Source organism: Neovison vison, chromosome X (genome assembly GCF_020171115.1).
Source record: "Neovison vison isolate M4711 chromosome X, ASM_NN_V1, whole genome shotgun sequence".
In the NCBI taxonomy this organism is placed as follows: domain Eukaryota; kingdom Metazoa; phylum Chordata; class Mammalia; order Carnivora; family Mustelidae; genus Neogale; species Neogale vison.
This window is the reverse complement of record NC_058105.1, coordinates 130,077,618-130,199,513: the sequence shown is the minus strand read 5'-3', so window position 1 is coordinate 130,199,513 and position 121,896 is coordinate 130,077,618. Positions and strand designations below refer to the sequence as shown.

The 121,896-nt window shown below is 44.8% G+C and overlaps 4 protein-coding genes and 1 long non-coding RNA gene across 14 annotated transcripts; 3 read left to right on the top strand and 2 right to left on the bottom strand.

Annotated features, from left to right (window-relative positions):
* Positions 1-264: 264 nt before the first annotated feature.
* GYG2 (glycogenin 2) lies at positions 265-37,506 on the top strand. Of its 7 annotated transcripts, none has more exons than XM_044236086.1 (11): positions 265-396; positions 1,503-1,632; positions 6,551-6,692; positions 15,104-15,278; positions 16,484-16,646; positions 17,566-17,692; positions 19,027-19,249; positions 20,508-20,639; positions 31,883-31,987; positions 33,102-33,209; positions 35,658-37,506. In XM_044236086.1, exons 2-11 carry the CDS (start codon positions 1,626-1,628, stop codon positions 35,817-35,819), a joined length of 1,344 nt encoding a protein of 447 aa, XP_044092021.1. In that variant the 5' UTR covers positions 265-396; positions 1,503-1,625; the 3' UTR covers positions 35,820-37,506. The 7 variants fall into 7 exon arrangements, with proteins under 7 accessions (XP_044092021.1, XP_044092023.1, XP_044092024.1 ...); XM_044236088.1 differs by lacking the exon at positions 265-396 and adding an exon at positions 476-495; XM_044236089.1 differs by lacking the exon at positions 265-396 and adding an exon at positions 582-598.
* Positions 37,507-41,344: 3,838 nt separating this feature from the next.
* On the bottom strand, positions 41,345-62,682 carry ARSD (arylsulfatase D). Of its 2 annotated transcripts, XM_044235872.1 has the most exons (10): positions 62,507-62,682; positions 60,758-60,907; positions 55,580-55,701; positions 52,471-52,593; positions 49,651-50,074; positions 49,376-49,512; positions 47,807-47,941; positions 45,745-45,907; positions 44,367-44,488; positions 41,345-42,520 (listed from the first exon to the last, which is right to left on the bottom strand). In XM_044235872.1, exons 1-10 carry the CDS (start codon positions 62,548-62,550, stop codon positions 42,162-42,164), a joined length of 1,779 nt encoding a protein of 592 aa, XP_044091807.1. In that variant the 5' UTR covers positions 62,551-62,682; the 3' UTR covers positions 41,345-42,161. The 2 variants fall into 2 exon arrangements, with proteins under 2 accessions (XP_044091807.1, XP_044091808.1); XM_044235873.1 differs by lacking the exons at positions 55,580-55,701; positions 62,507-62,682 and having other exon boundaries at positions 60,758-60,861.
* Positions 62,683-63,470: 788 nt separating this feature from the next.
* Positions 63,471-84,491, bottom strand: ARSL (arylsulfatase L). Of its 3 annotated transcripts, XM_044235876.1 has the most exons (11): positions 84,192-84,491; positions 81,189-81,233; positions 80,006-80,155; positions 78,512-78,633; positions 76,885-77,007; positions 73,985-74,408; positions 72,753-72,889; positions 70,572-70,706; positions 69,712-69,874; positions 67,561-67,682; positions 63,471-64,324 (listed from the first exon to the last, which is right to left on the bottom strand). In XM_044235876.1, the coding sequence occupies exons 2-11, from the start codon at positions 81,209-81,211 to the stop codon at positions 63,945-63,947; spliced, it is 1,779 nt and encodes a 592-aa protein (XP_044091811.1). In that variant the 5' UTR covers positions 81,212-81,233; positions 84,192-84,491; the 3' UTR covers positions 63,471-63,944. The 3 variants fall into 3 exon arrangements, with proteins under 3 accessions (XP_044091811.1, XP_044091809.1, XP_044091810.1); XM_044235874.1 differs by lacking the exon at positions 80,006-80,155; XM_044235875.1 differs by lacking the exons at positions 80,006-80,155; positions 84,192-84,491 and having other exon boundaries at positions 81,189-81,461.
* LOC122897595 lies at positions 71,253-74,141 on the top strand. The gene is made up of 3 exons (XR_006382563.1): positions 71,253-71,337; positions 73,906-73,965; positions 74,077-74,141. It is a non-coding gene; the product is annotated as an uncharacterized LOC122897595 (long non-coding RNA).
* Positions 84,492-94,478: 9,987 nt separating the features above from the next.
* ARSH (arylsulfatase family member H) lies at positions 94,479-110,898 on the top strand. The gene is made up of 10 exons (XM_044234766.1): positions 94,479-94,714; positions 96,564-96,685; positions 98,759-98,884; positions 99,485-99,908; positions 101,110-101,246; positions 105,076-105,210; positions 108,013-108,175; positions 108,474-108,595; positions 110,209-110,572; positions 110,727-110,898. Exons 1-10 carry the CDS (start codon positions 94,479-94,481, stop codon positions 110,896-110,898), a joined length of 2,001 nt encoding a protein of 666 aa, XP_044090701.1.
* The last annotated feature ends 10,998 nt before the right edge of the window (positions 110,899-121,896 follow it).

The window sequence follows — 121,896 nt, the reverse complement described above, 5'->3', positions numbered from 1 at the left end:
CACCCAACCATCCATCCATCCATCTCTCCATCCATCCATCTGTCCATCCCACCACACATCTGTCCATCCATCCATCCATCCATCCATGCATCCATCCATCCAACCATCCATCTGTCCATCCAACCACACAACTGTCCATCCACACACGGACGCACCCACCCGCTCGCGGCGTCCTGCGGGCCCGCACAGCCGCCCTCCTGCACGCGCACGCGCGCCCTCGCTCACGCACACACTCACTGGCGCCTCCGCCCATGCGCGCACGGATTCAACTGCTGAGGCGCCAAGGCTTCATTTATCTTGCGATCCTCTCCCGCGTCCCGGCGTGCGCCGGTGCCTGACACCTTCCTTCGCCCACCCCCGGAGGCTGTGCGATCCAGTGCGCCGCCGTCCCTGCGGGTAGGTTTCCCAGCGTGGCCTCTCCAGCGCAGCCGGCTGGCCTTGGGCCCAGGCTACGGGGCCACTGCAAACATTTACTCTGGAACGGGCTGGGTAAAGGTTAAATGTCCCAACCTCGACACCTCGGGCTCTCGGATTCCGCGGGGAGGGGGCCGCGGGGGGCAGGGGCGGGGCGCGGGATCGGAAGGCGGCCGCGGGCCCAGTACGGCTCTCTCCCCGCCGCGGGACCCGCGGCAGGCGGCGCGCGGGGGAGGCGGGCTGGGGTTGCGGCTTCTCGGTGGGGGACCCGCGCCCGGGAGGCCGAGCGGGGGTGGGGCCGGGCTTCCGGCGAGCGGCCAATCGCGGGGCGCGGGCCGCGGAGCCCTCCCAGCGCCGACCGGGCCAGAGGCCGCGGGAGCGCGCAGGAGGTGTGGGGGGCGAGGGGTTGCGGGGGGCTCGAGAGCAATTTGGGGAGGGCGCCCCGGGAGGTGCGGGAACGCTAGGGAGGCGCGGGACGGTGGGCGTGGCGAGGGCTGGGGCTGCGGGAGCGCGCAGGGGGTGCGGGGGCGTGGAGGCCGCTTGGTGGTGCTGGGGGCCCGGGGGGCGCAGGGCTGCCCGAGCGCCCACGGCCGAGGTGTGCAGGGTGGGGAGCGCACTGGGGTCCTCGCGGGAAAGGAGGTGACGGGGCCGCGGGGCCAGGATGAGCTCGGGACCCCAGGAGCGCGGAGGAGAGGCGGGTTGCAGCCGGGTCGTAGGTGACTCCATAGCAGTCGGGAAGTCGAGGGGCGCCGAGCTGGAGCCCAGGACGAGCCAGAGCCGGGAGAAAGTGGGGGGCGCAGCAGGGACGCTTCTGAAACCCGGGCAGGCAAGGGCCTGAGGGTGTCCCAGGGCAGGGAGGACAAGCGGGGCGCAGAGGGTTGCAGGGGACTCCGGGGCGAGGACGGGGCGTCGCGGGGAGCCTGGCTGTAAGGCAGAGGCTGCCCAAGAGCATGGAGGGCGAGGTGCAGGGCGTGGGGGTCGTGGGTGTGGCTTCCGTTCAGTGGCGCACGGCTGACCCGGGGCGGATAAGGGGGCTGTGGGCTGGGGTACAGCTATGGGTGTCTGGAATGCTGAGCTGTCGCCTGCAGGCCTGGAAATCTGCGAGGGTCCCCTGGAGACCACGCCTCCGCTGGGCCCTGCCTCAGGCGGCAGAGTTCATCCACCACGCCCAAGAGAGCCCAGGCGCACGGCGGCTCCACTGTGCCTAAACCATGCCGGGTGAGTCTGCAAACACCTTCCGTCCAGCCTCCCTGTTCCGACTGGTCCCTGTGAGATCCATCTGCTCTGGGGAGAACCCCCCCCCCGCCTTTGCCTGCACAATCACCCCCAGGCCCCTCGTCTCCCCAATGCCTCCCCAGCGTGTCCCTGGGTTTGCAGAGACTGGCCCTGCCAGGCGCAGATGGAGAAGGGCTGAGTCTCACCCACAGGGAGGGGTCCATTTATAGCCTGGTCAGGGGGCCTGCAGATTCCTGAATTTCCCTTCTGTAAAACACAGCCCTAGGACTTTAAATGGGCTTGTTTCTGGAGCACAAAATTTCACTGAGTGCTTTTCTGACCTACTGGTGGACAGAGAGGAAGCTCATGTCCCTAAAAGTTTAGGAACACAGTGCCTTTGGGGTTTCCCAAGTTCAGACCACAGGCACACTTTGTTATTCCAGTAAAATTGAGATAACGCCCCTCACCCCACCCCCCCAGCAAGGCAGCCGTCGTGGGATGGCCACACGGCTGGGGCTTACAGCAAGGGCTGGCCCCCATCAAGGATCAGACTCAGTCCTACGCACCCGCCTTTCCAGGGGGCTTGTGGACATCCGATGTGGACAGTTCAGAGGGCTAGGAATTAGATAATGGGATTGTGGCCCTAACCTGTAAGAGAGAGGCATGTTCTGTTTTTATCAAGAAGACCTCCACCTTGCCCCAGACCACACCTGACCATCCATGAGCCCCCCCCCCCACTTTTTTCTTAAACAACAGGTAACTTTGTCTCAGAGGAGCAATTTGGTAAAATCACGGAGCAGTTTCGAGACTGCCCTCTCCCTGGCTGGCCTCAGAAAGGAAAATGGTTGAGGCGGGCCCCGAGGCATGGTTTCCTGTGGTTCCCGCTGTAGGAATCTAGCCTGAGGAGAAGCAGAACGGTTTCTCTGTTCCCGGGAGCCGTTTGCAGGTCCCCAGAATGAAAACTACTTTTCCCCCAAAACCCGCAAGGGTCCGTATAATGGCAGCATTCAATGGGCAACCTTTGGACGCATCTCCATCAGCCTTGGAATGTGCTCAAAGACCTGACGTGTGTATTCGGGGAACAAAACCCACCTTTGAGTAAAAGGGCAGGGATGGAGGGGGAAGCTGGCCATGTTATTTTGGGGAGGGGGGAGGGTGGATAGAAAATGGAGTGAGTGGAAGACGCACAAGGACCAGAAATGGATAAAAATGAACCCTTCTCTCAGATTCGTTACGAAACTCTAAGCCACCACATTCTTTGGGTGGAACTTCATGTTGAAAAAATATGAATTTTTTTTTTTTTCTTAAACCATTGCTTGGAGTACAGCCACTCGTGTTCTGTGTTTCCCCGAGTCCCCACCCTGGCACCATGTTGGGGGACAGCGGACTCTAATTGTGTCCTGGGACAGTCACGGAGGTTCTTTGATGCCACCATGAGACTTGGTCATTGGTAACTTCTTAAAAGCAAGACCGTGTGGTCCCTGGAGACCTGTTAATGAATTTCCATCCTGTTACCTTAAAATCCACTGGTCTGTCTTTGTGCCTCTAATGGTGGCTCTTCTCCTTGAGGGATCTCACAACATCAGGTGTGGGCCCTGGTGGCCAGCCTTCATGTGGGCACGTCTTCCTCGCAGAGCGTGATTTTGTGTGTTGGGGTCGCTGGAGAGAGGGGGTCTGCTCTCCCAGGGTGCTCTGGTGTCACCCTGTTGACAGGACCATGAATCCCTCCATCCTAATCAAGGACAGAGTTTACGCGTTCTGTAGACCTAGCACTATCTCTGTCCATCCTGCAAATCACGATGTGAGATGGGGCCCACAGGAGATGTGTCTGAAGGATTCTCATTGAATCAGGAAGCTGTAGGACAAATACTAGTCCTCGATGTGTCACTTGGGGTCCCCAAAGCCCTCCCAGATGTGCTCCCCTCCATGAACCATGGAGCAGCTCTGCTCCCAGGACCTCCCGGCTTCCCCCTGCCTCACACGTGACTCTTTCTCACGTGGAAGCAGCTGATGTGTTCAAACAAAGTAGGTCTGAAACGTGAGATGGTTGGAAATCTAATTGTTCTGGTGTCTGGTTTGATAACTCTCCCGGGAAGGAGGCCCATATTTATCAACCATGGTTGAGTCAAAACAGACCCCGACAATTGGATTGCGGTTTCCTTAGTGATCCTTGAGAGGATAAAGGAGGAGGAATAATCTAGTTGGGTACTTTTCATGTCTTCCTATTACCTTCCATTCAGAAGGACCTCGATGTTCTCTTTAGAAATATCCAACCAAGATGTGATGTGAATTTTATTTTTCTTTGAGGAGGATCCAGTTTAAATTGTTGGCATAAGAAATATGTAGCCAAGTTACAATGATAGAAATGGAGCCTGAGAGGGTATCCAGGTGATTGCTATTTTCTCTAGTGTGGGTGTGGCATTACCGGGTCTGCTTCCTGAGTTTAATGCCCCAATTTATTAGGGTCCTAGGGCTGCCGTAACAAATCCCACAGATAGGATGCCTTAAAGAGTATATATTTTTTTCCTCCCAGTCCTGGAAGCTGGGAATCTGAGATCCATGTGGGGCTGAGGCGGGTTCCCCCTGAGGTGTTTCTGCTTGGTGGGTAGACACCACGTTCTCCCCATGTCCTCATGTGGGCATCCCTTTGTGTGTGTGTCTGTGTTCCCGTCCCCTCTTCCTGTAACGACCCTAATCTTGGTAGATCAGGACTCATGCCAATGACCTCAGTTTATCTCTTTCAAGACCCATCTCCAAATATACCCATATTCTGAGGTCCTGGGTTTGAGGACTTCCTACGAGTTTGGCCAAGGGAGGGGGGACATATTTTAGCTCATAATACGCACTGATTACAGCAGTTACGTTTATGTCCTTACCAAAATGCAACAAAACCAGTGTATGCATTAACCAATTTTGGTGACTTTGCTCTTTGTGTTATATTCTGTCTAGTACTTTCCCTTGGGCTAGTGCAGCTGCACCTTCCTCTTGTCTGGTCAGTCATCCTGACATAGGGTGGTCTGTTCTGGATATGGGACTCTTTTGTCACCCTGAGGTCTCTAGAGGACCCCAGTCTTTGTTCCCATGTCTCAGATATGTCCATACGGGGTGTCTCCTGCCCCTCGAACATCTCATAGATACAGGTGGATAGATATATGGTAGATAAGATGGATAGATGGATTGAGAGATATGATGGATGGATGGATGGATGGATGGATGGATAGATAGCTATGTTAGATGGATAGATTGATGACAGATAGATATGATGAACGGATGGGTAGATGGATGGATGTATAGATGGATAGATAGACGTAAGGATGGATGGATGGATGGATGATGGATGGATGTATAGATGGATAGATAGACATAAGGATGGATGGATGGATAGATGGATGGATGGATGGATGATGGACAGATAGACACAGGGATGGATGGATAGATGGAAAGATGGATGGATGGATGGATGGATGATAGGTACATAGACAGACACAGGAATGGATGGATGGATGGATGGATGGATGATAGATACATAGAAGGACACAGGGATGGGTGGATGGATGGATGGATACGTGGATGGATAGATAGACATGATGGATGGATAGATGGATGATAAATTGTAGATCGATGAATGGATGGATGGACTGATGGATGGATGAATGGTAAATAGGCAGACGTAAGAATGGATAGGATAGATGGATGGATAAATGGATGGATAGATGATAGATATGATGGATGGATAGATGGATAGACAGGCGGGTACATATATTCATACATACTCTGGGGAGCTGCAAAGTTGAGTTTGGAACTTTACTCTCTGAGAATAACCCACAACTCACAGTGGAGAGGCCAGGAGTTCACAGACCCTTCTTAATTTGGGAAAGCAGCAGCAGCAGCAGCAGCAGCAGCAAGAACAGGCAGACAGGAGCCTGCTGTAACAGGCGCATTTTGGAATTTACCCCCGTGGAATGTGGAAGGTCAAGGAGGTGGCCCCCCCCATCCTGGAAAAGGAAGCCTCAGAAGTTTGCATTTGCCACGTTATATTTAGTGAGAACGCCCGTCCTTTGGGCCCTGCTTGGGGAGCTGCTGGCCCGGGGAGGGGAGGACGCTCTGCTCTTTGAGAAGCGAGGTCTGTGTGTTCTCGCCCCGCGGTGCGTGCTGAGAATTTTAATTTCTGCACACAGCACGGGAGCCTGCACCGGATTTCTTTAAACTGCTGTCTCTCCCGGCAACACGCTCCTGGAGGAGCAGGAATTAAGCCGGTTGGAAGTCCCCATGAAAGCTACCACCACTGCAAGGATGCGCTTAGACTGGAAATTGCGGTCAATTGGATCCCCTGTTTGCATTTTCTCCCCTCCGAGTGAGACCCTGTGAAACTGGGCATAGTTTTGTGTTGCTGTTTTGTTCTGTTCTGAGTTGGGCAGGCGTCTGGATCTTAGTTCAGATACTTGGGCAGTTGCTTACATGTTTTGATTTGTTTGTGTCTCAGATTCAGGTATTTGGGGTGAGTTTTTTTACACTCGAATGCAGAGAAAAATAAGGCATCACTCACAGGCTCCTTATGCATCTGTGTGTCTCTTTGTGTCTCTTTGTGTTTGTGTGTTTTCAAAGGGAAAGATGTGGGGGGGTGCCTGGGTGGCTCAGAGTCTTGATCTCAGAGTCATGAGTTCAAGCCCTATGTTGGGCAGAGAGATTACTAAAAATGGAAGGAAGAAAGGAAGGAAGAAGGAAGGGAAGAAGGAAGGGAGGGGGACAGGGAGGAAGGGAGCAGGAAGGACGTCAGTAAAGTGTTCCCATAAACATTGGTAAACTATAGAGCAGTTACTTGATTCAGCTGGTGGAGCTTCAGAAAGGGGTGACCACCAACCCTGCCACCTCCTGATTTCCACCAGGCTCGTGACTGTGGTGTCTTTGTCCACATCCGCAGTGTCTGACCAGGCGTTCGTGACTCTGGCCACCAATGACGTCTACTGCCAGGGCGCGCTGGTCCTGGGACAGTCCCTGAGGAACCAGCGTGCAACCAGGAAACTGGTGGTGCTCATCACCCCACAGGTGTCCACTCTGCTCAGGTAAGTCGGGGAGATGCTCCGGTGCCCGACTGGTTCCTGTGGCTCTCGGAGGTCCCCAGAAGTGTCGGTGGGTCTGGAATTCCCGCTGACTCAGCGGGCATTTGATGCTGGTCCACTCAGTTCATCACCAAAGGAAGCAAGTGTTGTGGAGGAGGTGAGAGTTTTCAGGTTGGAAGTTGGAGCAGGTCACATGGGGTTCTGCAGAATCTTGCAGGTGCAGAATGGGTTTCTGTGTCCTTGTGCATCTCTGTCCCCATGTGCAGTGTTCCCTGGGAAGATGAGTGGACATTCCTGCACGGGGCTGGGCCATGTGCAAAGCTGTTCTGTGGTGGTGAGCGCATGCCCTGAGTTTCTCACGATGGCTGAAAGCCATGTCTTGAGATGGCCATGCAGGGCTTGAGATGGGAGGTCAAGGATGAGTCCACGGTTAGGTTGACAGGGTGGATGCCTATAGGTCCTTGAGCACGTGCTTGCAATTGTGGACACCTGAACCTGTTGGCACCCTAGTTCTGTAGAGTGGGTTGTGCATTCCAGCCTGAGTGTGGGGTTGTTCCCATCTGTAGACACAAGGAAGGTGGTGTCCCCACAGTATCCTAAGTGGCACTGGTTCACTGGGGAGACCATTTGTTCCTTCTGGATGCTCCCAGGTGACGGACGTCATCTGGATGGAGCATGTGCATGGAGACTTATTTTGAAGGGAGCTGCTGTAGGAATAGAGTTTCATGAATTTGGGGCATGGTCCGGATGCCTGCAATATGGAAGAACTTGCTCTTGGGCAAGGGCAAACGTAAAGAATGATGGAAGTGTTTAGTGACAGACGCGTGGGCATGAGGTTCTTCCAGTTTGTCTTGGCTGTGGGCGGCGTGCATAGGGCCGTGGTATTCATGGGTGGGGTGAGCCTTGAAGGCAGGAGAGTAAGGTTAGAGGACACCTTTGTGAAGTTCGGTTGGCAGATGAGAATCAGACTCTGCATGAGCAGCATTTGAGGACACGGAGAGGCCCAGAGTTTGCAGAAGCCTGGAAAAGTGTGCATGGGCTCATCTCTGGTATGAGCTCATCTCTGGCATGGCCCACTCTGGGAAGGGGTTGTCCCACTGAGCAGGGGACACCAGGAAAGGGAGCTGGGGCAGGCGCTGGAATTCAGTCTGGTTATAGTAGTCACAGAGAATTCATTCCTCAGTGCAAGGACATGGGCCGTGGAGGGGTTTCCTGCTCTGTTCCTCCCTACATCATTAAACGAGTGATGTCAGGTTCGCTTGGCCAGCTCTCAGGGCTGAGATCTGAAAGGCCAGTTCTGATTCGGACTAGGTAGTCTGAAGCAATGAGAACCCACCTGCTCCTTGACGAAGCGTCAGCCCACTTTTTGTATCAAGGTGAAGGTGGAGAAGAATTGAAATCAAGGCCGAGCAGACAAAATGTTTCTCTAGGTGAAGGCGGGGACATCGTACTCCAGTTCAGGGAGAGACGCATCATGAAAAAAGTTAGTGCATGGAGCATAAGGACTTTGGAAAAGATCCGAGGGGCACTTTTAATAAAATTCATGGAAGTAGAGACTTGTTGATACAAATGGAACTGCTAGGGTGGGCTGAGTCGAAAGGGTTCCAGCCGTGAGCTGTGGAAATGTTAACAGCAAATAAAAATTGCTAAAAAACTAGACTTTTTAGAGACCCCATTCCATGCCACCTTCCCTGCAGACTGTAAGAGTCATTGATGTGGAAAATGTCAGGGGCTTCCCACTATTTGAGCAGAAGTGTGTAGAGTAGGAAGCTTTAAAACAGAGCTAAGTCTGCTCCCAAGCTGAGAGCAAATGAAACTGGCTTGGAAGCACGGACATATGTGAAAAAAATTCCCCATGGTGAAGAAACACCAGAAAAAAATGGGTATCACCAGAGGGGAGCAAAGGAAATAAAGACCGTAAACGTAGATGTCTGTGTACTGACGACTTTCTAAGGTTGCAGTGATAAGGATTTCTGGATACATCCAATAAGCCCTCTGGCCAAGTTTATCTGTTATTAGCAATTGATCAGAAGTGATTCTCAAGCATGTAGGTGTTTACGGATTTTGCTACTAAAAGAAAAAAAAATTGTCATCTGCTTGGTGAACATTGTATCAAAAACCACAACTTAATGAGAAAGATCTTTCTGGAAGGACAAGGAGGCGAGTAAGAAAACCTGGTATTGAGGGTAAATAATCTTTGTAAATATATTTACTAAACTGCACATTTAAGAAGGACCCATGTTATTTGATATATGTATTTTTTATCAAGTTTTTTTTTAATATTTCTTTTAAATTTACTTATTGGACAGAGATCACAGATAGGCAGAGAGGCAGGCAGAGAGAGAGAGGAGGAAGCAGGCTCCCTGCTGAATAGAGAGCTCGACGCGGGACTTGATCCCGGGACCTTGAGATCATGACCTGAGCCAAAGGCAGAGGCTTAACCCACTGAGCCACCCAGGCACCCCTTAAGTTTTGATTTAAATTCCAGTTAGTTAACATACAGTATAATATTGGTTTCAAGCGCACAATATAGTGATTAGGACTTCAAAACATCACCTGGTGTTCATCATGACAAGTGACCCCCCCCCGACCTTATCCCCATCACCTCCTTAACCCACCCCTCACCCACCTCCTCTATCTGGTATAGTTCTCGAATAAACGATGGACAGTGTTATCAGGTCACAGGTAGAAGAAAAGAAAAGCAGAAACAGTCATACAGTTTTCTAAGAGTAACAACCCAGGCAAGGAACCCTACATAATAAAGAGTAGAATTCACATTTCAGATACACTGCTCAAGATCCTTGGTGTGCCGACAATCACCATATAAAGCATATTAAAAAATGCTATTTGGTAACAAGCAAACACAAAGAACGGAAGAGGGAGAGTATTTTTATAGTTTTCCTAGTGTTTAACTCACAAATGAGGCAGACACGTGAGTAAATTGATCTAATGAATAATGCATGAGGTATCTCTTAAATGTTATGCATTATGTAAATGGTAATCTTTGTTCTCACCAGCATGGACCACTTAGAAAAATTGATTTTCTACTCTCAGTATGAGGAGGTATTTAATGTGTCACTTGGAGGAGGAATTGAATGTTATGGTCTTTGACTCTACTGTAATAAAACTAGACATTAATGGCAAGCTGAATTTAAAACCAGCATTACCCTTGGACACTTTAAATCAGAAATTGCTAAACACTTCATAAGTGAACAAATCAAACCTTGAATTCTATGGTGCTTAAAAAAAAAAAAAAATATTCGCATTATGAATGCTACCTCTAGAAACCAAAGGGGAAAACTAGAGGCATTCCAGAGAGAAACTTTAAAATCAGTGAAGAAATAAATTATCGAGGTCAAAAAAATCTTACACTAAAACAAACAAAAAATACAGAAGGCAAATAATACAAAAATTAAAATCAGTAAAGAAATTATCCAGTCGGAAAAAAAGTAAATAAAAAAATACATAAGTCAAGAGAGAAGAGATTCATAAAAACTGAAAATGGGGAACAGGAAACAAGTCCAAGTGTTGGATTATCTAAGAGTAAATTAAGATGACAGAAAACACAAGAATCCAGAATTAAAGCGAAAAAGTAGTCATTTGCAAGCAACTTCGATTTTAAAAGCAAATAGGACACAGAGCACTTTGCTGGTGAGATTGATGAAATACTCGATTCTTGTAGGGAAACTCAGATGACCCTGCATTGATACTAGAAGGCATAGAAAAGACTGCTCACCAGTACCCCAGGGTAGAAAGCAGAGAATGTTATCAAAGGCTTATCTAGTAGAAGGTTCTGAGCCGGGGCAAGTTATAAAGAACGTTCTGTTACGTTGGGTACAATGAATGGATTTCCATGAGATAGGAGCTATCTCAGAGCCCAGGGAGGGAAAAATAAAGAATGTGTTCATTTATTTTAAGAAACCATCCTAATCTTGATACCCAAACTTGATTTACAGGTTTGGTTGTGTTTTACACGTAGATGAGAAAAACCTTGACATACATAAGAGTAGGAAGACCATGCGAGGTATATCATAGAAAAATAAATGGTTCCCTAAGGAAGACAGTTCATGACCTTTGTATAATTCAGCGCATCCATGTGTACCAAGATGAATTCAGGTAGATGATGAGTGTAAAGGTAAAATTTTTTAAGGATAGAAAAATCTTAGAAGTCAGGGTAAATCAGTAAATCAGGGTGTCTCAGCCTGGGCAGTATTGAAATGTAGGGTTGGATGGCTCTCTGAGAGAGAGAGGAGGAACAGGTTGGGACAACCTGGGCACTGGAGGGTGTGGATTAGTGTCCCTGGTCTCCACCCACCTTATGTTGGTAGGATCACCATCCACAACCAGTGTCTCCAGACCTTGCCATAGATGGATCATTCATCTCAATGATGGATTCATTCATCTGAATGTGGGGGAAACTGTCTTAAATAAAAGCAGAGGAGGCCACCAGGATCTCTATAGGTCCGAAATACTATGTGTAAAAGTAAAGATCAAACAAATCAACTAAGGGACACATTTACAAAATCTATCATGGGGAGGAGGCTTGTTGGTCTATATAATAGCCAAAGAAGTCTTAAAACCAAGCATCACAAATGGACGATGGATCTCACAATGGTGGAGGGTATGAACCATCAGTAGGTCTATGGGGGATATGTATGACCAGCTAGGTTGTCAGCTGTCTTTGTAAATGTTGGTGTTTTGGAGGACAGACCTTTGTCTTTGACATCGAATGACTTCATTAGACTAGAGGCAAATTGGCTAAAACCCATTCTCTCCAAGTGTTTCAACTTAATCAATCTTTACAGTATATTTCCTCTTGCCAAAGATGAGCTCTTTGGTCCCTAGAGAGAAACGCATCCCTTTGTCCAGATGCCTGACCTTCAGAGTCAGACCAGAGGCTCCAGCAGACGCAGAGTAGGCATGCTGACCCTTAGGGACCAAGATGGGAAACACGGGGTCTTTCTTGGTTGCCTACTGGCCCATCAGTCCCCCTGGTGATTGGAGGAAGTCATACTTTTTTCATAGAACGGTCCTGATAAAACCAAAAGGACTCCAGAAGAACACACGACTGTCCTCCATTCCTGTCTCCTCAGGGTCCATAAAAGCTCTCCACGCCGACTTTCTTCAGTCTCCTGGTCCACTCAAGATGAACTGTAAAATATTCAGAAACATCCAGGAATCTTGGGAAGGTTCAGGATTACAGAATGAGTTAGCATTTATAGGACCCATTACATACTTTGTAATCACTGGGAGAGCTGAGGAACAGTGCCCTATGGTCCAGTGACAAATAGTGACAGGTGACTGAAAGTGACGAAGGGTATGGGTATGAGGACCACCACTCTGTTTTTCCAGGCTGTGTGGCCCAAGGGCAGAGTGGGGGTAATCTTTCAGCAAAAAGCTTCAAATTATAGTCTTGAGATTTCATTCCCATCCCAGGCACTTATTTTGAGAAAACAGGCAGAGCTGAACAAAGGGATTTGGGGACATACATCACAGTCTATTTCTAGCAACATGGAGTGATATTTCTTTTGCCTTCACCCTCCCCGCCCCCACTCCCGGATCTTTATACAACCCTAAAGATGCCATAAATTCCATAAATAACTGGGTTAAAAGCAAGGGAACCTTGGCGATGAGATAGTGCTTTCTCAGAGATGTAGGTACTTTTAATAGCATTTGATGAAAAAGCATCAAAAAAATATAAGATACAAGCTGGTACAGGATATAACAGATAGATCCCAGAAGCACCAACATCTGCTTCCTAATGGAATTTTCAAAAGGAGTGAAAGAGAGAGAACAAATTGTAGGAATTAACTCCTCTCCCATTTCGGCTCTGAGAATGCTGTCCCTTGAGTGTCGAGCAGAATGAGCGGACACACATGTTGATACCCAGGGGTGGTGTTAACAGAGCACCAAGAACAGAGGAAGGTGCTAAAAGCATTTCAGCGTTGGTCAGCTTGAGAGAGCAGATGTCTCGGATTTTCTGGGCAAAGTAATTTCATGTATCTGTCTACAGAAGTATGGTTGATGTAGCATAGTACATTAGTTTCCAGTGTATGGCACAGTGATTTGATGTTCTGTGCATTATAGAATGCTCACCAAAGTAAGTAGGGTCACTGTATAGAATTTTGACGGTATTATTTCTACATCCCCTGGGCTGTACTCTTCACCTCTGTGACTTACTCACTTTATACTGGGAAGCCTGTACCTCTTAATCCCTCTCACCTGTTTTACCCCTCAAAATATCTGGTCTGATATTTTGATTATATCATCAAAATAATTTTGCAATGAGTTTTCTGTATCTAGCCAAATCTGTGCAGTTCAAAAGCAAATTAAAGATGTTCCACATACATAAAAACTTGAAGATTTTACCCCTGGATGATGTTTGGGAACAGAATTACTTGAGGATATCCTCAAGCACACTGAATTGTAAATCGAAGGAAGAAAAACTTACAATAAAGACATAACACTAAACCAATAATATGAGTAAAACTCAAAGTTAATTGTAACTGTGTTGAGGCATAGTTATGAAAATAATCTGGAATTTGCCCTCCACGCAGAGGTGAATGAGGGGGGCCGAGGGACAGACGTTAACATAGGCTGATGTTCCTGTCTCATCTGGGGTGAAGAGAGAGATGCTGACTGTCTTGACATTCAGTAGAGAATATAAGTTTTAAATATGTGTGTCGAAATACGAGGGTGGTAACCATCAGAAGACTAGAAAGGATATGTACAACTTCCCAAGCATTAATGGAAAATGCATGGAATGTGGGAAATAATGTAATCCTTGGGGGGAAAGGATTAGAAAGAAGAAGAGACTGTGATACACATTAAAAAAAAGGGGGGGTGGGGCGCCTGGGTGGCTCAGTGGGTTAAATCCTCTGCCTTCGGCTCAGGTCATGATCGCAGGGTCCTGGGATCGAGCCCCGCATCGGGCTCTCTGCTCAGCGGAGAGCCTGCTTCCTCCTTCCTCTCTCTCTCTGCCTGCCTCTCTGCCTACTTGTGATCTCTGTCTGTCAAATAAATAAAATAAAATCTTTAAAAAAAAAGGGGGGGGTAATAAAACTGTAGGACTCTGCTCGAATATATCAATGATCATACTAAAGGTAAACGGGTTTAAAACCCCATTTAAAGGAGAGAGAAGTAGACATAAAATCCAGCCGTATCCTAGACATGTACAGGAGGCAACTTCAATCACAACACAAAATGTTGAAAATAAAGGATGCCTTTGATAGTATATGATTCTGTTCCCAACCAGGACTTAGTTATTATACCTGCCCTTGTGATTTTCCATCTATGACCTTTTCCCTTCTTTCCTGTGTCACAACCTTGACATTTTCAAGGAGTACTAGTCATTTGTTTTATAGAATTTTGGGGGCTTGCATTTGTGCAATATTTTTTCAGTAGTAGACTGAGATTATGGGATGTTTTTGTGTTCTGTTACTGGCGATTTAAACCTTGATCATAGCATTAAGGTATTATCGGTGGGGTTATGATTTTTGTCTTTGCAATGGATGGACACCTTGGAGGGGATAACTTTCAACATATGAAAATATGCTGTTTCTTTCAAAACCTTTAGCCATTCATTTTAGCATCCATCGGTGAACCTTGTCAGCAATCATTATTACGGTGGTGTTATCCTAATGGTCATTTTCTGTTTCCCTCATTTCTAATTCATTTTGTATTTGGAATTCTAATTGCTGCTCCTTCTTTGACATTTACTTATTTATTCAATTATGTTATTATTATGGACCCATGCATATCCATTTTCTATTATGTTTGTTTGTTTTTTGTTTGCTGTTTGCTGTTTGTTTGTTATTTGTTTTGTTATTCAAATTCCCAATTGACTCCCCGTATCCTTTGGACATGCCCTCATCTTTTTTTTGGCTTTTTCTTAATTTTTCATCATCACAAGACATTCTAACCTATAATGAAGTAGAATTTAAGTCAAAAAAAAAGAGAAAAAGGAAAAAGGAAGAGAGGAAAGTTTCATTTTGATAAAAAGGACAGTCTTTCAAAATTTGAGTCTTGAACTTGTATGCAACTAACAATGTAGGTTTTGAATACATAAAGTAAAAACTGGTGGAGATTGTAGTGGCCATCTGTCAGTTTCTACCTGCTCAGCATTCATTCCCATGTCCATGCCATTTTCATAGAGAATTACCTTCCTAAGGGATGACTGGAATCAGTCCACCTAAGACAGTTGGGTACAGTTGTCAAGATGTTCAAGTGTGCGTAACGTTTAAGTATGAGAGGGTATGCAAACTCCATGGGAAAAATAAAGCCTGAACGTGAAGATTGCCATGAATTTGATGGGGTTTTGGATCCATGCTTCATGTGTGTGAGTATCGAAGGGATAGAATGTCCTGTGTTGAATGTTCCCTTGCTCTCCTAGTACCTAGTGTGTGTCTTTCCAGGGTTATCCTCTCGAAGGTGTTTGATGAGGTAATTGAGGTGAACCTGATCGACAGTGCAGACTACATCCACCTGGCCTTTCTGAAGAGGCCTGAGCTTGGGGTCACCCTCACCAAGCTTCACTGTTGGACCCTCACCCATTATAGCAAGTGTGTCTTCCTGGATGCAGATACTCTGGTGAGTACAGGGGGGTGATGAGGATGAGATGCTCTACTTGATAAGGAACCCCTCAGAGATAATGCCTTTTCCTTTTTAAGGAGACTGTTAGTGTTTACGTGTGGATTCCCAGCAAATAACATGCACTGGTGTCACCAGCCTTGACATTCATTGCATCAAAATCAGCTATAACGCAATGCTAGCCCTGCTCTGACACTACCCAGGACACCAGTGGATTTGAAAGCATGCTCCTTCCCTAGGAGGGCTTTATAATCACATGGTCTTATCTACACAAAATAGAATAATTAGAAAAAATATTTGGCCTTGATTGCATCTTGACTTACATAGTTTGGATTGGACTGGTACACGGGGCTTCTTAGGCTGAGGCATCCTCCTCTTGTCAGTTGGGGTAGTGACCTGCAGTGTAGGAGCCTAGGATGGCTACTTTCCAAAACAGCCATTAGAACATTGAGACGTAACATGAAGTCAAGGTGTTGGCATGCATTCTAGTTTGGTTTGGTTGTGCCAAAGCAGCTCTGTAGGAAGATGGACAGGTGCAGAGGAAAATAAGACCAGTAACACAATTGGAGTCACGTTTTCTTTTTTCCAAACAGCACAGTTTGGAAAGTCAGTGGGTGTTGGAGGGGTCTGTAATCAGTAGGCAAGTTCTAGAAGGCAGCCGATGTATTACATTGACTTGTGAACCTCTCCCTTCATGTGTTTTCAGAGCTTCGTTGCTCACATTTGGTAGACTAAAGAGCATATGCAGTCAGGCGAGTTTTGTAGAGAATTTTAAGAACCTTGAGAAAATAATTTACTTTCAGAAGTAGTGTTCCATCAATCACTTGAAATAAACCAGAGAGCCTTCTCTTTCGAATGTAAGCGGAAAAGGAGAGTCAGTCCAAAAAATGGGGCACCTAGGTAGCTCAGTCTGTTAAGCATCTGCTTTTGGCTCAGGTCATGATCTCAGGGTCCTGGGATCAAGTCCCACATTGGGCTCCTTGCTCAGCGGAGAGCCTGCTTCTCCCTCTCCCGCTCCTCTCTGTCAAATAGATACATAAAATTGAAAAACAAAGAGAAAGGGAGAAAGAAAAGAAAGAAAGAAAAGTGGGCACAGGTTTCCAATCACTAGACATTGACCATCCTCAAGTTTCTGCTGCATTTGTTACCTGCATCCTGGAGGTAAGAGAAGGGTGCTACAGGTTCCCCATGCTCTGCTTTGCCAGGTGCTAGCCAATATCGATGAGCTGTTTGATAGGACAGAGTTCTCTGCAGCCCCCGATCCCGGATGGCCAGACTGCTTCAACAGTGGCGTTTTTGTCTTCCAACCGTCTCTGGAGACACACGGCCTCTTGCTGCAACATGCTACAGACCACGGCAGCTTTGATGGTGAGTGATGGGAAGCTGAAAATGGAAGTGGAAGAGGATGGGGCTGTTTCTGGTCCCCTACCCCTGTCCTGCCCTCACTTCCCCCAGATACACAAACGGCATAAGTCAGTGAAGGGTATGGTAGAAGAATGTGGCCAGACAGGGTGACAGGAAAAGGTGAAGTTAGTAAGTAAATACACAGCAGAGAAAAACCACAGAAGAAAATATCCTCAGTGAGTAGGAAGAACGGTTCCCCAATCCTGATCAAACAGTAAAGTGTAGGCAAACCTCTCTCTGAAGACCAGATAATAGATTTTTTTTCCCCCCAGCATCATGGATCCTATGAAATCTGCTGCAAATATTTAACCGTGCAGGTGTAGAGTGAAAGTAGCCATTGACAATACTTACATGAGCATGGCTGTGTTCCAATAAAACTTTATTTACAAAAGTGGATGCAAGGCTCAGTTGGGCAGAGCCTGGTAGAGAATAAAGGGAACAACTCTGGGAAGCAAAGCGAAGTTCGTGTTTGACTTGAAGGGACATGAATAGATGGGACAATGCTAGGATTGCCATCCCGTAGAAGAAAATAGAGGACTGATGAAGAATTACCTGTGGGTAAGGACCGGGATTTGCCCATAAAGCCCTGCAGCCCCTGGATAGAATTCATTGCGAGAGTTGAGAATTCGAGGGACACTACGAGGGTTTATTATCCGTGGCTTGGGTTATGGGCGGAAAGTTTTGGAGAGAATATGCATGTTAAAATGAATGGTTTGGGTGATCCATCCTTTTTGAGACAAACGGTCATATTGTAGCAGACAGAGAGAAGAAATAAAATGGGACCCCGCGTGCAGGTGGGTTAAGCCCTTCACACACATCTTGAATTCTTTGAAGCGCTCTACCATCCGTGATGGGCCTCCTTGGGTGTGTGTTCGCCATTTAGGGGCGGATCAAGGCTTATTGAATAGCTTCTTCAGTAGCTGGTCAACGGCAGACATCAACAAGCACTTGCCGTTCATCTATAACTTGAGCAGTAACACGGCGTATACCTACAGCCCTGCTTTCAAACGGTAAGTTCTCCACTTTCTATCACCATCCAGGCCTGCTGCCTTCAAGCAGCCCTGTCTCTAGAATCTTTACTAGCTTTTGGAATTTGGGTTGGAAAATACTAGATCATCCCTCTGCTTGCTTATTGCTTTAAATTGTAGGTAGTCAAGACCGTAAGTCATAATGGGAGCGGTTCCCAAAGGGTGGTCTCAGGAACCTCCATGGTTCTTTCGAATCTCTGCAGTCAAAATGACTTAAAAAATAAGTCTTCTAAGATGTTATTTTTTCTTCTCTCTCTTTTTTTTAATAAGTGCACAGCGGGATTTTACAGAAACTCCATGGTATGACTAAACAAGGCGCTAAAAAAAAAAATGAAACAATGCACTGAATGGAGACCCAGATAGGAGAAAGCAGCTGTCTCCTCTCAAGATGGTCAAAGTCATTCTTTTGACAACTGTATTTTAAAAATACAGTTATTTTTCATGTAAAAGTGTCACAGGAACATCCACATCTCATGGGTCGATTGATTCCTAACGAATTGATTAAATCGGTTTTCAGATTTCTCAGTTTTGTTGTCCATTGTGGTAAATACAGACAGGTAGGATGCATATGAACAAAGCGAAGGTCTTGTGTGTTTTAAGAACGTCAAGGTGTCCCAGGACCAAAATGTTTGAGATTCGCTGCTGTAAGAATGATGTTGTTGTAAACAAAAATGAAAAATCTGAGCACAATATAGGAAAAGATAATTGGAGAGCACACATTTTTAATGGAGAACGTGTTGCCTCTGAGAAGGAGAAGTGGGTCCTCGGGGAGTGAAAGCATCCTATTCTTTCTCATGTGTAAAGCAGATTTGTACATACAGAACATGGATATTTGGTGTGAATGTAGTGTTAAAATTTCATGGGAAGATGATTATGGGGAAAAATATTTAGGAAGGTTGAGAGGAGAAAATTCAGAATCTTGTAAGAGAAGTCAGTTTTCTTGTTTGCAGCTTGGGTCATCTACTATAAAAGTGATTTTTTTGGGGGGGGATCCCTGTTATTTTAAAGAGATGAGCTTTTGGGCTATCTACCATATTGTCCATCTTTATAAGACTCTTGATTTATTCTTTTAGTGTGAGGGAATTCCCCACTGGGTGATGATTATATTTCTCGGTAGGTAGAAAACGAAATACTTGCAATGTTGATTGCTTAAAAAAAAATGATCTCTAAGCAAAAAAGTGCACATCTATATAGTAGGGTTGAGACAAGCATTCATGGGCTGCTGTCTTTGACATGCTTTGTGGTTTGGGGGCAATTTCCGTGTGTGTACAACCACTTCCAAGTGGAAAGTAGAATGTTTTGTGTTTCTTCCTTAGATTTGGTTCAAGCGTGAAGGTAGTCCACTTTTTGGGGCCCACAAAGCCATGGAACTACAAGTATAACCCCCAGACGGGGTCGGTGTTGGAGGAGGGCTCCGGGTTGGCCAACCAGCACCAGACGTCCTTCCTTAACCTCTGGTGGAAAATCTACCAGCACAGCATCCTGCCTCTTTACGGAAGCTTCCAGGTTGAGGAAGAACATGCATCTCCAGGACACTCCGTAAGCGGGTGACACCCTCTAAAAGCCGCGGTTGAGAAAGGGCATACACTCTGCATGATCAAATCGATACCTGGTGTACTTTCTTGAAGTGCTCCCTCCTGTTTCTATATGCTGTATTTCATAAAGGATGACAGATACCCTGGTTTGTTGTTTTTCTGGCTCAAAATCATGAATGTTTAATGAGCCAAAATGTGGCTGTGATTGAGAGGGTTGGTGCATAAATAGATTATTTCAGTTAGCCGCCTTCATCAGGGAAAGAGCCACTTGTAGCTAAGTGCCTGCGGATGATTGATTACTATGTTGTTCGAGGAGACACTTGCCAATGTTCATCATCAATTCAAGTAGCTGTTGGAGGGCATTGCTGAAGAGGATTTTGGAAACTGTCGATTGATACCAATTTGATTTTTTAAGAAATGAAATAGTAACCCTTCCTGCTCTACATAGGCGTGTTTGTAGAGCTAGTTTACTGTGGATACACCTGTCGTGCAAAAGACCTCTTGAAGTTTGTTTCCAGGAAACTTTATTACCTAATCATCGCTATGATCAGGATGTGTATTAGTACCACACAGTTAACCACCCGCCATCGCACTGATGGGAAAAGGAAGAGAATCCATACTTTAGTCCTGGCCGCGGTTTTTGTTGGGTGGAACTAGGTGCTGCTTCTCTTTGGAAGGACACTCTGTTTCTTCCAACGTTTCATGCAAGGGAATAGGAGTTTATCTGTGTTTGTGTTGCCTCTTATTTTCTGCTGGGTGGTTTGCTTGACATCAGGTTGTATGGATAGGAAATTAAGACGTGGAATCAGGCAGTTCTGGGAAATATGGCCAGTTGAGAACAGTTCTAGGAGCTGTGTGCCGTGTGGTTGTTCTCGCCAGGACAGTGGCAGCTTCCTGAAGGAGCACCTGTCACCTGTTTTATTGCAGCCCACCTTGTGAGTTGTCACATGGCTGGGTGCCCCATGGGCTTGGGGGATCTCTGTGTCCACCCAGGGGTGTGCGAGTGCTTGCTTTTGCTTCCAGAGAATTAGGCTCTGTGCATGGCCAGCTCAGAACATGGATAGGTTGTTTATATGCTCTCGGTGCCCAGCTTCCTAAGTCTGTGTCCATTCCTTGGGCAAGCTTATGTTTACTGAGTGCAGATGATAGGATAGGAAAGCGCTGGCCACAAAGAGGATGGGACGGGTCTTAGGGTCCCCAGGGCAGCCAAAGAGTTACAAAGATGTAAGGAGAACTTACCAAGTGCATCCCTCTTTGTGCAGGCTGGCATCAGGGAGCTGTATACAAAACCAGCAGTGGGGTCCAGCCAGCCTTGGCCTGCTGAGGGTCCTTCAGAACAAACTGTGGTCACGGATGACACCCCACCCTCACCCAAGGGATGCCATTCAGAAGACGTAAGTAAACCCAACCTCCACACAGGTGTGCCTGGAGAATCAGAGAATCAGATGCTGGCTCCCCAAGGAGACAGAGCTGAGAGCCTGCTCCTGGGGCTCCCAGGGAGGGAGGGAACATGGCCCCATCTGCAGACTGCTCTAGCTTTGAGGGGCTCCTGTGTTCATGTAGATCGTTGCACCATGCCCCGGGGGGTATGTTGAATAATGCTGCCCCACCGACATGTGCGCGTCCTAATCCTGGGAACTTAAACATGCTACTTATCAGGAAGAGGGTCTTGGCAGGTGTGGTCAGGTTGAGGACCTCCAGAGAATGATTCTGGGTTTTCCAGGTGGGCCCTGTATCATCATGAGGGTCCTCATACAGGGGAGGCAGAGGGAGATTCACAGAGAGAACATGTTACAGAAGAAGCAGAGGCCATAGAGAAATGAGAAGACACTTTTCTGCTGGCATAAGGGGAACACAGCCCCCAGGGCTGCAGGGGCCTTGAGGAATGGGAAAAAGCCAGGAGATGGACAGTCTGCAGGAGCCACCAGAAGGATCTCACCTTGGCCCACACGTTGACATCAGCCCTGTGACACCCATGTTAGACTTCTGAGCTCCAGAACTGCAAGGTGGTCAGTCTGCATTGTTTTATGCCTCCCAAATAGGCAACAAATGTGGACATTTGTTACAGCAGCCATAGGAAGCTAATACGCACCCTGACAATAGGTGTTGGGTCTCATCCCAATATTGTGGGGTCCCCAAGTTTTCAGGTTTGAAAGGCATTGCTTGTATCTCCCTTGAACCCAGCTGCCAGGCCACATGGTTCTACATCTGGAGAGCTTTTACCAAACCACCAATGCAAATATGACTGGGAGATTAATGTTGACCTATGTGCTCATTTCTACTGTGGCTGGGTTTGCTGAATGCCTGTCCTCGGATGGATCTGGGGCATGATGTCAAGGGACGTCATATTTTTCTATGCGCTTCATGTAGGTTTGGGAAAACTGTGTCTCATTAATTTGGAATAATCACTATTTAAATTTTAGCAAATGTGTCTGTAGATGTCACTCTATTCTTGATTATAAAATGGAACAAATCGCATTGTCAAGTTGTTGATAGCCTTTGAGTTTGGATTTTACATCAACCCAGACAAGTTGAGAAGACCCTCAGCTTAAATAAATAAATAAATAAATAAGACCCTCAGCTTTGTACAGTAAAGAGAGAGATAGGAGAAAAGGAGCGTTTTTTGGTTTTTCATTCCTCCTAATGGTACAGGAAGCCCCCTAACAGTCCAGATGTGGCCCCAGGAAGTGTCACATGTGAGTTCAAGACAAGGTGTCTGCTTGTTGTAGAAATGTGAAGAGTTGATCTGTTAAGCTCTTATAGCATGTGAACAACTCCCTGTTCTGTCACCAGGAGCCACGCCTGTAATGGGATCAGTAAGAAAATTCAGCATTCCCATGAAATGTTTAGTGGACATGTGGACTCAATTAAGTATTGCTCAGAAAACCCTTTTTTGCAACTTGATGGTTGATTTTATCCATCAGCTTGACTGGGCTAAGGGACGCCTAGATGGATGGTAGCATGTCATTTCTGGGGGTTTCCTTGAGGGTGTTTCTGGAAGACATTAGCTATTGAATGCGAACGTGGAATAAAGAAGACCCCCCACCCCAACCTCTCAAGGTGGTTGGGCCTCATCCCAACCCATGGAGGGCTTGAATGGAACAAAAAGGAGAGGAAGGGCAGACTTGCTGTGTGACAGCTGTGATTTGCATGTTCTCCTGCCCTCAAGCATTAGTGCTCCCGATTTTTGGGTCTTTGGACCCAACGGAGTATCACCACTGGCTTTCCTCAGCTTCCATCTTACAGAAGGCAGATTGGGATCCTGTCAGCCTCCGTCACTGTATGAGCCAGTCTCTCAGAATACCTCCCTGTAAATCTGTAAGTCTTATCGCTTCTGTTTCTCAAGAGACCACTGACTCATTCATCAACCCTCTTTCTAATTCCCAATGATCCTGTTTTCATCGCGTTCTATCATTTGGTCGTGTGTGTTAACTGTTTTCTAGCTGGGGCCCAAGCTTTGTCTGAATAAGAATCACTTGATAGAATGATCTCAACGTGATTGATAAAACCTGTTCTTGATCACATGGACACCACCCCATTCCCAAGGACCGCCACCCTGTTTCAGAAGCAAGCGTGGGCTCTGGATCTTTTGGCTGCTTGTGGGATCCCATGGGTTGTCACCAGTCCTGAAAATCAAGGAAGCCCAGTGTAGACAGAGATTTTGCAGAAACTCTAGGAGACTTGAATCCCATGGCCCATGCTGTACCCATCTCAGAAGAACCAGAAACATATTCACAGTGCGAAGAGACCTTTGGTTCCACTAAAACCGTCTTCTCCACATTTGGTTCTTTAAGTTTGATTTCCATGATTGCTGTGGCTTTTCTTGGTGTTTGCTTCATACCTTAGTTCTGGCTTCATAATTGTTGGTGAACCTTTGACGTACACAACAGATGTCCTTGTGTCTGTGTGTTTACAAGCAGCATTTCGACCCAAGCCGGCCGAGCCAGGCCAAGGAGAGATTTTCCTGCAAAAGGGAACAGGGCTTCAGGGCAAAGCCAACAGAAAGAATCTCCATCTCTGCACGGGGTTCCCTCAATGCTTGCTGAGCTGGTCCGTGGCAATCCAAGCACACAAGTCCACCACAGCAGCCCAGACATGGGGCCAGCTGGCTCCATCCGTGGCAGAAGATTGCGGTGCCACTTGGACAAGTGTGCTGTGGTCCCGAACCCAACCCCATCCTTAAGGAGTGATATTGGGAAAAGGAGGATGATGAGAAAAGATCCTAAGAACTGGAGAAAGGTGAGTTCAGAACAATCCTCATACAAGAGAAGGAATGTCATTGAAAATGAAAACCCTTCTGTGTCTCTACAGGAAGTGGGGTCTGTAGATGGGACCTGGGCTGCTATCCTGCTCTGCTCAGGGCAGTCTGAGCCCGAGGCCAGCAGTGGGTACAGGGGAGATGACGCCCTGGGTGGGTTGAGTGTGCTCAGTTCAGGATAATCAACTAGTCCTCACAAGTAATTGTGGAACTCCAGTCTCTCGTCTTGGCAGCCCTAATGGACTGGCCCTGTTCCAGCTCAGCTACACACTCCCACACCCCAGGCCTTGCAAACATTTCCAGACAGCAGGCCCCTGCAATGAAGGACCTGTGTCTACAGATTGCATCGGAAGCAGCCGGAGGAAGGAGTACGGGATGACCCACCTGGATGCCTAACTTTGATTTGTATTAAAGTGCTCAGAGGAAGAAGGGATCCTCCAAGCATGAAGGGGCAGAAAAGGAAGGCATTCTTGTCTGTTGAAATGTATAATTATGACCAGAGGGGTGCTGTCTTTGATGATCCCAGGGAAAAAGGCGGTAGGGGGGGCAGGTACTCAGGTGTCTGAGACTCTGCCAAGTTCGCTTCTCCATGTCCTGGACACTCAGAGGGGAAGGGGCTCTGGGCAGAGTACTCTGAGCACCCCTCATGTGAGTCCTATTTCCCAGGGAGGAGGACACAGATCCAGAAAAGAGCTCAGGAATGGGCAGCTGCTGGAGAAAGGGCTGGGGATGGAAACAAAACCACTTGGATACGTAAATACAGACTCAACCCTAAACAGCTGTGGGGGTTATGCTGGCAGCCCACAGCACATTGCACACTTCGCTGGAATAAAAAGAATATACACAAGGAAGAGTGTTTCGGGGTATCTGGTTCATCCTTCGATCTCCTATTCCTGCCCCATCTGTCTCCGCCTTTCCATCCTACCACCTGTGAATAATGCGTTGTGGTGATGGACTCTTGAAGACATCTCAGGGCTTGACTGATGATAAGCATGTGTCTCTAAAAGCAATAAAGGCCTCACGCTTTTAAAAGGAAGGGATGGGGCGCCTGGGTGGCTCAGTGGGTTAAGCCTCTGCCTTCAGCTCAGGTCATGATCTCAGGGTCCTGGGATCGAGCCCTGCATCGGGCTCTCTGCTCAGCAAGGAGCCTGCTTCCCTCCCTTTCTCTGCCTGCCTCTCTGCCTACTTGTGATCTCTCTGTCAAATAAATAAATAAAATCTTTAGAAAAAAATAAATAAATAAAAGGAAGGGATGCTGCCCTAAATTCAACTCTAGAAACCAATATTACATTATATGTTAACTAACTAGAATTTAAATTAAAACTCAAAACAAAAAAGAAAAACAAACAAAAATAAATAAAAAGGAAGGGATGCTTTCACAGTATCTGGGGGAGAGTACCCCTGGGCCGAGGGCCTTATTTGGTATTAATTATGAAACATCACTGCCACCTACCGGTCTTATTGATTATTGACTTATTGATTCTGGATCTTTAATTTGGGGACCTGGAACCCAGTCTTAAAAAAAAAAAAAAAAAAGATTATTTTCATAAATGCCTATCGATATACAGAGCTAGGTCCTGAATTTGGGATCCTTATTGAAAATAGCAGCCTTCGAATCATGGCAACAGCGTTGACAAGATAGTCTCAGTTTTTAAAATTAAACCTGAATGTCTAATTTTCTTCCCATATATAAAGGAATGTATTAGAGAAAAAAATATTTGCCATTTACTGTCTTCATAGCCAAGTGTTATGTGCTCCAGTATCGTGAGTGAGGAAATGAAGTTAACGAAAACGCCCTTTAGTTTTTTGAAGTTTGAAAGGAATTTTTTTTTTTCCCTCTACATAGTGTCTTTTTTTTTTTTTTTCCCAATTTATTTATTTTCAGAAAAACAGTATTCGTTATTTTTTCACCACACCCAGTGCTCCATGCAAGCTGTGCCCTCTATAATACCCACCACCTGGTACCCCAACCTCCCACCCCCCCGCCACTTCAAACCCCTCAGACTGTTTTTCAGAGTCCATAGTCTCTCATGGTTCACCTCCCCTTCCAATTTACCCAAATTCCCTACTACTCTCTAATTTAAAACGTAATTAAAAGTTTTTGAAGTTTTAAAGGAACTCTAAAACTTTTTTTGTTTTTTGAAGTTCTTGGTTGTTTTTACTGTGGATTCTTAGAACATCTTTGTTTTTTTCATAAAACTTTTTGTTGAGGGATAACATACATGTAAAAAAGGGGGGGGTGCATGTGATACGTGATAAATATACATCTTGATGCATTTTCAGAGTAAAAAAAAAAAAATCCTAAATCGTCATAATCCAGATTCAGAAACTCACCCCCAAAAGACCTCTCATACCCTCCCAGTCACTAGGAAAGGCTATCCTGACCTTGACCCACACCACTTACTTGTGAGGGCTTTTCAGTTCCTTATGAACGGGATCCAACAGTATGTACTTTTAGGTCTGCTCTTTGACTTGACATCTTTAGGAGATCCATTCATCTTGTTGAGGGATTAGACAGTTCATTGATTCCGTAGGCTGCATATTATCAAATTATAGGAGGATATAATGGATTGTTTAATTCTAGAGGACACATTGCCATATTGGGTAACACGGGAAGCCCTGCTAGGAACCCCCTTATACATGCATCTTGTTGCGCTTGCTAAGCATTTTTGGAGAGGTTATCCTTAATGGCGGGGTTGTTCGATCAGAGGGCATGCATGTGTATCCTTTTGCATTAGTAGATTCAGCCAACGATTTTGCAAGTGGTTGCACCCCTAGTGGGGTGGGGGAGGGGAGTCCTGATGGCTTGAGGTCTTCAGCTCTCTTCCAAAGCACCAATGAGCACATGGGGCATCTCCCCATGGTTTTACTTGGCATGTATGAGATGGCGTTGAGTTGACTTAAGCCAATTCTTAGGTAGGTGCTTATTAAGCTTTGACTCTCTGGGAAATACTCGTTCACATATTTTGAACGTTGTCTTTCTGCGGCATTTCCTTTTTTTTTTTTTTTTAAGTTTGTCTTCACAATTTATATATATTTCAGACACAAATTCTTTTTCAGTAGTACAGTATAAATACGTTCTCCTACTCTGTTCCCTTCGGAATCTCACATGGCATCCTTCAATGAATAGAAGGTCATAGTTGAGCCAGGATTTCATATTTCCTTGATGAGGACTATGTATTGTTTACTCTTTAGGAAATCTGTCCCTAAACGAAGGTCATGGAGATAATCACTTTGGTTGTCTTACAGAATTTTTTATTGTTTTTATCTTTTATAGGTAAGTGTATAATCCGTTGGAATGGATCCTAGGGAGTGAATGAGTTCGGGGTCAACATTCACAACTGTTACATGGGGGTCATTAACAGATTACCCCATTAACAGCATGGGGTAATCAGCAACACCATTATTCCACCCCCTGCTTTGTCATGTTTCCTTTTCCATATGTGGATGGATCCATTTCCAGATTTTCGATTCTTTCATTTTTTTCCCTTTTTTGCACCCAGTCACATACTGCCACAATTACCGAGTCTTTAAAGTCTCAATATGGGTCATACAAGCCCTTCAACGTTTTTCTTCTTTCCCTACCTCTTCTACATTTCCATTAAATTTCTGTACAAATATTAGGATCAGCTTTGCAGTGTCTTGAAAAACAAACAATCTTCTGGAATTTCGTCTGAGATTGCGTTGAATCTATAGATGGGTTTTAGAAAGACTTATATCACCAAAGTTTAAGTTTTACACTCAATGGACTTAATGTATTTCTACTATTGGGTAATTATTAATTTCTCCCAATAGGTTAATTTTTTACATAAAGCCCTTGCATGCATTTTGCTAGACTTATTCCTGGTTTTTGGTGGGCTGTGAGGCTATGATATGATATGTTATGATATGTCATTGTGAACACTAAGCTTCCATCTGGATTCTTCTGGTTATTCTATACATACCATTACATCATCTGCAAGTCAGACACTGCCCAGTAATATCTTAAAATGTCCATCATGCATGTAGTGTGTGATCTGGCTATTCCACGCCTTACGTATTTTCTCAAGAGAAGTGAATGCTGATGTTCATATGAAAATAGCAGATTTATTTGCTTTTGGTTTTGTTTTTAAAGATTTTATTTATTTGAGAGAGAGAAAGCACGCACAGGCAGGGTGAGTGGCAGGCAGAGGGAGAAGCAGGCTCTTGCACTGAGCAGGGAGCCTGACTCAGGGCTCGATTGCGGGACCTTGGGATCACGACCTGAGCCGAAGGCAGATGCTCAACTCACTGAGCCCCTCAGGTTCCCTGCAGATTGATTGATCTGTAATAGCTCAAAATGGGACACAATTCAAAAGTGTCCATCTAGAGGTCAAAGTATGAAGAAAGTGTGGTCCATCCATGCACTGGAAAACTACTCAGTAATGAAGATGAAAGAACTTTAAAATTACTTTTCAGTGTACTAGAATTCATTGTTTATGCAGCACACCCAGTGCTCCATGCAATATGTGCCTTCCATAATGCCCACCACCAGGCTCACCCAACCTCCCACCCCCCAACCCCTTCAAAACCCTCAGATTGTTTTTCAGAGTCCATAGTCTCTCATGGTTCACTTCCCCTTCCAATTTACCCAAATTCCCTTCTCCTCTCTAACGCCCCTTGTCCTCCATGCTATTTGTTATGCTCCACAAATAAGTGAAACCATATAATAATTGACTCTGCTTGACTTATTTCACTCAGCATAATCTCTTCCAGTCCCATCCATGTTGCTACAAAAGTTGGATATTCGGCCTTTCTGATGGAGGCATCATACTCAATAGTGTATATGGACCACATCTTCCTTATCCATTCATCCATTGAAGGACATCTTGGTTCTTTCCACAGTTTGGTGACTGTGGCCATCACTGCTATGGCCCTTCTTTTCACAACATCTGTATCTTTGGGGTTAATACCCAATAGTGCAATTGCTGGGTGATAGGGAAGTTCTATTTTTAATTTCTTGAGGAATCTCCACACTGTTCTCCAAATTGGCTGCACCAACTTGCATTCCCACCAACAGTGGAAGAGGGTTCCCCTTTCTCCACATCCTCTCCAACCCATGTTGTTTCCTGTCTTGCTAATTTTGGCCATTCTAACTGGTGTAAGGTGATATCTCAATGTGGTTTTAATTTGAATCTCCCTGAGGGCTAATGATGATGAACATTTTTTCATGTGTCTGAGAGCCATTTGTATGTCTTCATTGGAGACGTGTCTGTTCATGTCTTCTGCCCATTTGCAAATATCTTCTCCCATTGGGTGGATTGCCTCTTTGATGAAAGAACTTTTGATCCAGGCATCAAAGTTGCAGAGGATAACTATACCAAGTGGAAGAAACCAGACAAAAGATAAAACAGACCATGTGGTTCCATTCTGTAAAATTCTAGAAAATGTAAAATAATTTACAGGGACCATTCTCTGGGGATGGTGGAGGAAGGAGGGAGAGATTATTGTGGAAACTTTTAGGGATGATATGTGTTTACTCTCTTTGATTGTGTCAAAAATTTGCCAACAGGTACAGGTTAGTCCAATTTATAGTGTGGGAATTATACTGCAAAAAAGCTGTGAACAAAGCAAAACATTTAAAGTTACTATATATTCTTGGCCTCTCTTCCTGTTGTTATGAGATATTTCTATGTAAATTTATTGGCTTAAAGCTTTGTTTTGGTTACTACTGATATGGTATGTCTTCTACATGTTTCCAGCCCCCTTTCTGTGTTTTTATGTTTAAAATGTAACTCTTCAAGACGTTCAGAATGAGGTTTTTGTCTTCTTTTTATCTGAATACATTTTTGCCTTTTACCTGGGGGTAGTTTGTTGACATTTAATGTAATTACTAGTACATTTATGTTTAAATCTGTTCCTTGGTTTGCTTTTCATTATCACCAATTTGAAAGATATTTCTCTCGCTTTTTAATCTTTCTTTGGATTGGTTAGTGTGTATTAACTTTTCCATTGTAACCTCTATTTACATGTCAGCTTTGCATTATTTTGATTATTTTTTAAGTGGTTACTTGGAGATTTCAAATTTCATTCCTAACTTTGACATAATGTAATATACTTAGGACTTTTCTGCTTTGGGGAATAGAAGAACCCCAGAAGGCTTTCAACCTGTCCATTTCCCTCCACATTTTGTTCTCTTGTTGTCTATTTTCATTGTATACCTATTTTATAAAGTCCAAGTTCCCTTAGCTATATCATTTTATTTTCATTCCATATTTCATTCTATCAGTAATCATTGTCTTCTCCCCAAAGAACTTCCTTTATCATGTATTTTAATTCAAGTTTTCTGCTGAAAATTTCCCTCCTTCATTTGTATATCCAACAATTCCTTTATTTAACCTTCATGTGGGGCCATATTTTCCTGGAGGTAGAATTCTCACTTGGTAATTCTTTTTACGAGGGCACTCGGATGATGTTTCTTAATCTTCTGACTGCCATTATTTCTCTGCAAATTAATCTTCCAGGCTCATGTGTATGTATTTGAGGGTCATTTGTCTCTTTGCTCTGGCTGCTCTTAAGATTTCTGTCTTGGGCTTTGGTCATCTGTTTTATAATTAGGGCTCTGGGTTTTTTATTCTTTATATTCCTTCTACTGGGAATTTGTAGCTTGACCCTGTTTTCCTTCTGCCCGTTCTCTCTCTCTCTCTCTCTCTCTCTCTCTCTGTATCCCTCTTTCTCTCCTTCCCTCTCCCCACTCTCCTACCCTCCGTAATCCCAATTACATTTTCCATGTGACTTGTTACCATGTTTGCTCTATCCATGACTCCCTTCTCTATATTCTCCTCCTACCTGTCTTTCCATGCTTCTTTCTACTGGCCTACTTTCCAGTTAACCAATCTTCTCTTTAATTGCGTTTAATCAGTTGTTAAACACACATCCTGAACACTTAATTTCATTTATTGTGTTTTTGACCCCAATAAACATCAAATACTTAATAGGGCAGTTTCCATACTTCATTGAAATTTTCCAACTTGTCCCTTTAAAGTGTTTCTTGTACTTGGTTATAGTCCATGTCTGATCAATCTTATATCTGGATTTCATGTGGATCTGTTCTTATGGTTTGACTTTGTTTTTCCTCTTGATCTTCATTCATTTGGTCTCACATGGCTCTGTGCTAGTTGATTTTTGATACCACACAACACACTGCATATGGAAAAATTACAGAGATCACGGGGAGTTCTGAATCATATTACCATCATCATCCAGAAAGCATTCCTTTTTTTCCCTGTTTTCTTTTTTCTTTTCTTCCCACCCCGCCTGGCAGGAAGTTTTCATAGAGGTGGTTTGCCCACACGCAGTCAGAGGTTGAACTGGTGTGAAATTGGGCTTCTGTGTCTGTAAGAGCTGCTCTATTTCCAGTCTTCCTTTTAAGTGCATTCCTTCCTGAAAGCCTGTGGTGTTCCAAGGGTCCCTCCTGAATCCCTCATCATTTATGGGTTCCTCAGCTTCATTGCGTGGCTAAACTGTCTGCTCATAATCTTCCTACAGCTTCTTGGTTGCCTCAAGGGGGACTGAGCTGCCAGATGCATTTACTATTTTCCTACCACATGTGCAACCCACCCCGCCCACATGATTTCTGCAGTGTGTTTGCAAGGACAGCTGGGAAATGTCTCAATATTTTCTAGCCTCTGTGGCAGACAGTCTTGCAGAAGCCTTTGGACCATTTATGGCCCCCAGCTGTGGGCACAGACTTGCTTCCTGACCACAAATTGCTTAGGCTTGCTGTATAACAACCAACTGCAAATAGGTAAAAATCCATGTCTGTGTCCCAATCAGCTGTGGTGCCAAAGGCATGTTGGGCTCCAGACAGTCACCAGGGGGTCCAGGATCCTCCTGGAGTTCTGATCCAGTTTCTTCTAGGGAATTCCGTGTCCACTGTGGCTCCCTGAGAGAAAGTTAGGCCTTCCTGCTGAAGCCAGTCATCATACACCATGCATTATATCGTCTCCTGTGCTCCTGGAATGATCGTAGCTGTGGACTATCCTTAGAGGCACTGGGAAAACAGTCAGTCGAGTTGCTTTCTGGAAGGGTTTGTTTTCTTGTGGAACTCCAGTTGAAAGAGGTTGGATGGAACTTGTTCTTCACCTGACCTGTGAGTAAAGAGGGTAATAAAAGTATCCTGCGTCAGTGGACGTGACTCACATGGCATCCCAGTGGTGTGGGTGAGAAGTCATCGTGTGGCTCCACTTTGGTACAAGGAAGATGGGGACAGAAGAGCAGACGCAGGAATTGGTGAACCTGGCATCACCGGTTCCTTCTCACGCTGCTTTGTATCGTGGAGGCAAACAAAATAGATTGGGTGTTTTCAGGTATTTGCAAGACGTTTGTCCTAATTTCCTTTTCTTTCTTTCTTTATGACAGACGATAGGGTGGCCTGAACTTGAGACATCCGCTGGAGTGAGGTGTGACCCATTGTTGCCACCCTCCCCCCAATGTGCAGACTCCTCAGAGACCCAGACCTCCTCGGTACACCTCATTTACACTCCTTACACACATCTGTGTCTCCTCCTGTTGTTCTCTTGGTGTGACTTTGTCCATCGAATACCAAAGAAGATGCCCCATGTTTTTTCTTCTTCATCCTTGATCTTTCTGAATGGTTTTCCGAACCTTGAACACATGTTGTGATTAATCAGTCTATATAGGACCTGGGTATCTGTTCCAATTTCTGTTGGTCATTTGGTTAGTCCATTTTCCTTTAGGAAGAGTTAGAAATGACAAAGGTGTAACATCACCAGGACATATATTCTCCCTTAAAAAAAATTGTTTTTTTGGTAGGATTTTGGACCCATGTAGTAGTGTTGAAGGATTATGAGTCCTACCCCTGTTTTTGCTAAATTTTCCCTCAGGATTCTGGACTTTTCTTACTGTGCCTCATGAGAAGGTTGAATTCAGATTCTGCTGTGCTCATTGAGACACGAACTTAGTAAAAGGCTTCCATGGACCTTTGGTATAAACGATATAGTTTATAACCCTTGAGCAACACAGGGTTGAACTGCATGGGTCCACTTATACACCCATTTTTTTCGATAAATACAGTAAGGTCCTATAAATGTGTTTTCACATCTTATGACTGACTTGATCACATTTTCTTTTCTCTAGCTTACGTTATTATAAGAATACAGGCTATAATATATAGATTATGCAAATATATAGAATATGCAAAATATCTGTTGACTGACTTTTTAATGTTATTGGTAAGGCTTTTAGTCAACACTAGGCTATTTATGGTTTAGTTTTGGGAGAGTCAACAATTATATGTGGGTTTTCGACCATGTGTGGGTCAATACACTTAACCCCACATTATTCAGGGGTGAATTGCCATTGAATCCTTGTCTGAAAAATTACCTTTGGTGCATCCCATAAAAACTTCCAGCCTCTCATCTTGTGTGAGAAATGGTGGGTGTGAGGGGAGAAGGTGGGAAGGGGGAGCTCCCCTTTCTAGTCTTTGTGGAAAGGGCCGTTCGACACGACACGTTCCTTTGATCTCATTTCTCCCTGGTGGAGTTCTCAGTCCTTGTGGTTAAAACTGTAGTCACCTGAAGCCGTCTGTAGACTAACAATGGAATGGTTATGTTTCTAGCAGCCCGCGGATAAAGCAGAAGGTGGCCCATCTGTGGAAATCTTGGAACCAAGCCAGGAGCCCCCTGTGGATGTCACCGGGGACCCCATTCCTCAGGATTCTTTGGAGGTGGTACCCTAATTATCTTACCAGGCCCTCCTGCTGGATGCTGTCCACCATCACTGGGGCTGGCAGTCCTCACACACCAACTGCTACTTCAAGGCCCAGCCTGACGTTGTCGAAATAAGCCTGCCTGCTTCTCTCATTGCCTCTGATTCATCTGTTTCTCCTTTCCAGCATTTGCCTGGGGTGCTTGGTCACTTTCTTTGCTGTCCTGAATCATCACAGCCTTTGTCTCTTTAAACACTGTTCTGCAACAGTTAATTGACGGTCTGGGGCTTTGCTGTTCTTCTGTATGGTGGGCGAGCATTGGAATGATTGCCTCGTGAGCCATTGTCTCAAATGAAGAGGATAATGATGAAAAAATATGGGGGCGAACGTTGGGCCCCAAATGGTGCATGCAATGCTTTTCCACCTCTTCCAGATGTCCCTGTCTTAAGTTTTCTTCTTTCCATGGACACATTGAATGAAAGCAATTGAAAAAAACAAATCTTTTTCTAACAGCAATTGAACGACACCTTTTGGTCTTTACGTAATAGTTAATATGGCTCTAGAGCCGGGCATTGGGTTCTGATGAAAGCTAGTATGGAAAATGGGTCTGTTTGAGTGGCTGTTAGCTGACCACTATAGCCTGAGGGCCTTATGCTCATGGTACATTTATGTCTCACAGTCCTGGGGGCCTAAAGTCCAAGGTCGGGCTGAGACCTTCTTCATGGTTCATAGACCTCCGTCTTGTTGATGTGTCCTCCCACAGAGCAAGGGTCGAGGGAGCTCTCTGGAGTCCCTTTTCTAAAGACCCTAATCCCATTCATGGGGTCTTCATCCTCATGATCAGACCATCTCCCAAAGGCCCCCCTCCTCATACCATCTTGTTGGCGATCAGTATGAGTTTTGGGGGGGATACAGATATTTAGTTTATAGCAATATGTGCAAGATGGCCCACTACATAATACATATTTTCGTTTGCACGACACCTTGACTAGAAGGTACTGCTGGAGAAAAGCAGTACTGCTGGTATTGTTAGAAAGTGGAGAAAATACTTTGTCTCCCTTTTCTTTTGTCCATGTAGTAAAGGCCAAATGCAGTATTTTGAACTTATCTCAGAGGTGTCCATGATAGGGTTTCCTCTGAAATGCTGCTGGTCGCATGGAGAACATATCCAGTTCCTACGGGAGGACTTTGAGGCTCTGGGCGTGCTACTGGGCAGACATCATTCAACAGCTCAGCCATGTGGTGTGGTGGCTTTGGGATGGTTGGCGAGCTCATTACCTTCCCTAATCCATGAGGTGGAGATGGGGGGTGCCCACCTGGGAAGGCAGGAAGTGGGGGCAGGGTTAGACCCAGCACTGGTTTGGAAGAATCCGTGATTGTGCTCTGCTGTCAGGGCTGCTCCCAGCAAGATGGCCCCAGTAACAATCCCACCTTCTGGAGGGATGGGCCTACAGGGAATGCCTCCTGGTGAGGGGACCTTGTGAGTGCCCAGGAAACTGGCACCCGTGACTTGTACGTGTAACAGGGGCGAGTTGACTTTTCCTCCATTGCATGTCTGCACTCTACCGTGGATGACCCTCGCTATTTTGTATAATATCATGTATCATAACACCAAAGGAGTTTATGGGTCCTGTTGATTCCAGAAAGTTTTAGTTCCCAGACGTACCCTGAGCCTGAATCCAAGGGCTCTTAGAGGAAAGACGGACGAAGGTCTAATGGAAAACATTTTTTTTTTTTAAACTCAATTTTTTTTTTTAATTCTAATTTTTTTTTAAACTCTTGCTATTTCCTTCACCAATGGGACGGCTGTGTTTGAACACAACGTAATGGGAACACGGGTAGAAAATTACTCGTACAGACTCTTCAAACACACTGTTGCCAATAATCAGAGTAGAAAGTCCCATATGCCCAGTGGCATCGAAATTCCGATGTAACCATCGGGCATGTGGTATCATCCCACCAACACACACGGCATCTGGGGAACACCTGAGTGTCACCTGTAGCATCTGTGTGTGTGTGTGTATTTGCACGTGTGTGTGTTTATATATTCTCTTATATTTTGGCTTTAAGAAGATTAAAACCCTTGCCGTTCGCAACCAGAAAACCACAGGTTATTATTTAAATGGCTTGGGCAGGCTGTCCAAACTACTGTAGGTTTTATTCTTATATGGCGAACATTTTCCTGATGTCACATAATTTGATTGTATATGGTGATACAAAACATTGAGATTTCAGGCTGTGTCGAAGCATTAAATGGGTACAGGTGTGTGTGTAAAATGGATACACTGGTATTTTATAAGATTTCACAAAACGCGGCCGGGAAAAGCATCTTCGAAGAGTATGAATCTCAGCATGTATTGTGTTCCAAAGAACTGGGATTCCTTTGTAGAACCGCTTGCTAAGCCGGATGTTCTGTTATCCTGTGATGGCCCCAGAAACCATCTTCTGTCTGCTTGTCCTCCCTAGGTTGACCTGGCCATGTCTGTTTTCGAGATTTCCATTGAAGAGAAGGTCAAGGAGCTGAGTCCCGAGGAAGAAAGGAGAAAATGGGAGGAGGGACGCATCGATTACATGGGGAAGGATGCGTTCGCCCGCATCCAGGAGAAGTTGGACCGGTTTCTGCAGTAACTCCAGGGGTCACGTTGTGCTGTGTGCGGTTAGGCAGTGTTCTGTTGCATGGTCCCACGAGCATAGACACCTCCAGGCCCTTCAGAGGGAATAGGTGTTCAACCATGTGCCTCTATTTATGGCTGACCAACTTGAGTGCCTCACGAAATAATGTAGACCATAAAAATCCCAGCTTAAAGCCCCCCCTACCCTCCTGTTCTGCTGATCCAAGCTATCCATGCCTTCTTGGCTTCCCTGAGATGTCATTCCTTCTCTGCAAATGGGATAAACTTCTGGTTGACCCTTATTCATGCTCTCTGGTCTTGCTTCAAGGAGTTCCAAGATGGTGCCTTGGGCAATGCTACCATCTCTATCCCACATAAGGTTGGACATCCCTGCAGATTGTCTTCTGCCCCTAAGCTAGTGACACCAGTATATGTATTCAGGACCTCAGGAAGCCTTGATGATGGAAAGTCCTTTCCCTGGGGACTAGGTAGATGTTCAGACATCTTGAGGGTGACTCTTGTGTAGACTTTGCGGAGCATGTCTGAGCAACACACAGCTGTTGTTTCTCTTCTGCAAAACCTGGTGGGACTGCCAAGTGCTGTTGGCAGATGCCCGACTTGAGAAATGCTGGTTGTAACATGGAAGGGAGATTCTAGCCGCCGTGGCAGATGGGGTGCCTTCTTGGTTGGAGAGAACCAACGGCTTACTCTGGGTGGTTCCCATGACACCTCACTCACATGAAAAGAGGGTGTTTGTGTGGAGGCGGATCTGTTTGCCGTCCATCACAATTGACTGTGCTCTGCTGGGTATCACTACCTCAGTCCTAAATAACGAGTCAAGTCACCGTGTTCCTCAGAGCATTTCAGCGCTGCTGTTTGGGGGAGAATTCTCAGTTTTATGAGACTGGATGCTTTATTCTACAGGAAATCCTCATCTTTAGAAGTATCCTAATTCTGTGAATTTATGCAGTGTGTTGGAACAGTTCTCAGTGTCACAGCTCGTGGCCACCTCCTAAAAGTGGGAACCATCATGCTGAAGAAAGGGAAATGTGATTTTTGTTTTTTAAAGTTAGAATGGTTTGTCTATTATGCACATACTGTGGAACATCCAAGGGTTTCCTACAGACAGGTTGGGACCACCTCGTGGTGGCTATGCTCTAACGTGGTGGGTGTGTTTGACCACTTTGACATCATGTCAAGCAGGTGAGCCCTTGGGTAGGGGAATCTGGAGGAGTGCATGATGGTAGTTGTGGTGTGAGCTTTTTTGCAAGATGGGAGTTACAGAGGGGTTGTTTCCTTTATGTTTGGGTGGCTAATGGTTTGCTGTCATGGTTGGGATCACACATATGATACTTCTGGGGCTAAATGAAGATACAGCCTTTATAGGGATTGAGTTGGGATAGTCATCAACCAGTAGAGTAACACTGTGAACTTGTTCTGGGGAAAGACCAGGGATGCTAGGTGCTGTGGTGTTGGGTTACGAAAAACAGGAACCCGAGTCTGACATACTTGAGGAGGAGGAGTCCAGGTGATGAATATTTGAGTCTGGTTCAGCTTCTGTCGGGGAAGAGAACTCCTGTTTCTGGACAGTAGTTCAATGGCTTAAGGTGTCTGTTCAACACAGACCTCTGTTATGCATTCTGGTCTGTATCTTCTGATTTCAATGGATGCTAATGCACTTCAATTAAAATTTTAAAACAGCAGCATGGTGTCCCTTCTGGTGTGTGTTTGCATGCGTTCTGAGCCATCAGAATAATATTTTATATGTAGCAGAGGGAAGGGACATGGGTGTCTGTCCTCCGGTAAATTAAAATCACCAACCTTTTTTTCAGATTTGCTAGTAGCTGTAAACTATGTAGAACTGTTTACTTCTCACTTTGTGAAATTCTCTAAGGTCTCTCCAGGGAAGCTACCCATTTCCTAGAATTGTTTTACAATGTTTCATATTCATTCATTCCATCCATCCTCCATCCATCCATCCATCCGTCCATCCGTCCATCCACACATCCATCCATCCATCCACCCTTCCCCATCCATCCATCTGTCCATCTACACGTCTATCCATCCATCCATCCATCCATCCATCCATATATCTATCCATCTGTCCATCCACACATCCATCCATCCATCCACACATCCATCCATCTGTCCATCTATACGTCTATCCATCCTCCATCCATCCATATATCCATCCATCTGTCCATCCACACATCCATCCATCCATCCATCCATCTGTCCATCCATCCATCCATCCATCCATCTGTCCATCCACACATCCATCCATCCATCTGTCCATCCACAAATCCATCCATCTGTCCATCTACACGTCTATCCATCCTCCATCCATCCATATATCCATCCATCTGTCCATCCACACATCCATCCATCCATCTGTCCATCCATCCATCCATCCATCCTTCCATCCATCCATCCATCCATCCACACATCCATCCATCCATCTGTCCATCTACACATCATCCATCCATCCGTCCATCCACACATCCATCCATCATCCATCCATCCATCCATGCATCCTTTCATCTGTCCATCCATCCATCCCACAGTATTGAGTTCTCTGTAGGGCAGGCCCTGTGACATGTCCTTATGCAATGAGAGATAAAACATTCTGAGAGTTTCTAAGTAACATCTGCCTAAGAGTTACAATAAGATGTTGTTCCCTAAACAGAGGCCAATGCCAGAAATTGTGCTATGCAAGGTCAGGACTACACAGTTGTATAAGTTGAGACCCCAAGAGATGTGATTTGAGGTATACTATCACTAATATTTTGGTACATAAAAGGTGGTGTGTGTGTGTGTGTGTGTTTACATTTTATTGCTCTGGAAATATTTACCAATTATTTTGGGGCAGGAGGAAAGAAGCACCTGTAGAGGTAGTGACTGTTCTGGGTGGGTGACGGGTGTAGATGCAGAAGAACACCATACAATAGTTATCACTTGATCCTATCTTGCTGAGGCCATTGTGTGGTATTTGGATGCACTTGAACAGCGAGGTGCTGATGAGCTTTGGTGTGGGATTGCAAACAAGTTGTAGCAGAACCGGGCTCCTTCCCGGTGGGGGGGGGGCACTCCTCAATCAAGAAACACAGACCAGTTATCCTTGTACGTGCTTATTAGTCGTTCATATCTGCTTTAGTAAAATGACTGTCCATCTTTTGCCCACTTCTTAGATGGTTTCTCTCCTTATTATGGAGTGGTATTCATTTGGAAATACTTTTCTCCAGATCTGTGGCTTCTCTTTTCCTTTTCTTCAAGGTGCTCTTCGAAGCACACAAACTTTGCATTTTGATAAACTCGCACTTATCGAGTTTCATAAAGTAGATCAGGCTTTGACTGTCTTATCTTTAAAAATGTCTTCCTAACCCAAGAGGACAAAGATTTTGCAGAGTTGTTTTTTTTTTTTTTACATTTTACTTTTCTTTTCTCTTTCCTTTCCTTTCTTTTCTTCTCTTTTCTTTTTTCCTTTTCTTTTCTTTCCTTTCCTTTTTTTCCTTTCCTTTTCTTTTCTTTCCTTTTTTTCCTTTTCTTTTCTTTCTTCTTTTCTTTTCTTTCTTTTTTAACATTTACATCTCCGGTGGATTTGGTATTCCATTTAAGTCCTGGTGGATTTGGCATTCATTCTTTGGCATGGTGTGAGAAGTTAAGGGTCTCACTGTGTGCTTTTCCTGTGAACAGCCCACTGTGCCTGTGAATGCCCCGTCCGATGTTTAACTGGCTGATCTATGGGGCCAGCCAAAGCTGACCGTTTTCTTCAAAAATTTCCCTCGTTTGGATATTCAGGCGGACCCTAAGCCCCTCAAAGCCTGGTCACGCTCACGCAGAGCATGCAGTAAAGACGTAGGAGAGGACGGCAGCCAGACACGGGAGCTGGCAGGCAGCCCTGGGGCTTCCGCGGTTGCCCCAAGCTCCCCATTTGGTGGGTCTGCAGACCCAGCACCAAAGTCTGTGGGAGGAACCTCCCGTTTCCAGAGGGCTGGGAGCAGACAGTGGAGGGGAGAGGTCTGTCTTGCCTCCGGGCACTTAGTTAAGCTACGGAGGGTCTAACCGGTTAGACCAGTTGCCAAGGTTTCAGGGCAAGTAAAGACAAAGAGCCCTGAAGATTAAGTAAGGCTTGTTCAGTCTGGTTGTAAATCAGCCGGGCCTTGCCCCAACCCCTGGAATGCTTCCCGGTTATCACCGTCCTGGGGCTCTGTGCAGCTGCCTTCCACAGTGTTATCTGTAGGCAGCACCCCCGCTGGCCCAGCGTCTCCCCCCCCATGCCCCACCCTCTCCCCCCTCCCTGCAGCAGGTCTGATTTTCTGACTCAGTTTTGCATTAAAATGTACATATGTAGAGTTGCATATTTGCAGTGTCTTGTGAAGGGAAAAAAAAAGTTTCACTCAAAAAGACTCTGACTCTGGAGAAGCAGACAAGAAAGTCTTAAAGGATGAAAGAACAAAGAGGAAGAAAGTTAAAAAAAAAAAAAAAAAGCGCCCAGGAGGTTTCTTGCAGAAATTCCAGATGCTTATAAGCCAGCTGGAACCTTTACGTTTGCTAAATAAGCAATTTAGTTTGGCAATGGTGTATCATTTAATTTGGCAACGATGTATCATTTAATTTGGCAATGATGTATCCTTTAATTTGGAAATGATGGATCATTTAATTTGGCAATGATGGATCATTTAATTTGGAAATGATGTATCAAAAACCTTAGACAAGTCATTATAAAGGCCAGTCTCACCTTTAGGCTGATGGGACCAGGTATATGCGCACTTCAAAGACTCCATTTCTCAATTCCCAGGTGTTTTTCTATGGATGCAAGCAGGAGTCCTGAGGGAGGACATCTGCAGAATCCCCTTAATAGGGGCTGACTCAGCTGGGAAGAAGGCCCTTCTTCCCACAGCCTGGAATGGAAGGCCCTTCTTCACACAACCTGGAGCTGCTGCAGCCATCCTGAGGCCATGAGGCAAAGGATGGTAGAGCTTGGAGTTGCAAGGAGGCTGCCAGCCTGGGGTCCCTCCAAGACAGAACACCCCCTTCCCCTGTTTATGGGATTAATTCCCAATGTCTGCTACTGGAAGCCCAAAGTAATCTCCAAGTAACAAGATGAGGACACAGGAACAGTGAATGTCATGTGTGGGGTTGAATTAGCCACTTGGGATCAGTGAATCCTCAAGAGCAGCACAGAACTGTTTTATCCCCATATGTCTGTCTTCCCTTTTGTAAGGCTGTTCACAGACCCAGAAAAACCCCAAGTACGCTTCGAGATGAATGGGTACAAAAACTGGACATTGGCACCATGATAATCCCGAGCTTTAGAAGATCAGGACTGGGGGCATTACTGGGTGTCCATTGTGATGGTCTTATGTCATGGATGAGAAAGTTGAGATGCACTCCCCGCCCAGGACATGCTTCTGGAGAAAGGGAAACACAAGCTTACCTTCTCCGTGTGCGCGCTCTCCTGGCTACCCCATCGTAGTCCCGGCATTTGGGGGAGCTGTGCCTCTCCCCTTTAAATATCCACTTCCCAGCTTTAGGCGGGTGTAATGGACAAATACAATTGTATGTATTTATGGTTTACAGCATGATGATTTGATATAGGTACACATCGTGAAACGACCACCCCAGTGAAGTGAACTAACACGCCCATCACCTTCGGTAGCGATCGGTTTCGGTGTGCACCATGAAAACACCGAACATCTCCTCTCTCCGCAGATGCGAAGGGTATGAGACAGTATTAGGAACTAGAATACTAGAATCACCGTGCTGAGACGTGTCCACAACACAGTCCTCTCCTAACCGGAAGCTCATGCCCTCTGGGCACCCTCTCCCCAGCTCCCCCAACGCCACGGCACCCACTCTTCCAAACTCTGCTTGTACCAGTTCCAATTTTTTTATTTTTTTATTTTTAAGATTCCACGAATCAGTGAGATCGTGCGGTATTTTTCAATCTATGTCTGGCTGATTGCTCTTGACATAATGTCCTCCAGGTCCGTCTGCGTTGTCACAAAGGGAAGGATCTCCTTGCTCCTCATGGCCAAGTCATGTTGCATTGTGTGGATGGGTCACCCGTTCTTTCTCCCCCCGTCCATCGATGGGCGCCTGGGCTGTTTGCATGTCTTGGCCGCTGAGGTGAGTGCTGCTCTGAACATGGTGTGGAGGTTTCTTTGAGATCCTGTGTCCATTTGCTGTGGGGAAACACCCAGGAGTGGAATCCCTAGGTCCAGGGGTAGGTCTATTTTTTATTTTTTGAGGAGCCTGCCACGGTGTTCCAGAATTCTACGTCAGTGCAAGAGGGTTCCCCTTTCTCCGCATCCTTGTCAACGTGTTTCACCCCACCTGCCTAGTGTGAGGTCACGTCTCACTGGGGATCTCCGTCCTGCCTACACGCGCACAGAGGGAAGGTTCCACAGCACGGCTGCAGCCACGGCTTCCAGATGATGTTGCTCAGGGAAAACTGGGGAGGCACCGGACTCAGGGTTCTCCTGTGCTGCTCCACGGCCTCGCCTACCCGTGAGACCACCGCGTGGTACCTGGGTTCGGAGCCGGGGGCCAGAGGCCGCGCCTCGGAAGGGTCCCTGGAGAGGTCGAAGAGCAGAGGTGGGCTGTGCTGGGTCACGCCATCCCCGGAGCAGGGGCACACACCTCGGCCATAGCAAGCGCCCGTCCCCTTGGGGTGGAACTGTGGCGTCATGTAGTGGACCTTCCAAAGTCTTCCACCTGAAGACAAACAGAGTGGTGAACACCTGACCTAAGTACCAGCCCTGGGGAAAATCATCAACATCCCATCCAAATAAAGCGAGAGGAGAGGAGAAAACCAGGTGGTTCTTGCCAAGTGTGTCTATATGGTGTGCTCCAGGCACGCAGAGGCAAAGGGACTCGTCCCAAAGTGCTCAGTGAGGCTGCCTGCAGGGATGACAGCCACAGGTGCCGTGCTTTCTTCATTCTTACCCTTCCCGCTATTTTGCAATTGTTCCACATCCCCGTCCTAGTTTGATTAACAGAAGCAAATAGGACACATCAACACGGTGACTCGCAAAGAGCTTGCTGTGTTCTCAGGGGGTGCATTTGGGTACAGGGCAGATAAAAAAGCCAGTCAGAGGGGGGCATGGGGTGCAGCCCTCAATTCCCTTCCCCTGGACATGTGCCCACCACCAACTATCATTCTCCATGAGATATGGATTCTTCTCAACTTCTCAGATTTGCTCTGTGATGCTGCATTTCATTCATAATCATGGCCAGACTACGGTGCCAGATGCTCAGTTGAAGACTCATCTGCATGTCACCATGGCAGGGTTTTTTCCCCCCCAGTGAAATGAACATTTACATTATTAGACTGCCCTCCATACCATGGGTGGGCCTTACCCAATCAGTTGAAGGTGTAAGAGAGCGCAGAATGAGGTCCCCTAAAGAGGAAGGAATTCTACTTGCAGAGCACAACCCATGTGTTCTGCCTGACTTTCTAGCCTTCGGACTCCAGATGGCAGCATCCACTCCTGCACGACTGTGGGCCGGCCCTGAAGATTTCAGACGTGACCATCCCCACAGCCACACATGGCACAATTCTTGAAAATCGCTCTCTCTGTTTCTGTTCACCCGTTCGTCTACATCTGTCTTTATCTTCCATCTCTATCATCCATTATTGGCCAAGCTACCTCTCTGTCAACTCGCTCATCATCTCTTAACCAGCCTACTCTATGATCCATCCATCCATCCTTGATCTGTCATCTGTTTATCCATACATCCGTCTATCCATTAATCTATCCATCCATCAATGCACACATCCATATCTCCATTCGGCCACCCATCCATCCACCCTTTTCTCTCCTTCCCTCCCTCCCTCTTACCCTCCCCCATTCTCTCTCCATTCATTTATCCATCATCCATCCACCCACCTTCCTTCCCTTCCTTCCTTCCATCCATCCATCCGTCTGTCCACCTGTCTGTCTGTCTAACCATCCACTGTCCATTCATCTGTCCATCCATCCATCCATCCACCCACCCTCCTTCCCTTCCTTCCTTCCTTCCATCCATCCATCCATCCATCCATCTGTCCATCTGTCTACCCATCCATTGTCCATTCATCTGTCCATCCATCCACCCTCTTATCATTCCTTCCTTCCTTCCTCCCATCCATCCATCTATCCATCCATCTGTCCATCTATCCATCCATCATCTATCCATCTGTCCATCCATCCATCAATGCATCCATCCATATATCCATTCATCCACCCTTTTCTCTCCTTCCCTCTCTCCCTCTTACCCTCTACCATCCTTCCCTCCATCCACTTATCCATCCACTCTCTTTCCCTTCCTTCCTTCCATCCGTCTATCCATCCATCCATTGTCCATTCATCTGTCCATCCATCCATCCATTCATTGATGCATCCACCCATATCTCCATTCATCCATCCATCCATCGATCCATCCACCCACCCTCCCTCCTTCCCTCCCTCCCTTCCTTCCTTCCTTCCATCCATCCATCTATCTATCCAGCCATCCCACTCGTGGTTCTGTTTCTTGGGGGGAACCCATCCCCCTGCACCAGGAAAAGACATGTACTCACTGTCCTTCTCATGCCAGCGTGCTGCGTGGAGGTACTTCCCACAGTAATGAAAGAGGAACTCATGTGCTGAGTGCTCATCAGTCCCTTGAAGCAAGGGCACCAGGCTACGGCCATCGATCACCCTGATTCAGTGAAGAGACAGAAGGACGAGTCAGACCAAGGCCGGTCAGCCTACTGGCACCTGAAAGTGAAACTCCAAGCTCATAAGGGCCTTGCTAAGGGCAAGAGGAACAGAGATGAGTTGTCTCCCCAACTCTGTCCAGATTGCAAGTTGCTAAGCAAGAGACATGTCGCTCTTTCTAAATAAAAAGTCACTAAGTTGTGGGGTCATTTGTTACACAAAATGGCATACACAGTGCACACACAGACATACACACACCATTCCAGCCTTGCCTGTCACGGCCACAGGACCATATTCTAAAAAGTCCTCGATCTGAACTTAAAGTACAAAAGTTACACTTTTCCTTACACTTGTAAAACACTTCTATTTTAAATTATACCCTAATTATGATGGTTCCATATCCTGTGTCTACTTGGCTGGGTCATGGGTGCTCAGGGATGTGGTGAAATGCCAGGCTGAGGATTGCTGTGAAGGCATTTTGTTAGACACGGTTAACATCCACGGTCAGTGGACTCTGAGCAAAGCAGCGCACCCTTCACAAAGAAGGTGGGCCTCGCAGGATCAGTTGACGGCTACCAAGAGCAAAGACTGAGGTTTCCCAGAGAAGACAGAATTCTGCCTCAAGAGCATAACAGGGAAATTCTGCCTGAGTTTTCAGCCTGCTGGCCTGGCATAAGGATTTCAATTTCTTAGCCTCCACAATGTCAGGAGCCAATGCCTTAAATGCCTTATTTTATAAACACACAGACACCTGCACATACACTGTTGGTTCTGTCTCTCTTATACAGGACTCTTTATTTGTCCCCTTAAATGGAGGAATATAGACGATTATCAAAATACTTCCTGCTTTGTTTTATCTTGGATTAGGAACAGTCTTTGGTCCTCTGCTAATATCGAAGTGATAAGTCATTTTTAAAGCGTGCTGTGATAGCCCCATCAACACATGGGCAAGAGTGCATCTCAGGAAATCAGGGGAAGGTGTTTCAATGGATCGACTTCTAATGCTTTCATCCCGCCATTGTTGTGCTGAGTTATAAAATCTTACCAAAGCGGCAAAATGAGTAGATGGACCCGATACTTCCTTTAATCATGTTTTACTGAGCACGATTATTTTGCAGGAGGCTGTCCCCTCCCTTTGAGGATGTGAGAACTTTCTAAATGTTCCCACATCGTAGTAGGATTTCTCCCTTACGTGTGAAATAGTCAAAGGACAACTTTCAGCAACTGGGGAGGGAGGGGGTCTCATGACACGTGTACCTGTCCTGGGGCGCATGGCCGCCCCCCAGCTGGACCACGGTGGGGAAAATATCCATCAGGCTGGTGGGCTCGTGGATCACTCGGCCGGCCGGCAGCACCCCAGGCCAGCGGAAGATCCCCGGCACGCGGATGCCGCCTTCCCAGCCCCCCATCCCTTTGCCACCTGTAAGGAAGTGTTGTTAGAATTCTCCAAGAGATGGTCCCATCCACATGCACACCTGTGCACACCTGTCTGTCTCTGTACGTGCCTGGTTACCCCACACATAAACACACAGGATGGCAGCCTGCATTTCCCAAAAATGTCTGCAACAATAAATTCCAGAACCTCGTCACTGCCCTATGGGCAGGTGGAGTCTACATGCTCTTCTTTTAAGATCTGGCAGGTCTTTGCGACCACGGGAACACACAGGGTGTGCAATGCATGGCTTCAGAATTATAATGGGGGCTTAAATTTTACACCATGTACGGCTGGTGGCTCCTGTCTTCCTCTATCCTTTTTCCTTCTGGAAGGACCAGGAATTGGGTATGGCAGCCCCTTCTTCTCCTCCTCTCGCACCTGCTCACCATATCATCCACCTGTTCCTTTACCCCCTTTCCTGGTTCATCTTCATTTCTGGGACCCCTAGCAATGGCCTGGGGCCCAGATTAGGTCTTCAGGAAATGCAAAGAAGTACCGATAAAACAATTCTATGTCACAGAAGGTGAGTGGTAAACGGGCAGGGATGTGTTCAGAATCTTGCTAAATAAATGGGTTTCTTGTTGCAGTTCAAAAACTGTCATGCGCCCGCCTTCCCTTTGTACTGCTGCAAAACAAGTTACGGCAAAGGAGCAACCCCACTCCCGTATGCTAGGTCTCCGTTCTGTACGCTGGGAGTCGGGCATGGCTGGGTGGCTTGGCGGGTACTCCGTTCTGGGTCCCACAGTCGGAAATCAAGGGGTAGGCTGTTTGCAGAACATACCACTGGGTACGATGAGAAGCTACTATACAGCTTGGGGACGTGTATGGAGGACTGGAGTGGGAAAATCCCCTCACAAGTCATAGGAACATACACCGTGAACTCTCATTGTTCCCTGGAGCAATGTTCTACAAAGTCGCCGCCCATACTGAACCATGACTCTCAGGTGGGTGTAACACACAGCCCGGTTCCAGGAAGACTCTGGTCCCTGTACTTCCATCCATCAATCAGTATATTTCTGTGTGTTTTGGTTTAAAGACTCCTTATTGGGTAGAAATCATGACTCATTTGCATGGAATTCATGGCCAATAGTGCTAGAACTCGTGTCTGGATGAAGCCCATCTAACACACACACTTTCTTCATAAGATGCGTGGCAAGTGTCTTGCCCTTGGGAATGGGGGACAGCCCTTCTGCACTCTGGCCACGAGCCATTTCAAGGAACAAAGTCACCAACAAAAAGCAAACAAAACCGCAGAAACGTGGCCATGAAAGAGACCAAGAAAAGGACCCATGTCTATGTCTGAGAGATGAAATATAGGCACAGGGTTACTGCACCCAACCATGGTTGAGAACATGCATGGCGGGCGACTGATATTCTTATTGCTGTTCAAATGAGTGCAAAGGCATCGCAAGTATTGATTTTGGGGTTGCAGATAAATTTTAGCAAGTAGATGACATCATAAATATGGAATCCATGAATCATGGAGAAAATGACCGTATCAGACTTTTAAAAATACGGCAATATAAAGGTACCGTGCCCTAAATCTCACAAGATAGAGTGGAATACAGAGACACATGTAACTAAGGTTATAGTTACAGTGCAATGGTTGATTTAGGATGGCATTTCTTTTAATTTTATCTTGATTATTTATTTGTAGATCTCCCGCTCCTACTAAAATATAAGCCCTTTAAGGGAAGGGCATGTGTCTTTTTTTCTCTCTCTTGGCACGTGGATAGGATTTGGTATAGAGCGGCTGTTTAAGAAATCCCCCCCTTGAAAGTGCACACTCTTTCCGCCTTCTGCTTGCTCTCCAGGCTATAACACTGAGAATCATTTGGTGCGTCCCACATCTGCCTCTTAACCCCCAATATCCAATGGTCTCACCTCGGAATATCCCATTCCATCCCCCCAGCTGGCCGTGTCCATCTCTTGCCTCCAAATGTCCTCCGTGATCAGAGGTGAAATACGTGAATGTCTTGTTTTTCAAACCGTGGACTTCCAATGCTTTAAGGATCTCACCTATAAGAGAAACAGAACAATTCAGGGCAGAGAGAATGAATCACCACCAGCAAATTCAACCCAAATTTGCCCTTTCTTGCTAGAAAGTCCCATAAGGGGACTGTGTAGTCACCGTCATTACGAATGCGGTCACACAGTGTGAACCCTTTCTGATTTTCCTGATTCCACAGGATTCAGAATCTTGTTTACAAAGGTATCACTAATACAGAAAACAAAATAAATGGCTTAAAGCCAAGATGTTGTTGGCATATGTGTCCATAAAGACTGCATGGGGTTGGAGTGTGGTAAGAAAGCATCTGATGCGGCGCCTGGGTGGCTCAGTGGGTTAAGCCGCTGCCTTCGGCTCAGGTCATGATCTCAGGGTCCTGGGATCGAGTCCCGCATTGGGCTCTCTGCTCTGCAGGGAGCCTGCTTCCTCCTCTCTCTCTCTGCCTGCCTCTCTGCCTACTTGTGATCTCTCTCTGTCAAATCAATAAATAAAATCTTTAAAAAAAAAAAAAAAAGAAAGAAAGCATCTGATGGGAGAATCCCAATGAGATAGGAGGAAACCAGAGCTGTAAGCATTGATCTGCATGTGTTGGCATATGGGGGCCAACGTTCAGGAGAGCCATGTCTATCAGCCATGCACTCCCTTTGCCCATGGAGACCAAGTGCACATCTACAGCCCGGAAGGAAAGATTTTACACCACATGGGGACTGTGCAGCACTGGAAATGCATGTTTCTAGAGCACGATGTAATCCACTCTCCCGTTTTGGGGTTGCCTGCCTCTTTACTTGGTGCATCGTAGCACTACGGTTCTCCCAGGATAAGCTCTCACACCCTGCAAGGATTTAGATGTCTGCATTCTCTTAAGAATCTCTATACACTTGAAGGGAAGGCAACCGTGTATCAACTACATGTCAAAGTAAAAACAAACAGAACGTACAATCTCATCGGCTTTCTCAAGGCCACGGGAGGAATGCAATGTTGGTCTGTTCCCTGAGTGATAGAGCATTCTTGCTTCACATTCTGTAATGTCTCATGATGGCTTTATTTATTTATTTATTTATTTAAAGATTTCATGTATTTATTTGAGAAAGAGAAAGCATGAAGATGGCGGAGAAGTAGACTCTCCGCTGAGCAGGGAGCCCTGACGTGGGGCTTGATCCCAGGACCCGGGGACCATGACCTCAACCGAAGGTAGACACTTAACCAACAGAGGCACCCAGGTGCTCCTCATGATGGCTTTAAATAATGCGCTTTGTAAAAGGATGATTTTGTGCAGAAGTAGGTTGAAGGAGCACGTGAATGATATGGGGAACTTTCTCCCCATTCTTTGCCTTTTCTCTTCTTCTTTACTACAGCTTGGTTCATGCTGAGGTGGCCCATCTGTTACCAGAGTTAAGCGGTGAGGCCAAGACCGAACGACGCATGGCCGCCGTGCCTTGACTTACCTACAAGCCAATCCATTTCCTCCACATTGTCGCCATATAAGCCGTGCTGGCTTTTCCCGAGAAACCGTTTGGTGGTCACCAGGGGAATGTGAACATGCAGCAAAGACACGAAGAGGAGGAATGGCCGGTGCTTATTCCTGAAAGAAGAAAAACATGCTTCAGACACGATGGCACCTGTTTCAACACGATCTGAGCCACCTAGGTCCCTGAAACCCATCACCCCATCAGGACTCAGGTACTATGAGAACTCATCTCCTCTTTAAAAACGGGATTACCTTTCAATATAGGAAATGGCCTCGCGCAGCATGTGACCCGCCGTTCTTTCCAAAACCATGGGCTGCTCTATGACATCATGGTCTCTCATCAGGATACAGTTCCAACGACACACAAACCCAAAGCTGGCGTACCAGGAGACAAAGAAGAGGAAGACAAGGCTGGCTGCCCCCAGGACTCCCTTCCAGGACACAGAGATGAACCCGCAAGTCTTGCCAACCGCAACGGTCAGGACCCCTAGAGCCGCCATCTGGGTGTAGTGCCACAGTCTGGATCTAGTCATGGCGTCCACTTCTGGGGGTCTGCCTGGCTGACAGTCATTCACAAGCGTGAAAGGCATGCCGTAAAAATAGTCAAATCCGTGGTTCAGTGGATGGTGACAGTGGTCATTGCGGGATTCACAGTTGACTCCCTGGTGCCATTTTCCTGAAGATAAGAGCAAGAAGTTAGGCAAGAACACACACGGAGGTGCTCTGTTTGACCCCAGTCATCTTCTCAATAATTCGGATTATATAGTTACCCTGCCCTTTGCAAATACCGAGCAAATGTATGGAGATCATGAGATTAAAGGTTCAAGATATTCTGGGCTGTTAGGAATTAAAATTTGCAACCCTAGACTGCTATTAAATAACTATTAAAATTTTGCAATTTAAATAACTATTAAAAATTTGTAATTTTTAATGAAAATTATTAAATTATTAAATATTAATATTTTAAACATTAATAAATTATTTAAAATTGAAGTTAAATAACTATTTAAAATTTGCAATTTAAATAACTATGAAAAATGTGCAACCCTAGACTGCTATTAAATAACTATTCTGCTATTAAATAACTCAGAAAATATCATTTATGGATATTTCTTACTTAAAATACAGCCCCTTGATAAAAGGAGTTGGTTCTAGCATAATCTTAGCACAGAGCAGAAGTAACCAAGTAAGCAAGAAATGCTTCTAAGAGATTTTTTTCCCAAAGGCTGTAATTTTATAATACCATTGAGATGGAACATGAGAAAGCCCATATATCAGATTCTAGAAGGATATACAAGAATTGGGTTCTCTCCAGATGCTCAGCCAGCTTAAATTTAGCTACAAAATAGGACAGAAAAGGGTCCAATGTACCAGTCGCCATAATTTCCAAGTACAGAGGTTAAACGCAGTCCCCGCCCTGTTCTTCCCTCCCATGGTTCACAAAGGGTCTTCAGAACCTGTGGGATTGGTTCTAGTTCCAAGCCTGGAGACATCCCTTTCTATCCCTGCTTACATTTAAGGAAGTGAGAACGTCGGGATGGGGTGGAACAGGTGGAGAAGGAAAGTATACAGGATGGTCTCCATCTTGTCCATCTTGTCCATCTTGTCCACTACTACCATTTGGAACGTGAAGAACACCCTTGTCTAAGTTTAGATGGGGTGTATGCACCAGAAGAATAAAGATTCACAGAAGGAACTGATACACAGGTCTGCAAGTCCAGTAAACACAAAATGAATCCACTTACCTAGTTTTAAACACAATTCCCCACCCCCAAAGAGTAGGAGATACCTGGTGATTGTGGGCTCAAGGACATTGGGTCGTTGACCCAACGGGGGTGAGTTGGTAATGGAAAGTTCCAGTTAGTTTGGGTGAGTAAGAAACTTTACTCTACTTCTCAGCATTGAGAAGAGAAATACAGGTGACAGAGCAGATGTATACAAAGTCCTTGAAAATGCCCTTGAAAATGGGTTATGTGATATGCTGAGTATCCGTGTCTCCCTAAGATTCCTATGTTGGGACCTGACCATAAGGGTGATGGTAGTTGGAGTTGGGACCTTGGATAGGAAATCAGGTCCTCAGGATGGAGCCCCCATGAATGGGATTAGTGCCCCCAAAGAGACCTTCATGCCTTCTTCTTACATGTGAGGACACAGAGAGAAGACAGTCGTCTCTGAAGCAGGGCGAGATCCTCACCAGACGTGGAGTCTGGATCTTGGACATCTCAGCCTCCGGAACTCTGGGAAGTAAGTCTACATAATCTCTATTTCTAAAGTAGCAGGAAACTTTAAAAGGGAGGGCGGAAGGGGTGACTACCCCATGTCCAACCCAATCATCCCGTTGACAACGTGGGGATGTCACAGTCCCCTGTGAACTCAACAGTGACTCTGAGTGTGGAAGAGCTGGTGAGGAATTGAATGGAACAGACTGGACTGAATCTTCCTTTGACCCCCCTGCACACAGAGCTGATCGAGTCTTCCTTGACCAAGGGTTTGGGGAAGACGCCCTCATCATCTGGCCTCGGAGATTCCTGTTAAGAGGAGACACTACTTCTAAACACACAGGCTGAGCAAGGAATGAAAGTGTTTCCAAGCATCTTGTCCATGACAGGTGGGTGCCCATCTGTAAGGAAGCCACCTAACAGGTGTCGGAGTGCCGTTCTCAGAAAGGGGATCTTACGAGGTTGGCTCCTGACTCATGATGTGCAAGAATTGGCTCTCCAGAGGATTTCCATCATTCCCTAAATAATAAGTGTGGCTCTGTATCTAAAATGTTTGCAAGACGTGGTTTTGCTGAACGTCTGCTTTCCTTCTGGAGGCTAGGGTTTTGGGGAGGGTGCCAGGCAGCGGGTGTGTAGGAGACCAGCCCCTAATACAAAGCCTGGGAATGGAAAGAAAGAGGCAAATCCCCCGAGAGGTTGAATTGAACGGCTTGTCAGTGACAGAAGTTCCAAGGGTGTGACCGATCCAAGAGAGGTCATACAGGGCCAGCACCCAGTTTTGGTTCTGACATGTAGCTTTTTCCCCTGGTAGGGAAACGGGCTGATCTTCCTGATCCCTGAATGGTATGAGTACCTATAAGGCCGGTTGCATAACCTTGCTGCTGCAGGACTCTTGCAAACGTGGTTTCGTTCGTGGGGAGTCCACCCGATCCTGCATTCCACTGGAGGGCACGGTACCCATCATCGGCTTCCATGCCTGTGAAGCAGAGCAGAGAGCAAGGATTCACTCTCCCTGGACTACAGCAAAGGTTCTTGCCTGGGGAGGAAGCTGGCCCACAGCTGTGGAATCTTCACCCTGTCTGGAGTAGGTCTGGGTTTCACAATTGCAGGAGGGGATGCTGCTGGCCTCAGCTGGGGGAAACACCCTACAGTGCCCAGGTTGCCCCCACCATAGAGACTCATCCAGCCCAAATGTCAGCAGTGCTGAGGTTGAGAAACCCTGCCTTGGTATGAGAGAGTCTGTCTGTTTCTCTCTATCATCTCTCTATCCATCCATCCATCCATCTCTTCACACATCTATTCATGTATCTTCTATCAATCATCAACTGCTTACCTACTTACCTATTCATACATCCCTATCTCTCTCTCTCTCTATCATCTATCTGTCTATCATCTAACTCTATCCATCCATCCATATATTCACCCACCCATCCACTCACACACCCATCTAGTCATCTATGCACCTACCCATCCATCGATCAATCTACTAATCTATCATCTATCAATCTATGAGATATCTATCATCTAACTCTATTCATCCATCTATCAATCTATTAATCTATCATCTATCAATCTATGAGCTACCATCTAACTCTATCCATCCATCCACATATCCATCCACCCATCCACTCACCCGCCCATCTAGTCATCTATGCACCTATCCATCCATCAATCTATTAATCTATCATCTATCAATCCATTATCTATCTATCATCTAACTCTATCCACCCATCCATATATTCACCCACCCATTCACTCATGTACCCATCTAGTCATCTGTGCACCTATCCATCCATCCATCCATCTGTTATGTACCTATTATCTATAATCTATCTATCTATCTAATCTATCATCTATCAATCCATTATCTCTCTATCATCTAACTCTATCCATCCATCCATATATTCACCCACCCATCCACTCACACACCCATCTAGTCATCTATGCACCTACCCATCCATCGATCAATCTACTAATCTATCATCTATCAATCTATGAGATATCTATCATCTAACTCTATTCGTCCATCTATCAATCTATGAGTTATCATCTAACTCTATCCATCCATCCACATATCCATCCACCCATCCACTCACCCGCCCTTCTAGTCATCTATGCACCTATCCATCCATCAGTCTATTAATCTATCATCTATCAATCCATTATCTATCTATCATCTAACTCTATCCATCCATCCATCCATATATTCACCCACCCATCCACTCATACACCCATCTAGTCATCTGTGCACCTACCCATCCATCCATCCACCCATCAATCTGTTATGTACCTATTATCTATAATCTATCTATCTATCTATCTATCTATCTAATCTATCATCTATCAATCCATTATCTATCTATCATCTAACTCTATCCATCCATCCATATATTCACCCACCCATCCACTCATACACCCATCTAGTCATCTGTGCACCTATCCATTCATCCATCCATCCATCCATCAATCTGTTATGTACCTATTATCTATAATCTATCTATCTAATCTATCATCTATCAATCCATTATCTATCATCTAACTCTATCCATCCATCCATATATTCACCCACCCATCAACTCATACACCCATCTAGTCATCTGTGCACCTATCCATCCATCCATCCATCCATCCATCCATCCATCCATCCGTTATGTACCTATTATCTATCATCTATCTATCTATCTATCTATCTATCTATCTATCTCTATCTTCTATCTCTGTATCTTCTGTACATTATCTATCTATGGCAGTGGTTCCCAACCACAGGTAATTCTGCCCCCCAGGGAACACTTGGCAAATGCCCGGTGACATTTTTGGTTGTCACAACTTGGTGGGGAGAGTTGGCTCTCCCCAGTAGTAGTGGCTGCTACTAACATCTTGCACATAGAGACCTGAACCCCAGCACCTCAGAATGTGACCGTGTTTGAAGATAAGGTCTTTAAAAGAGATCGGGTGTTTTAAAGAGGTAAAAAAAAGAAGTCGTTGGAGTAGGCTCTGATCCCATAGGACTGGGGTCTTTTTAAGAAGAGCTATAGACAGTTGACCACGTGAGGACAGGGAGAGAAGGCAGAGTCTTCATCCCAAGGAGAGAGGCCTCGGGGGGGGGGGTACTAGCCCTACCCTGGATCTCAGACTCCCAGCCTCCAAGATGGTTAAAAAAGTAATCTGTGTTGTTTAGGCTGGTCCTTCTGTGGTATTCTGTACAGCAGCTCGGACAAACGAAACCTCAATATTCCAATATGTAAATGTACTGGCTTATTAACCCCCTCTTCCACTGATGAACTGTGTCTGTGTCTGCAATGTACAGATGTACAGACAACGTTCAGTGCTGCTGTGAAGTTCTCATTCCATCTTTTGTAGAACTTGCATGTGTGCACATATTGGGCTCCTCCTTAGGAACTGCTGGGTCTTGGGAGTACCTGTTTTCAGCTTAAGCAGACAGACAACCTTAAGCATCTCACCAACCTTGTCCCTTTCTGACTCTGACCCTCCTACTTTTCCCTTAGAAGGACGTTGGTGATAACACTGGGCCACCTGCATAATCTAGGGTAACGTTCCCATCTGAAGATCCTTCACCTAACCCAGCTTCAAAGTCACTTTTGCCATAAAAGGAATTGGGATGTGGGGTCTTTGGGAACCATCCTTTAGTTTCCTACATGCTCACCCAAAGCCTATCTGAAGTCATGACTACACACCCAGATGGACTAAAATATTTAAACAAATAAACACAATGTCAACCATAACCAGCTACTCTTGCAGAGTTTCCGTCTCTGAATTCCCAATCAACCCAATCATCGCATGACGACCTAAAACACACCAGTCTTCATGTCATTTGAGGGGATACCATTGCCGATTAAATGTGCAATGTTCTACCTGGATCTCGACCATTGCTGATCACATTGAGGACAAGTAATGAGTAGACGCAGGCTTGCCCCCTTCTCAGTTGTCCCGGCAACACTGACCTGATCTGAAGGAGTGCCTCCCCGTGAGGAAGGAAGATCTGCTGGGGGTGCAGAGGGGGGCAGCCGCCAGGTGCTGGGTGAGCCTCACGCCTTCCTTTGCAAGCTGGTCAATATTGGGCGTCCTGAGTAAACCACACACAAACATCCCTGTCAAGACAGCCCTTACAGGGATCGCTGTACCAAAGGGCATGGCACGGAGTACATCAGTGTTCCCTGAGGGTTTTATGATTAGTTGCATATGGTGTCTTGCAAAGGCAGATGGACCCATCCCCAAAACAATCAGCATGAACACATGGACTGAGGACCACTTGCTGCAAAAGGGGCTGAGCCCTTGTCCCGGGGTCCAGGGCTGCAGCCCAGCCCACTGCATGCATAGCCACCGTCTGAGTCCACTGTATCACCCGGAGGTCTCGTGGGCCGGGAACAAGCTTCTCTGGATGCTGTTGCTATGTGTAGGGATAAGAGCTGCACACCATCTTGGTCTTACTGTCTACTTCTGTCCAGCAGGAAGCTGTAGCCACACCAACCTACTGGCTTGCAAAGGTGGGTCCCTTACAGCTTGCTACCCTTTGCTCCTCTGTGAGCACACTCTAGTTCACAAATGGGAAACGGTCTTCCCAATCCAATGGGGAAGGAACGCCATGCCTTTCCTGCTTGTACCACCAAGTTTCCATGTGGGTGTGTTAAATGGCAGAGGGCAAGTGGATTAAAGAGACAAGGGAAGACATGAAGAGTGAAGCCACTGGCCAGAATAAAATCTGTGAGAGCCAATACCTAAAACTTCCTTACTGGGCAGGTGCTCCAATGGCCCAAGGTCAAAGGCATCTTTGGAGAGGACTTGAGGCATGGCTGAAAGCCTTCCTTGTTGAGTGTGAGTGTTGGTGAAGGGTGCTGAGGGAGTTGACAATGGGGGAGAGGAGCTTCAGTGTCCCTGTCCTCCCAGTGCCCTGGGAGAAGCATGCAGATGGCTTTGCTGAAGGTCTGGGCAGGCCCAGGCTGAGTCACAGCACTAGTAGATGCTGTTTTCTTGGACACAAGCCTCTTCCAAAGTCTTGTGACCCAGAGGATCCCCCATCCATACGTTTTGTGGGTAGAGGACAGAAATACGATGACTCCTGAAGGAGCTGTGGGTGAATTGAAGGACTTCTGGGAGCCGGTGGGCATCCCAAAGTCCTAATGTGGGTTTTTGGATTCAAGAACTTCAGAGGCATCAAAACCATTGCCAAGACCATCCTCCAAATGTGGAGGTAAATACCTTTCTTACTAACTCAGATGGGTGTTGCCAGTTCTGAAGAAAACATTTTTCGTTTTAATTGTTGCTTTTGTTTGGGGGTGAACACAGTACTTGTGGTCTAAAAAACATGAAAAATTACAACGGTATCCTTCAAAATCCTCAAAGGTGGAGAAGCACAGAGGTGAGGGGCAGAAGGACAGTGTTCAAAGGATGTTTGGTGTAAATGCATAGGAGGCCAGTAAATAAGTTCTAAGTTAGTGTAGTAATACAATAGTGTAACATCTTTGGACATTATTAAAGTGAAAAGCTGCATTTTTGGAATCCCCGCGTTATCTTTAGACCCAACAACTTCTTAGTCAGCAGAGTGATCTCCCTGTTTGCAAGGCGACAAGCAAAGTTGGGAAACTGAGTCACTCGTCCCTGGTCACGGAGCAAGAGAGTGCCAAGGAGGGTTTAACACCTCCATTAAATTACACCTTATCCGTGTGACTTAAAAAATCCACCGAGGGTAGCGTTCTGGAGGTTGTGGGACAAGTATGTCCATCCTCAGGCTCTTATCTTCCATTAAGCATGGATTTTATGATCGTTCACAACCACCCGTCCACTTTGGGACCACTAAAGCTTTTTTCCTGATGGCTTTGTTCCTATTTAAAGACAGTGCCCCTTGTCCTCTTGTGTGCAAGCTGTTGCCTGTACTCATTCAGCTGTGGCTTCCAGGCTCGTCCTGCATGCCCAGAAACCACAGCTGAGGTCAGTGTTTCAGACACCTGCTGCTCTGGGCAGCTGCTGGGGCCCTGCCATGCCTCTGTTTTCAGGGAACAGCTGTGTCAGTCAAGACCGTTCTGGTCACTTTGCTCATCTTGGACTTTTTTAAAAAATTGCAACCAACCCAAATACAAATGCTGTTATTAAAAAAAAAAAATCACCCATTCTGTACTCGTGCTGGTTGTTTTCAATAATCCAACTGTAAAAATTTATTTTTAACTAAACTATGAACACGAATTACAAGGGCTTATAGGATTCTACCAATTAAGTATAGTTATATTAGCTCTGACCTATTTTTCAGGCTACAAAAGTTCTATCTCCAGCTTGATATCTAATCTATTTTATACCAGCCTACCATCTGTCTACCCATCCTTCCATCCCTTTCCATCCATGCATTCACCATTCATTCATCCACTCATCCATCCATCCATCCATCCATCTACCCATCTTTCCATCCATCCATTCATCCATCATCTGTCCATCCATCCATCCATCCATCATCCATCTTTCCATTCATCCATCCATCCATCCATCCATCCATCTTTCCATCCATCCATCCATCCATCTTTCCATCCATCCATCCATCCATCCATCCATCTATCCATCCATCCATCCATCCATCCAACCGTTGTCTGTCTAGCTATCTCTCTTCTATCAACTATTTCTGTCCAACACATGTCTTCATGATTATCTACACTGGGGAACAGAATGAAAAATACCACAGTTTTCAACCTCGGCATAGAAATCTTCTCCTGCAGAATCTCATTCCTCCACTTGTGAAAAGATATCCTAAGACAGGAAAAATGATCCTGATTTTAAATTCTGTGCTTCTCAATCCATTTATGTCATCTCCTTCTTTCCCTAACCAAGCCAACTGGCAAAGATAATCCTAAAATATTACTCTCAAGTGCCTTTCATTTTTTTATGCATTCTTTCTCTTTTAAATAACCCTCTGGCCTGTGGGATCGGATATTTTTATTCTAAAAACAGAGGGAAAGTATGGGAGTGTCTGAAAATGATACCAGTATGCTGAGAAACCACCAGTGACTCTCAAAAAAGGAATGGACGTGCAGGGCATGTATGACATTTTCCTGAAAGAAGACATATCTTTTCTTCCTATTATGCTAAGAAAACAAGCAGGTTACACATGTATTTGTAGATTGGTTTTTGTCATTAACACATGTCTGGGGCGGGGGTTCACTTCCACGTTTTGCATCATGGTCCCGGAAGGAAACGTGGAGATTATCCAAAGGCCTTATGTGAACAGGGGAAACTGAGGCTGGACGTATGACTGATGGCACAGATACGGAGAAGCAGGATTAGGGCCACAGAGCCAGTCCTAGGGCTCCATCTTCTGTCCTGACCTCCTGTTCCCCTGACCCTTGGTGACTACACATTCATTACACACATTGCGGGTTCTCGACTTCCCTTTCTTACAAAGCAAGATATGAAACACAGACCCGGTGTGTCCCACATGAGCCAGTGGAGTGACTGTAAACAAGGGTGTCTGACATTTTCTAGGGTATCTAGGCACAGCAGATCCCCTGATTCCTGGAGAGAATTCTATGGGACGTACTTACTCGTGAAGAATGGCTTATGTGCTAGAGGAGTCGGAATGATTTCATAGCAGATCTCCAAAGGATGAAGGCACGGATGCCTTAGAGCATGTGCAGTCAATTCCCCCTCGAAAGCCAAGACAGGGTGTAGATTTCCCTAAAACGGGTGGTTTTTACGTCTTCTACCTGTCAGCCTTGATGGCTTGCTTGGGCAAAACTGTTAAAAGGATGTGCCCTGCTCGTGTTGGGGTGGCTGGAGGTGCCGTGGAGACAACATTTTGCAGACCATGGAAGCATAGTAGGTTTGGGCAGAATGCCCACATTCCTCATAGGCTGATTGCAAGGGGCATGGGCCCGACATGGGTAAGGGGCGCGCTGCAACCCATGGGGCCAGCTGGCTCAATGTCTTCATCAGTGAGTCAATGCACTAAATTAAGAGAACATCTTCGCCGCCTTTAGGAAGTCCCCAAACACCGTCCTTGTCGCTCAGCCTATATTTTAGTTGGAAGGAGAAACACTGGACATAAACAACAAAAAAATCATGGATGCTGCCCCCTAGTGGTGATATTGAGTATGCAATCCCAGTTTCTCCATTAATTTCTTGGCTTAAATTTTCTTAACCCACACCGGCAGGCTGCAGGAGGTCCTGAGGGGTTAGGAATTCGTCCTAGGGATCCCGGGAGACTCGATCCAGTCCGTCACACAGAGTGATGGCTGAGAGAGGGCAAGGCGTGCTCTTGGGTTGTGAAAGTATTCCAAAATGCATCGTGGTGACTTCTCGGAAGCTACCAGATGCCAATGTTTCCTTGGGGGAATGGTCTATCCTGGCAGGTGTAACACGGCAGGCTCAGCATGGGGGGAGGAAGGTCCCTGCATACACAGGGCAGTGTCTGCCACTGTTGGAAAGGTCGTGACCAAAGGGGGTGGGCCTGGGTCTATCCTGGGCAGTCCCAACATGGGCTGCTAAGGCTAAGACAGATCGTGTCTTTCTAAAAGACCACCTAAAAGATCCTGTCCTAATCCCCAGTATTTGTGAATGGGACCTGACTTGTAAACGGGTCTTTACAGATGTCATTAGTTAAGGATCGAGGGATGAGCTCCTCCTGGATCAGGGTGGCCCTAAAGCCAATGGCAGGTGTCCTTGTAAGAGACAGAAGACGAGACACAGACACAGAGGAGAAGCCACGGGAAGACGGAACGCAGAGATGAGAGGGATGTGGCCACCAGTGTAGGGACGCCTGGAGCTCCAGAAGCTGGAAGAGTCAGGAAGGACCCTATCCTGGTGCCTCTGGAGGGGGCTCGGCCCTGCCCCGCCTGGATCTCAGATTTCTGGTCTCCAGGACCGGGAAGAGAAGAAATTCCTGCGTCTCAAATGACTCCATTTGTTCTCTTCTGTTCCGGCAGCACCAAGAAAGGAATACACCCAACCACCTAGTGCCATGGTGTCTGAACATTTCAGTTTAAGACCCAGCTTCCTGGTCAAAAAATAATTTCCTGGGGGTTCACGTCGGATGCGCAGAGGGCTTTCCCACTACAGGCAGCTTGCAAAGACATCATAACCCACATGCGTTCTCACACACACCCACGACCCCTAGGACCACCAGCATCATCAGCACGTTATACCTGAGCGTATGGTTCCCATAGCAACCAAGATCCCCAATGCCAAGATCGTCCGCCATTATCAGTAGAATATTGGGTTGAAGGGCATTTGCGGCTTTTAACTCGGACGTCCTCAGGAGCAAACACAGAAGGAGCAGACCCCACAAAATGTCCCTGGAGAGACAAGCAACAAGGCCCAAATTAACGTCCAGGATTTGTAATGTTCAGTGGGCATTTCCAAGCGGCTTGCTGGGAAGGCACGTGCGTTTGCCCTACATCAGGATTTACCTCCTCCCCAACCAGTTGGTCCTTAATTCTGCTACTTCGGTGGGGGCGCTCCTTAAAGGGCTGAGCGCTGGTCTTCCAGGGGCGCGCTTTCCTGCCTTTCCTGGTGCAAAGGCGGCCGGAGCGCGCCTTCCGTCCCCGGAGCCACCCGACAGGAGGTAGGCGGACGCAGAGGATCGGAGCAGCGGGGCACAGGCATTTTAAAAGGAAGAATGTGGCATTCAGGGCACCCCGGCCACGACAGGGAGACAAGGCACTGCTGGTGCGACCCAGTAGAGACAACACGGTCTTGGAGCGCTTGGCCAGCAAAGCCCCCGCGGGGCGCGCTAGGGACCGCGCGGGAAAGGGATTTGGGGCGTCCCGGACGCGGATCTCCGACCCTGCCCGCCCCCTAACCGGGCGGAACGCAGGGCCTGGGGCGCCCAGGTCCTCCTGCCTGGCTGGCAGCTCGAGCGTGCCTCGGGGCCGGCCTGCAGAGCCCCCAGTGCCGTCCTGTGCCCTGACTGCGCCCCGGTGCGCCAGCCGTCCGGAGCAGGGGGGCAGGGACGGTCCCGGCCGCACAGGGCGGAGGCGGAGCGTCCAGAGGGTCGTGGAGAGGGGGACGTGGGGGCACGGCCGCGCTCCGGCGACGGGGTCTAGGGGAACTGGGCAAGTCTTCGGGCTGGGGGCCAGGGCTCCGCTCCGGATGTGGGGGTGGGCAAGGCTCCGCTGGGGCTGGGGGAGGCCGGGCCGGGGTCCGGAGGCCAGGCCGGGGTCGGGAGGCCGGAGCGGGGCGGGGCGGGGCGGGGCGATGCCAGAAAAAGGAAGCTGCGCGCTCTGGGAGGCGGGGAAGCGGGTGCTGGACCGGACGTGTCTCAGAGTGGGGGAGGGTGCGGTCGTGCTGGGATTGGGGGCGACGGAGCAAAGCGGCGATGCCCCCACTTTGGAGCAAGGGTGGGTTGGAGGGGACGTCGCGGTGCTGTTAGGGGTGCGGAACCAAGGGGGGTCTCTGCGTGTCCTAGAGAGTGGGGATTGGAGACACGGCCGTACTCCGGGGTGTAGGCGGCAGGGAGCGGGAGGGGGCGTGTGCTGGACCGAAGGGGCACGCGGCAGCGCTCGGGGGAAGAGGCTGTTTTGGGGGCCTGGTGCTGGCGCTGCTTGGGGGGGGGTACTCGGGATCAAGGGAGCGCGACCTACGCAGTGGGGGATGGGGACTAGGCCTTGCTCTGCCGGGGCGTGGCCTCCGAGCACCAGCCCGGCGGTTCCCCTTCCTGCCGCCGGCCCTCCCTCCCTCCCTCTCCTCCGTCCAGCCGCCCTTCTCCGCCCGTCCGGCTCCAGGTCCCCGGCTCCGCGTCCTTGCGACTGCGGGGCGGACGTCGAGCTGCATTTTGGTAACTCCAAGGCGCACACACCGCCCGCCCGTCCCGGGGGCCACTATCGCCCAGTGTGAGCCTCCCCCAGCCTTCATGCCCGCCCCGAGTGGGGGCCGCGTCCTCGGGCCCCGCGCACCTGGCAGCGGGCGCGGCGCGTCCCCTCGGAGCCCTGGGAGCCATGGCGGGGCGCGGGCCGAGCGCACAGGACCTTGCCCCCAGCGCGCGGAGCCCGGACCCGCCCACGCAGCGGAGCTCTCTGGGCGGTAGGGCCCCGTTCCGCCCCAATCCGTTTAATCTCCTGTCGCCCAGGGCCTTCCGGAAATTGATCTTGGAAACCGGTTTTCCCGAGTCTCGGTGGCCTCCGGGCGGGCACTCCTGGGAGACAATGAGGAACCCCAGCAGTTTCCAGCAAGTTCTGGAAAGTTCTGGGGACTGCCCCCGTGCGGTCAGGCATCCTGGATGTGCATTCTGTTTCATTGGGGTCCGGGAGGCCATCCCCCTTCTCTATGGCCAAGGTGGGGGCAGGGGTCAGGCATGAGCTAGGCTAGTTAGACCGTCACCCACAAGACTTGACACCAGGGGGTCTACCTGGTGGTCACCTCCTGTCCTGGTCCCCATTAGCTGCCCGGGAGTTCTCTTTGTCCCTTTCCAACTCCGTTCTCCGTTTTGAGGAGATAAGTCATTGGGAATTAAGACTTGCCAAAAGCTTGAGGGTAGGGGCAATTTGCAGAAGGATCTCTTGCGAGAAAAGACGATTTTGCCTTAGAACTGGCGGCCCTAGTTAGCTCACATTTCCCGAGAGGTCTCCGGAGAAGCCCACCCTGTCCACACCTCGAATCTCAGGACTTCCCAACTCTGCAGCTTGGAGAGGATGAAGTTAGGGGGTTCAAGCTGCCGTCTGGGAAAGTGATGGTGGTGGGGCGCGGGGCGTGCGTGTGTGCAGGGAGAGGGCTTGCGTGCAGGGTCCAGAACAAAGTCTCCATCCTGCTGGTGTCTGGTCCTGGGCATGTCCAGTGCAAAGGCTGCGGGCCGGGGGGGCTTCGTGGTAGTTCAGGGACCTCCCACAAGCCCCCCACCAAGTTATGGGTTTCCCTAAATTTCTAGGGCATCTGTTTGTGGAGAATAATTGCTTGAAAAGTGTTAATAAACCCAAACTCTTTAAACTCTTTATAGGTTAAATAAACCCAAACTTTAAACTCTTTAAAGTCACGCCTTTTCTGGGCTATGTTTGGTGCTCTGTTGGCCTTTGTCGGCAAACCCATTTGGTATGGAAGTATCTTCCACTGGGACTGTGAGTCTGGATGGGGACAGAGCAGCCTCCTCTGGGTGGGGCTGGAGTTGGGGAATGGAAATCCCCAAGGCAGGAGGGGCTTTGCTCTTCACTTGTTGGGGGTCCAAGGGGGCTTAATAAGCCCCATGTGGTCCGGTTGACTTAAGGGTGATGGCACGCTGCTGTGTCTTCCTTATACCTTTTGGGTTTCGGGGTGCAGAACTGTCCCAGCCACATAAAGGGACGTCGTAACTTCACAGGAGAGTTGTATTTGGACCAAGAAGTACGGGGAGGAGGGAGGAAGCTAGCTCTCCCTGGTAGGCAGTGATTCTGGGTCACCTTCCCGATCACACCAGCAGAGGGGGAACCGGCCACAACAGGGCTGGAGCCAGGGTTTCCAGGTGTTGCCGTGCATGTCCAGCTGCAGAGGAACCGGGCTGAGCGTCCGGCCATGCTCCTCCACGGCCCGTGCAACCATGTCCATCACCTGATGGAACAAGGGCTCCGTGTCCGGGGTGAGGACGTGGGCTTCAGAGGGGTCTCTGGACAGGTCGAAGAGCAAAGGTGGGTCGTGATGGACTACTTGGTCTCCAGAGCACGGGCAGACCCCTCTCCCGTAGCAGGCACCGGCGCCCTTTGGGTGGAACACTGGGGTTGTGTAGTGGACTTTCCATAGTCTTCCTCCTGAGGGAAGGACGAGAATCTCAGGGGGTTGATGTGGAGAAGCAGAACGATGGCTGGAATGACGCTGAAGAGAAGGGTTGAGCAGATGGGGGCCATCCATGCCATGGAATGGGATCAGCCATAAAAATAAATGAAGCTCTGAGATCTGTTACCTTGTGCATAAACTCAAAAACACGTTGCTCCGTGAGAGAAGCCAGATACCCAAGGACACAGAGTGTGGGATCTCCTTGGTAGCAGACGTCCAAAACAGGGAAAGAACAGTAGATGCTCAAGGCTGGGGTGGAGAGTGAGTGCGAACAGGGACGGGGTGTCTTCAGGGGAATGGGATGTTCTGGTACAAGACACAGGTGCCGTTTGCACAACACGGTGAATGTATCAAATGCCCCTGAGTTGTACCGTTTAAAAGAGTGAGTTTTACAGCGTCATGGGCTGAAATTGTGTCCTTCCAAAATTCATATATTGCAGCTCAGACCCCCAAAAGGATGGAATCAGGAAGTGGAGGCTTTGGGGGATTAACAGGTCACAAGGACAGAGCCCTCAAGAACGGGGTGGGTGTCCTGACAAGGGCCAGGACAGAGCTTGCTTCCCTTGTCTCTCCACCACGTGAGGACACAGCGAGAAGGTGGCAGTCTACCGGCCAGCAGAAGCCTGTCTCGGTTGTCCAGCCCCTAGAACTGGGAGAAATGAGTCGTTTGTAGGCCACCAGTCCGTGGCCTTCCGCTGAGACTGAACTACAGCTCGGTAAAGCTGTTTGCAAAGGAGTGAATTCCTCGTGCGTGGTTCCAGGCAAGATGCTCAGAGGCTTAAAATGGCAACAGCTGTTCTCTTGAAGCTTGCTCCCAGTCTCACCCCACCCCCACAGCTAGGCAGGCACCGGCAGGAAAAGGAAGGGAGGGAGGAGGAGAGGACAGAGATAGGGAACACAAGCTACAGCAAACCACCTCCAGCCTCTCTGGGAGGGCACCAGACGGAGCTCTGCCTCAGGAAGGGACTTTGGGAAAGAATGGAAGGGAGGTCCATCAGGGCTCCTGCACCAGCCTCCTGCCAGGAGGTGGGTCATACCAACATCACTGCCTGTCCTCCCCGGCTTCCTGCTTTTGGGAGGGAGGCCCCCACAACCATGCTTTGTATCCCCCACAGAGCAGTGAGTCTGGGGGAGTCACGTGGGTAACCAGGGCGTAGAGAGCAGGGTTCTGGTGGGCCCGCCTCCTCCAGGAGCAGCTCCAGGGGCAGAAAGACCAAGAAGCAGGGACAGATAAGGGTCAGGATCAGGGCTCCTCCTGGGCTCTGGGAAGGAAGCCACAGAGTTCGGCCCTATGGGCCCAGCAAGGTCACTCACGGCTGTGATAATTCAGCAAACGTGTTGAGCACAAGGAGCAGACGGACAAGTCTTAGGGAGGCAAAAGAGGACGGACAGGGGTAAACCCACAGAAATAAGAAAATTGTAAAGGGTGGAAAGTGATGGTGGATGTGTGTGTGTGGGGGGGGGAGAGGGTGCAGGATGGGTGCACCATGGCAGGATTCTTTGGGTCAAGAAACCCTCGCTGAAAAGGTAATATGGCGTTTAAACATCGAGAATGAGCCAGTCACGTGGAGATCCAGCCCTCTTTGAGGGGGGTTCTCAGAGATGGGGAGGGGATAGGTCATTATACAAGGAGGAATTTGGAGGAATTTGTTCTGATGTGTGTGCCGTGGGTGGTCTTGGGATGGCTATCAGCAGGGGGGCTAAGTGGATTATTCATGTAGGATGAACGGTGGATCTGTGAAAGCCAGTTCGGGTGCCCTTGAAGACGCTTGGGCACTGGGAATACACTCCCCATCTGCTGCCTTTGAAAAAATATAGAAGCATTTGCCCAGTGACTGAGAGATGAGAGGTCTGTAGTGGGGTAGCCAGAGTGCAAAAGAACAGATCGGATCACTGGATGCACTCATTTCTGGTCTCAGGCATGCATGGATGTAGATTGGGATGTAAAATGGAATGACGGTTTTTAAGGAAACCCTCAAAAATGGAAGGAAATGGGCAATACATACTTTTTAATAAATGAAATGTAGCACTAAAAGCCATGCTAGATAATAATAATATTGAAGGGAGGGACATTTAAGGAAAAAATAAAAATATATATGGTAATTTCCTCAAATAAGGGCAATCCAAAGGGGTGTTCCTTCTCTCCTGATTCAGACAGTTAAAGACTTGTAGAGAATGGTTTTGAGGCATGGAAAGATGAGTTAAAGCACTAGGAGAATAGAGCCCTTCCCAAACACTGGCGAGGAAAAAGAAAAGAGAGAGAGAGAGAGAGAGAGAGAGAGAGAAAATCTATGCAATCATAAAGTCACGAATCTGATCAATTCATAGGGCAAATTCAACAGAGGAGAAAATGTCAGGAAACGTCAGAGTAATAGGGAAATAAAAATGAAGAAAAGTCACTCAACTAGGTGAAACTCTGTTATCAGAAGACAAAGGCAGCAGCAGCAATTAACTGTGTATAAAATTTAAAAATAATACTTGTCCAGTCAACAGAAGAACTGAATTTTTGAAGGAAACATGATCCCTAAAAGCAGAAAACTTCTGGGAATGCCAGTTAGGTGACGATGGACAGTAGATCCTTCTACACATGAAGGCAATTAAAATACAATGACATCCCGTGGGACAGGAATAATAGGGTTGATGAAATGCATACTTTTTAAGTAAGAAGAGGGAGGGGAGGGGCATAATAGGTTTCAGTTGAGAAAATCTGATACTGGAAAGATAACCAAACTTCTCCCTGAGTTAATGGACCCATAGGATGCCAAGGCAATTCAGATTCCCAAGGGATTACAAAAAATAATCTTGCAAATGATCTTAGAGTTCTTTGAAAAGGCCAGTTGGGCCAAAATAGCCCAGGAAATTTCGAAATTTCTTCGGTATGGACATGGCGGCTTCTACCACCAAGCTATGGTTATTACAAGGGTGAAACCGTGTTGTTGAGTTAAGGTGGTTGAGACAGGTGGAAACTGATGTAGGCTAAGTAGGGGCTTTGAGGGCCAGAGGCAGACCGCAACACTTGTGGGCAGGAAAGCCATATGAAAACCCCGTAAACAATGATAATATGGTGATACGGTAAATGACTGCTTGCATCAGGAAGGGTGTTGCTGTGTCTGGGAGAAAATACTGCCCAGAAAGCAAGAAAAGGGCCAGTTGTGAAGCAAAGCCACGGGAACAAAAGCCAAGATGTGACTTGGTCACCCAGAGTACTCACCGTCCCGTTGGTGCCAACGGACTGCGTGCAGGAAATTCTCACAGTAATGCATCAGGAACTCGTGGTCCGAGTGCTGTGCTGTCCCCAGCAGCAAGGGCAGCAGGTCCCGGCCATCGATCACCCTGCGGACGGGAGCACGGGGACTCAGGGTTGCATGGAAGGCATGCTTGAGTCTTCCCAAGCTTAGGGAAACATTGCAAGAGACACCTCCATTATTCGTCTACAAACATCACCTTCGGCTAATAGATCACCCAGGATCCCACATGCTCAACTGAAGTTACTATTTGCCCAACCTTATTACGAATGCAAGAATAAGCGGAAGATTCAGGGAAATGCCTTTTTGGTTTTCTACTTTATTGGGCTGTAAGCCATGGCAGCATATGCTGTCTTCTTAAATCAATATGGTACCATTTCCTTGTCTGCAGAGTGCCCTGCCTCCCCTCCCCTCTGCCATCCCTGCCTTCCTCGTCTTCCTCCCCCTCCCCTTCATTGTCTTCTTCAGTTTCCAAGATGGAGCTCCATTCCCATTCAGGATGGAGGTTTCTTGGGATTCCACTTCCATTTCCTCCACGCTCCTTAGGAGAAAACCTATATCGAGCAATGTGATTTGCAAGGGGCTGCCTCGGGCATTTTTATGCCCCAGGGACCTGGTCAATTTTCAGAAACCTTTGTGTCCAGATGGAAATCATCAATACCAAGGATAGATTTTTACAGATACCATGAACTTTGAAAAGCCACAAAAAGGGGATCTTTTTCTCTAATTTACTAATGTTCTTCATCAAGGTAGAGAATTCGAAACGCCAAGGAGATTTTACTTAGAGTCACTAATTACCATGAAAAAATGAAACAAAAGAATCTATCTACAACATATATATGTGTGTATGTGTAAATATAATTACACCTCCAAAAATATATTCATTTACACATAGACACATGTATATGATTCTGTGTCTGTGTGTATACCTATATCAGACACTACATGGCTATATTTATTTTACCTTTTCATGCAACAACACATTCGCAATATACGTGTCAGACAAATTTAATTTTTAAAGCAAGTGGTATAAATTAATTTAAAAATTAGCACCCAATTAGGAAAAATCATCAACCAGAGATATGATATTCAGTGCAAGAAAAGAAACAACAAGGTGTGAAATATTCAACCTCTCTAAGGATAAAACAGTGAAAATTATAACACACACATTGATGTATACTTGTATAGACACATATGAGTAATTTATATATATATAAATGACATGTACAGAATTGACATTGATTTTAGTTCTGTTATGTTTTAAAATGGATATGTCACATATGACTGGTAGTGATTCCTGACGAAAAGTTTGACAAAATATATCAAGAGATTTACCTATAAACGGTCATACTCTTTGACTCAGGAATTCACTTTCTAAAGGATTCTTACTTAGGAGGCAATTATGACGGGCAATAACGTGACCAGACAGTACTTTTTTTTTTTTTTAAAGGGAGACTAACGTCCACATATAAGGGGATGGTTGAAAGAAAATAACATGAAGTCATTAAATTTTGTTGTCTATGAACAAAAATTTCTAAAAATGTATATATTTATATAAATAATATATATATATTAAAAACATGGAAAATATATCTAAATGATATATCTTAATCTACATATCTAGACAAACCTAGCTCAATCTAGATGGATGATATATATCATACAATTATAACTATGAGAATCCTTTATTATCCTATGATTGGACAATTATGATTATATGATTGTATACATAATTCACTATCAGAGTCTGAAATAATTTTATTTTCTATTTTCCCCCCAAGTTTTCTGTAATTTTTAAGACGAAGGAAAATTGAAATCTATGCAAAATCTCTACCATGGAAAGGAATTTCCTGTGACGAACTGTTAGATTTTTCAGTGACCATCATGATAAAATGCCTCCACTCAAGAATCAGGAGAAGGAGAATGGGCGTTCTCTGCATAAAATGAAGCAGGTAGCTGATCCTGGTGGCTGAAGGTAGGGAGCCTAGAGAGAGCATTTTCCCAGAGACTGATTTCATGGACGTGTTACGCAATTCAAAAGTGACAATGACATTTCACATGCACGTTTGTCTGTATGGAAAACTGACTTGCTTGGGTTTCCTTGAGCTGTTCTGTACCTGTCCTGGGGCACCTCACCGCCCCCCAGCTGGACCACGGTGGGGAAAACATCCATCAGGCTGGTGGGCTCGTGGATCACTCGGCCAGCCGGCAGCACCCCAGGCCACCGGAAGATCCCTGGGACGCGGATCCCACCTTCCCAGCCCCCCATCCCTTTGCCACCTGTGTGTAAACATGAACAGAAAAGAATGTGATTGTTCCATGTTTTTTTGGCAGTGTGTTTTGCCATCTTTGGGGGGTACACCCAATAAGGATGTGTCTGTAGTTGGTAAAATTCCAGTTTGAATATGATGTGGCCACCACGGTCCTTAGATGCATTGCGTAAATCCCGAGTCCATCACTTGAATGGATGACCAAAGTGTGGTCCCTCCAAACAATGGAAGATTACTCAGCCATGAAAAGGAGAGAACACGAACACTTGGCATAATGTGAATGAATCTAGAAAACTTCATGCTCGGTGAATGCAAGCCAGTGGCCAAAGACCACATAAATGCATGATTCCATGGAACGGTTACACTAGGGAAATATACAGAGATTGAACTCAGCTGGTGGTTGTCAGAGGCTGGGCACAGAGAGAACCAGGGAATGATTGCAAATACATGCTGAGGTTCTTTCTGAGGGGATGGCCATGTTCTGCCATTAAGTGGTTGCGATGGTTGCACAATTCTGTGAATAGACCAAAAACCACGGCATTGGGCAAAAGAAAAAAAAAAAATCACAGATTATAATTTCCACCTCAAACAGAAAAACAATATTCCGTGGTGACTCTCTTGAAGTGGATGGCCCCATTCCATGGGAAGGGTTGGGAACTGTAGGGTAGGGATAGAGACCATGAACAAGAAGCCCATCATCTCTCTACCTTTGTAGATTCCATTCCAGCCGCCATATTGGTTGTTTCTGAGTTGAGCCTCTAAAGATCCCCCATGATCCGACGTAAAATAAACAAGAGTGCTATTGGTCAAACCTTCCATATCCAGAGTATCAAGGATCTGCCCTGTGAAGAATATGTGCATTTGAGCAGGTCAAAATGGAGCCTATCTTAAACCAAGATGTTCAGTTGTATGGCTCAGCATTTTGGACATGTCCATGAGGAGGAGCCTTGAGTATTCACATATAATGGCAGTGGGTAGCAATAAAATCATGAATCCCGAATATCACTGACTCAAGATGCATATACACCCTTAGATATACCCCGTTCTGTTTCTAAAAAGTTTTAGGCAAGCTACAGAGTATAGACTACATAGGAAAAAATAGCAAAAGCTTAGAAAGGAGGCAAAAAAGAAAAAAGAGTATAGAGTCAACCATATTTCAATTAAACAAAGGGAAAGAGGGGGAAAAAGGAGAGATCAAGAGGGTCTAGGAACAAGGCTGACAATGGCATTGGCGATGTATGTCCATCCGTGAAGAATGGTTTACAACGGTGGCTCCAAGTCTTTTATAATCACCTCAAAGGGAAATCTTATGGTTGACACAATTCACCATGTCTATGAGATTTTTTTTAAAATTTGGATGGGAAGAATCATATTATTTTATTTCCACCAGGAGACAGAACTTACAGTCTACTTTTTCATGAAGACCTGGTGTTGTGAAAGTTGACTATGGTCTCAAGGAGATCCTGTTACTGGGTAGGTTTTACTTCTACCTTATCTGTGTCTTTATATTTAAACAGTATGTCTTTTGAGTTGGGTCTTGCTTTTTTCTCCAGTCTGGTGACACTGCATTTTCATGGGTTTAACTGAGCAGAGTGAAGACCATTTTCCATCCCCTTAGCTTGAAATTAGCCATGTCCCTATTATTTTTCTCTTTCTTTGTTCCATCTTAAGACATTTTTTTGTCTTCAATTGCTGAAGACTTAAAATCTGTGGTTCCAGGAAATCCCCCTCCTTCAATAAATAGATTTTATTTTTTTTAAAACAGCTTTCGGTTTTATAGATAAGCTGAGTCATAATGTCATCTATGAGCCAATACTGATAAACTATTATTAAATAAAGTATGTAGTTTCTATGGCGGTTCGCTCTTGGTGGTGTACATTCTAAGGGTTTTGATAAATGCATAATACCATGTATCTAGTGTTCTAGTACCAGACAAAATAGTTTCTCTTTCCTAACAATCCCCTGTCCTCCACCTATTTACACTTGGACCATGATTTTCATTAAAAAAGTTGTCAGTATTGTGGCTGGACTGAGTTTGAAACTCAATCAAGAGCCATCAATCTCAATCAAGGAGCACAGAGACACTGAAGCCCTAGAGAAGATTCTTGACCTAAGTCTTAAGAATTCCTTATCTTGATGGACTTAGGAGTTCTTAACTACGTACTGGAGAATTTCATAGTTTATCATTCGATATATATTGGATTACATATATCTGTACGTCTTTCATTTAAAAGATTATCCCTCAAGTTGTGGCATGGTGAATTCTATTTTAAACACGTAGTATTTGGCATCATATAAAATAGCGTGTATTTTCCACTGATCCTTAATCTTTTCCACACAAGGACCATAGGGGCAGTGATGAGTCAGTCTGTCCTGAAGCTGCACTGGGGACGCGATGTGACATCGATTTTGCCTACCTATCTCCCAACCTCCAGCATTTTTGCCAACAATTTCCTCCAAGGAAATGTTTTCAATGGATTATATAAATCATGTTTTCTCCTAAAATCTCTAATTCCCATTATTTGCAGCTCTTAGCCCTCTATGTCCACCAGCATGTCAACCCAAGGTCATCCAAGTCCTTGCTTGAGCCTCAAGGGAGTCACTGTGTTTATATCTAAAGTACCCACTGAAGAAATGTGCACTCTGTGTCATACCAGGCATCATTCCAAACCCAGGGGATGCACAGGGAGAACAAAGCAAGACAATCCTACCCATGGGGATTTTAATCTCTGTTCTCCTGGGGAAAAATAAGAGATCGACCCACCTAATACAGTGTGATGAGCCGAAAGAAAGCAAACACAGTTTATCTCATCTCATTCTGTATGTCCTTTCCTGCTGCTGTTTTGGGAGGGGCACGTGTCCCATTTTCACCAGGAAAAGGCACTTACCCACCATCCAGTCCATCTCTTCTGTGTTATCCCCATACAGCCCGTGCACGCTCTTCCCACGGAACATCTCCGTAGTGATCAGAGGGGTATGCACGTGTAGAAAGGAGACAAAGAGGAGGAAAGGTCTGTGCTTGTTCCTGAAAATAAATAACGGCGACTGGAGTTATTTCTACTTAAGGATAGATTGAGGTCCTAGAGACACAAGATAGAGATCTTCCTTCAACAAGTATATCTGCTTCTCTTTAATGTGATGACTTTACCCTTCTAAAGTCTGTTGAAAAATTCACACTGATACTATACACTTTTTTTCCCCCTGAATTTTATCAATTTATAACTCTACATACTTCTGGCAAATGAACGTAAGACGGAACCCCAGGCAACTGTCTGATCTGACGTTTATTTCGATTAGTTCAGTATATGTTCCCATTTAGAACCTTAGCATACAGAATAAAGTGATTATTTCACATTTGGTTTTCTTTTTAAATGCTCTCAAGCAACAAAGTTTAGGATATATGACATAGTTATTTTAAAATACACTTTAAAAATGGCAAGTATTAGGTTATTAATTTCAATTTCATTGTCCCCCATCTTGGTGGTGCCTCATCTGTTCCTCTCTCTGTCTCTGTAATTATCAGTATCATTTCTCACCCATGTTAGGCAAGCCCACAAAAAGAATGTTCTGGAACATGATCACAACCTCATCTCCACCAGGTGAATTGGGGTTCTATGGTGCCCCCCTCTTTACAGAAACACTTGGGGAGCATGGAACTGGTTCTGTGTGGTGTAGCTTTATATCTTGCCCCTCTTAACTGTGACATAGTAAGTGCCTTTGTTATTCAAATTTACATTTAAGATAGAGTTAGCAACAGGACAACTTAGTTCCAATGATAGAGCTTTAAAAATATTTATATTTAATGTAAATCTTCAGGTAATTCAGTTTGTTTTGTGAGTTAAATATGGCCCGTGGTGATCAGTGGGTGCTTACATAATGGGACTAGCTCCAAGGATTGGGGGACAACAGCAAATTTCATGTGCCCTGTCACCTGTTTCAATTGTCACCATCAACTTGGGCTCAAGAGAGCATTTCTGACACATTTTATCAAAAGTATCTTCCTGGGCCAGAATGAGTTCACCATTCCTATCTCCATTACAGAAAGAAAGTGGAAGATTTTTCAAGATGCATTTTCATCATGGACCAGAGACTAGGATAAAGGTAACTCTTTGATGCTCACCTTTGGACAAAGGATGAGACCTCTTTGAGAACAAGAGGCGTCGTCCTTTGAAAGTGCATGGGCTGCTCCGTGATGGTGTGGTTTCTCATCAGAAAGCAGTCTGCATGAACAATCAAGACCCCTATGAAACAAGAGGTTACAGAGAGCAAGATGGCGGCAATGGTCAACCAGATGACCGGCGTCCATGAGCCCGATGTCAGATGGGTGAGTTTCCCAGCGGTGAGTGTGAGGGCAGCAAAGACCATGATTTGGAAGCAGACGTGGAGTTTGTACTCCATGCCTGCACGCTTTTCCGACAGTTCCCAGTGGATGCAATCTCCCATCATGGAAAATGGCATTCCGTAGAAATGGTCAAATCCGTGGCTGATGGGATGGTGGCAGTGATCATTGGAAGAGTCACAGTTGAGGCCCAGATGCCATTTTCCTGAAAGGCAAAGAGGATTCCCATGTCACAACCGGCTGATCATTGGTTAGTAGGTATTGCAGGCTGGCCCTCTTCCAGCTGTTCTGCCGCATGCACAAACGGGGTGGGGAAGTACAAATATGTGTGGGTAGTGTTCACGGCTATTTCAACCACAACCTGGCTTAGCACTGTTACGAGCAATGAGACCCCTGTGTGTCAGCATTATGTGGTACGTTGTTTCCTGTGCTACTGAAACAAATTACCATTAGTTTGTGATTGCTTAAAACAATAGGGATTTATGTTCCCACAGTTCTGAAGCTAGAAGCCCAGGATCAAGGTTTGACAGGACCGTGCTCCCTCTGCAGGCTTCTGGGGAGGATCTTTCCTGCCTCTTCTACTTCTGGCGGCTCCAAGAGTTCCTTGACTTATGGTCATATCCCTCCCACTCTGATTCTGTGGCCACACTGCCTTCTCACCTTCCATGTGATATACCCCTCTTTCTTTTTTTAATTTAATTTAATTTAATTTAATTTTCAGTGTTCCAAAATTTATTGTTTATGCACCACACCCAGTGTTCCATGCAATACATGCCCTCCATAAAACCCACCACCAGGCTCACCTAAACCCTCACCCCCCACTCCAAAATCCTCAGTTTGTTTCTCAGAGTCCACAGTCTCTCATGGTTCATCTCCCCCTTTGATTCCCCCATCTCACTTCTCCTCCCCATCTCCCCATGTCCTCCATGTTATTTCTTATGCTCCACAAGTAAGCAAAACCATATGATAATTGACTCTCTCTGCTTGACTTCTTTCACTCAGCATAATCTCCTCTAGTCCCGTCCATGTTGATACAAAAGTTGGGTATTCGTCCTTTCTGATGGAGGCATAATACTTCATAGTGTATATGCACCACATCTTCCTTATCCATTCGTCTGTTGAAGGGCATCTTGGTTCTTTCTACAGTTTGGCGACCGTGGCCATTGCTGCTATAAACATTGGGGTACAGATGGCCCTTCTTTTCACGACATCTGTGTCTTTGGGGTAAATACCCAGTCATGCAATTGCAAGGTCATAGGGAAGCTCTGTTTTTAATTTCTTGAGGAATCTCCACACTGTTTTCCACAAATGCTGCACCAACTTGCATTCCCACCAACAGTGTAAGAGGGTTCCCCTTTCTCCACACCCTCTCCAACACACGTTGTTTACTGTCTCGTTGATTTTGGCCATTCTAACTGGTGTAAGTTGGTATCTCAATGTGGTTTTGATTTGAATCTCCCTGATGGCTAGTGATGATGAACATTTTGTCATGTGTCTGTTGGCCATTTGTATGTCTTCTTTGGAGACGTGTCTGTTCATGTCTTCTGCCCATTTTTTGACGTCTATGTCTGTCTTAAAAGGAGTCTTGAACTTGCATATAAAGTTTCCGTGGGTAATCCAGGAAAATCTCCTCATCTCAAGGTCCTTCATTTAACCACATCTTTAAAGACCATTTCTCCATATAAGTTAATTTTTTTTTTAGCTTCTGGCATGTAAGATGTGATATCTTTGGTGATTGTTATTCAGTCTACTGTAGCTAAATTTGCAAAGGTCTGTGTCAGAGCAATAAGGAAGGCACAGAGGGCTCACATTGTTCTAGAAAACGATCTGCTGTTCTCAGTGTTGGTAAACAATTTCCTGACTTTGGAACTGTCCCTTTCTTTGTTAAACCACTGTAATGGTAGTCAGGGTCATGGTAGGTCAGAGGTTCTACAGAGCACAGCTTTCAAGTTCAATCAATCGCAGATGCAGATGCTTATCTTCTCCCCATCACTATTAAAGCGTTGATAGAAACCTTTGTGTCTTCCCACCACCCCAAATGGCTGTCTCTCATCCAGAAAACCTCATGAGATTTTCCAAGGAGTGTTCCATGAGAATAGACTTCTATCTCAAAAAAATTATAATAAGTCTATTGGATTGAATACTCAGTGTATCAGCTAGTCTTGCTGTTTATGATGAGCAAATGGCACAGTTTAGTAAAAATTACACTATAACATGATGGCAACAATGACAGCTTGGTCCCCTCTCAAGAAACTACTATCCTTCATTGTATTTCGGTTTGTACATTACACGGTTTATTGACATCTAGAAAGATAAGCACGCTATTTATGGAAGCTGAGAAGTACTAAGCCGTACAGTCCCATTTCTGTGCAGAATTTAAGGAAAACATTACGGAAATTGTTGGTAGCTTGTTGACATTAGGAAAAAAGTCCCCCCCCCTTTTTTTTTATCATGGTGCATCAGCAAATACTATGAAATGCCAGGTATTTCATTAAACTTATACATCTTTAGCATCTACTTCACACAATGCAGTCTGGGTACTCAGGTCATTCCTGCACTCGTGGAGCTTTCTGCCTGGTGGACAATCCCACTGCATCAAAACCATTTCATTCCCCAGGTTTTTGGTTGACTACACTCTCCATATAAAGGAAATGTACTTAATGCTTTCAAAATATACATACCTATTAGCCCAGTGGCATATCCTTTGTCTTTTAATATTTTTGCAAAAGTTGTCTCATTGGTTGGGAGCCCTCCAGATGCTCCGGTCCACTGAACAACACGATAACCGTTGCTGGAAACCATACCTTTGGGGAACCATTTTCAAAGAAACGTTACCATCCGACAACGACACGTTAATAATAATGATACTGACAATAATAATGTTGATTTTTTTTTCATTTAAAATATGCTGTGAAACATTAATTGGAAACTTAGCAAGAAGAACTGTTGTCCTGTTATATGAAGGTTATAAACACATGGAGAATTAAGTGAAAAAGGAAAGAGAATTTAAAAAGGTTTTATAATTGCACCAGACTCTTGATATAATCCAAAGATTTTCAAACTCGTCTGGACTTTGGAATCATTTGGGGAGCTTGAAAATATTCTGAAACCTGGTTGTCAATCCATAGCTTGTGATTTTATTTTAAGATTTTAATTAATCAATCAATTAATTAATTACTTTAGGGAGAGAGAGTGCAAGCTGGGAGAGAGGCAGAGGGTTGACGGAGAAAGAGAGACTGTCATGCAGACTCCAGACAGAAAGTGGGGCCCAATGCGGAGCTCAATCTTATGACCCTGAGATTGTGACCTGAGCTGAAACCAAGAGTCAGATGCTTAGCCAACTGAGCCAATCAGAGATTGTGCCTCCCCAGAGATTGTGATTCTAATTGGTTGGGGGTGGAATTTGGGATTTGGAATGGTTACAAGATGCCCCAGCTGTTCCATGTATGCTAACAAAGTAGGGAGGCATGGATATAATTCACACTGACCCTGATAACTTATTCAACTCAATTCACTCAATTATTCAAGTGTTTAAAAAACATAGGTTAAATATTTTTCTAAAGCTCTGCAGTATACAGTCAAGAACCACTAACTTGAAAGACGTTCTGTACCTCCTAGACTGATTTTATGAATGCAGCTCAGTCTTCACTAGGAAGATCTGAGAAGATCTACTTGGCTCCAAGACTGATCATATCTCAACCATCATCGTTTGCAAATTGGAGAATTCATTCTGAGGTTTTCCAAAGCTTTGAGCATACATCTGGTTGAGCGGAAGAGTAGTGGAACATAAATTTACATTAGCCAGAATTCTGTCTTCCCTGGGGGCATGAGAAGATGCCAGGGACCCATATATAGGAGAGTCTGTGAGAGTCACATGGCCAGGCCAGTCCTCAGTTATTCAAACACTAGTCCCGGGTTATTCAGACGCTAGTCCACTAGTTTAGGTGTTTCTGTGAAGGTTTTTAAAGAAATGGTTAACATCTACAATCAGTTGGCTTTAACTAAAGGAGATAACCCTTGATATGCAGGTTCCTTATCTTAAGGGCCAAAGGGCAGAAGGATGCCAAAGACATCACACAGACTTGAAACTTTTGGTCCACTGCCTACTCAGTCCCTCTGCCTGGGTCACCTCATTACCTACAGGGCTCTATGGCTCTTACCGGGTCTAATCTGGTAAAAATATGGAGGGGTTACATTATTTTCTCCCCATGCTTTAGTATCTCTAGCAGTGGACCCATGCTTTAGTATCTCTAATATAGGGATCATGTTCTTTTCCAGAGCCACGGTTAGACGTGAAAGAGGACAAACCTGATCTGAGAGGGTATCTGCCCGTTAGGAAAGCAGCCCTGCTTGGGGTGCACACTGAAGCAGCTGCCACGTGCTGGGTAAGCATCACACCGTCCTCTGCAAGGCGGTCAATATTTGGAGTCCTACAGAGGGAAACATGAACAGTGTTATTTCTTAACAAACAAACACATACAGTTTCCTACAAGCATATCAACCTATTTAATAGAAATTCATCTCATCAATGTCCACAATAGCCAAGCTGTGGAAAGAGCCCAGATGTCCACTAACAGACGAATGGATAAAGAAGATATGGTCTATATACAGTGGAATATTACTCGGCCATCAAAAAGAATGAAATCTTGCCATTTGCAATGACGTGGATGGAACTAGAGTGTATTATGCTAAGCCAGATAAGTCAATGAGAGAAAGACAACTATTATATGATCTCACTCATATATGGAATTTAAGAAATAAAACAAAGGATCAGAGGAAAAGGAAGGAAAAAATAAAACAAGATGAAATAAGAACAGAAGACAAACCATTAGAGACACTTAAGTATACGAAACAAACTGAGGGTTGCTGGGGAGGTGGTGGGAAGAAGGGGTAACTGGGTGATGGGCGTTAAGGAGGGCATGTGATGTGATGAGCACTGGGTATTATATAAGACTGATGAATCACTGAGCTCTGCCTCAGAAACCAATAATGCATTATATGTTAATTAACTGAATTTAAATTTCCAAAAAGAAAGAAAATCAGCCCATCATCCTTTAACCCATCCAGGTGTTCTTGGGAATGACCAAAAGGCAGTGGCAAGAACTTCAAATGTCATCTGTACCACTGAAGTAACATAAACTCAGTTCAGTATTGTTTACTAAGTTTCTGCAACATGCTACTGGTATAGAGAGGGGCATAATGGGAAACCCAGAACTGAGAATCTGGGGTGCCTTCTTTAATGGGACTCATGAAAATTGTACTTCTCAGCACCAACATATTATAGTGAGGGTGGGATTCAGAAGCAGGTTCATGGTGTTGCTTAAGCTGGGTCTCCAAGGTCAATTAGTGATTGAGGCGATGGGATGAGCTCCTTCTTAGAGAGATGGGCCAGCAATGACAGATAAGCATGTCATATCTGGTGATGATAGGGACATGGATTTGTCCATCAGAAGCAGAGCTTTTCAGCAGGGAGCACTGAAGTCATGCATGAATGGATGGACTTGGGCTGATGGGTGGAAGTGGAGCATGAGGAAACTTGGGTCATTGGCCCTGATGCAACACCAACGATTTTTAAACACTGTCCGTCTTGGACTCTGCTGGTGAAAACACGTCTAAAAGTCACAGATAGGAAGAATCTGAGCTGGGGTTAGCACTGGGGTGGGAAGAAGGAAGGGTTAGGGGCCATGAAAGGAAGTGTGTGCAGAATCCCATCAAAGTTTGGATAGCACATATGGAGAGTTAGATCCATTGTCAGTGGGGTCTTCATTGGGGTCCCAGATGAACGACTCTCAGAATCCTTGCCTGATGGTCTTGTTGCCATAGCAGCCAATGTCGCCAATGCCCAAATCATCTGCCATCAGAAGAAGGATGTTTGGACGCCCACCAGATAAATTCCCGCAAGCTGAGGGCCTCACACCTAGAAGCATGCCGACCGTCACAGCCAGCCAGCTCCTGAAAGACAAGGTGCCGATGGACGCTTAACTCCGCTATCCCATGTCTTGTACGTGACTTCCCTAGGTGGGACATTTTTAGGCAAGTCCACATTTTAGGGGACTTTGATATTAGCATCACATTGTAGAATAGTTAAGTACATTCTTGGGCATTTGACTTTTTCTTTGTTGAAGACAACTCAAGCCCTTGATGGTTTTATTTCAACCGTCAACATTTTTTGCCATTTTAAGCCCTGGAGTCTGTTGTTAGGTCATCACACCCATGATTAAGAAAAAACCTTATCTGGTTTCTTATTAGGCATAGATCAGGTCCCTAGAATAGCTACAGCTCCTTCCCCTTTGCCTCTTCATTTTTCCTTAAATAAGTCAACCATGTTGAACTTGGGTATCTGTGGTGCTTGGTAGGCAGTTGGACCACTGACCAGAGCAAGACAGAGAAGAAAAGTCAAGGCAAGGGCTTACCAATACCAGCTGTTGATTCTGAGTCTACTAAAAGTCTCCATATATTCTAGCACGAATGTGACTGACTTTTTTCATGATGGGAAGTGGGTCTTTTGAGGTTCCAGCCCAGAGCAGAGACACTTGATGGTGGCACATCAGGAGAAAGAATGGCCATGGAGCTTGGGGGCTTTCCCACCATCATCACTATCATAACCCCATAACCATGGCAAGCCCCTCCTCTCTCTTTACATGGAAGCCACCTCAGGCTCATGCATACACAGCAGGACAAGAGTGCTGCTGTCCCCAGGGCCATGGACTAAAGGTGAGATCTGAGTTGCCAAAGATCTGCAATATGGACTCCCTGGAAAACCAGACAACTGGGTTGGGAATAGGGAAACAGACTTCCTTCAGAAGCTCCCGGATGGGGGGTGTGGGTCACTGATAGGAATCCCGAGTCCCACGATCACTGCCCCAGATGCACCATAAATGACTAGGTGAACAAGACCACTTTGTCCATGCTTCATGACAAAGGGACAAAAAGAAATGTAGAAGCAGAAACAGAAGATCAAGCATCGCATGTAATCCTGTCTTACCAAGAGTGGTCCTGAGGTAACATGTTCTCTCCTGACTTTTATTGCCTGGAAGAAATAAAGGTCTATCATAACAAAGGCAGCAGACATGCACTAATTCCATCCATAAAATACTAAGTATTTAGCAAAAGGGAGACTTTGATTCTCTCTGATGATATCAACAAAACCTTAAAACAATGACCAAAAAGTCAAAAAAAGAATGGCCTTCCCCCATTAAAAAGGCTTTTAAGATGCTGAACACCATGTTAAGAATGTAGAATGTATGACTTGTATGACTTTCGAGGGCCAGATGATATGGATTTGGTTTTTTTTTTTTTTTTTTTTTTTTTTTTTTTTTGCCCAGGTGATCTCATCTGTCCCAACGGAAACTCTGTCCCCATTAAATATGAACTCCCCATTCCACCCCCCAACCCCTGGCTCAGACATTAGGGGAAAGCCAACTTTGGATTTCTGTGGATCAATGACCTTGATCAGCTCAGCCCTTGCAGTGACCTTGAAGACCTACTCACGAGTTGTTTGAAGCGATGTTGGCTTCCACAGTGGGGGATGCTTCTGAGCCTGGGAGGCATCCAGCCCTCCCATGAGCACCACCTTGCCCCATGTAAGCTGTTCCCGAGAGAGGCCAATGGGCTCTGTGTCCTTCAAGTGCAGCCTGAACTTTCTGCCTCCTTCATATTCTGTGGACCTCAGTCTTTGGCCACAGGTGGTACAGGGATCTTTCCAAACTTCCTAGCCTTCTCAGGTGACTTCTCACACTTTTGCACACAGTATTTGCTTCACCTCAAGGACAAGGCAATGAGCCTCTGGTCGACCAGATGGCTGTTGTATGCAGCAGGGACAGGGCAAAGCTTGTGCAGAGATAGACCTCATGGGATAGGTTCCTTTGTGGGCTGTATGTAGACAGCACATCCAGCATAGGGAAGTTTCCACGTGTGATAAAACCTGATGGGTTCCACTGTGGAACACTGGGCCATGTCTAGCACCAAGCCATGGCTGTTTATTTGCTTCACTTCCAGGAAGGATTTTCCTGAGGTGTGAGCCACCAACCTCCCACCATCTTGGTTTGCTTCTGGAGGGTGAATGATGTCACCCTTTGGGACGGTAGCTATGTGCTTTCTCTAGCATCCAAAGTATTTAGCTTACATTAGGGTTTCCTCTTGGTGGTGCCCATTCTATGGGTTTGGACAAACGTATAATGATATGGACGCACCATTATAGTGTCCTACAGAGTGGTTTCATAGCCCTAAAACCCCCAGTGCTGCCCCTGTTCATCCCTCCTTGGCCCCAGACCCCAGCTATGACTGATCTTTCAGTGTCTCCATAACTTTGTCTTTTCCAGCAGGTCCTAGTGCTTGAAGCTCCTAGAGTGTGCATTGTTGGTGAAACCACTCCCCTCTTCTGATGGAGATCTAGGATGTTGGGGATTCTGTATACCTGACTTGCTTTTACAGGCAGATGGTTTCGAGCAACGTGTCTCAGAACGAGCAGAGGACGGAAGCTGGAAATGTTTTCTTTTCATACTATCCTCCTACAACCCACTCTTAGTTTGGTCCAGCTTATGGCTTTGGGCTACAGATCTTAAATCATGACGTCTTAGGGGGTCTGTATAAATATTTTTATTTACGTATACTTATAAATTAAATAACACACTATACATCATATGGTGATACGCACACACAGAAAATATACATTATTCCATGGTAATATATAACGTGTCTGTAGTATTTAAAAATATAAAATCTACACTAGAGTATAAAGTAGACATGGTCGTTATGGGCAGCTGGGACAGGCATTTTATCTTTTTATGGGTAAAATTTTGGGGTTTTGCCAGAAAAAGCCTAGGAGGGGATACTTCTGACTTTTCTGGGGGAAGGTGGCTGGTTGTAGCCTTCATATGTGGTTATCGCTGACAGTCCATGTCTGAGAGCCAACGGTAATTGAAAACCCATATGAGGTTTCCTTAACGCCAAATACGGGTCTAGCTTCTAAATGATACGTTCTGTATATTTAGCTACATAAAGGAAGTGTGTATATATATATATTTGGAAATGAACTCCGCGGTTTACGGAATGCTGCCTACTTTTTCCTTCAGACTGGCATCCTGTTAGCAAAGAAAACTTTAAAAAAACACAGTGGAGTGAAAGCAGAGAGCAGCGCGGTGGCTTCCAGGGGTCTGGGTTGGAGGGGCTTGGAGAGGTGAAGTTTAAGGGACTACCCTGCAACCAGAAGAGGGGTACGTTCTGGCAATCCAATGCACAACAAAACGCTCGTAGCCGACGGCGCTCAATGTGGCCCCTAGACCAGATCTTAATCTTTCTCAAAGCCAAAAAAAAAAAAAAAAAAAGGTAAATATGTGACGTCCTGGAGAAGTTCGCTAGGACCTGTGTCGTAATTGCAAAGCAGTTTCGGCGTGTCTCAAATGCACAAGCTGTCTCCGTCACACTAATACAAGGTTTTCGGTCTGAGGGACGCCAGTTTTTTTTTTAAAAAAAAGGGAAAACAGGATGCAAGGCGTCATGTAGGCTTTGACCGTCTTCCAGGCCAGGACGAGACAGCACTCCTGCTTCCTAGCTGTCCTCTAGCCTCAGGGCAACACGCCTGCCTTTACCACTCTGACTGAGCCCCGTTCCGGGATCTAGCTGAGTTTCCCATCTCCGGGATTCCTCCCACATCCAGTCCCCACGCTCTGAGACCTGTAGGAATCTAGGATCGTTCCATTTCCCTGGGCTCCGGATTATGTGTCTAGTTCATTCCGATCTGCATTGGTTTTTGAAATCAGCCCAGGGAAGAGGGGGTTGGAAACGTGTCCCTGATGTTTTTGCTTTTCTCTCTTCTTTCTTTCTTTCTTTTTTTGTTCCTTTTTGCAAAATCGCTTCTGCAAGATTGCCAGAGACTGCCTCTGAGGACATGGTGTGCCCTGCAACACGGCGTGCTTCTGGGACAGCTGCCCAGCATCCCTGGATAGGCATGGACCACCCTGCCAAGAGCCCCAGGAGAGCCGCTTACCTGAATGGCTGGAGGTTGGAGGTGAAGGTCTGGTTGTGCACATCAGGGAGCGGCCTCTCCTTACCGGCCGGCGGCACTCACAGTCTGTGAGTCCCCAGGCCTGCTGGGTCACTGCGTGCACGTACGTCCGGAACTGATTCACTCTTCAAAGCCACAGCCGGGAGGTGGCAGAAGCAAGTTCGGTTGTCCAGAGAGAACAGACGGGTCCCCGGTTTCTACAGAAGAACTTCTGTTCTTCATTATACGATGGAACTGTGCCAGAAGGAGCCTGGAGGACTCACGCTGTGAACACTGACTCATTCATGCCCGGGGAGGTGGAAACCTTTCCGACCTTTGTTCGACTCAGAGGGGTATTGGCTGGCTGTGCTCCAAAGTGGGAAAGCCGTTGCTTTCAAAAATGCCTCTTGGACTGTCCTTAAATTTTATGGCTTCCCTACCTCCCCATCACTGGCCTCTGCCTCCGACATTAAAAAAAAAAGGGAGGGGGGGAACAGAGCACACCTCTGCTTGTATCAGCAAGCACTGCCCTACGCAAATAGCTTGGCCCCTCTCTAGCCCTATATGTCTATTTGGGAACTTCTGGATTTTAGGCCATATTTGTTTGTTTGTTTTCTGTTCACAAGGGAGCACCTTCCTTCCTCAGGGGGCAAGACCCACGTTTCAGGCTGCATAAGATGCAAACCTGATCCTTTCCAAAGACTTTCCTGAATTCGGGTTTTCTGAACACTCCCCGGGGGCAAAATCCTATCTAAGAATCCATCTTCAAGCCCCTCGTGCGTTTGGCTTTTTTTGTTTGTTTGTTTTTCTCTCTCTGTGGTCTGTGCAGGTCTGAGTTGGGATTAGAGGCTTGTGATTGGCAGATAACCATCTTACGAGTTCACGGCTTCAAAAATTCTTTGCAAATTTCAGAAATCAAAGGAAGGTGGGTAAAGGCTGTTTCGGTGGGGATTCCCTGTTGCTTCAAGGCAGGTCTGCGGAAGGACTCTGGTGACGAAGGAAGGCAGCTGGCCTCCTGTTGTTTTTTTCCCTAGCGTCAGCTAAGAGGAGCCAGGTCCTGCAGGGTCGGTGGCACATGGAGGTTCTGGACTCAGACATACAGCTTCTCGCTCCTTCTTGTGGGAGCTGGTGGTTCGTTTTGTAGCTGAAGGGACAAGTCCCTCAAGTGATTTGTACACCGCCTGGGTTTAGCACCTCTCAAGAAACCTACTTTTCTGCTGCCCTGAAACCAGGTCCCTGCATTTTTGGGATTTTGAGTCATTTGGGGCCTAGGATGGGACATGGGACTGTGTGTCTATGGGGTGTTCGTGAATTCCTGGAGTTGTATTTTACGGTTTTCAACAGCAGTCCAGATATCACACGGAGACTGCAGAATTGCCTTAAAGGCAAAACACAATCCCCACAGAGAAAGGTCTGTTTGCAGAGATTGCTCTGCAGGGGGAGGGCTTGGAAGATCCCAGGATTAGAATGTCCTTGAAGGATGACCTCCTTTGCAAGGCTGAGCTCCTTGCTTGTAACTCCAGAAATTATGAAGCCCTGGGTGAAGCTGTATTGTTGGGTGATGACACGCCTGTCTTTTTCACAGTAATTCTCACATGAATGTTTCTCCTTGTCCTTGCACACCTACCCCCATTATCATACACAAAATAGGACTGCAATAAAGGGTACAAGTACATGAGAAAGAGTCCTATGATAAAGGCAATGCTTATATCCATCCATCTATCTATCGTGTATCCGTCCGTCCATCCATCCATCCATCCATCCGCCTATCATATCTACCATTTATATCCATCGATCTATCTCTCCATCTATTCACCCATTATCATCTGTCTATCCAACCATCCATCCATCCATCCATCATCTGTCCATCCATCCATCCATCCATCCAACCAAACATCCATCCATCCATCCATCTACTTAACCATCCATCCAACCATCCATCCATCCATCCATCCATACATCCATCCATCCAACCATCCATCCATCCATCCAACCATCCATCCATCCATCCATCCATCCATCCATCCAACCATCCCTCCAACCATCCATCCATCTACTTAACCATCCATCCACTCATAGATTTATCCATCCATCCATCCATCCACCTGTCCACCTATCCATTTATCTATCATCTATCCATCCATCCATCATCTCTCTATCCATCATCTATCTATTGATGTATACATCTATCATCTATCAATCTTTTCATCCATCTACCTATCCTATCTACCCACTGTCATCTATCAATCCATCCATCCATCCATCCATCTATTGTATCTACCATCTATGTCTATCTATCCAACCATCCATCCATCTGTCCACCCATCTACCATCTATCTGTCTACTCATCTACCTTCTAAGCACTTCTTCTATCATGTACTCTTCTAGGAGTGTGACACTGAATCTTGCATACGGGCTGTCTCTGTGCCATGATATCTCCACCTACAAATTCAGCTAGCGATGGTCACCCTCCTCAGAGCTGTGTATTGAGGCCTAAAGGTGCAGTATTTATAAGACACGTTTAGACCGGAAGACAGAAGCTACTTTTCAAAGTTTGTGATAGGGGGCACCTGGGTGGCTCAGTGGGTTAAAGCCTCTGCCTTCGGCTCAGGTCATGATCTCAGGGTCCTGGGATCGAGCCCCACATCGGGCGCTCTGCTCAGCGGGGAGCCTGCTTCCCTCTCTCTCTCTCTCTGCTTGCCTCTCTGCCTACTTCTGATCTGTCTGTCAAATAAATAAATAAATAATTTTTAAAAAGGAATTAAAAAAAAAGTTTTTGATAGAATTTAAGATGCGGAAACGCACCTTGATGTATCCCTACTCTCCCTTTGCTGTTTTGAAAACCTAACTGGAGTCAGTGGAGAATTTTTTTAACCTTTTAATTTTTAAATTATCCTGGCAGAAAACATATTTGAGTTAATTAAGTCCCCTTAATTATATATGTATGTTAGGTAGCAGTTGAGCTCCGATGAAATATCCTTTTGCTAAATAAGTATGTGCCAGCTGCCCTGGTAGGTTATGCTTACCTATAAAGATAATTGACAGACTTGAGCAGTGCCCCCACCATGGTACTTAATAAACGTTTAATTATAATAATGAGTACAGTACTAGGAACTGTGACAGGAGCCTGGACGCACAGGACGACTGTCCCTAAATGCTGGAGCTGGAGAGACAGCTTGTTTCCAGTAAGTAAAATACGTTAAGTTCATGTAATTCAATAGAAAATATGGGAAGTTAATGTAATTCCAGTTCGATGTGCTTGAATTTTCAATGCTTAGCAAGTGGAGAATGAAGGATTGAGGGTAGATTACTTGTAATCTATCTCCCTTGCACTTTCTAGGATTTTATATAAATGGGATCAGGAGGTATCCTGTACTGTTTTGTGTGGCTTTTCTCACTCAGCATACTCAATTTGGAGATGCCTCAAGGTTGTTGACTGTATTACCCATAGTGAACTCCTTATGATTGCTGGGTGGTATTCCATTGGATTTGGGACATCCAGACTTGATTTATCCCTTCACCTGTGAGCAGACACTTGAAAAATGTGGATTTTATGTGTTTAAGGGTATTTATGTTATTCCTAGGAAGACAAGTATGTGGGCTAATCAAAGGTCATGGAGGTGGGTGACCTTTGCTTGGTAGTAAAATGACATAAAGTCTATACAAGTAAGTTTACTTTAAAATCTATCTTCCTTCCTTCTTTCTTTCCTTCCTTCCTTCCTTTCTCTCTCCCTTTCTCTCTTCCTTCCTCCCTTCCTTCCCCTCTTCTTCTCTTTCTTTCCTTCCTTCTTTCTTTCCTTCCTTCTTTCCTTTCTCTCTCCCTTTCTCTCTTCCTTCCTCCCTTCCTTCCTCTCTTCTTCTCTTTCTTTCTTTCCTTCCTTCCTTCCTTCCTTCCTCTGTTTCTTTCATTCTGCTACCTGTTATAATCCCTGAATGGGAGAATGCAGCACACACCATTACAGTGACTCAGTGAATACCAAAATATTGAAAATCACAAGCTGATACAGGGCATAACAGTTTTGCTGATTTAGAAACCAGGTTTCTGGGGACACCTGGGTGGCTCAGTGGGTTAAAGCCTCTGTCTTCGGCTCAGGTCATAGTCTCAGGGTCCTGGGATCGAGCCCCACATCAGGCTCTCTGTTCAACAGGGAGCCTGCTTCCCCCTCTCTCTCTCTGCCTGCCTCTCTGCCTACTTGTGATCTCTGTCTGTCAAATAAATAAATAAATAATTTTAAAAAAGGAATAATAATAAAAAAAAGAAACCAGATTTCTGGTCTCTGAATTTACTTCATAATGGTTGCCATTTAATGTTTTAGTAGTGGACTTTTCCTTAGTGGAAAGCATATAATGGAGAGATGGGTTTATCTCATCCAGCAGAAAATGTGGGTTTATATGAACTGTTAGGAGGAAAAAAGAGTATGTTTTTAATAACAGATATTTAATTTTTTTTCATGCTGTGGAGTATTCTCTTTTATATTTTATAATAATGATGTTGCAAGAGTCATTGAATAGGGGCACCTGGGTGGCTCAGTTAGTTAAGCATCTGCCTTCAACTCAGGACACAATCTCAGGGTCTGGGATTGAGCTCTATGTCCAGCTTTCTGCTCAACAGGGAGTCTCCTTCTCCCTCTACCTCTACCAATCCTCCTTGATCATTCTCTCTCTGAAGCTAATAAATAAATATTAAATAAATCTTTGAAAAAAAAAAGAGTCATTGAGTATCAGTCAATTTGGAGGAAGTTTGGAGATATATGTAGATCTTTTTAGAAGTCTCTTAAGTGAAGACCACAAGTCAAGATATTAAATTCTTTCCAGCAGCAATTATTAAAATAAAGCAAGGAGAAAATTGCTACATTCAATTTTTATTCATATATTTAAATGGGGGGGGGATATCACAGAGAGTCTATTCTAAATCAACAACCTGGATGAGAAAATCAGAATCTTGCGTGATGAGTAAACAACATTTGAAATCATCTAAGAATGAGTTCGTACTGGTTCAGCAGAGCTGAGTGGAGCTCCACTCCACTCAGCGGAGCTCACCATGGAGACAGGATGATTTCATGCCCCAGGGGACACTTGGCAATGTGTAAAAATAATTGGGGTTGTTGTATCTGGGGAGGGGGTGCTCCTGGCACATGGTCCGTGGAGACCAGAGATGCAGCTCCTCACCTGACAGTGTCCAAGATGTCCCACCCCAGAGAACCATTCAGCTCCAGTGCCGCAACTGAGAGAACCCGACCTGGATTTGACCGATTTCGCAACTCTGCCTCTTCTCTGCTCTTGTTAAAGACACACATGGGAATTTCTGTCTTTAGGCATCTCCCCTGCTTTAGCTGTGTTGACTGGCCCAGCTGCAGATGTTGGTTCTGAACACACAGCAAAGAAAGGAAGGAGAGGCTCAGTTGAAAATTATGATGAACTATTTGCTCCATTTCAAGTATGGTAGGCTGAATTTTGCCCAGTTCTTCCTGGGTCGCAATCATGTCTTTGAGTTGCTCACCTACCTATGGATTACCCCCACGAAGATAACATGCTGGTGCTCCGCAGGGCATCAAGCCACCATCATGGGTCCACTCTATAAGTCGACTGTGGCTTTGGTTCTATAATTACGTGATTTTCCAGGTGTGTAAGGGAAAGAGGGAACTTTTTGGAAGAACATACGGGCACTTCTGAGACTGGTCTCTGTGGCTAGAAGATTTTTGTTAGTGAATATTAATAGGGAGAATGTTTTAATTAGTGGAGAGGCTGCATTTGGCTTTATTAGTTGGCCCTAAGCTATACTCTAACCCCTAGAGCCCCCTGGATCCGCAGAAGAGTGGGAGTAATCATAGTATTACTGTCCTTCCTCCAAAGCTTGAGGAGATAACATCCAGGTAGCATCGCGGTGTCCTTGGATGAAAGGTCCCATAAAAGTAATTACTGTTTTGATTTCAGCTGTGGTTGAGGAATGCCTCCCAGAATTATACAGCTTTACGATCAAAGAACCCCAAAAGATCAGTGAGTGCATCTTCCTTACTTTAAAGGAGATAGCATAGATTTCTGCACCATGAGTATATTTATCCCTTCCTCTTCAGCCTGATTTCAGATGGCTTCCTCCTGATTCTGTGGAAAAGCAAGGTTGCAATCAACACCCTTATCCCTGCCTTTTGCCTGCTGCCTCTGGAGTGAGAAGAATGGCCTACCATGGTGTGCCATTGCTTATGATTTCTTAAAAATTTAATATTTAGTGCCAGTGTACCCTCACAAAACTTTCACTGGCTGAGCGTGCAGGTAATTTTCTTGGAATCTTTCTTAAAAGTGTATTTGTTTCCTGGGGCTGCTGTAACAAGTGACCACAGACTGAGGGCTTACAGCAACATAAGTGTAACCTTCCCCAGTTCTGGAGACCAGAGTCTGAGATCCAGGTGGGGAAGGGATGCTAAGATCCAGGTGGGCCAGGACTGTGCTCCCTCCTGAACCTCCATGGGAGGGTCCTTCCTGCCTCCTCCAGCTTCTGGGGCTCCAGGCGTCCCTGGGTTTATGGCCACACCCTTCCCATTTCTGACTTTGTCCTCACATGGCTTCTTCCCTATGTTTGTTTCTCCTCTTCTGTCTCTTACAAGGACACCTTACTTGGATTTAGGGCCACCCTCATCCTCAATGGTGTCATCTCCAGATCCTTTACTTCATCACATCTGGAAATACCCTCTTTGCATATAAGGCACCATCTCCAGTTTCTTCCATGTAACTACCTGATAAACTCTCTCTCACTAAAGTGTCCATGACTGATGTGTTTTGCTATTTCTGAGTCATTGGGAGGTAACCTCTAAAGGTGAAACCATGAAAATCAGGAATTTTAAAGGCTTTTTTTTCCAGGTTTGTTGAGATGGAATTGACATAGAACATGGTAAATTTAAGACATACGATGTGATGATTTGCTGTCGATATGCATTACAAAGTGATTACCAAAAATCGGCTAACGCATCAGTTACTCACATAGTTGCATTTTTCCCCCCATCATTTTGGAAGGTCCATACCACTAACCAAGAGCACTGGCTTTGGGGTTTTGTTTCATTTGGGGTTTTGTCTCATTCTCCCCATGAAAGAATATAGACCACACACATCTGCATTTGCATTTTTATCCATTTGAGGATGTAATTCTTTTGTTGTCTAATGTATTTCCTGCCTTTTCAGTTAATAACATGACCTTATAGAATAGGATTTTGAGCCGTGCTTCTTGATTAGGTCCATAACTTTGAACATCTCTTCAAAGATAGCTGGGAAATAAAACCAATTTGGAAAACCACATTGATCTATGATACCAGTCTCTTGTATTTGTCCATCTCCAGAAGACCAAATATGCATCACCAGTTTGCCCACCTTGAAAAAACTCATCTGTTAAATTCTGGGTGTGGGGGAGGAAGGGGAGAAATGGGTTGTGTAGAACGGTGTAGAGGAGCTTCCTGGGTAGACACGTTCTCCTTGATTTGATATGTATAATTCTTTGAGACAGTAGGAGCTCTGTTATAACTCTGATTTCCATCTACTTTATAAATAGCTTTTATTTCTTGTTGGTTATAAAGGTCTTTGCACAGGTGACTAGGACCTTCCATGGTGAGTTTACCAATCTTGGGTTGGAGAGATACATTCTTAGAAAATTGAGATGGATATGGCTACAGTTGGTAAATTAAAAACAACAACAACAACAACAACAACAACATTCTTGCATCTTTCATGCAACCCTTGGGAAATACTCGATGTCTTTGGTGAGCATGAACTAGAAATGCATTTTGGAAACTTCTGGAAATTTACAGGGATGCCATGTAATGTGTGAGGCAATGGGGCTGGAGAGAGGAAACATTAGAGTATGGTTTCTTGGGAGGTCACCATGGAAACCAGTTGGGTACACAAGTATTGATGGAGGTTTCTGTGGGGCAGAGGCAAAGAGAGGGTCAGCTTCACCAAGTGGCCCAGGAAAATCATCCCACCCAAGAGTCTTCCTGGAGGTCTAAGATGACAAAGGAGCCCTGGGAATTGGACACACACACACACATGATTATAAGGAAGAGACCTTCTGAATGCCACATCTGCAATTTACCAGCCTCTGTGAAAGTGTTCTAAGCTGTATGACCCCAGCTCCCTCTCCCATAAAACAAAAGAAGTGTCATAAAGCCTTCAAGGCAAGCAGGGTGAGGTATTTTAAGGATCCAAAAGGAACATGGGAGATGCCTTGGGGATGAAAAAGCCCTATAAACTCTAGGGTGGTGTCATTAATCGTTATTACATACCATTTGCCTTGTGGGGAGGTTCTTCAGCCTACCAAGTGTCACCAACTTGGAGCCATTTGGGGATCTTCTGTGCAGAGAACACAGGACTCTACCACTCTTTGGACTCTTATAAAAGGATCATAATTATAGCTTCTAACATGTCTTCTTGCACTCAAAGAGTTGGGCCAACATTGCCATATGTCCATAGTGTTCATCAATGTGTTTTTTTAAGATAGACATTGCTTATCTACCTTGGGGAGGAAAATGTTCCTTGTAGCTGTGTACCATATGTATCGTATGCCTGGTACACATAGTTACGGAATGCCTGCCCATTCGTCGACGACTTATGTATTTCAGTGACTCTGCCATGAAGGGTTTTTGTTGTCAGATCCACATCATGTGTTGGAAATCTGCCATGACATCTACCCAGAAATGACTGGGTCATGTTCTTTGTCAGATTCTCTCTGGGCAAACATGACTGGTTTGCAAATGAGCTGTGAAGGACTGAGACGATAACCATATGAACAGTTTTCTTTGGATCAGCCGCCTGGCGATGAGACAAAGGTCGGCTCTAAAGCTCTTGTTTTTTTCTTTTTCTTCCCTAGGGGGGCAGCACACACAGTCATGAAGCAGCCATTCTCTAACTGGTGAGTAGGTGACCTTGTAAACCATCCTTTTTCTCTGTATCCCGGACAGAAGGGTTCTCTGTCCTGTGTTCCTCACCCTGGCTGATGTTTGGTCTACTGCATCAGCCCTAAACCTGCTACAGATAATGAGGGGTGTGCCAGGGGCTGTGGGTTGCTGACATCCCACAGGATGCTTTTCTGAGGAAGCGACGCTTACCTTACCTTACGAGTGACGGCATGTATGCAAATTCATCAGGTTGCCCAAGGTCCAAAGTCATGGGTCGTTGTAGGGATTTTAAGGATGCCCATGGATGAGCCAAGGCTGGGGGGTGGGTAGTGAGAGGAAAGCATGATGGAACAGCGTAGAACATCACTTGGTGCGGCTTGCCAATCATGGCGCAATGGGAAGCCATTGGACTTGGTTGGGGAGTGTTGCAACCAGATTCATAGGATAGGGTTGCTCAGGTTGGCTCCATGTTGGAGGGCGCTCAAGTGGCCAAAATGGGACGGACCAGGCCATTTGGGAGAGTTTTGAGGAATCCAACTGAGACACGCTTTGAGTTAGTTGGCTTGCCATGACGGGGCCTGTAGGTGGATGCATACAGATGGATTTAAGATGCATTTTTTTGAGGTAGAGTGAGCAGGGCTCAGGTTGGAATTTGGGGTTTTGGAACCACTTTTCTGCATGAGAAAATGGTCATCAGCTGGGAACGATTTTGTTTAAAATCTTTTTGGAGCATATGATAGCATTTAATAGTTACAAATGCATGAGTCTACAGCCTCACACTTAGAAGCATATGCAAGTATGCCAATTTTCCTTTTTCAGATGTTAAAAGAATTCTCAATGTTATTTTAAATGTATATTTTAATGTATTAAAAAGTACAACTGAGCATCAAAAGAAAAAAAAAAAGCCAGGCTCGCTAATGATTTGCTCCTGATTTTCTACTTTATTTACATTTTTATTCAAATAAATAAAATTACTAGGCCTCCCACTCAGGTTTAAACAGTATTTAAGGGTTTCATACCATGAAATGGTTGGGAAAGTTGTAAGAATTTAAATATCACCAGGCATAGAAAATTAATGTGTATGTTATACCATGTTAACATGGAATAGGACTTTAAATAAACATTATGGGGGCGCCTGGGTGGCTCAGTCAGTTTAGCATCTGCCTTCGGCTCAGGTCATGATCTTAGGGTCCTGGGATCGAATCCTGCATCGAGCTCCCTGCTCCCCAGGGAATCTGCTTCTCCCTCTCCTTCTCTTCCTTGCTGTGTTCCCTCTCTCTTTCTCTGCCTCAAATAAATGAATAAAATATTTAAAAATAAATAAAGAATAAACATGTAAAATAAAATAAATTCTGGCTTCCGAGGAAGGTAGGCCAGGGGTCCTGTGTGGCGGACGTCGGTAAAAAATAGCATGACGGCGCCTTCTCAGCTGCCCGTAAGGCAGGCCTGGATTGACCGTGTGTGTTGCTGTGTTTGTCACATCCCAAATACTTCCAGGACCAGCCGGTTGTCGGTGTGCCTGTGCTGCTGGCTGGGGGGCCTGAGTGCGGCCTTTACCACGAGGAACTCCAGGCCCAACATCGTGCTGTTGATGGCTGACGACCTTGGGGTGGGGGACATTTGCTGCTATGGTAATAATACAGTGAGGTAAGGAAGCTGTCCCTGCCCCACTGTGGAGGGAGGGGTGTGCCCCGGGCCTTCGGGAGCAGCTGGACCCTAGCACGGGGCTGGCCAGCATTGACCATTCACAGGCACTAGGAAAAGCAGAGCTCAGCCTTTGCATCCTGCTTTCCCAGGTCTGCTGGCTGCTGTCCTGCTTTTGAGGTGAGATTCCCCTAAAATGGCAGCTCCTCTGTAACCCACGGAAAGGGCACTGTTCCAGGGGCGGAGCCCATAAACAGGGTGGTACAGCCGTGCCTTCCGTCTGCTTCCAGAACTTCTGTGTGCCCCCAAAAGGCAACCCCATACCTAGTACCAGTTGCCTCTGCTCCTCAGCCCTCAGCCCTTAGCTCCTAGCAATCACCAATGTGCTCTGTCGCTTGGGATTGGCTCATTCCAGAAATGGTACATCCTGAGCTGTTTCAACAACACACATGGATTCCCTCCTGGTCCTGGAGCTAGGGGTCTGAGATCCAGGCAGGGCTGAGGCTGGGGGTCTGAGATCTAGGCAGGGCTGAGGCCAATTCCTCCTGAACCCCTCTCCCTGGTGTGTAGACCCCATCTTCCCCCTGTGCCCTTATGTGGCCATCCCTCTGTGTGTCCTCATCTCCTGTTATAAGGACCCACCTCTGACTTCAGTTTTAACTCCTTTTCCCATTAGCGACCCCCAGCTCCAGAAATGGTCCCATTCTCAGGTCCCGAGGGAGAGGACTCCTACTTATGAATTTTGGGGACCACCACTCAGCCCATAATACACATGATGTGCCCTTTGGTGTGCCGTTTCTTTCACCGAACATCGTGTTTTCAATGACGTGGTAGCGGGTGTCATTCCTTCCTTTCTGTCTGTATTGGATGATGTCCCATGGCAGAGACGAATGGCATGAAATTTTTTCAGGGTCTTCCCTGAATTATTTCCGAAGCCTTCAGTGACCATGATCCATCTGCTGAATGCCCCTTGGTCCCCAGCCCCAGACAAATCTTATTCATGTGCAAATACACTGTGCCTCTTAGTCCGAGTTTAAATACTGCCCATCCTGCTTGGAATGTGGCTCACGGAAGAGTCCTGTATTTTAAGTATATTTTTGGACTTGGAAAGGAGTGAGTCTTCTTGGAGGCACTGAAGGTCTGCATGAGCCCACGTGTTTCCCTGTTTAATTTCCGCAAGCAAGTGATGGGTAAGGCGGGAGACATCGCTTGAGACTCTGGTACCGTCACTCTCAACCAGACACTGAGTGTACCTGCACCCGACATCGGGCTGCACAGGTCTTCCTGACACAGATCGTGAGAATGTTGGGGTCGGGTGTACAACTCTGTCCCCTATCGCACTGCTGGGGGCTTATGAGACTAGGATGTCATTCACATGTTGTTAAGATCACGATACCTTAGCCGACGAACAACGTGGGCAGTAAATGAAACCCCCAAAATGTCCCCATTTGGTTATTAAAAAGAAAGACACATTTTTACTACCAGAAATACAGTAAAATTTTATGCAACCCAAGTCACCCGTTCACTTCAGGAATATAGTATGAGCAAACGGACTAACGTTAGCATTGAAATGCCTATGAGCTCAGACTGGCTAGGGTTTTAATTATACCTGCGGACCTCGATTAGTCTGCAGTTGTTTTGCCTGAAGATATATCGTTTTAAAGTCTGCTTTCCATCTCCTTGGGGCCATCAGGGAGGCATGCAAACAGGTCAACGGACTGACGTTTAAGAGGCATGTATTTCAGGCTTACTGGAAAGACAGTCCACTGGACTCAAAGCAGGATGGCTTTGAATGTTCTTTGTCTCGTTGAGAAGTAGAGACCCACGTGCTGAATCCTCTCTCTGTCCGCAGCACACCCAATATTGACCGCCTGGCAAGCGAGGGCGTGAGGCTCACCCAGCACCTGGCAGCTGCCTCCGTATGCACCCCGAGTCGAGCTGCCTTTCTGACCGGCCGGTACCCCGTCCGAACAGGTGGGGCAGGGCTATGTGAGGACGATGTTGTCTTTATGCCATGCTTTCTTCTCCTAGGTCTTGGAAAGAACAAGGAAAAGAAGGAGCCTCGTACATATTCTCTGTCACACACACACACAACATGACGTTGTAGCATCAACACTACAAATATCGATTTTTATACTCAGCTGCAGCATTTTGAACTTTTTATGATGTAGAAGTTACCAATATTCCCAATCCATAAGTTTCTAAGTTTCTACCCAAGCATAGTTATGCCTACATCAAGTATAGAGATGTATAGAGAGTATATATCAGGTATAGAGATGCAACATTTTCAACATTTTGTGATGTAGAAGTTATCAATATTCCCAATCCATAAGTTTCTACCCAGGTATAGAAAGGCCTACATAGGACCTCAAACTCAGAGAAGGGTCTGGAGGAGACGTGGGTTTCTCCTCATGCAAGAAGATGAGATCAAGGTTCTGCTCCATCAAATTTGTATACACACGCTAACATCTATACATATATTTATAATTAATTAAACAATGTAACCACTTTTCTTGAAAATGATAAATAGGCTTTTGTCTTTTAGGATTTGGCAAAAGGCATCCTTTTAAATGTACTTATTTCTGTTGAGAACAGAAAAACGAGAAGCAGATAGGATCACAATGCTATTTTAACATATTTTGATTTTTTTTATTGATTGTGCATGTTTGTGTGATGCCTTTCATGTATAGGTTTATTTTTTTTTAAGATTTTATTTATTTATTTGGCAGAGATCACAAGTAGGCAGAGAAACAGGCAGAGAGAGACAGAGGAGGAAACAGGCTCCCTGCTGAGCAGAGAGCCCAATGCAGGGCTCCATCCCAGGACCCTGGGATCATGATTTGAGCCGAAGGCAGAGACTTTAACCTACTGAGCCACCCAGGTGCCTCATATAGGTTTATTCATGTTGGTTGTAACATCAGTAGGTCATGTGCACCTCAAGGCACAAAGTTCCAGTAGTCAAGATTCAAGGAATAGTTCAGCGAGCACAGGAAGCTCACAGGGGCCTCTCCAGCATTCCAGGAAAGTCCTCCAGGATGATGTTGCTTGAAATGTGAAGAGTTAGGAGGGAAGGTGTGCTCAGCAGAGGAAGGGGCATGCACAGACAATGCAGTCAGGCATAAATGCAAAAGGTCAATGAGGCAGCCACAACAATAATCAGTTGTCTCAGATTAGCAAACATAGTGTAAACTTCACCCCAGATTTAGATTTCAATAGAAGGTGAGGGACGGGCAGTCATGAGGTTTGACTATGGGACAGAAATGGGTTGGAACTGTTCTTCAGAAGGTCGTGGGATGGTGGACAGCATTTGGCTGGTGGACATCCAAGCACCGACCAGCTGAATCTCTGCTCAAAAGCTATGGCATGGGAGATAATTATTCAAACTGTTTACTGGTGTAGAGTTATCAGGACTCGACATGGGATTGGACAGAAGAAGCGGAGTGAGAGGGAGGATCCCAAAGGAATTCATGCATTGGGTGGCTGGGGGAATCATAATGTCCTTTGTTGAAGCACGTTTGAAGTACAATGACCATGGACTCTGTGTTGGTCATGTTGTGATTTGGGCTCCTAAGTATAGAGATGTCTAGATAGGACCTCCGCTTCAGAGGAGGGTCTGGAGAAGATGTGGGTTTCTCTAAGTAGAGAGATGACATCAAAGTTCATGACTGAGGTCCAAAGATATCATCCAGAGTCACATACACAGTTACATTTGAATTCTGAATCATCGATGACTAGATTTTAAGTATGCCCCATGCAACATCTGGTGGTTATACTAAGAGACCATTCATTGTTCATATGAAATGCTAGCGTGACCTGGTTATCGTGTGTGAGCTGGTGACCCTGATCCGCACAAAGCATGTGCCTTTGACAGATGTGAGAACGAGCTAAGTAGAAACAAAAAAGTGAGGGAACATTCTCGAAAGAACAGAATGGTGGAGGCTCAGTAGAAGACATTTCAAGGAGAGCAGGATGAATCCTGGCGTTTGTCATGAGGGTCATGAAAGAGGGACGGTGAGACTCACGGGGCGCCTCCTTCTCTGACTTCAGGAATGGCATCTTCCTTCAACCTGAACCGAGGGCTCACCTGGCTTGGAGGCTCTGGTGGTCTGCCCACCAATGAGACAACCTTTGCCAAGTTGCTGCAGCATCGCGGCTACCGCACGGGACTCATAGGTATGGCCTGCAGGACTCTGAACTCAGAAGCATGTTCATGCACTTCCCCTTTATAGTGTGATTTAATCTTCCTGGGATGTCAGCTGGACCCATGCCAGCTTCCCTCTTGTTGAAATGAGACACATGGGGTAGGGATTCAATGCCTGATTTTCTGGGACCTTTGGTATATTGAGCAGAGTATGGGAAGAATCATGGGAACCAAAAGCAAATGGGCTTGTCCATTGCTATCACCAAAATGGAATATTCTGTAGGGGGGCAGGACAAGAAGTTTACTGCTTTCATAACATCATTACCAGCAGAGAAGTGAATGCATTTTTATTTATTTTTATGTTTTTAAAGATTTATTTATTTTAGAGTGAGAGAGAGCAGCGAGCAAAGGGGTTTCTATTGCCCTGTTTGAGTTGGAAAGATGCAGGGTGTAGAGAAAGCAGTGTTGGTGACAGTTATGATAACCTTCTGAGCATCCTCAGGGCCGTGACTGGGGTACCAAGAAGATACCCCCACGGCAAGACAGTGCAAGTCGTACTTAGCTTTTGCTAAGCAAAGCCCATGTTCTAGAAACAGGTGGACGTGTCGTCTGCCATTTTGTTTTTCCCACAGGCAAGTGGCACCTGGGTTTGAGCTGTGCCTCTCGGGACGATCACTGTTACCACCCTCTCAACCATGGGTTCGACTACTTCTACGGGTTGCCCTTTGGCCTCCTCAATGACTGTCAGACGTCCAAGACCGCAGAGCTTCACCGCTGGCTACGGATCAAGCTCTGGATCTCCACGGCGGTGCTCAGTCTGGTGCCCCTCCTGCTGCTCATCCCCAAGTTCGCCCACTGGTTCTCCGTTCCGTGGAAGGTCATCATCGCCTTTGCTCTTCTTGCCTTTCTCTTTTTCATTGTCTGGTACTCCAGTTATGGGTTTACTCGACGTTGGAACTGCATTCTTATGAGAAACCATGAAATCATCCAGCAGCCAATGAGGGAGGACAGAGTGGGTTCCCTCATGCTCAAGGAGGCTCTTGCCTTTATCGACAGGTATGGAGCCCTTTGTGGTCCGATTCCATGCATGGGAATCTTGCTTGTATTTCAGAGAAGTTGGTCCATCTTGGGGTTACGGACCTTCGTGTGTCTGTGTGTGATATTTTCATATACTAGAATCTCTTCTGCAGATAAAACTGAGCATTGAATTTCCTGCAAATTATAAACACTGAAAGGGTAAAGAAATATATCTTTCTCACTCTTTTTTATCAACACTGGAATCCCTATACTTTGGTCCATATCACTTCAATATGGATTGGGATCTAAATGGGTTCAACCTTTGGGATTGATGTTGATTTAGTGTGCTTTAGAAGCAGCTGGAAAATTCTTCTGTGTGCATGGATGATGAGGGAGTCATTTTATGTATAGAGACCTAATTTAAAGTTTTATGTGTTCAATACAAACCATGTGGGCATGAAGGTAATTGTCTCCCAATTTGCATGCTGGATCCCTTCTAGGTTACTAGCCAGAAGCAGATTAAGTTGTGGGTGTGGATGCTCTTTGACATGGTGTGTATGGGGTTCAGGGGAGTGGATGGAAGAGGAAAATGTATAATGCTGTGGGGTTAATGTGTCCAACAGTGGGATCCCATCTACTCATACGCTTTGAGTCTTTGTTCTAACACAGTGGTCACAATGTAGTCACTCAGCTCTGGTTGTCACTCCCGTGGCTGTCTGTGACAGCACACACCCAATCTCTATGCCCTTCCCCCTTTATAATGCACAGTTGTAAAAGTGTGTGAAGAGGAGTCTTAAGTGGCCCCATTGGATACTGAAGTACAGAACACAAAAGACAAGATGTATGAGCACCTTAGCTCCTTCTATCTGGCTACCTGTGATTCTGCATAAGCAGCCTCATAGCCCAAAGTTAATGCCAGAGCTCCAGCCATCACATTTATGTCCCAGACAACATAGAAGAAGAGGAGGAGAAAGGAATGAAGAAGTCTTTCTTCAGAAGACAGATTGCACTCACTATTTTGTTGCTAATGTAAATGTCCCAATATTCTTTATTCCTACTCATGGCTTCTTCTCCGAGGTCCTGCTGTGCTATTTGTTAATCTCGTCAGGGGTATTGGTCACATAGGGACATCGACAACCTCTATCAACTGTTGCGAGATCTTTCAGCTGATGTGGAATTCTAGTCCTGGAGAAAACGCCTTTGTTGGTGACGATAACTTAGTTCACGTTCCATCCCTTAGGTATAAACGCAGTCCCTTCCTCCTGTTCGTGTCCTTCCTACATGTCCATACTCCACTGATCACCAAAGAGAAGTTTGTGGGGCACAGTAAATACGGACTCTATGGGGATAATGTCGAAGAAATGGATTGGATGGTGGGTAAGTGTCCAGAAAAACAATCTTAGGTATCTGATGCCTGGGCTAGAGAAAGTGAATGCATACTGATTTGCTCAAACAATGGACAGCCCCTTGTGGATCTTGGGCACTCTGTGAATATTTGTTCCCAGGAACTGAATCAAAGTCTGGCTGTCGGTGCAGCAAAATCAGTGAGTATTCCCCGCATGAAAACAGTTGCAATTATAAATATGGGATTTTCCCATCTTTAAAATAAAGACTGTTCAACACGGTAAAGGAGACTGCCCTTCCCCATCATTCTGATGGATAGGAAAGGAAATGTGTTTTTCTCCTTAGCTCATTTTTACGGGAAAGGCTTAGAAATGTGGAGGGAATTTACCTTAAATGAAGTCATTTGTTTCAAAGTCATAAGGGTCAATGTGGAAACAAACACAACGGATCATAAATGAGGACGTGGGGGTGTAGAGAGAGGAGGGAACACCATAGGCATATCAGTAAAACAACCAATCGTGCTTTCCAAATAGCCTTTTCCATCAATTGCGCAGTATGGAGTATTTCTTCATCTCAAAAAGTGTAAGGAAGTATTTTTTTTTTTCTGCAACTTTTTGGAAAGTGTTCTCTGCAGAACCACCTAGACTAATAGTCGCAGAACTGAAAATTTTTAAGGTTTCTCAAATATAAAAATGTCACTTTTATATATCCTAGGTATATATAAACATGCATTTCATATCTATTAATATTAAATCAATTAAGTATATGATTGATTTAAATTAATATTTAAAATGTATCCATGCACGTTAAATATTAATGTTCATACAAGTATACATATATATATATATATACTGTTTATATGTGTGTATGTGCATGCTACAATATATATATATTTTTTAATTCCCTGGCAGATACAAACATTGAAACCTGCTACAGTAAAAACATTTCTAACATTGTAACTTCAGTGAAGTTGTAAGATTTTGATTTCTTTTCCTTGATGTTTTTTACGGTCCAGGATAATCTGCTTTGGAAACAAGGCATTCTGGTCCATTCGTATCTAGAGTCACAGAGCTGTTTAATGCAAATAGACTTTCTGTCCCTTTATAATTTTGCAGAATTTCTCACAAACAGCTAATTATATTTATTCTGTACTCTGTGTAAATACACAGGTGCTCTGTAAGTACTATTAATTGCATTTAGTAATATTTTTAATTGCATTCCCGGGCTAATCCTGTTTACATGGGAGAAATGAAAAATAGATATTTCTCTGCATGACGTCTTCCCAAAACACTGCATTTTCCCCCTTGCATGGCTTATGAAAATTCTATTAAAATCAGATGCAGATCAAAAATTAGAGAGGTGTCTTGTGTGTGTGTGTGTGTGTGTGTGTGTGTTTTCTAGTTGATAATATGATGATTACACTTAAATCATTTCCAAAATTAATAACTTTCTTAAGAAGAAGCCGTAACTGTGGTGTCCTCAGAATGACACACAAAGCAGATCTCCTGAAATCTCCAAGTGTCCAGGAATATTTTAAATCCTCTATTGGAGAGAACTTGTACTTTAAAAACATATTTTAGCAGGTTTTTATTCTTGCTTTCTTTCCTTTTATTTTTGTCTTGTAAAAGATTTTATGGCTATTCTGTTGCCATATGCACATACGTGTACACACATGCTTCTATATGTTTTACACATTGCATACACAGAAGTTTACATGTATGTATTTACAAGAAATGAAAGGATTCGCATGTATTTTATTTACTTGGTGTAAGTTACAGATAACATTTATGCTAAAGATGATAGCCAGCTCGAATGAATGAGAACTGATACTTTACATGTAAGTTATTCTCTTACCAAAAAGCCATTATAATCTTTTTCTTAGGAAATCTGGGCTTTAAAATAGGTTAATTTCTGGCTGCAACATTTCTAAAAAATGGCCAATGTGGCTTCCAAAACAAGCCGCTTTTAAACAAGGAAACAGAAAGTTTGAGGAGTTGATGCTTAAACCCATTTTCTTTGCAGCTGGCCACATTGTCTTTCCATGTTTGAATAGGGCAAGATTGTGGTGGGGGGGGAGTCACACTGGATGGTAGGACTGTGGTGTGACCATACAGATCCCAGGGTGAATGTCCAGCGGGAATCAGAAATTAAGTCAGCATAGTTTGGGGTGTGGCTAGATCAGCTTTCTGCTTGGTTTGTTCAAAGGCCCTTTGTTCCCAGGATGCCTGAGTGGCTCTGTATGTTAAGCATCTGCCTTTGGCTCAAGTAGTGTTTCCAGGGTCCCGGGATTGAAGCCCCGTGTCCTGCTCAGTGGGGAGCCTGCTTCTCCCTTCCCTGTGGCTCCCCCTGCTTCTGCTGTCTCTCTCTCTCTGACAAATAAATAGGTGTAATATTTAGAAGAAAAAATAAATACATAAGTATTTAAATGGAAAAACAAAAAGCCCTTTGTCCCCTTCAGAGATTATCCACACATCAGCCTGATGCTTGTGGAATGTAGTGAAGGACTCATTATGGTCCCATGCTTAAGGAGAAGAATAACCTGCAGGTCAGGAGCAACCCTCAGAGAGGGTGTGGGGTTACTGCCTCCTTTACGAGGCGGGGTTCATGCTCTCCAGGGCAAGGGTATGAACCCGTGGCTTTATTCCTGGACATGTCAGTTTTTTAAAGTGTCTTTCTCTGTTTTATTAGTGTTTGTGAGTTTCTTTGAACCAACAGGCCTAATACATGATGGTTACTTGGGTTTTGAGTGATGATCTTGTTGTATACTTCATACTAGTTCATAGTTTTTAATATATTGTATGTGTATACATAGTGATGTATATAATATATAATATGTATATGTTTTACTATGTAAGTTGAAAAATAAATATATTTTCTTATATATTATATAATACATATTTCCTATGTGTAGTATATATTTTATTTTATATTCATATATTTATATATATTTTATATATATTATATATAAGTATTAGTATTATGTAAGAAAATATTAAAACTAAAACTAAAATGATGTATTAAATGTTATATATAAAATTATATATTACATAATAAATATTATTGGTGTTATATAATAAGTAACCATTATATAATACTATTAGATAACATATAATCATCAAATATTATACAATATTTTAGTAGATTATTTATATTATGTAATAGATTATATATATTTATTTACGTATGTATATCTATATATATTTATATATAATATATTTATACATTTAATATACTATTTTAAGGTATTATTAATTACATATTTGCACATCATATATTACATATTACCATATAATATTCATAATATAGGAAGTATATAGGATTATAATACATAAATTATATTTATATGTTTACATACAAATAATATACTTATCATATATTGTAGTATAGATTATGCATTATAATTTATTATTTAAAATATAATATCTAAACATCTTATATATTTTTTATTTTAAATATAATTGTGTTTATTATTATATTATTAGATATAATTTATATCACATATTTGCTATTTATTATGTATTTATACTGAATACATGCTTTAACATACATATATAAATTATATAATGTAAAATATATAACAAATAATTTACCTATCTAAAGCTCAATTGTATATTGTACACTCTGTAGTTTATGCATTCTATGGCATATAGTATATATTTATGTCTCTACTATATAGTATACTTAAATATATTACATATATATTAGAGTACAGAATCAAAATTTATTGTCTATTATGATAGCGTATACCATAAAATAACCCTTAATTATACTGTTAATGCTAACGCATGCCTAATAATGACGTCATGCACTGATTGTGGCCCATGGTGAAAGGTGAGAGTTTCTTGTTTCCTCCGCACATCAGGTAGGATCCTGGAGACCCTGGACCGGGAGCTCCTGACCAACCACACGCTGGTGTACTTCACCTCTGATAACGGAGGTCGCCTGGAGGTGCAGGAAGGCGAGGCCCAACTGGGAGGCTACAACGGCATCTACAAAGGTGATGTGCAGAGACCCCATGTGTCTGAGTTTCATCCCTTCAGTGACATGTACTTTTCTGTGCCGCACGTGCATTCATTTGCAAACTCGGTTGGGAGAATTTTGTGGGAGTTGTTCCCTTTTATGAAACCAGATGGAAAAAGTTGCAAGTTTGGGGTGCTTCCTGAGAATTTAAGACCAAAGTGCCTGAAGTAATGAGAGCCTCCTGAGTGAAAATGCAGAGGGTCTCAATGACCATCTAAAGCAGGTCTCTGAGGCTTGGCACCTTGAGCGTTTGGAGCTGGATGACTCTTTGATGTGTGGTGTTCTGGGCACTGTAAGTGTGTTGAGCTTGTCCCTGGTCATCACACTAGAGTTGCCAGGAGCACCTACCTCTTCCCTTAAAATATGACAACCAAAACTGTTTCCAGACATTGCCGAGTGTCTCCCAGGGCCAAAGTCCTTTCTAGCTGAGAACCACTTCCACTAGAATAATACTGACCAAAGAACCCAAATCCAGGCTTTTAATGGAATAAAATCAATGATGTTATCACTATGCTTCAAACACGGTGAAATGATCATGAAAGGAGGTGTTCATTTCAAGAGGGTGCCTTCCTCCTCACTGCGAGTGGATTCTTCTGACTTACTTGATGTACACCTGCTGGGTTATTCAGTAGCCCCACTGAATCTGCCCTTGTGGATTGGCAAAGTAGATTAAACAGATGAGTTTAAAAATGAATTTGGTGTTGGCTCCTTCCCTCTGATCACCCCAACCCCAATCAAAAAAAGTAAAAGGGTGTCAAACTTGCCATCATTACAAAATTCAGAACTTTAGGAGTTTTTTGTACTTTATGAAACAATTTAGGATAGATAAGTAGATGAGGGATGGATGGATGGATGGATGGATGGAATAAAGAGATGATGGAATAGATAGATGCACAGATAGACAGATGGATGGATGGATGGATGGATAAATGATGGATGGATGGATGGTTGGATAGATGGATGGATGGATGGTTGGATAAATGATGGATAGATGGATGGATGGATGAATGGATGGATGGAATAAAGAGATGATGGAATAGATAGATGCAGAGATAGATGGATGGATGGATGGATGGATGGATGGATAGGTAGATGGATGGATGAAAGGATGGATAGATACACAGATGATGGACAGATGGATGGATGGATGGTTGGATGGATGATGGATGGATGGATAGATGGGTGGATGGTTGCAAAGATGTGATAGGTAAAATTAATAGGTAGCTAGATGATAGGTACATTGGTTGATCCATGGATAGATAGATAGATAGATAGATAGATAATTGATAGATAGATAGATTGTAGGTATATAGATATAATAGAAACATTGTATATTTTGATTGATAGCAACTGACCTCCTACATGTATTCACCTTTTCTGGTGGATCATGCCAGCTTGCTGTAGACCTACTGCCAATTAGTGTAGACTAAATTGTTGACAAGCCTAGCAGCAAAGGTGTGTAATAAAATTAATATATGCCATTATATATGTATTGATTTTAATCGTGACGTTGCTTCTGTGTGTGTGCGTGTGTGTGGTGGGAGGTTGTGTGTGCATAAAACCATCACTCTAAAAAGTGCCTTTGCACACCTCTCAAAGAGGTAAGGCAAAATTGTTGTGAGCCATTTTTATCTTTGGAACTGACCCCCAGCTCACCCGAAGGAGCTGAGTCCATTTAAAAGGCAAATTTTGGTGTCTGCATAGACGATTAGATTTGTTGCAGGTCCTAACACAGTTGCTGGCTGTTAAATATGACTACACATGACTTGTTTTTTTGTTTGTTGGTTTTTGGTATACAAACATAAATTCAGTGCAGGGAGCTTGTTAAGTTTTCCAGGTAGAAGGGTGCTGCTGCTGAATTAGGACAGCTTTGGATGCTGGCTAGCCTGCAGTCTTTGTCCTTAAATGTTTTCCCACTTCATGTCTCCGCATTTCTGCGTGGAGATACCCCATCTTGTCTTTCCGTTGTAATTCATACTGCTGGAGTGACCATAAAAGTTGGTTACGTAAAAGCACATAAAAGTTGTTCCATGAACATTCCATGTTTGTCCTACTTTGCAAGAGTTTCTTCCCACCCCACCCAGAGAATCTCATTGTCTGTATGTCTGTATGAACTTGACTATGTGATTTGGCTAAGGACTGTATATCTATTTTGCAATGAACATCTTGGCCTCAGGGTAGGGCCTAAAGCAAGGGCTCACCTATTTTGTGCTCCCAAACACCGGAAACATCCTTGGTCTGAGATGGGATCTCAACACTTTCTCCACCTCTGGACCATTCACGTTTCTATGATGTCTCCATCTTCGTCACTGAATAAAGTTCAAATTCCTTATTTTCTCTCAAGGATCAGCATGATCCAGGTAGAACCTGTTTCCCCGGTCTTGCTTGGAGCCTCATTTACTTATCCATCTTTTAGAGCCCAATGTGATTCCAATGAAGACTGAAGATTTGCTAGCTTATGGAAAGTTCTCTTTTCTCACAATAGGGAAATTGTGTGGTCCTCATTGGCACCAAATAATGCACCATATTAGGACATCACTTGTTTTTATTTATGACAGCTGGGTTTGTCACCTGATGGCCACTTTCACAAGTCAAGGTTCAGCTTCTGGAATGCAAGATATATACCTGAGGTACTCTGTATCTCTCTCCGTGTGTGAATATAGCACATTAGCATGAATTTGGCAAACGGCAGAAAACGTTCCCTCTAGATGTAATTCCCAACTGAGTGGAGAAATACGGTTGACTTGGCCTCATCATTGACTCTCATCTTTGGTTTCAGGTGGCCAGGGGATGGGCGGATGGGAAGGGGGCATTCGTGTCCCAGGAATATTCCGGTGGCCGACAGTCCTGGAGGCTGGGAAAGTGATTGATGAGCCAACGAGCCTAATGGACATTTACCCGACCCTGTCTTATATAGGTGGAGGGATCTTGCCCCAGGACAGGTATGGAAGCAGCTCCAGCTACTCACCTCTCCCACTGTCTTAGAAATTGTGTAAGATTCACCTCTTTTTTGTTGTTTGTTTTTTGTTATAAAATGAGGGAAGATATGTAATGAGTTTGTTTTTAGAGTCCATTCTTCTTCTCCTCTTCCTTCCCCTCCTCCTCCTATTTTTCCACTTCTTCTCCTCCTTCTCCTCCACCTTCTTCCTCCTTCCCCTTCCACTCCCCCTTCCTGTCATAACATGTATGACCAAATCATGCCTCTCTCACCACTTTGTTTATCTCTCCTTCTCTCCTAAGAATCATTGACGGCCGCAACCTAATGCCCCTTCTGGAAGGCAGGGTGTCCCACTCGGAGCACGAGTTCCTCTTCCACTACTGTGGGGTCTACCTGCACACAGCCAGGTGGCATCAGAAGGACTGTGAGTACGAAGATGGCAGACATGTGGGAACACAATAAAGACATATCCTGTTTCCTTTTCCTCTTGGGGGAAGTTGGGCCATGCACCCAGCCCCCAGCCATGATGATTCTTTTTCCTTAAAGAAGTTAGTTAAGCAGCCATTGCCACGTGGTAGATTTTAGAGGTGTGTGTAAGCTCGTGCGCATGAATACATCAGAGTGAGAAAGAGACAGAAAGAGAGAATATAAATATCCAGAACCAAGGACATGGAAATAATTAGCAACAAGGAATAAAGTCTGCAGTGTAACTCCCACAGCAGTGGCTGTCCCCTTCCAGTTAATCATCTCCTCCTTACCTTTATACTGTAGGATTCATGGAAACAAATAAAAATTAACAAGGAATATTCATTTCCTTACATCTGTAGACACTAGAATTCTTACTTCATGAGAGTTAGCTTAATTTGCCGAAAATATATGGATTTTTCTTCCATGTGACCCATCACTTGTGGTGTAATCCATTCTCTAGGTTAGTGTGGGTCAATCTCCCCATAAAACTAGAAGAAACCCACAAACCCACAAACCCACTGTGGTGTGATCCATTCCTTAGGTTACTGTGGATCAATCTCCCCCATAAAACTAGAACAAACCCACAAAAACCTCTTCCTTCTAGATTCTGTCACAGTTAGGGGCATGATCAATGGTAAGTAATAAAACAAAACAGCTCCCCTCAACAACAAAAATTTCCCAAATTTAACCATAAAACGTTAAGCAAATACAATTTTACTTATATTTTCATAATAAGGATTTCAGAAGTTGGAAGTGTTCAACACCGTGACCAGTATCTGGGTTCTTTCTCTATTTCTACTTGGCCCTCTCTGGCATGCCTGTTTTCATTCTTATGCTCCTTCTAATGGTCTGGTGGCAAAGTGGTTGCTATTTCTCCAGCCATCACCTCTGCTCTCCATAGAGGAGGGAGACACAAGAGCAAAGCGGGTAAAGGACTGAGTTAGGGGATTTAGCCCAATTTTATCAGAAAATCATAACCCCTCTCACAGAATTCTGTGTAAGCCTCATGGATCAGAGGCTGGGAAACATTTATGAGGTTTTCCATCTAAAATTGATTTCTGGAAATACAACGATTAACCATTGATTCAGGAAGAAAGAACAGAAACAAGGAAGGAAGAGAGAAAGAGGGGCAGAGGGAGGAAAGAAAGAACAGGGAAGGACGCATCTTGACAAATTACCTTGGTCAGTATCAGACCTGAAATTGGTATTTAGCCTTAGAAAATTTTCCACTTTGCCTATGCCAGCAGTTGGAGCTAGAATTTCCAGGATCAGGGCCACCAGGATGGTTCAGTTGGTTAAGCATCTGCCTTTAGCTCGGGTCATGATTTCAGGGTCCTTGGATTGAGCCCCACCTTGGGCTCCCTGCTCAGCAGGGAGTCTGCTTCTCCTTCTGCCCCTCCCCCTGCTCAGGCTTTCTCTCTCTCTTTCTCTCAAATAAATAAATTAAATCTTAGAAAAATAAACTCAAAAAAGTTTATCAATTGTTGGCAGAAGTATTTGAAAAAATATATTAATGGAAAGACTCCTAAAATGATTAATATAGCATTCCAATGGACTTCTGTTTTCCAGGTGCAACGGTGTGGAAGGTCCATTATGTGACTCCCAACTTCTCCCCAGATGGGGCTGGTGCCTGTTATGGAAGTGGCATCTGTTCATGCTCTGGAGATGTCACCTACCATGACCCTCCACTGCTCTTTGACATCTCCAGAGACCCTTCTGAGGCCCGACCTCTTAACCCTGATAATGAAGTGTTATTTGACTCGGTGGTCAAGAAAGTCGAGGCAGCCATCAAAGAGCATCGCAGGACACTCACCCCTGTCCCACAGCAGTTCTCAATGTTCAACACCATTTGGAAGCCATGGTTGCAGCCCTGTTGTGGGACTTTCCCCTTTTGTGGGTGTGACAAAGAGTATGACATCCTCTCTACTGCTTGGTGAGCAGAAAGGGGACACTTGTTCCCCACCACCCACACACTGTTACGGAGGTCATAGGAACAACTCTAAGCTGACTCATTCATTCCATGGGGGACAAATAATTATGCTTTCCACCATTTTTTTAAACCCTGAGATTTCAGTTCTTTCTTCAAGTCCTGTCCAGGAGCTCAATGTAGTGAAAGTGGACCTGGACACCTGTGTACCTGGAGTAAAGCATTTGTGGCTTCATGTTTTTATACAGTTGTGTCATTGTTCAAGCAAGAAGATAGACCAAGGTGACCTTCTGGAGATTCTTATGGGTCTCTGGTTCTTAGAAGATGATTAGAAGTGGTAGGTCTGATAGTATTGTATTTACGTAGTTATGGTAGAAACTTCTACTTGCAGATCCTCAACCCAGACATCTTATTTTTATCATCAGTGATGATAAATATTTGTTTCAACCTGAAGCAGATGATGGGCAGAACACTGGAAGTGATGTCCTACTCATTTCCACTCCTTGATTTCCTGCCTTTTCTTCTTTTCCTTCTCTTTCTGTCTTACAGAATTCCCACCTACAGGCCTTGGTTCTTCTTCTTGGTAACCTTTGATTGGGGAGGACTTGTTGTGTCTTGGTGTTTTCATGTGTAAAATGGGGGAAACCAGAGTATTGGATGGAATAGCTGTGAACACAACATGCATTAATTTGCCTGAAATCACTATATGTACAGTGAATACTCAATCAATGTTATTATAATGGATGTTGTAATTGTCTTCAGTTGTAATTCAGCATATTCCATGAAGTACAGAGTAGGAAGCATAGAGATGAGGCAGTATTTAAAATAGAGAAATATGGATGAAAATGTTTTTAATTGATGAAAGGCATTCAGGAAGCACACTTAGAAAACAATTCTAAACAGCATAAAAAAGAATAAATTCATTCCTTGGACAATCATGGGAAAACTGCAGATTACAAAAGACCAACAAAAGAACTTTAAATCAATCAGAGGAAAACATCAGGTTTCCCATGAAGTAAAAAGAATTAAAACAAGAGTAGATTTGCTAGGGCCCCAAGGAAGCCACAAGACAACAGAGTATTATCTCCTCCAATGAGAAAAAATTGTCAACCCAAAACTACCTACTCAAGTTCTTTGATAATGATGGTGAAAATTTTAAAAACATAGATAGCTATTATTTTAGAGTTCTTTTTTTTTAAAGATTTTATTTATTTATTTGACAGACAGAGATCACAAGTAGGCAGAGAGGCAGGCAGAGAGAGAGGGGGAAGCAGGCCTCCTGCTGAGCAGAGAGCCCGATGCGGGGCTCGATCCCAGGACCCTGGGATCATGACCTGAGCCGAAGGCAGAGGCTTTCTTTAACCCACTGAGCCATCCAGGTGCCCCTATTATTTTAGAGTTCTTATCCTTCCAAGTGTGCTTTCATGTATTTTGAAGTTCTCTGGTATTACAAGTTTTTAAACAATTATTTCCCTGATGAATTGAACCTTTGATCCTTACATAATTTATCTCTTTGCATGCATTAATGTTCTTTATCTTTGAGTCCAGTTAAGCTAAGATAAACGTAGCCTTAGAGTTAAAACTTAATTAAATTAAAATTTCCTTAAAAATTTAAATTTTGTGTAGTATTTAAATGGTGTACATTTTCTCATCACTTTAACCAATGTGTGGCTTTATATTTAAACTGTTTCTCATTGTGTGTCCACTATTCTCAAATAAAAAAAAAAAAAAAGACTAATTTAAAAAAACAGAGTGCCTCTTTTCTAGACATCATATACTTGGGTCTTGCTCTTTTTTTTTAATCCCTTCTGATCACCTCTGGTATTAATTGGAATGTTTTGTCCATTAACATTTAGTGTAATTATTATGATTGACCTTGGGTCTTCCAATCCTGTTTGCCACAACAATAGCTATGTTTCTGTCTTCTTTGTGTTACCTGAATTTTTTTTTTCTTTCAGAATTGTCTTTTGTCTTTGGTCATTTTTGCTATTCCTCTACATTTTTTAGTGATGGATCTAGAAATTATATATGTGTAGCTTATTGTGGTCTAATTACAATTAATATCCTATCACTATCCATAAAATGGAAAACTTTGCTAGTCTCTACATTTATTTGTCAGCACTCCATCATTATGCTGTAGGAGTTGTATGTATTACAACTTCATGTGGTATATAGCGCCAGATAGTGTGATTATTTTGCTTTAAACCGGGTGTATATATATATATATTTTAAATTTTTATTTATTTTTTAAATTTCTTTTCAGTGTTCCAGAATTCATTGTTTATGCACCACACCCAGTGCTCCATGCAATCCGTGCCCTCCATAATACCCACCACCAGGCTCACCCAACCTCCCGCCCTGCCCCTCCAAAACCCTCAGATTGTTTTTCAGGGTCCATAGTCTCTCATTGTTCATCTCCCCTTTCAATTTCCCCCAACTCCCTTCTCCTCTCCATCTCCCCATGTTCTCCAGGACCTTGAGGGGTTAGCTATTGTTGGGAGAAAGGTTATTTATTACCAGGAGTAAAAATTTTTTGCGTGAGACCCTTTAGATGTGTATCAGTGGGCCATATGCTTGGAAATGATTCTCGACACTATCTTGGAGGTTGAGAGATAAAGTTTCCTAAAGGAATTGTTAAAGGAGACTTACAGGATCCTGGTCAGACCTGTTGGGGTAGGGGGTCGGTCAGGCTAGGATTGTCCTTAGCAAAACCTCAAGGTGAGGGCAGTTGAGTCCCCAGGGGAGAGCCACTCTGCCTGTTTCAAGGACTTGTCAGTAGGTGAGGAATTTTAATGATTTTCTTCTGCCTCTGTTTCCCACATCACTCCCCCCTGAGCAATTTTTACCCTTAAATCTTTAAGGTTGTTGAAGGTGGAAAATCTCATCTTCTGTAACTTCTTCTGTAGAGTTGTCCCTACCTACTGGGGTCAACACTGATCAGTTGAGGAGTGTGTAGGAGAGCTCCAAAAGACAGAGACAGCTGAATCCTGAGCTGACACTGAAGAACTGTCTCTGCTAGTGGTAAGATCATCTGTCGTCGTGAACTCATTGCAGCAATGGAGTCTCGGCACCAAGTCGAGAAACACTGAACAAGGCAACACATTAAGATTAATAAGGCTATAAGAATGAGAAGTCCAAAAGGGAGATTTTTGGCCATAGTCCTCCTTTAAACCAATCACTGAGAGAGAGAGAGAGAGAGAGAGAAGGATCCTGTAGAGCCTCAATCTGGGTATTCATATCTGTAAATGTAGCCCAGTGTTTAATAAGTCGGCCTCCATCATCCATTGGTAGCCTTTGTTTTCTAAGACAAATCTGGACCTGACATGAAGTCATTACAGTCAGGGAATGTCCCACAGTGAGCTTTGAGGCTCTTTTTATGAGGAGGGCTATTCTATGCTTCGCTAAAGCATTTGTTTGCAATTGTACTTCAACAGAGGTGGCTTCTAAAATAAATATGACTAAGGATGAAACCGTTAAGGAGCCCTTTGAGTGGTCCAGCCTTAACAATATCCTGATTACAGAGGATCACTGGCAAGTGGGAGAAAACTTGTCAAGAGAGAAGGGAAGTCCCACATGCATCATCCAATTCAATCATAAAGAAAATGGGCTCAACCATTATCTCCACAAGTCCATAATTAATCCTATGGAGTGGGTTATGCTGGCTTTTAGGCAGTTTCATGATCCCTGCCACACACAAGGTGATAGTTAAGTTATACAACTGTTGGGGGATCTATCCCACTTTTTCCAGTTGTTTAAGTATTTAAGTTATGCGCACAATGGGTTCTATTATTAACCCTAAAGAATTTTAGGCAAGATCCTCTAAATGAGCTATTGTGCAACTTTTCTGAAGTTTACCTCAAGTTGTCTAGCTTAGGCAAACAAACATTTAAATACAATCAAATTTAGAATTTAACACCCGTAAAGGTGTGATATTAAAACATAATTTTTCTCTCTAAAAATACTCTCATTTCCAGAGATAGCTAAATCAGGACTAATTCATTTGAAAAACGTCCAGTTTTAACAAACTTGGCCTAATTATTTACATTAGCTCAGCAAGAACAGTATGCGAACCTATAGATCTTTTAGAATCTGCTTTGCTGAAACTTTTAATAAGGAATTTCTAGGTTGAACTTTTAGTAGCCTTTGTGTGCCAGAAGTCAAACCACATACTTGCCATCAGACATGCCTGCAATACCTTTCAGATTTGGGTGAATTCCTCTTCCTGAGGTTCCTGCACTTACCAGGGAGTGACATTCTTTACTCACCTGTGAGGCTGCTGGGAACTCTGTAAGCACGGTATCAGGCCAACAGTTCCAAAGGGCTTTACAGCTCCAGGTTTTATAAAGTCAACCTTAGTTCCTTTAAGCTGTCTGGTCATATCTGAGTCTATGCATGTCTTTCTCAAATATGACATTCCAGTCAAAGCCTTGGTAAAATAACCAGAGTTTTCCTTGGTTATTTCCTTGGTTATTTTACCAAGTTTTCCTTGGTTATTTCCTTGGTTACAAGTTTTCCTTGGTAAAATAACCGAGTTTTAGCAAAGCATAGAAGAGCCCTCCTCGTAAAAAGAGGCTCAAAGCTCACTTTGGGACATGCCCTGACTGTAATGACTTCGCATCAGGTCCAGATTTGTCTTAGAAACCAAACCGACCATGGTGTCCTGTTGCAAGGAGAACAGATTCTTATTGAACTTATGCAAATGACTGATTGCCATAGAAGAAAGAATACCTCTGAGACCTTTTGAGCTTCAGAGGGTTCAGATAGAGAGAAAAGTTGAATGCTTTGATTTGTTTGCAAATAAATATTTTTGCACTTCTGTAAGTCACAGACATCTTAAGAAAAAAGTATCCCCAGTCTGGAAAAGCAAACATTAGAGAACCAGCATCGTCTAAAACAAGAGACATAACACTATAATCTTTTAGTTCATTTAGTCCCATGTTACTAATTCTGGTTTAGTTTGAATGCAGTTTTAGTTAGTTCTGGAAATTCTTATCCATTTTAGTTTAATATAGTGAATACCTGTATTTGTCCTAAAAATCCTTTATATGAATCTCCTTGAAGATAAAACACATTTTACAAGAGAATCAAGACTTAGTTCGAGATTTAAATCTTGGGGAAGTTTGTTAAAAACCTTTTAAAGCACCTGCTTAGATAGGATTAGAGATGTCAAAGATCTGATAAAACAAAACACAGAAACTGGTTTCTCTAGGCAGGCAAAGGGAAAGCCATTTACATTATCTTAACAGCATATCAATTAATCTAACTTTGTCCTTTTGAACAGAGAGAATTTCAGTCTTACACCAATGTACCTTTAAAACCCATTCATTTCAGTCTTTGTCCGTCCTGACCATCCTAAATTCCATTCCAAAGATTTCCCTTCACAAACCTTCTACAACTTTCCTTTGCATTCAGGTTTTATCCCAAGTCATTTCCTTCCAAACAACTGTCTCCTTAGGACAAAATTACCTTCTTTTACCTTCAGCAAAATGTACTCCCATTCCTTAAATCTTTCTTACATATCTTCTACTTTCCTACACACAGAGTTGTTTTCTTTATTTCCATCAGTCTTACAGTTAGCAGAATTTTGTACTCTTAGAAACACCTTTAGTTATTAACAATTATCAGCTATTAACCAATTGTGAATGGTTATAATAAAATTCTTTAAATGGTAAATTATGAATCAGTTAAGCACAAAACATGCTTACCAACAGATCTAAATACTCTTATTTTCTTTGCTGTAAGAAGTAAAAAGCACAAATCTACATCCAATACTCAATGCTTTAGCACTTTATCCTATCTGGAAAAAGGCCTAGATGTCCTAAAAATTTAATTTTATTTGTTATCCAAGCAAAACTGTAAACTTTCAGGTTACCAAAGACTTTGAAAGCTATCTCAGCAATTACCCATTAAAACTCTGAGTCAGACAATTAACCATTAGTTTAGTCGTCTCTTTGCTAACAAATTTTAATAAATAACACGAGCTTATTTGACATTCAGTAAACTTTGATTGAAGTTTCACATTTATCGCTAATAGCTTAAAAGACATGTCTATCTTAATGAAACCAACAAACTTAACTTAGTTCAAATACTGATTTATGTTCCACCTGGGCCCACTCCACTTTGAATGTTTACCTGAGACCTGGGTGAGAAGATCCAGAGTGGGGGGTATTAGGTCCAGGGGGTGCTCTTCTTGCTCCTTGACAGTGAAGAGGGCAGGAGCCTTGGTGCATGGTCTAGAGGCCAGTCATGTAGGCTGCACGCACTTTGGTGCAGAAACAGAAGGGAGGAGACAGAAGAACAAAGTGCTGCCAGAGGCAGAGAAAGGATTCCCAGTATTAGAGCTCATCAATTCCAGCAGAGGAGCAGACGCCATGCTTTCCTGCCAGCAAGGGGGAAGGGGTTAGGCAGTCCATGTCCGGCCAGAAAAAACAGGGAACTTCCCTGAAACAAAGCAGTTTCGGCAGCTGCTTGGGAGTATTCCTTAAAGTCTCTGTGTCAAGTTAGACCAATCCCAGTTGGCTCCAGTTATAGCCATTAATACGGGAAATGAGAGGGAGAAGCCCCACATCTATTAGGAGGAACATAGAGAGATAAAGTCAGAGTCCCCTTTACTAGGGATGGCCCAGCAACCTGGGTTTACTAGAAGGCTTATTCTGCAAAAGGCCCTTAGATCGGGGTCCTGGTGTAGAGCAATGAAGGTATAGCTTTAAGGAATTAGTAGAAGACACTGACAAGAAACAGTAAAGACTGAAACCCATCATGGTCTATGCAACATTCCAACACATGTGGTCCTTACAGCCAACTTCCCTAGGCAAAGGTCCACTGTTGCATTTTAATTCAATCAGGTACTGGGTTCAGCTGGCTCCCAGTGGAGGTCCCTTGGCCAGAAGTGGCTAGACCAAGGATGTGGAGGGGATCACATTAGATCAATCAAGAGGAAACCTCACATGGGAGTCTTAAGATTGGCAGCCATCCTAGTGACTTAGGTGGCCATCCCGTGCCCAGAGACAACTTGATATAAGAATAGGAACAGAGAGAGGGCATCCAGTTTCTGGGTTTTATTACGATTCTCGGCTCCCTAGAGACACTCGCCAGTGGGGATTTCCTCAGTCCCCTAGAGATGAGTGACTCAACAAGCAACAAAAAGACAAGACAAAGACAACCCATGACAATTAACAAGAACACACTCACACAGACAAACGATCCTGCGTGGCCGCGAAGACAAAACTGAAAGGAAGGTAAGGGAGAATCCGACTGCAATGGCAGCTGGCTCTCCTCACAGATGAGGACCTCGTCCTCCAGGCAGGGGCAAGGCATTTCTCTTCCAAAAATCCCCATAAACTTAACAAACAACACAACAGACAAAATTCCCATACATTTAACAAACAGCACATCTGACAACAAAAACAAGATGCCTGACTGCCTATGGGGACTCGGACCTCCTGGCTGCCTTGGGGGACCATGAACCCCCTGCTGACTGCTTTAGGGGGATTCTAACCCCATGAAATGTGGGGAACTCAAACCGCCTGGTGGCCGCTTAGGGGGACTCTAATTCCCTGAAATGGCAGGGGACTTGAACCCACTGGTGACCGCTTAGGGGGACTCTAACCTCCTAAAACGGCGGGGGACTCGAACCCCCTGCGGGGGCAAGGGACATCTCCCAAGACCCCTGGTCGATGGCCCGCCTTGCGTCCACTTGAGCCAATGTTGGACCCAGACACAAGTTGGAATTCCTACGGGTAAAAATGCAGATTGCAGCTCCCAAAGTATGCGTGCAAATAGATAAAAAGGAGTGCACTCAACAGCCAGCACAAGACCCTCCGGGTTGGGCTCCTGAAAGTCTACCAGATCTCATTGGGACCTCTAAATGTTGTACCCGAGTTTTTGTGTTCGAGAGGCCACCAAGGAGCCAACACTGATGCCATCACATGAGGGTTTATTTAACAAGCTTAAGCTTGGGCCCAAGTATACCCAGCACAGTGGAGTAGGGACTTGTACCCTGAACCAGATTACAGTCAGAGTTTTTACAGGCAGAGTAGGGGTGGACTTGGTGGTGGGTGAGGACAAAGGGGATTAGGGATGATGTAAGTCTCTAAGGATTTTTGGAAGCAAGGTCTCCAGGATCTTGAGGACCTTGGGAGAAAGGTTATTACCAGTAGTAAAAATCTTGTGAGACCCCTTAGATGTGTATCAGTGGGCCATATGCTTGGGAATGATTCTTGACACTATCTTGGAGGTTGAAAGATAAAGTTTCCTAAAGGAATTGTTAAAGTAGACTTACAGGATCCTGGTCGGACCCGTCGGAGTAGGGGGTCGGTCAGGCTAGGATTGTCCTTAGCAAAACCTCAAGGTGAGGGCAGTTGAGTCCCCAGGGGACAGCCACTCTGTCTGTTTCAAGGGCTTGTCAGTAGGTGAGGAATTTTAATGATTTTCTTCTGCCTCTGTTTCCCACATCAATCCCCTTCCAATCTTCTCTCTTTAACTGGTTGTTTTGTGTTTGTTTGGCCTGTGCATGGTTCTGGCACCAGATACAGATCTGGGCGAAGATTTTGTGCAGTGTTACAACAATCTCACTTGGGCTCTTTCTTTTCTTTCTGTGATGTTCACCTTCCTTTACTTCCATTTTGGATGTTTTGGGCTCTATCCTTGAGTCCTTTCTGAGGTTTAACTGCCCCTTGTGGTATCATCTGTAGAACACTTGTGGATTCAGAGCCTTAAAAACTAGAAAAAATTCAGCTCTGGATATCTCCTTCTTCCCAATGTTGACTTTTTTTCCCCAGAATCTGCCCTTTCCCCCCCCATCCATCCTACAGAGCTTTCACTACTTTATTTTTGTATTTTGTGTAGAGATCATAGCTATGATCTCTGGGAAGATGGGTCTGCCAGGATCTTGACTATTCATTCTTAAAGCAAAAATCAGGACAACCGTTTTGAGCCAATGGTTCTGGGGATGAGACTTTGAAATAATTTACTTCAACCATCCTCAATGACATTCCTGGGAAGCAATCCTACATTTTCATCCCTCTTAGAGAAAGTAGGATATCGGACTGGAAGGATCACTGAGAAGGGGTAAGTAGAAACTATTCATAGTCATAAGGCTTTTAAAAAGGTAAGAAGAAAGGAAGAAACTTTTGGCTGAATGAGTGATTTGACATAACAAAACTATATCACCTCATCAAAGAATTTCAAAGTCACACCCTATTGTTTTGTCTTATAAAAACTACAACTTGTAAATCACAGTCCTGGTCATATGACACAGCTGAGTGTGTTTATAGTTTCCTCATTGATATATGAAGAAGTTTGTGTCCAGATATCACATACTATTTTGGGGGATTTTTTTTTTTTTTTTCGTATGGGAGGGTGTTTGATTGTAATATTCACTTGTATAAAACAGATACTGAATTTAGGCTCACAAGCTTGCTTCTAGTAGAAAAGAAGACTGTTGGGGTGCCTGGGTGGCTCAGTGGGTTAAAGCCTCTGCCTTCATTTCAGGTCATGATCTCAGGGTCCTGGGATTGAGCCCTGCATTGGGCTTTTTGGTCATCAGGGAGACTGCTTCCTCCTTTCTCTCTGCCTGCCTCTCTGCCTACTTGTGATCTCTGTCTGTCAAATAAATAAAATCTTAAAAAAAAAGAGAGGAAGAAGAAGAAGAACACTGTTTTCTCCTGCAGGAAGCTTGTCTATGGTTTACAAGACTCATTCATAGGGTTCACACTACCTCCAGATAGCCATGTCTTGCCTTACTTTCTGCTCCTTTGAGGCTAATGTTAGCTGTCTTCTGGCTTCTAGCCCCTTCTCTCTTCAGTTCAATGCTTCCCTAAAAGATCAGGAGTATCAGGATGGAATACAGAGTCAGTTTGTAGTGTATCACTGTGTAAAGGAATTAATCCACCATGACTTCCCTGTGTGAATAAACTGAGTCAGTGACATGGCATAAAAACACTACTGAAAACATGGTTATGAAGTCATGCATTCCAAGGGTATTCACCCGAGAGGAGTGAGACACGGGGTCATGAAAAGCACCACTCAGGGATGTTTATAGAACACATTGGTTTCCAAACAAACTAGTTAAGAATTGGTTTGTTTGAAGGGCCCTCTGTACCCCAGTGTTTATAACAGCAATGGCCACGGTCGCCAAACTGTGGAAAGAACCAAGACACCCTTCAACGGATGAATGGATAAGGAAAATGTGGTCTATATACACTATGGAGTATGATGCCTCCATCAGAAAGGATGAATACCCAACTTTTGTAGCAACATGGACGGGACGGGAAGAGATTATGCTGAGTGAAATCAGTCAAGCAGAGAGAGTCAATTATCATAGGGTTTCACTTATTTGTGGAGCATAACGAATAGCATGGAGGACATGGGGAGTTAAAGAGGAGAAGGGAGTTGGGGGAAATTGGAAGGGGAGGTGAACCATGAGAGACTATGGACTCTGAAAAACAATCTGAGGGTTTGAAGTGGCAGGGGGATGGGAGGTCAGGGTACCAGGTGGTGGGTATTATAGAGGGCACGGATTGCATGGAGCACTGGGTGTGGTGAAAAAATAATGAATACTGTTATGCTGAAAATAAATAAAAAATAAATTAGAAAAAAAGAATTGGTTTGTTTGTCGTTTTATGGAACTGAGTTTTTTGCCATATCTTTATCAGATTTTTTCCTCCTTTCTCCTAAACTTCAGTTTTTGGGCTTTTCTATAAACATTGTATTCATAATAGCCATTAATTCCTTCCAGTCCGTTGATAGAATAACTGGAGTTCTGTCTTTCATTGATAGAATAACAGATAAACAATTTGCGTAACATGGAGTATTATGCAACAGTGAACAAGAAGACACCACAGATGTACATGACACCCATAGAAGAACTTCAAAGTCACAATCCTGAAATTAAGAAATAAGGCGTGAAAAAGAGTGCGTATGGTATTATAGTACTATTCTATTTAAACAAAATTCTTGAAAAGGACAATAGAATCTAGAATAGGAGAAAGCAAATCTGTGGTTGCCCAGGGCTTGGATTTGAGGGGACAGAGATTTTCAGGTGGTTACATTAGCATAATATTCATTTTTTTCTTTGTCAAATGTCATTAGTCTTGACGCCTAACAGATACTATTTTGTTGTATGTAAGTTATTAGTCAATAAAATTGACAATTTAAAAACTGTACCTTCTCACATATTTACGCATTGACCTATAAATTTTTCATTGAGGGCTCACAGGATGGTGGACATTGCTTTTGTACACATTGCTATCTAAAAATAAAACTGATCTATCTTGAAAATACACTTAATTCAGCTTAAATTCAGTTAGGTTTTGACATTCATCCTTGAT

Excerpts from the sequence above, each read along its gene's own strand:
- ARSH (XM_044234766.1), top strand. The coding sequence starts at position 94,479 with ATGACGGCGCCTTCTCAGCTGCCCGTAAGGCAGGCCTGGATTGACCGT. Across the intron at positions 99,909-101,109 it reads GCTCTTGCCTTTATCGACAG|GTATAAACGCAGTCCCTTCC; the intron begins GTATGGAGCCCT and ends TCCATCCCTTAG. Across the intron at positions 105,211-108,012 it reads CTACAACGGCATCTACAAAG|GTGGCCAGGGGATGGGCGGA; the intron begins GTGATGTGCAGA and ends CTTTGGTTTCAG.
- ARSL (XM_044235876.1), bottom strand. The coding sequence starts at position 81,211 with ATGTTACCTCAGGACCACTCTTG. Across the intron at positions 74,409-76,884 it reads ATATGCCACTGGGCTAATAG|GAAAATGGCATCTGGGCCTC; the intron begins GTATGTATATTT and ends TTTGCCTTTCAG. Across the intron at positions 72,890-73,984 it reads GTCTCATCCTTTGTCCAAAG|GAACAAGCACAGACCTTTCC; the intron begins GTGAGCATCAAA and ends ATTTATTTTCAG.
- GYG2 (XM_044236084.1), top strand. The coding sequence starts at position 5,899 with ATGAAAGCTACCACCACTGCAAGGATGCGCTTAGACTGGAAATTGCGG. Across the intron at positions 5,984-6,550 it reads TTGCATTTTCTCCCCTCCGA|TGTCTGACCAGGCGTTCGTG; the intron begins GTGAGACCCTGT and ends CCACATCCGCAG. Across the intron at positions 33,210-35,657 it reads TTCCTCAGGATTCTTTGGAG|GTTGACCTGGCCATGTCTGT; the intron begins GTGGTACCCTAA and ends TGTCCTCCCTAG.
- ARSD (XM_044235872.1), bottom strand. The coding sequence starts at position 62,550 with ATGGCTCCCAGGGCTCCGAGGGGACGCGCCGCGCCCGCTGCCAG. Across the intron at positions 52,594-55,579 it reads GAGGCACTCCTTCAGATCAG|GCATGGAAGCCGATGATGGG; the intron begins GTCAGTGTTGCC and ends TCTGCTTCACAG. Across the intron at positions 50,075-52,470 it reads TTATGCAACCGGCCTTATAG|GAAAATGGCACCAGGGAGTC; the intron begins GTACTCATACCA and ends TCTTATCTTCAG.